Below are 144,179 nucleotides of genomic sequence, written 5' to 3' on the forward strand. Positions count from 1 at the left end.
TGACCTCACTAACAGGAAGCTGAACGAAGTTGGACATAGTGGTGTATTAGAGCTAAAAATTATATAAATAATGTTCGGTTTCTCGCAAAAACCGATCGTTTCGTGTCTTAAGACATCAATGTGCCGTCACGAGCCGCAGGGTTTCATTTGGATTTGTCTATGGAAGTTTTTTCGACTCTTATTGTTCAAGTTCCCATCTACTGCTATTATTTGACTGACAGACGGCAGCGGTTGCAGTTAAAAATCATAATTTGCGTTCGACTGAAGAAAAAAAGTCACCTACATCTTGGATGCACTGGGGGTAAGCAGATAAACATCAAATTTTCATTTTTGGGTGAACTATCCCTTTAATCGTTATTTTCTATTATTATTGTAACATTTTAACTTTTATCTAGCATTTAACTTAAAGGTGCAATATGTAAAATGTTATGTCCGCTATAGAGGTCGCTAGAGGCCTATTCAAAACAAAGGCGTAGCCTGATGACGCCAGGTTTGAGCGCAGAATCTTGGGATATGTGGTCTCCACCTCACAGCCAGTGGAAAATAATTGGGATAGGACTCGGGCAGAAATCATGTTCATGGATGCCATTATTAAAGGTGCCCTAGAATCAGAATTTGAATTTTCCTCGGCATAGTTGAATAACAAGAGTTCAGTACATGGAAAAGACATACATTGAGTCTCAAACTCCATTGTTTCCTCCTTCTTATGTAAATCTCATTTGTTTTTAAGACTTCCGGAAAACACTCGGATCTCAACATAACACCGACTGTTATGTAACAGTCGGGATCATTCATATGTATGACCCCAATATTTGCATAATGCCAGCCTATTCGACGCATTAGTCAAGGAAAGGCAGTATTAAAGGGATAGTTCACCCAAAAATGAAAATTTGATGTTTATCTGCTTACCCCCAGCACTGTAAAAAGTGCTACACCCACAAAGTAGATTTTATATACTTTAAATAGTTGTAATCTAGTTTATTTTATTTGTTTTATACTAAAAAGTATCAATATACTTCCTCTTTACTTAAAATACATCAGTTTTTATATAACAATATATTTTAAGTAAAACTATTGCAATTTATTTGAGTAGTTATTTGTATGTGGTTGTTGTGTACAAGAAATGTTATAAAAGTGAGTTGACATACACAATTTATTAGAGCAGCTGTCGATGTGGCAGGTGTGTGTGTTCATCAAACTTAAATGTTTTAAATTTTATAAGTTGGCATTATCCGTTTTTCACTGGCGGGACTCACAGGCAGATGCAGCATCTTCCTCGGCACTTCAACTGTTTGTTTGCTACAGCGGATCTGAATTTCAGGGACTGATAACACGGTAAGTTGAGCAAATTTAGCCGAATGATTGTTGATGTAAAGTCACGCGAAATTGCTTACTCCACTAGGAAGCTGAGGTTAGGCTTGCAAATTGTACTGTATAGCTAGCTATCCTGCACATATGGCATGTTAAGATGGCTGCACAGTGCTAAACAGTGTGGTCTTGTAGGCAACGATCGGCAGACAACGGCAGTTGAGACTGTTGTTAATATGAAATTAAATTAGTGTAGTCATGCATACTATGTGTTTTAAGTCTACTTTGGCTAACGCTAACTAACGATTAAAAGTGATATTATTTGTAAAATCAGTGCCAAAGTAGCCCTAAAACATATTAGGCACGACTATAGCACTTATTTAATTTCATATTAACAACACGGTCTCTGGTGGGGGATGCCGCTGTCATGGGGTGTCATGGGGTGTCATGGGGTGTCGTGGGGTTATCATCAGCAGCAGATAGTTGTATGATTTTAGAGATTTGATCCATGTTTTTTTTTTAATGCTGCATAATAAATTAATAACAGATTTTTGGTTGGGGAAAAAACTAAAATATTTCTATACTATTATTTAAATAAGTTACATTTACCTTAACCTATTTTCCTGGTCTTTAGATACCAAAGAACTTTTTTTTTTACCTTGGGTCTTCAAGCTTCACATCCAGGTAAGAAAAACTTCAAAATAAATACAATTACAGCTATAACTATTCCCAGTTAAGTAAAACATAGAAAAAAATGCAAACGTGTGAGCTCCATACAATTACATTTCTGAAGAAGTTTTTTATGTACCTACCACCAATAGAAGGCAGATATGATAATCTATGATCATCTCCTTCTCCCCACAAAAAAAAAAAAAAAAAAAACAGTAAAAATCACCAAATAGAGCAGTTTCTTATTATCAGTCAGTCTTTCTCTGAAGCAGATTGCTTGCTAAACAATGCCAGACTGAATGTAAAAATAATATGATGTTTTGTGATCTTTTTAAGGCAACATCATCAAAGTGGAGACAGCTGTAAAATTTCGAGTCATCCTGGAAAATGAAATAAATAAACGTTTTCTTCTTGGAATGCCACATACAGTTAAAGAGTTTGAAGAAGTGATAAAAGAAACATTTGGGATCTCAGTGGACCAGGATTTTGATGACTTTGTTACTTTAAGTTCAACTGATGACCTGAAGGATAGGGACACGCTGAATGAAGGTAGTGTATGTTCTACCTGTCATATTGTTTACAAATGTTGACATTCCTGAGCTTATGGTTGTGAATTTTGATCAGATTTTACTTTTTGATAGGAACCATTTGCCTGTGGAGAAAAGGAGAAAGGTGGTCCTGAGATGCCTGATTGAGTACATGGGGGAGAGACGGAGACCTCATCCACCACGTATGTATTGGGCTTAAAGCTACTTGTCTATTTTTCTGTATGTATGTATTAATATTGAGATGATATGGGGTTATTACATTTGCTCTTGGAAGATATTTAAACTCTGTAGCTTAATAAACAGTAATGTGATGACCAATCAGGCAAGGACAATTGCATTGTTTTATTGTAATGCATCCTTTGAACCAGAAAAAGACAACATTCATGCTACAGTAGATCATGATAGTTTAGTACCCACACTCTATGGCATGGTAGACTTCACTCTGATCACATGCTCTAGCCACAGTGTCCATCTAGTATCCACCACCTTTAGCAACAAAAGTAAAATTTTGACTTTGTGTCTTATCTGTCTTCTACCTGTCTGCAATATTCATCTCATTACCTGTTTGTCTGACCAAACTCTTGATTCTTTTTTGTCTCCACTAATAGAGTCATGATGAAACAGAGGTGCACATGGAGCTCGGCAGTTCCACTGAAAATGTACATGTGCCATCAGCCCGATACGATTGGGATCATCATTGAAGGACAGCCCGTGGTCAGAGGTGTGCCAAACCTGTCGAAAGCATGCTGCCTCCTGTTTGGACTTAACTATGCCCTCGACCTCATGTTTCCCTCAAAACTGGTGAACACTTTTGAGATACTGTATATCAGAGACTCTTTTTGGGATTGGACCCCTGCATCCTAAGCCATCATCCAAGTACGCAAATCTCCTCACCAAGTTATTTTAGATGATTTATCAATGGCATATGGCATTGTTTTCCATAATGTGATACAATATGATGTTATGGCACACATTTACCTTTATCTAAACATTGCAGATTGGGCAGATTTTGATATTTTACCTTACTGTTCAGAACAGGTTGAAAATACACTTGTACAGTGTTTATTTATTTATTTATTTATTTATATATATTATTGTGTACATGTACGGCCACATTTATTGGCTGTTTTGTAGTCACTGTTAAGAGTGACACTGGTTGACATTGAATAAATGTTATTGTCTTCAATCTATCTTCCCATCTTTTTCTTCTTCAATTGAATTTGTAATAGTTATTGTTTTTAAATTTTATTGTTATTAAATCTAATCACTGAAGTGCTTAGAATATAGACATTTAGATTTCTTTTCTGAGGTTATAGCCAGGACTAAATTAAAATGGTTTTTTTTCACATATAATTAGGTTAATTTTACTAAGAAAATAAAGTTCATAAAACCTAATTAAAATGAGTACAGGTAACTTGTAGCAACCCATAAATAAGTTACCTGTACCAATAAAAGTAAATTTATCCAACGGAGAATTACTAGTACTATTAGTTAACTCAACTTGATTTTGTTGCGTTTGTATTAAGTAATGTTACAGTGTTTATTATACTTAAAAAAGGCTGCAACTCAACTTAAAACATCCAATGCAGCCACTTGCCTCACTTTTTATAAGTTAGATCTAGGTATTACTTTTTACAGTGAGGGCATCCAAGATGTAGGTGACTTTTTTTCTTCAGTCGAACGCAAATTATGATTTTTAACTGCAACCGCTGCCGTCTGTCAGTCAAATAATAGCAGTGATTGGGAACTTGAACAATAAGAGTCGAAAAAACTTCCATAGACAAATCCAAATTAAAACCTGCGGCTCGTGACGACACATTAATGTCCTAAGAGACGAAACGATCGGTTTGTGCGAGAAACCGAACATTATTTATATAATTTTTACCTCTAATACACCACTTTGTCCAACTTCGTTCAGCTTCCTGGAACCCTGGTCTCAAACTGTGTTTATGCGATGTATATATAGTTGAGAGCTCGTGTGGCAGAGGAAGCGCATCTCTTAAAGGGGCTGTGCTGAAAAAATCAGTGCATAGTTAATGATGCCCCAAAATAGGCAGTTAAAAAAATGTATTAAAAAAAATCTATGGGGTATTTTGAGCTGAAACTTCACAGACACATTCAGGGGACACCTAGGACTTATATTACATCTTGTAAAAAAACAATCTAGGGCACCTTTAACTTTACTGTAGTATGAAGCAGAGCAGGACCTAATGTTGTGGGAGCATTAACAAGGCCGCTGGAGAGACTGCGCAACACACGCCACAAGCAGCGGAATTTTTATTTTGCCACAGTTGCCGGCGCTGCTTCCGCTTTTCCAGTCATGAGTATGAGGTAACGCAGCTCTGTTTATCATATTAGATACATTTGAGTGTGTTGAAAATGATGTTATAACGTTACTCTGTGCGTTCGCTCGGTGGCTGCTGTGAGACACTTGTTGCACACTGCAGTAAACTATCGATTTTAGAATATCTTATTAAATGCTGGATGGCTTGTGTTGATAAATGGCATGCAATTAATTTTAAAATGTATTGTATGATGGAGAAAATGCTGTATTACTGTTAATAAAAATAAAGCTGTATCTGATTATGCTATGTTAGCTACTTGACAAAACAGTGTTTTTCTCTGAGACATGGTAAAGCATGGTACTCACAAAAAATCAAGAAAATTAGATTTAAACAATAAGTCTAAACATGTTGAACTATATAACAATAATTAGTTTTCTGTCTATAAATATATCAAATATATCAGTTTTCCCCTTGTCTATTAAAACATGTAATATATTAAAGCATCTTTGGTGTTTCTATGGTTTCTACAAAATAAAACCGGAAACCGAGGGTAATGCGTGTATGACGCAATTGAAAGACGACTCCTCACACGTCCCAGAGCCTTGGTTAAAATTGCAATTTTCTCAAGATTTACAAATAGTTGTAATCATTTGGGATATTGTAAGTACTCAAGTGAACAAAATATATAACACTGGACTAGTGGTTTTTGGATATTTTACTGCAAAATTCTTCTAGACTAGATGAGGTCAGCTCAAGGGATAGTAATTTCAGAGCAACATGATGACAAACTGCACATTAAGACCAGGAACTTGCATTAAGAAGTAAATAAGGTAAAGTTTGATTTCAAGTTAACTTTAAACTCACAGCTAGGGAGGATTGCCATTGGTCGTGTCTCCTGAGGTCTCCCTCTAGCACACCATAAAAGGCCGGGGGCATGACTTACACCATACTGCAGCTAATTACATACCTCTCTCATCATTCATCTGCATGATGTCAGCACATCCCTCCTGTGTTTTGGGATCTACAGCAGAGTGAGTTGATCATGATATGTCTCATGAGAGCCACTTTAAAAGGGGTTTATGTATAAAATAATTAGCTTCTTCATGAAAAATGTGAGTAGGCGAGTTAGATTTTCCTTTAACATGTAATTTACTGTGCAACCTTCTTTGTTTTCCTTTGGAAGAGAAGATGTCATTTGTTAGGTAATGTAAAAACTATTTGGAAGAGATTACAGCTGTATTGTTTTCAAAAGGCACTCCATCGCCACGAGTGTTTACACATCAGTGTTGTCAGAACAATGGGAGGCACTGAGACTTATGAAAAACTACAAAGAACGAGATGGCAGGGAATAAAGATGAAAATGGATATGTGAGGCAACACCAGTGAGAAATGGATCGAAAGAAGGCCTCTTCCCAGCAAGGTACAATTTACACAAGAATTTACACTATTTGCAGCATAGCAGGCTAATCCCTATGGAAAAAAAAGACTAGTTTGCAGCAAGAAATATAAAGAGGGAAGATAAAGATCAGTATGTGTATCAGGCACTTACTGTAACTCCTATTTATCTCTTTAAAAACATCTTTCTCTTTCCTACACATCTGTTCTTGTGTACAAATCTTGTTTATTCTTAAAACTCAGGATTGTGTACTATGAATATTGTTGGCTCCTATGACCATTTGCTTGTTATTTTCCTCATTTTAAAGTCACTTTGGATAAAAGCGTACACTAAATAAATAAACATAAACGTATCTCAATGTGTATCACGTTATTTAAAGGTGCCCTACAATTAAAAATTTAATTTATCTTAGTTAAATAACAAGAGCTCAATACATGGAAATGACATACAGTGAGTCTCAAACACCGTTGTTTCCTCCTTATATAAATCTCATTTGTTTAAAAGACCTCAGAAGAACAGGCGAATCTCAACATAACACCGACTGTTATGTAACAGTCGGGATCATTCATATGTACGGCCCCAATATTTGCATATGCCAGCTCATGTTCAAGCATTAGACAAGGGCAGGACGTCTGGATCTGCACAGCTGAATCATCAGACTAGGTAAGCAAGCAAGAACAACAGCGAAAAATTATATTTTTAGTTATATTTGTAAATTGTCTTTTTAAATGTTTCTTTAGCATGTTGCTAATGTACTGTTAAATGTGGTTAAAGTTACCATCGTTTCTCACTGTATTCACGGAGACAAGAATTCATGTATTCACGTTATTTTCATTTTTTAAACACTTGCAGTCTGTATAATTCATAAACTTCATTCTTTATAAATCTCTCCAACAGTGTGTAATGTTAGCTTTAGCCACAGAGCATACTATCAAACTCATTCAGAATCAAATGTAAACATCCAAATAAATACCATACTTACGTGATTAGACATGTTGCATGACGAACACTTTGTAAAGATCAATTTTGAGGGTTATATTAGCTGTGTGAACTTTGTTTATGCTGTTAAAGGCAAGCGCGAGCTCCGGGGGCGTGGAGCGTGAGGAATTAAAGGGGCCGCAGCCTAAATCGGCTCATATTTAATGATGCCCCAAAATAGGCAGTTAAAAAAATTTTTTAAAAATCTATGGGGTATTTTGAGCTGAAACTTCACAGACACATTCAGGGGACACCTTAGACTTATATTACATCTTTTAAAAAGACGTTCTATGGCACTTGATCATATAGAGTGTAACAGTGTATCCCTGCCTACTTTTAAAAGTCTTAAAAAGTCTTCCTTAAAGTGTTATAACCCAAAGTGAATCATAACATTTATATGAAGCAAAAAATTATTTGAAAATCAGACAAAAATACAAAATACGAGGGTACAAGGTACAAGACTGTGTACTTAAAGGCTTTAGTGAGGGAAAGAACTACAATCCCATTAACCATTGCGAACAGCATAATCAAATTAAAAATGGTGCAGAGATATAAAAATACTCTTTTAAAATGTTGATTATATATCAACAGATTACATCATTTACAGTGCGTCATAGGAGTAGATAAAGAGCTCTTTTGGCATGTTTAGCTTTTTTCGACTGATTAGTGTAATTTTCTGCAGAGCATCATGGGTAATGTAGTTTTGCACCACAAATTCCGCTGTTCAACATGATTATTTTAAAAATAAGTTGAAATAATGTGGGCTTCAACAGAAGTAAATGCTACCGATAACAGCCTCATAGCTCACTGTAGGGCTATCTTTAAAGATGTATAAATTATTGTTAAAATGTATTTCCCTATGGAGAAAATGAATGGAGTTTTTACCTCCGGAACCCAACTGTTGCACACTATTTTCTGCAGAATTTGATGAAATTAATTTGATGAATATCACATTTCATCCAAATTAAAATTGACCCACAGATGTTCTTAATAGATTTTGTGAGATTTATCCTTTCACACAAACTCTTATGACTCCTATAGACATTTTTCTTTTCAGGAAACTTTACTTCAGCCGATGTGCATGCTGTTTTCTGGATTCCCTTGGAAAACCTTGGCTATGTTGTCATGTTCTGCCTTTGTTAAGCTCCTTTCTTATTTTCCTGCACGACGGCCGTGTGCTTGCAAATATATGACATAATTGATTTCGTATGGTTTTAGTACCTCTGTAGTACCTCTGCTGAAATGTAGGCAACAAAAGAAGATTTTCAATACTGTAACATCAGTTGTCATCAAACAATATATGTTAGGATTTGATGTGCATTTTTTTGTCAATAATATGACAGAAACCAACTGTGATATGACATTTCAGGGTTCAGTGCTCCAAGTCACCCATAATTTACATCATATGGGTGGATCGTCGTTGTGTGATTCATAGATCTCCCCCTGCCTTCAAAATGAGGAAGTACAGCATGGCAATAGCCCTTCTTCTGCTCCCAGAAATAAAATCTGCTTTAGAAAGGGAAATGTCACTTACCACAACTTCCGTTCACAGCTGCCTTAGGTTGCTAAGGGAATATTTCGGTACAAATAAACACTCAGAATTTAGTTAGAAACTAGATGTGATTTAGGAGGAGAGGAAATAGCATCTATCTAACATCCATTCAGCAATTTTTAATTGACTGTAATTTCCTATACAGCAGTTAATATGTTGCTATAACCACAAGTAACAACAAAGCAACAAGTGGCTGTGAGCAGCAAAACTGTTTACAAAATGAGTCACTACTAGCACAGTTCAGTGCACAGTACTTACAACACAAATGTCTCCACTCACCAATATTTTTTCAGCTGTCATGGTAGCCTTTGTGTTCTTTCCTCCATTGGTCCTTATGTTACTTCACTGGAACAAGAACATGTAGTTGTTTCCGTTGCCTGTGAACTTTCTAAGTTCCACGAGAAAACATTGAATGGAAAAAGGCATGCGCCTTATTTAGTTATTTAGCCCAAACAATTTTGAGGCTTAAATTGTGTTTATTTAGTCATTTTTAGGAATGTTTCTATTGTCAGGAATTGACATAATAGTGTGACATAAGAGGGAGCTTGATGTGATAACAACATAAATCATGACACAGCATAATTATGTATAATTTCTGTGCAAACGCTATGATGCTAGGCTGTTGTAGATGGTTTCCTGGGATCATAGGGGCTTTCGCACGAGGAACCTTTTCATAGTTCCTAGAACTACTGGCGGAAGTACCCAGATTTTGCAGTGTTCGCACCGCAGGAACTAGGAATGATTTTAGTTCTAGGAACTCCTGTGGGAACTAAATTAGCTCCTACTTCAGAGTAGGGTCTAAACCAGCACTATAGGAACTATCAGTTATGCAAGTGTACGTTGATTGGTCAAACGCATGTCAAACACTGGCACCCGGCATTTTTAAATAGCCATGTAAACATATTTATTTCACGAACATGTGGTTTCTAAGGAGAGCCGAGGGGTTGATAGCATGTTGCTATGAGGTTGTTAGGGCTTCCTGGGGTGGTTAGGTGGTTATTGACTGGTTAAAGAACCAATACCTAAGTCTATAACCTTTGTCTCTATGTGACTCTAATGTGGCTTAAGTCCCTCCTTTAACACATAGCTGGTATTTTTCTGCCAGGTTTATTGTCCGCCAGGTAAATAAAAGTTTAAAGGTCACTTTAAAAAATAAAAGCATACCTCTTCTCAGTAAGTGGCATGATTTGAGTTATCATCCATATCTGAAGCACTTACAGTGTGACACATGCTGGTGTGTAATAACTTGTGTTAAACTTAAACTAAAATTGAAATAAAAGCTAATTTAAATATTTATAAATACTATAATAGTATATAAATAATACTAACAGTGGCTCTAGCAAGCACCACTAATAATAATTAGGTATATGTCATATTGGCTTGGTCATTCAGTATTTGCAGCTCTGTGACAAATTCTTAACACTAAACAGAATAATCACCAACATTGACATTCAGACCACCATTAAGTTTTTTTTTTGTTTTTTTTGTTTTTTCAGCTAGAAACTATTTTCCATTTGTCAACCAGCCTCTTTCTGCCAAGTTCTTAACTTGCTTATTCATTTTACAAGTGCATAAAATAGCAAAAAGTACCTTTCCATCATTCTTGAGTCACACTTTTACAACTTTACCTCTTTCCTCACATGTTAAGTTTTCCTCCATTCATTGTGTTCCAGAGGGAGGTTTTAAATCTATTCTGAGTGTAGATGTTGGAGTGCACTGACTGGATTCAATGGGAGTTGTTGTATCATTCCCTTTGTAAGCGGTACAGAATTCTCTCAGGCTGCAGTTATGAAGAAAATTATTGTGGCTCATCAGACTTTCTGAAGCTCTAATGACAGAGAGCTGACTGTGATCAGCAGAGAGCATTGTTTTGAATTACTGGATGGCAGTGGCGTAACTTTGTTTTAGAAAGTGGGTGGGACAAGAATGTGTGTGGTGGTGGGGGGGGGGGGGGGGGTGTGTATTGTAATTGTATCATTATAATAATAAATGCACAAAGACCTCATGTTTAATATGATAGTTTCATCCTTAAATCTACTATAATACAATATATTGTTAGTCCCGAGAGTATATAGGTTTGCCAATAAATATGTGAATCCGCACTTAATATTAGATTGTCCTAATGGACTAGTGGTAGGATCCCAGCACCAGATTGCCTCTTATTTAACACAAATGAATGAACTGCTAATCAACTAGAGATGTTTTTTTTTTTGTATTTTGTATTGTACATCCATGCCGTGAGATGTTTCAAAAAGTGGTGGGGACAATATCGACCCTGGTAAAAAGTGGTGGGTACATGTCCCACCCGTCCCACCTGCAAATTACGCCTATGCTGGATGGTCTTAGATATACAGACTGATGAAACCCTTTCAACCTCATAGTGCTTTGGTGATCACTGAACTTGTAATCGGAAATTATTTTTTTAGCTTGTCAACAATCCAATTGATCAGCTGATGATGTCTTTCTGAGAGAAAAAAAATCAGTAGATGAAAACTCCAAAAAACTGTTTTAAAAGTTGTTAGTTGTGAAAATTACAAGATCTAGTGCCATTCCCTCACAACCTCGTTTTCTTTGGTAAATTCAATATGGCGTCTAGCCTGACCAGATTGTTAAGGACTTATGCCGCATTCCAGGCAACCCGTAACCCATGTTTTTCCAACCTTCTACCCGTGAAAGTGCACTGGAACAGCAGTCAAAGCCGTGACTTCCCACCCGTGAACTCGTACTAGATCGATGTACTCCCAGTTACGGGTTCTGACGTCACATAGCCCGCGAAACAACAATGGCAGCCCCTACGGATGCGGTGTTTATGCAAGTGCACGGTAAAATAGCGTGAAATACAAGTAGCTTCTCTTGTCTTATGCGCCGTTTTCCTCTTCTGTTTCCCTCAAATAAGCAAGGAGTAAGCACATTTGGCGATAGAAATAATTGTTAATGAGCATAAGCCGTACGGCCCGTCATGTTAGTTTGTTTACACTTTACCGCAGTTTGGCTTGACTTTCCTGGAACGCTACAAAGTCGTGAGTCGTGATTTGAAGCCGTGAATTACAGGCTCAAAAACCTGCCTGGAACGCAGCATACCTCAAATGAGAAGAGAGGTGTTTTCACAGTAAATTAGACTAGTATTACAAATGGATTAATGATGCCCGTTTCATACCTCATACAAAGGCAGCACGTAACCAGTACGTCGGCTTATTTATTTTGGCGCCCATCATTCATACTGCCCGCGTAAACAGCTCGAGCGTCTCTGTGGTGTCCATTTTGCCGCGCATAATGCGCTGAACTCTGCGGAAAACATTGGAAATGCAAAATAAACCTATTTATCAACATAATATTTTGCAATATAGGCTTTTAAAAAGCAACCTAAAATTTCATGGCGAAATACTCGCCTACGTTTGAAGGAAAAAATGTCGGGTTTGATGCAAGTTCCACGCGCGCAGCGACCAGCACACAAACACGGTCTATTCAGATTATGCAGTTCAAGGCTATAGTTTGGTGTTTGGCTTCGGTTAATTAATTACCATTTGGATGTAAATGTGGTCCGGCTCCTCGTGTAAATTAGATTTCATGAAGAGCTGGTTATCATTTTATTCAGTCACTACTTGAATAAAAGTTTGTCAAACAATTTATGGCGTTGCGCTGGGAAGCCCCGCCCACAGTGAAATCTCATAGGTTCAAAATACTGTTCCACACATGGTTCCACATAACTTATTAACCACTAAACAAAAATATGTTCTGTGTGATGTCCGTTTTTGTTTCACTTTGCGTTGTATTTGCTCTTTCAGTGTGGAGAGACAAATTAATTGTCACATCAAACTTGCATAAGAGCTGTTTAGAATCGTTTTAACCAAGACAATGATAATTGTAACAATAATAATTAAAAAGACAAAGGAAAAACGCCATAGGAACTCAAAAATGTCAAGGATCACAAAGTCAAATAGGCCTAGGCTACTTTTTTTCCTGTAAATGTGATCAGCCCTGGCGCATACTTCAGCTTATCTAAACCTGCTACTGTTCAAGTGTTCGTCACGTCATTCTGTCTTGTTATTCAGCAAATACACTTTGGCATTTCCTTAACATTGCATTGTATTGCAAAGTCATTGGTTCTTACACTATCTGCATTCCTTCGGCTCTTCCGGCTTTTGGAAGCGAGACACAATGGTGAAGCCGAGACAGGAAGTGATGAATGATTGACAAATCTCCCTTATTTCTTCATGATTATTGCTTAGATCCTGTTATGCTCATATATTAGTGTCATACATATATAAGTGATAAGAATAAGTGATATGTGCTGGCAGTGTTGTTGCTAATTAATGATTTTTATAACTTAAATTGAAAATGCTTCAAAAGGCATGAGAACTTCCTTATATAGGTATAATCAAAAATTCCTTCAGAAAAAGATCTATTCAATTCACTTTTATTTGTATAGCACTTTTCACAATATCATTTCAAAGCAGCTTTACAGGAAAAATGCATTATATTACAATTTAGAGTAAACCAAATGCAAAAACACTTTCTCTCCTTTAGTAGACTTACATAACATAAGTTCTATCAAAAGTCCAGTTTTTTTGTTTTGTTTTGTTTCTAAAATAAAGAGCATGATATATTGTAGGATGATAGAACATTGGTTTAATATACAGGAGCTAAACCATTATAGATCAGTAGCCTAGCAATATTTTGTAATCAATACAGAATTTAAATAACCAGTGCATGATAAAATTGGGGTTATATATTTTATATATGTTCTATAGCTTAGCAATGTTTCTGAGGTGGAAAAAGGCTGTTTTTGAAACATATGAAGTATGATTTTTGAAAGACAAGTTGCTGTTTAATATAACACCCCGGTCTTTAACTGTAGAGGATGGATGGATATAATACAACATGAAATATATTTCATAGTAGTGATGAAATATAAATCGTTCCTAGTATCATAAGCAGCATATCAGTGGAAACTAATTGCATGTTTTATAATAATATTACCAGCAAGTATGCATTTTGAAAATGTGTATATTGAAGATAGCAGAGGGCCTAAAAAAGACCCTTGTGGCACTCCATAATTTACTGACGTTAACTTGGATAATTTCCTGTTTAAATAAACAAAATGGTAACAGAGATAAGTACGATCTAAACCACCTTAATGCTGACCCTAAATACCAGTGTAATTTTGTAATCGATCTAAGAGTATGCCATGATCTCTAGTGTCGAACGCAGCACTAAGATAAAGCAAAACTAGTATTGATATGCAGCCTTGATTAGAAGCTAAGTCATTTGTATAAAATAATATAATTTGCTATAAAGGCGGCCTGAAACCTGACTGAAATTTTTCATATCTCTTTTCTTTGCAAGAAAGAGCACAATTGAGTAGACATTTTCTTAAGTCAAAGTTTTTTTGAACTTTATCTAAAGTCAGTGTTTTATATTAAGATGTGTGTGTCATTCAAATAAATATGTTTTGCCAAAATCCATCAAAATCGTAAGTGAAAGGCAGATAGGCCAATCAGCTGGGAACATCACAACATTTTAGCAACATTTTAAGCTTTGTGTGGCAATATTTTCCACTGCTAAAGCATACAGGAAGAGAATGCAGACAAAGAGGCATTTGGTCACTGTACCCACCAAGCTGTTTCCTCCCATTCAGGGGATACAGGAAAATTTAATTGTTCTCCAGGCAAGGCATGAAGTGAAGTTCCTAAACGTAATTTAGGGAGGAGCGAGCCCATCTAATCTTCCAATCAACAGCCAGAGTATATAAGCAGCTGCTTACCTCTCTTCAGTCTCAGCTGTTTCAGCATCCCTCCACCTCCCCAAACTCCACCTTCATTTCAGGTACCTTGCCCTATGTAATCACATCCTATATTTATTCACTGGGGGATGTATCAGAGCTCGAGTTGAAGATGCTTCATCGAGCCCCTCCTCAGTGGACAGCAAGCCAAATTAGCTAACCTAATATCCTAAAGATTATATGGGCAAACGAACTCGTTAAGTGATGTTGAAAAGATGGTTGCAATTTTATTTGTAGTTGTCAAAGCAGATAAAATACAGACTTGAATTCAATTTGTATGATTAACGGACATTGGCTTAATTCCTTCCTTTGCTAAAATTAAATGATAAAATTAAAAGTGCACATTGTGCAACAAGGCATGTTGAACCTTAATATAAACCTGGGCTGTGTTTCTCAAAAGCACCAAGAGCTAAGTTGACCATAGAGACCATTGGTGGCACTGGTTCTATGATAGGCTAAGATGCTTTTGGGAAATGCAATCCCAGTCCTTCCCCAGATGCAATTCTTCAACAGTATGTCAGGAACTTTCCTCAGGCCATCCCTTCCGCTTTCAGTCTGAATGACTGTGTGGAACATTGGAGACGTTCATGTGTTTATTGAAAGCCCTGTATGGTTTCACAGCATGTCGGTGATGCTATCATCATTACTCACATTCTCTAACCAAAAACTGTTTTGTGTGAACGTTAAAGTGATAAATGACTAAAAGTCAGAAAGCAGAACTGAAAGACTTTGCGCTGGTTTAACAGTCGGCCTCTGGGGTGTGAATAAACTGAAGATGACTGCAAACAACAAGGTGTTGGAATGCCTTGGTAGAACTCATATTTGTCATAGTTAAATTCAGAGGCTGAGGACAAATTATATATATATGAGATTTGGGACACTTTTTGCCATTGAAATGGCAAGGAAACGTGTATTCACCCCTGCAGGTCTGCAGTTAATACATTTTCCATATCCATGGATTATTTTTGGTTCAGTAGCAAAGAACAAGGGAAAACAGTGAACAAGACAGGAAATTTCATCCCCTCATGCAGAATAAGGTTTATGTCTGAGAAAGAGAGGGAAACGGCAGGTTTTCCCTGGATGTAAGCCCGCTAACTAAACATCTGCCTGGATCTTGCTTAGATCTGCTCCATTCATGGGACAGTTTCGCCCTCTAGTGGAAAGGAAACCTTTGTGCTGAATGCAAATGAATTTACTTCTCATTCAATACTCAGTACATGTGTAGAAACTTGTTCCCTCAAATAATTCTCTCTCAAAATGTGTAGATAAACTCAACTTATGTTGAATATTGTTTGATACTTGACCATTCCTGTAGAGACTCAAAGATAGACTATATGATATTCTTATAATTACTAATATATAATTCAGTTCACGCACCTCAAACTCTCACATTGAAGATGGACCACAGTTGTTTTCTTCATTTTAGATTTTATTTCACTCACATTTTCATATAAAACTTTGTGTTTTGTCTCCTCTGTAGGCAACAGTTAGCATAAGTCACTCTTACAGCGTAGAATTCAAACTCCATTCAGCCTTATTAATAAAGCACCTCTAACACACACATACACACAATCATAATGCAAGTTGGTTTTCAGTTACTGTAGTGGTCTCAAATCTGAGTACTTAAAAAAGGAGGAAAACAAAAATATATCTGACAAAAAAAAAAAAAAAGATGCTTAGCATTTTAGTTACAAGTACATTAGCATGTGCAACTTTCAAGCCTCCTTTTTAAAGCCATTAGGTTTTAGACCACTGGACTGGTGGATGTTTATACGTCAAAAACGTGAACAGAAAATAAGAGTGACTAATCTGTCTACCATGTTTTGGTCAATAGCAGGCCCTTAGAGTAGACCACCATTTTTATAGATACATCCGTTTCTAGTTCAGACACTGCTACAGACAAAACTCATTCGAGTGCAGGAATGTGTGGTGGCATACAGAGAGCCAGTACATTAAGATAATTCAGTAAACTGAGACTAAAAGACATGCTAACATACAATGAGGCAAAAACAAAGTAAGAAAAAACATTTTATAAACACAGCAACAGTATAAAACAAAACAAAAAGTCTTATTTGATTGGTCATTTGCAAAACTCATAATTATTGCAGATTTAGGTTTGAATCAAGCTTAATGCTTGGAGCTTTACAAGGCTAAGTCATATGAGGAGCAACCATGCTAACAAATTCATTATTAGCCTCACATGCTCCATTTTAGCTAGTGTAATCACATAACGAAGCATCTCCTTTACCCATGATGCGTTGTGAGGGTGAGTAAATCAGAAACAGATAACGGCAACATTTGCATTTATAACAATGTGTGAATTTTTTAACATTTCTTTGTTCTCTCTCTACATATAGTGTTAATATAAATGTGAGAAAACGAAAGTAAGAGCACCTTTTGAAATATGAAGAACCCATAATGCACTCACAAACACTGGTTCATCGCACAAATCAGCGAGAATCTTTCTGGCACACATACACACTGCAAAATGACCATTTTCTTGGGTTTCTTTAAATAATTTAGCAACATCACAGAACTCATACTATTTGAAGACACCATTTTTTTCATGTAACTATTCAAATTATTACTTTGTCTTTAACTATCATTAAACAGGAGTGAACTAAAACAACTATAACGGAAAGCATCTAGGTTAAATCTTCATCAAGATGATTTATATTCTAAAATGAGAGGTATGTGGTAGGGATGGACAATAAAAATGCAAAAGGGAAGAACCGCAAGGGTAAAAAGGATGAGGAGAATGGTCTTCACATGAGTTAAAATGAGAGTTTGGATATTTAAAATGATGTGCACTGTTGACAGAAAATTATAATCAGTCTAACTTGTAATGTTACTTAAATACCAGGACAAACTGTGGCGTAGTATGACAAAAGTCCCATGTGTACATCAACATTACAATATATAGGTCTAGTCTCCCCAAAGTCTTCCTTGCCTTGTCATACAGTACATAAAGGCTTAAATGATGTATAAGATCAGCTTGGATTTTAAGTACTGGGTTTAAAGGTTTAAACACATACAGGTCAATCTCACGAAATATGTCAAGAACACGTCACAAGTCATATTTCAGCACAAAACAAGCAATTACATTTTTAAAATAGAAAGTAAAGCCTATTTTAAAGACCATTAAGACATTGTGTCATTGTCAATTGTCAAACTTCTCATTACTGTAAAGTAAAGTAAAAAAATAATAATTGTATAATAAAAGGACAGGAATCACCATTTGAGAATAATAAAAACTGCAAAATAAAAAATAATACATGTGGATGCACTACGGTAATGAAATTTGGAAGTAAAATGTGCTGAATTGTTGTAGAAAAGTGACAAAAAATCTTTATGGTCCTAAAAAAGGCTTTATTTTAGTTATGTAAAATGTTATGTCTTGTTTTTATTATTATTATTATTTAGATTTTGGAGTGAAATGTGACCTGGACATGTTTTAATGATATTCACCCACACACAGAACTCAATTTTTTGACTTTCTACCTGAAGTAAAATTACAGCTAGAATCTCTTCAGTAATCTTTAAAGGCTTAATGTGCAATAAATGTGTACAATCTCATTCCCTCCTTAAAAAAAAAAAAAAAAAAAAAAAGAACACAAACAAACAGACAAACAAAAAAATCATAAATGATTGTAGGTGACAGTACTCAAACACACATTGTCCTTGCCGTCACAATACAAAGCGGTGGTAAATAAATAAATGTCCACGAACCGGGACGATAGGCTACAGCTTCAAACGGTGTAAGGTCAAGACTACGATGAATCAGTAAAGAACTGCTGTGCAAATGGCTTGCACATTCATTTATCCTCCTGATCCTCCTGTCAGCAAGTTCAAACGAATCAAGTTTTCAACGTGCATACAGAGAACAAGCAGCTTTTTCACTCATCTTCATGCTAGCTCTTAGCAAAACACTTGTACAGTACATGAAAACCAAGTATTTCCAGGATTGTTGGGTCTATTCACAGGAAGGATGCTACAAACAGCAGCCTCTTCAAAAATTAGCAACCCCTTCTCTTAGCATTAGCACTGCGTTAGCATTAGCCATGTGCATATTACTAATGTTGCATTCACGCCCTGGCAGAATTACCATACTTACGGAATTCTGAGTATTAAAAGCATCCATGTCTTTGGGAACTTGTGTAATTCTGAGGTTGGAACCTCTGAATTTGATACAACTCCATTCCAAGGTTAATGTAGTGACAGTATTTTTCTGTCATAAGCAACAAAGCTGTGCATGGATACATTTTGGCATTATGAGCATTGCTATAGGACTGAGTCAGAGTATATGAAGAGCTCAGATCTCATAACTGCGGTAATTCTGACGAAACGTGAACTTAGCGTTAGTATATACCCTCTGGTTAGTGCCAATTAGTTTTCGGGGTGCGCTATTGGAAACTATACAAACTACAAAGGCCATAAGAAGCCGCTGGATAATCCTGAAAATGCTTGCTCCTCGACATAAAGGCCACATTTTCCCACCAGTATCAAGTAATAAACCGATACCATATTGGAAAAAACAACACTTGTCAGATCAGGATCTCTGCTTCTCTTGAGTTTCTTTGTTCTTTTGTAAATAAATTATTTATTTTTTTCTTTTTAATAACTTATTTTACCACAGACAACCTACTTCAAACACAGTACATGCTTATCTCCAGCTAAAATGGATACAAACCCATGAAGGTAACTTTGTTTCTTTAACATTTAATAACATTATGCAGTCTTGTAAGATATCGCACTGTGTGGAGTAGGTTCTCTTTGAATTTAATGACTAACTTGTGCAAAACATCTGCAGAGGTGATGGGCTCTACACTTCTGGAGGAAGTTGTACTGCCTTTTCATCCAGTGCCAGGCACGTCTCGAGGCATTCCCCATCATTTGAGGCCTGTTCTGGACAAAGTTGTTCTTCGCCACCATCCTCGATAGGTGGAGGTACTTCGACAGACAAGCTCTTGGCCGAATCCTGCCCGCAGGTTTCTTGTTTTTGCCGTTCGCTCTCAGTCTCTGGATCATCACCTTCACTCACCACCTCCTCTACTTGTGCTGGGAGCGTCTCAAAGGCTGCCGTCTCTACGTGACCTACCTGATAGTAGAGAACAGAAGAAGGGTCTTTGAGAAGCCTCTGCTGGGTCTGATCATCTGGATGGTTCTCTGTAATACACAGCAGGGTGGCACCTTCAGGAAAAGGCCCCTCTAGAAGGACTCCCTCAACACCTTCCATGCCCTCCATTCCAGCCTGGCTGGACAGGGCACCCTGCAGGAGGCAAAGGGTTGGGTCAGCATTCTGCTCCTCCTCCACCTGCTGCTCCTCTTGTTCCAGTCTCCTTTCCCGTTCCTCTGCACTTTGTAGGTGAAGCACGGCCGTTTCGTTCTCACGCTCCAGGCTGTCGCATTGCTCCTCTTGCAGCTCCTGAACTCTTTGGCTTTCCAATTCCACATCCGAGTCCAAGGGAGAAAGAGACAGAGATGGCGAGGAGACTAGCTCTGTCTCTTCCCCACAGTCCTCACTAGACCTAACACCCAACAGGCTTCTCTTTTCCAGGTCAAGTTTCATGATGGTGTGGAGATAATGGGTACGCACACGAAGAGGGTTGAACTCAATGCGGCCAGCAGTGTTACCACAACCATCACGGGTGCAGCCACATGGGAATGACATCCGATCCACCTTTAGAACAAGGTACAGGAGAAAGAACATGATTTTTTTTCTGATGTTGCTAATAGTCCAAATCAGGGATTTCCAATTCTGCTTCTCGAGGGCCACCTTTCAGCAGAGTTTAGCTCTAGCTCCAATTAAACACATCTGAACCAGCTAATCAAGGTCCTCAAGGTCACTAGAAACTTTCAGGCAGGTGTCCTGGAGCTAAACTCTGCAGTAGGGTGGCCTTCCAGGAGCAGAAAGGGACACCCTTGGGCTAAGTGGACACAACATAAAAGTAAAAAGTACTTTCTAGAATACCAAGTGCCATACCTGGCACTTAATTCCAGCCTGGCTGCAGCCGCAGTGTCGAGGGTCGCAGTAGAAGCGGCAGTCACAACCACATTCCTCCCGGGACAAACGTATGGCACGCAGCTCAGCCTTTTCTCTGGCATCTATACGGGCAATACCTGAGGCCCTCAGTAGTGCCCGGCGCCGCTTGGTAGGAAGAGGCTGCAGGAAGAAGCAATCGTCCACCTCCACACTCTCAATGTCTAGATCCTCATCGGATATGTCATCCAAGGTAAGCAATTCTGCTTCGGGACAATCTACAGTTCCATTCCGTGTCAGCTAGGAAAAGTCAGGTAAAAGAGATCTTAAAATCAAAACAAACTAGCTGCCCTACTACAAAAGCAGAATCCTGTATGAAAAACAGGAGGTAAAATGACACACAACTAACCTTTAACTTGCGAGCATTGAGCTTTTCTTGGCGTAGGTGTTGACGCAGCACATGCTTGTGGCTGCTCTCTTGTTCTCGTGCAAACTCGCCAAGGGTGTAATGTCGTATAGCGCAGTGATGGCGAGCCATGCCCAGGGAGCTGCCACCCTGACTGGGCACACTGGTGAAGCCCTGCCTTCTGGAGAAGTAGTAAACCGTCACCGCGTCAAAGCGTACCTGCTTACGACCTAAAGACACTTTGTGTCTTCTGAGAATTGAGGGGGCTACAGAAACAAAATAAAGAGACAGTGTAAACAATAATGTTATGGTCTATCTATACATTATCCAAAAAAATGGTGTTTAACAAGTCTTTATCTCAAGTTTTGCGGCTTTAAGAACAATGTTATTTATCCAAGTAAGACATATTCCTGAAACTGACTATAGAGGATGTCAGAGTCTAAAGGTGGCCGTAAAAGGGCCATGAATAAAGAAATCAAATTTTCCTTGAACTTTTGACACATAAGAGGTCATAGTACTATAAGAATATCCTGTAGGTTTCAGAATTCAAAACTTCCTTGTTAGTCGAAAAACGGTTTTGTTGACTTGTTTCGCATTTTGTCACATTATTACGTGCGACAAAAGACCGCTATTGCAGAAGAAAATCAACGTCTACTTCAACATCATTGCCTCTTCAGCCCCACCTATTGATTCACGCATGTCATCTTATAGTAAATACGAGAGACTCAAACACAGGATTACTCCAGCAACAAAAACATAGAGATGCCTCTGAGGATTACAAGGTGTTTTACTTTGGCAAGTTGGGGAGGGTCTTTGCATTGCTTTCCTTGGGATCCTAACATTAAGAAAGCGTGGATGAACTTTATTTTTAACGAAGTTCCAGATTGTGTCAGTAAGACACAGTTCGTACGGTTCTTCACCTCAACGGATGGTGCAAAAGAATAGGGATAGGACTCGGGAAGAAATCATGTTCATGGATGCGATTATCAACGTTACTGTAGTATGAAGTAGAGCAGGACCGAGTGTTTTGGGAGCTGAACAAGGGCACTGGAGCAATTGAGCAACACTCGCCTCATGAGCAGTGGAACTTTTATTATGCCACAGTCGCCGGCGCTGCTTCTGCTTTTCCGGTCATGAGGTAACGCAGCTCTGTTTATCATATTAGATATATTTGAGAGTGTTGAAAATGATGTAATAATGTTACTCTGTGCGTTCGCTCGGCGACTGCTGTGAAACACTTGTTTGAGACACACTGCAGTAAGATTTTAGAATATCATATTAAATGCTGGATGGCTTGTGTTGATAAATGGCATGCAATTAATTTTAAAACATTGTATGATGGAGAAAATGCTGTATTACTATTACTAAAAATAAAGCTGCATCTGATTATGCTATGTTATCTACTTGACAAAATTGTGTTTTTCTCTGAGGCATGGTAAAGCATGGTACTCGCAAAAAAACAAAAAACAAAAAACAAAAAAAAAAACAAAAAAAAAAAATCAAGAAAATTTGATTTAAACAAGACAATGTGTTTAGCTATATAAACAACAATTAGTTTTTTTGTCTATAAATATATCAAAACAGTTTTTTCTATTAAACCGTTTTTTATATTACAGCGTCTTTGGTGTTTCCATGGTTTCTACAAAATAAAACCGGAAACCAAGGGTAACGCGACTCCTCACACATCCCGGAGCCTTGGTTAAAATTAAAATTTTCTCACGATTTACAAACAGTTGCAAACATTTGGGATATTGTAAGTACTCAAGTGAACAAAATATATAACACTGGCCTAGTGGTTTTTGGATATTTTACTGCAAAATTCTTACATATTGCACCTTTAATTTTACTCCGAATTCATTCGGAGACACTGTTTGGCGCTGGCTTTTCAGAGAGACATAAAAGATGATGCAATGCCAACAATATTGGATCCAACAGCAATGTCGCAGCACTCAAGTGTTTGTAACTATGTTTTTACCATGACATGATACCAACTGAGTATATATACTGTAGTGCCGCAGTCACACTGAATAGTTGTGATTTTCTGTTCTTTCCTTTGCTTCAACATTTATGGGGATTCCGAGACACGGAAGAAAGCACGTAGATAACACTGATTTTGTTATTGTTTTAATCTGAGCCATCACTGTTAATACCAAATAAAAGCTTTAGTGAGCGACATCTTCTGTTTTGTCATCAATAAGACATTACAACACGTTTCATTTTAGGACGAACAATGAATAGCCAATAAGAATGACAAAGTTCGACAATGATGGTACATTCATTCATAATTCCATTTACAGGAAACACCATAAGCTATCATTTGTCAATTATTACTGTAGTAACTCCAAACTTTATTTGCCTCAGCCAGCATATGTAATACACATAAATGTTTCATATTATTGGCAAATGTTTCAACTATGTAACAATATATTTTTCAATAAAAAAAGTCCATACCTGTAATGGCAGGGATGTTGAAAATTATTTTAATATGCAAAACTGTTACCCAATGGTAGCATGATTATCAAAATGGGAGTGTTTCAAAGAGACAGTAAAAAATGGAGTAGAAAATAGCCTATTACTTCTAAAGTTTTTTGTTATGTAAAAATCTTTATAATATTTTAAGAAACATTTTAATCTTTAACACTTTAAACTGAGCAGAACATTATAATTATTTTTTTTAAGTAGTTCATGACCCCTTTAATAATATTTCTGAAATGGGTGCCTATGTGTATAACAAAGTAAATGCAAAAGCTTACGCACTTTACAGTTAAATGGTTCTGATTTGCAATTGCTGCATTAGTGCAAAACAAAACAAAACACATTGAAATTGTTTGAGCTCTTTCATAACTTATGGCCAGGATTTTACTATAATAATGAAGTCATAAGACTAACTTGTGTGTTCTTACGTGTTAGAGAGCTGGAGGGAGCATTGAGACTGTCGCAGCTATCAGCGCTGTCACTGCTGGAGATGTCATCATCTGAATCTTTGGGTGTGGAACACGGCGAGCCGCTGTCCACCTCCTCAAATCTGCGCTTCAGGCCGCGAGATGACACTGTCTCCATGGAAACACTGCGTCTGGAGGCATTACAGATAGGTACAAGCTTTGTCCGACAGACTGACAGACTATTGCTAGCAAAATTCAAACATGAACAACCATGACAAAAGAGTAGAATATGTATATAAGCAGGAGCAGCATTTTTAACTTAAAAATGCATTTTGAATGCACTTTTTTCACATATAAAATGTACAACACCCAATCAAAAAGACTTTACTTTTGTCATTTCATCTAATGTCTATACAGACACACCTGTCAATGAACAATGTACATGATCTGTGAATCAATTTGGTGAATATCTTAAAAGCTAATATTGTAAAATTATAAATATAAATATTATAAATAATATATATAAACAATTTTAGGGTTTTTTCATAATTTTAATAACTTTTATTAACTATTACCTTTTTAACAAAACTGTAATTCTTCAAAAAAAAAAAATTGAATTAAGTATTTTAATTTCTACTTAAACTAATAAAAAACTTGGCCAGTAACAGATATATCAACAGCTGCCATGCTGAATAAAAATACCTCATTCTGGAGGTCATAGCAACCAAATATAACACATAATAAAAATGCTACCAAAGGACCCAGGTTTTGAACCTACTAGGCTTCCGTTTTTGGGTGAACTAACACTTTGGTTTAAGAACTGTAAATTAAATATATTGTATGAAGAGACATTTATTTTAAGGCTCAATTTAGAAAAATGTAACAAGCATTAGGCAAAATGGATTATGCACATACACCATTGAGGAAAGTGTGATATTGTATATTAAGATGATGGAAATATACTGTGACTTTGACATTTTGATACCCATGACGACCTCTTCTTTTCAATTAAAAAACAAAAGTATACATCAAAACAACCTGGAAGCTTATGCAATATTACCTCTTTTGCTACCTAATCCTTGACATTCTCTTTCTCCATCCAGTTTGAAAGTCCTGCTTAAAAATCATGAAGCCTGCAAACATCACCATGGTAACTGGTTTAAAGCAATAGCCATGGAAAAACTGCATCCAAGTTTTGGGTCTTTTTCACCCCCATTAATACCGGTGGAACCTTACAAACAACAAGCCTTTGCAAGCTGATAAACAAGTCCCAGTTCAGTCAAACCAGAGAGGTCACACAAGGCCGAGTCGGGACGTTTGATCAGACCACCTCCTTAGCCCGAGGGAGCAGTGTAATACAGCCGCTTTGAGTGGCTCCATGCCTGATTTTCTTCATGATTAAACACTATTTTTAAACAGTCAGTGGCTTTTTACTGGGTTAAATGAGCACAGATTGGCGGTGGCTTTGAGGGAAGGTCGGCTTTTTCCATGTGAAGGGGGGGAAAAGATAACTTAAGAAGTATGACTGACAATTAAACTCACAGCATAAGGGATTTAACCCCACAGATTTGTGAAATCCATAAAAACTGGATTAGTTTTATTCATTTTATGATTATGAACACTACGGAAATAACATTAGCCTGACTCAGCTGGAGCATATTAATGTCTTATTCATTTTTATAATCAGTCATTCAATAATCAGGCCGGATAGCCTTGATTTCGCATACTCACGCACATGCCAACATCTGCCACACAAAACTTATCACTGGTAAAGAATGCGTTAAGACCTTGAAACATCAAAAACAGCTGCAACAAACAACAGGATGATGAAATGAGAGAGACGCGATTCAGTATACGCTGATTTATGCATCAGTGTTTGACAGTGAGCTGCTCTTGAATGAACCGTATCCATAGAAACAAGAAATGCTAAAGGAGTCCATTTTTTTGCTCGTTTAGCATTTCTTGTTTCCCCTCTTTCATGCGTTCCTTATATATATAATTAATGTTAGCATGGTGATGCGGTAAAATGCACAGAAAATCTGTGGTGATCTATGAGTACATCTGCCAATTAATGTGTTTTCAGTGAAGCATGCCAATATTTCTCTTCAGACTCAGAGCCAAACTTAGTCACACATCACTACTATTGGACACCACAGTGTCTAAAAGGCATATGTTTTAACATATATATGTATATTCATAGGGTAAAGCATTATAACTATATGCAGGCAGGGACAACAGAAAGCTTTGCAAAGGCACCAAACCTGCATAGAAGTAGTAATTAACTTAAACACATCTCATCCCAACTCCGGGCAAAAATGGAAGTCATAATCTATTAACAAATTGTCTGATTCACAAAGTGCTTGAGATGTTGTTTAGGTAGATTATATGTATATAAACCCTAAATGAATAAATGATAAAGAAACAGCTGAGCAGGATGGTACAATGATGGCAATAATTATCTAATAATCTTCGTTTGAAAAGCATTGATCTTGCAACCTGAGACTTACCATTGATTCTACATAGAGTATTAAAGGGGTGGTTGATTATGATTTCACTTTTTTAACTTTAGTTAGTGTGTAATGTTGCTGTTTGAGCATAAACAACATCTGCAAAGTTACGACGCTCAAAGTTCAATGCAAAGGGAGATATTTTCTTTTACAGAAATTGCTTTTTAAAGACCACAACAAATGACTGCTTCAAACAAGCTTCTTCCTGGGTTAGAGACATCACTAACCCTAAAATTTACATAAACCCCGCCCCCGGGAACACGCAACAAAGGGGGCGAGGCCATGTTGGGCTGCTTTAGAGAAGAGGAAGAGTTGTTGCAGTAGAGTGTTGTTACCATGCCGTCATTTTACGCCGGACTGCTTCACAAACGAGGGTCAATTCAACACTGGATTTGCACAAAAGTGCGATGAGTTGAATCAACTCCACAACAACTACATAAATTTATCCACTAACCATTCAGCAATGTCCAGATGCAAGTTGTAACTTCTTCCTGAGTCTCTCCATCTGTGTCGACTCCGGTTTGAACACCGTTACTGACAATCCTCATTTTGGCTGTGTGAGATTCTCCAGCTTTGTTGTTGTTGAGCAACTGAAGCATGAGCTGTTAAAGCTCCGCCCTCTTCTGGAAAGCGTCCAGGAGCAGCAGCTCATTTGCATTTAAAGGGACACACACAAAAATGGTGTGTTTTTGCTCACACCCAAATAGGGGCAAATTTGACAAGCTATAATAAATGATCTGTGGGATATTTTGAGCTGAAACTTCAGACACATTCTGGGGACACCAGAGACTTATATTACATCTTGTAAAAGGGGCATTATATGTCCCCTTTAAAACTACTCAGATATGCAACAAACTGGAACAAATGGACACCAAACCCAGGTTACATCACTGTAAAACAGTTTTAGATGTAAAGGAGTAATTAGTTCTCAATTTGTGAGGTATAATCAATGGCAAGCGGAACAAGGCTTTTAAAAGCACTCCACTGTACCATGCAAAAAACTGGAGCATTTGACATCATGACAAACAGACATCATGCACCGGCATACATGGTTTGCATATCCCAGAGATGTCCGCAGGGAGATACACGGCAATAATTTCTATGCCATACATCCAGGGAAGCTCCATCTCTGGAAAAATAGCAGAAAAGAAATTCACCTCCTATAGCATTGGTCTATGATCAATAACTGAAGGAAAGGCAGGTTTAGACAAACTAACTAGTTTCTGAATGCAGCACAGGTCATTTAAAAGAAGGGAAGCTGAAATATGTTTGCAGAGCTCCTGACACGCATCCTGTGGCCTATTTGAGGTGGACAGAAAGCATGAATAATCACCTTACAGTACCGACTACACGCCAGCCTGTTTGACTGGTCTGCACTAAAATAGCCCACCCTAGACGTATGACACATAAACATCATGCCTTTCAAACTCTGCATAGGTGACGCTGCAATTTCCTAAAATGCGAACATTATTCCCATTCCGTGAATGCATCCATGCACCACTTCCATGCACACTCAGCAGCTGTTTTATTTTAATGGGTCTAGCAGATTTATTATATGACATCACACTTTGCACTACATTGTCCAGATTACTAGTTTTACCAATAAATTTACAAAACATGTAAACGTCCAGCAATATGAACACTGTATTGTAAAGCAATGCTGCATCAGCCCGCATTACTTTACACTATCTAGTATATAGTTCATTGTACTTGATTTTTAATTTACAGTTAATTAAAAAATGTAAAAATTTGTCATTCAATTCTATATTTAAGTGTGTGCATTTTAAAAGTATTTTATTATTTAGTCAAGTTTTACTAGTAAGTATTCAAATAGCATCCATTCCATGTTTTAACAGACGTGAGTGTACTACAATTAATACTAGCTGCTTCCTACTAGTTCTGCATCTTACTAGTAGTTGGCTAGCCAAAATGCAATTGTAACTAGTAAGAAAAGAAATGTCACTAGTAGGCTAACAATTGGGAAAGGTACTAGTAACATGTCAAACAAATTAGTAGCCTACTAGTAAATGTGGAACTTAGAAATAAGCACCTAATTAATAGGTACCAGCAAAAAATAGTAGAATACTAGTCTGGGGTAACATCTGGATTAATGGCAGCACTAATAACAGTATTAGTCAAATAAGTACTAGTATCTATTAAGTGCTAATTACACACTAGTTAGTTTAAAGTAAGAGGCCTAAATGTTTAAACGGCTTGCCACAGTGTGACCCAATATGATTTGTATGACACATCACATATGATCTGTCCCATGATTTTATATTCTTTATTGGAAAAGACAGACCGAGGGTCTTATGACAGAGCAGAAAATGGCATGCTGTGTTGCAACCGGTCCAATGATCAACCCATTTTTCCTCGTAGGCTTGGCTGTATGGGAAAAGTGAAACACAAAACCTCATAGACTTACCTTGGGCAGAAATAGAGAGCCTTTAAACCGGCGAAGCTGTCGCTCGTTCCGTGCTTCCTTTATTTGGATGGGTTTCTTTTCTTTGGGGATTGGAGCCTATTACAGCTTTAGACGGTTACAAAATGACAGACAAAAGCGACTTCAGCCCATCGAAATGGCCAGACCAAAGAGGAAATTGCAGTTTATGCACGACAAATTTAGTGATGTCCGAACATTTAAGCATCGTAAACAATGGATATTAGTCTTGACATGGACTATAAATGGGGGTTTGTGTGTCAAAGAAGCCTATGCGAGCATTTAAGGTTGCTATCAAGCTCTGTAAAGATTAAAAAACGGGGCAGACGAAGGCAGACAAGAACCTCATTCACTAAAAAAATGACTAATTCCGGCGTAGATGCATCCAATACATGCAGATAAAATCTCTAGGTGATCCTTTAAAATGCCTGCATTCAAAAAGACCAAATAGAGCCGAGCCTTCGGGGTTTTTTTCCCTCCGGATAGGTGGTTGTGTTCTGCGCTATGTTTAGACAAATCGCAACGTTATACTTCCACCCCGAAGGAAAGAAAAAACAAAAAATTATGTGTAGTATCTGTCGGCCCGAGGACCCTATGGGCCTCTCTTCTGCCCCGGTTTGTTACAATGTAACAATAGAGTAAGGAATGCCGTACGGGACCCATATATACTTATTGTGACGTCAAGGACGTGCCGGCGTAGAGGCTGTCGGGAAATGTAGTTCTAAAGAGCCTATTGTTAGCTTTAAAAGGTCCGTTGTCTTCCTCGACAGGAAAACTGATATTGTTTCTCTGAGCGGTTTTATTTGGACAAAAGGCGTGTTAAGCAATAAAGGGATATTTTGTTTCAAACAGACCGACGTCTCATCTATGACAGTTATGCTAGTTCAGCTGCCGCTGGGCCTATTTGTAGTCCTCGTTTTTTGTAGTCCCAGTTCTTTTTTTTTCTTTTTTTTTTTGACAGCTCGGTTTCCATGGAAACTAAGTGTCGTTCTCAAACTAGTCAAGCACTATTAGACTGAGACTGGCACTAAAAAATAAATGGAAAATATAAAAATATAGGCTAGGTGGGTGAATCTCAGTCCGTTTCGAACACGCTGGGGTCAGATTTCAGCATGAAACTCAAAAGAAAGAAATTTCACTGGTTTTAACATTTTTAGGGTCCCCCTTTTACAATTTTCAACCCCCAACAAGTAGTTCTGCATTTATGCTGATTTACATAACACTGTATTTTATATTAGTTATTTTGTATTGGTTTTTATTGCTTTTGAAGTGAAATGTTACAAAATATATTTTTGTGAAATTCACCCAGGTAACCAATTCCTTTTGAAGCCATTCTCATCCTATAAATGCCCATAATGTGCTTGCAAAGGTTTTAGCCATAGGGTGTCTATTCTGTTAAGCACTGTGTGAGGAAGTTAATACAGCATACAAAACAAAATAGCTTGATTCAAGGTAAGTCATTTTAATCATTGCAATGACACGGTAAAGGGTCACAACAGACAATACCTCACGTCTTTACCATCTTGGTCTGGCTTGCGTCTAGCACTAACCAAGGCTACCTTTCTCATGCAGTGCAATATATCTCCCCTTTACCCCACCTGAAAGATTAGTACATCAGTGGTCATATCCAAAAGAAAACAAAAAGAAAGTAAAACATGATCTCTTTTTATACCATAAAATAATGCTCTGGCAAGTCTGACATTTGTAAAAACTGTTCTAGTATATGCAACAAGGATGAAAAAACAGAAGGGTGTTAAGCACAATGTTAAAAAAAATAAAATAAAAAGACGCACATATATAATGCCCACTGCTGCTGCTCTCCTGTCTCCTGTAAAATAACGTCCATATGCAGCAGCACCTGAAGAATCATCAGGGATCAAAGCTACAGAACCTAATATCATGCCCCAACAGCCATAAAGAGTCGCCTGAACAAACCTTAAAACAAACAAACAAAAAAACATTTCCTTAGAGAGGAACATCAGCGATTTGTGCAGCAATGCTTCAGTCAAGCTGCTCGCCGTAAAAACAGCCAATTAAAGAAACCGAACTTGATGGTAGGGTGGCAGTATCGAGCGAATTTCATTCATTCTGCGATTATTTAAACATCTGTGATCGTGACAAGATCATACGTTTATTTATAAGCAGAGTGACAATATGAAAACGGAACCGGCCACCTTTTTCCACAGGTGACAGTGCTGACAATAACGTTTATCACAAATCAATGCAATTTCATAAGCGTCCTTGGAATCTTTGTCTCCGACTGTGACATAACCCACTTTTTTACAATGTTGTTTATAAAGCGTGTATTCATTGAGACATATGGACTGCACTTCACATGGAATTCTAGCATATGCAGCTAAAATACTCATGGAGTGACATCCAGGCAGACAATACCAAATAATACTGTATTTAACGACAGCCAATTCTCTCTGTTTGAGCCAGTATGGCTTTATTACATAATTACATGAGACAAAACCTATTTTTTCTGCCTTTTAAAAGAGCAACAAAGTAAATTGATGCAAAGAAAGATAGTAAAATAGAATTTCTATGATTTGTTTTTTTTTTTTTTGCGAAATTTCATTTTGTCTAAATGGGAAGAGGTTGAAAAAGGCAGCACACACTCCATAGACAACAACATTAAAGGTTTCAAAATGGGTCAGGTGCCTTTTTTCCCTTTCCTGTGATCGTCTCCATTACTATTCCGAGCAAAGCGATCTTCAGTAAGGTCCAGGAAGTGTGCAGGGAATGGGCTGAGGGTTGAATCTTAAGAAAAACATAAGGGGCCTGTTCACTCCACCCCTCATCCTTTGTTTTCACTTCAAAATGATGTGATAGCCATCGTTTGTTTCAGCTGCAAATTCAATTGAAAGAGTGGAAGTTATAAAACAGAGGTTACCTGGAAACAAAGATATGTCGGTTCAAACTTCTTAGTAATTAAAAGAAACTGGCTTGCTCATACCTTTCATTGTGTCCAGAACAAAACACATCTCATCTTGAAAGTTCTGAATCATCTGTTTAAATGAGAATATAAAGATTAAGTCAGAAAAAGAGAATAAAAGATATTGCATACTTAAAGTTGTGATGAAACGGAAGTAGCAATTTTATTGTGACATCTATCTATCTATCAATCAGATTATTGAAAAAGAAAAAATGTTGGGCGGGACTTGGTTCTATGCAGTGGTTGTTGATTGGATTTTGATTTGTGGGCGTGACACTCAAGAATGAATATGAGCTTTCAGTCATTTGAGGAGGGGTGGGGTTTAAAGAATTAGTGCACTCTAGAATTAAAATTTCCTGATAATTTACTCACCCCCATGTCATCCAAGATGTTCATGTCTTTCTTTCTTCATTCAAAAAGAAAATAAATGTTTTTTTTCTCCATATAGTGGACTGGTGTACAACTGGTTGAAGGTCCAAATTGCATTTTCAATGCTGCTCTACACGATCCCAGCCAAGGAATAAGGGTCTTGTCTACCGAAACGATTGGTCATTTAAAAAAATAAAATAAAATGTATATATTTTTTAACCACAAAACTCGTTTTGCACTGCTCTGCGATGCGCCACACATTACGTAATCATGTTGGAAAAGTTACGAGTGACGTAGGTGGAAGTACCAAAAAACTCCATCTCATTTTCTCCTCCAACTTCCAAATCATTCAACATCATTTTGCCTTTTTTTTGTAAAGGGCATTTGACTTTTGCACATTCGCTTTGTAAACACAGGTCGGTACTTCCGCCTATGTCATGCGTAACCCAACATGATTACGCAATGCATGAAGTCATGGACGCTAGTGCAAGATGAGCAAGATTTTTTTTTTTTTAAATGACAGATCGTTTTACTAGATAAGACCCTTATTTCTCGGCTGGGATTGTGTAAAGCCCTTTGAAGCTGCATTGAAACTGCAATTTGGACCTTCAACTCATTGAACCCTGTTGAAGTCCACTATGGAGAAAATGGAGAAAAATCCTGGAACGTTTTCCTTAAAATCTTAATTTCTTTTCAACTGAAGAAAGAAAGACATAAACCTCTTGGATGACATGGGGGTGAGAAAATTATCAGGAAATTTTAATTCTGAAGTGAACATCCTTTAAGCAGTCAAAATTATTGAAGAATTCCCGACATATGTCACCAGAGAGAGAGAGAGAGAGAGAGAGAGAGAGAGAGAGAGAGAGAGAAGTCTGTCATTTTCACCCCCAAGATTGACATTTTGATTAAGCATTATGAGCTCAAAAAGAAAGGATGAATGTTCATAATGAGATCTATAACATGGATTTACAAAATATTCATTTTGTGCCAATTTTAAACTCTGCATGAATTTAAAACTGACCTCATTTACTTTAAAACATGTTCCTGGTCTTATGCATGTTACAAGAACATTGAAATGGTTTTCATTTTTAACCCACCATGCCTTCTTATTTTTCAACCCTATAATCCAAACTTTAGGCTTCAGGTTATTACTAATGGATAAAATCCTAGCCCCCTTTTCTTGTTCAATTCTGAATATCATTTGGAAATATGTGACATTACAGAAGTAAAATGGGTTGCAATAAGGCCATTTTCATACCAGAGCTTTTGGCACAAAACTTGGTGCGTTTGGTCGGCATGAACATTTTGCAAACTCGGGTGCACATGGTACATGAGCACTCCAGTATGGAGCACAATTGGTATGAAAGCAATCTGCTCTTATTTGTGGAAATGAACTGCTATCGATGATGGATTGATGATGACTGATGCACTGCAAGCACAGCAGCAGATTCTGCAAGCTCAGCAGAAATGGCCTTTGGTGAGCAGCTCACATCTCTTGCAATGCATCTTCAGACCAAACAATCGAAACAAAGTGTGAAAACAGCTTTAAGTTTGCCCTCTATTAAGCAGCAATATGGTGAATGTCAGTAGAAAAGTGATCTATGCTGAGCTTCTAAAGTAAAGGGATCGTTTCTATATTGAGCGCAGGTTGGTGCAAGGAAACTAAACAAATATAAGTGAACTGCCTAAACAATGAAGAAAAAGAAAGCCTGTAGAGGCCCTTATTACCTCATCACTGACTAACACATGGATACCAGTGGGTCCCTGCTTGAAGATCTGACTGATCTGGCGTGGAGAGATGCTGAAGAGCTGAGCCAACTTTTCCGTCAGTTCCACAGCTGTTAACTCCTCCAGATAGATAGCATGATACACTAAGATGGGGTAAAGAAATATGAAAAACATGAGACCCTAATCAACAAACCACTGCATAGAAAATAAAGAAAAGCAAACACATTCAATTAACACAGAATACAAGCTATCACAAATCTGGAAAATTTAAAAACACCTGACAACATGAAATCAATACTGACCCTATTTTTTTCTCTGGTTATTTGACCCCATTTACTATGTCCCAGGTCATATTGTGCATATTATTCTAAAGAAGAAAAAAAACACTGCCACCTCTAAAAAGCTTTCTAATTTTGTTGACATAACCAGACTATGCAGGTAAGGAAAAAGGTGATTTTCAAACGACTACCTAATAATATCACAGCCTAACATTTAATTCCTACAATAACTTTTCATCTTTCTTTTGATCTAGTTGATGTCAAACACACCGAAAAAAGTGTTGCTAGTCCCATCTCCATTCTCGTGTTTCTGGTGCTGTTCACGAGCCTGTTGGGACTCCTGGCACACATAGATGGTGAGCCTTGGACGGACCACCCTGTACAGGAACATACACATACACTTAATATATAATTGTTGCTTCATAATAAGAAAAAAACCTAGAAATAACAGAACATGGAAACTGATCAAAAATTGGGGGCAGTCTTGAGCGGCAAATCAGCATATTAGAATGATTTCGGAAGGATCATGTGAGAGAGTAATGATGCTGAAAATTCAGCTTTGCCATCACACTAATATATTACATTTTAAAATCTATTAATGTTATTTTAAATTGTAATAATATTTCACAATATTACTGTTTTTACTGTATTTCTGATGAACCCTCTTGTGTTTATGCAGTGGCGGTCAAAATGACCTTTTTTTTTTTTATTCAATAAAATGAATGTACTATATTGTAGTTTTTATTTAATATTTTCTATTTTTAAGGGGTTTTATGGTACCAAATCATATTTATGCAGTAGTTATAATCCATTTATGACCTGTTAACCATTTTTTGAGCATAGACCTGAAAATGAAATTTCCAACTTAAATGGTCATAAATATTGAATGCTTTAGAGCACAGACATAAGTTTGGTCTCTTTTAAAAGAAGACACATGGCAGATTATTGCTGAAGTGAAAAAAGAAAAAAAAAGAAGTGAACAAAAGCTATAGAAGTTTAAGTTTATTGTTATGAAAAATTCACAAAAATACTGTTTTAAATTTTTATATGAAATATATATTTTCCAAAACATGTTTTACTCTAAAACTGCAAGAAAATCAAAGCCATTAATCTAAACAAGTTGTGTTCCAAATTTGACATTGATATCTCAAAAAATGAGCTTTAAGTAAGATTGTGTTTTTGCTCAGTACCAAACACTCCCACTAGACGAAATGTAAAAAATTCTAAAAAACCAAAACGTTATTTTTTTTGATCAAAAATGACCAAAGAGCACCAGAGGGCTAAATAAATGCAGCCTTGGTGAGCAAAAGAGTGTAGGGTACACGGATGAACACGGATAACAGACACTTACCGTCCTTTGAGTGCGTTAAATAGTCGAATGCCATCAGCAGGTCCACAGATCTGGATGACATCCTCTCGGGTCAGTTTTAGCAGATCGGCACCTAAAGGTGACGTCAAAGGACAGTTAACACACTCACACTAGGAGTTTTTCATACTATACTAAAGGTAATATGGAATAAAGAGGCATATTACATCTTTCTGAACACATTATGATGAGAGAATGAGATTGGAGAGCATGTGTCATTTGAATGAGAATGATGTAAAGACCGATGTGGCACTTGTGTGGTTGCTGAGTGAGCAAAGCCTGATGTGAGAGCTGTATGGAATGTGATGCACACTTATGTAAGCCCGATCGTCCCTTTACCCGAGAAGTTTGAGAAGAGACGGCAGAATGGCGAAAAACGGTTTCTATGGAGCCACTGCTGTGCTTCCTGTGGCGTTGCCGTGGGCAACAGATTCTGTTTGTTCGGGGGCAAAGAGAAAGGACAAAATAGGCCTTAGCACACTGACCATAAACTGATCATAATTTGTCTGTTTTTCCATTGAACAACCCCTCCACTGAAGTCAGACACACCCCCTTAAACTGTCTGGCCTTAGTTGAACCCACTTCAAACGTTCTTCTATAGGACTTCATCAACAGATTTAGTACAACTTAAAATCCTTTGCACACAACCAAGTTTTCCCTTTGGCAAATAAACATTCAACATATTCATATTAGCAAATAAATTCATGTACCTGATTGCTTTCACTGTCTCTTGTAAGTAGGTGGCACGACAACTGTAAGGCAGAACGGTCTCTCAGTTTTAAAATCTCAGATTTGTCTTGAGTGTTATTATCTTGTTATGAGGAAGTATGTGGTGACTAACGGGGCTTATATGTTACGAATGAAACAAAAAAAAAAAAAAAAAAAAAAAGAATGGGCTAAAACCTTACATAACATCAGCCTATAAACTAATGCAAAAATAATGTCATTTTAAAAATCTATTATTTACAGCAAAGAATCAAAATAGATTTGTTAAAGAAAAAAAGTGCCAAACCAATCAATTAGATCAACCTGTACAAGTACTTTTACATCCAAATTTGGTCCCTGTATATATACACTTCTGTTAAAAAATTTAGGGTTGGTAAGTTTTTATTTGAAAAAGTCTCTTAAGCTCACCAAGAATGCATTTATTTGATTAAAAATACAGTAAAACTTATATTGTGAAATATTATTACAATTTAAAATAACAATTTATATTTTAATACATTATAAAATAATGACTGTATGCAAAGCTGTATTTTCAGCATCATTACTCCAGTCTTCAGTGTCACAAGATCCACATGATTCTCAATCTTATATGCTGATTTTTATGATCAATGATAATTAAATATTTAAGCTGTACAAATGTTTTAAATGTCAGTGGAATCCATGATACTTATTTCTAATGACTCTTTGATGAACAGAAAGTTCAAAAGAACAGCATTTATTTGAAATACAAATCCTTTGTAACATTATAAATGTCTTTACTGTCACTTTTGCTCAATTGAATGCATCCTTGCTGAATAAATGTATTCATTTCTTTAAAAAAAAAAAAAAAAAAAATCTTACTTAGCCCAAACAGTAGTGTATATATTATTTTTAACAAAATATATAAGGGCTGGGCAATATGACATATATACTGCGCAATGTCATGTTTATATGTGGCACGCTTTAAAAATTCCCCACGCAGAAAACTAAAAAAGAAAATATAATGGAATAAAGTACTTTGCATTAGTATTTAATCTACTGTATTAATAAGTATTTTACTTATATATATACTTATTACTTATATATATATATATATATATATATATATATATATATATATATATTACTTGTAAATGAAGTATGTTTAAATTGTATTAAACAAATACAAAAGAAAAATGTATGTATTTTTGGATTGAATTTCCAGCAGAAAAACTAGATCAAACATTTTGGTCATGCTGCCCACCCTTATGCTGTATTTTATAGTTCTAACTAAAAAAAAAAAAGAAGAAGAAGAAGAAGACTACAAAGGCCAATACATACTCTGAAATGTGCTAATGAACATGCAAAAGCAACAAAAAAGCATTGATAATAGCAGGACTGATAATAGCAGCTGCAACAATATGAATGAAAACAAAGGGTTTCTGATGCACTACTGTAGTTGTCCTGACATTATTAATGTACATGGAAGTATGGAGCATGCCACACACACACACATTATACTGGAGAGTAGCTATTGACCATTCCATTCCCAATACAGCTCAACTACTTGACTAGTAAAGATAGTATGATCAGTTATGAATTCAATCCCACACAAATGTGAATGGAACACAGATAGATTTGCTTGTACAATCATAATATATCGTTCAAATGAGAGAATGTAGAATGCAGAAATGTTGTAAGAGAAGAAACACATTGGGATGAATCAATCAGACTATGCCTCAGTCAAAGTGCTACGTAGTTTGCTTATATCTCAATGTACACACATATATGGACAGAGTTATGTTATTCCTAAAATGTCACTAGAAATGCTTAATTAATGTTAATTTATGCTATTGAGAGCAGTGGATCTCACATACGAGAGAAGATAGGTGAAGAGAACAGATAAACACTCACATCTGCCAACTGTACGACAGGCTCCGGCTGGTGATTGGGTGAACCATTTCTGCAAGACAAAAACATAAGCCATTAGATGGCCACATGAAAGTAAATCAGTGCATGCTATTCCAAAGAAGACAAATGTCTCCTCAGCCTTTTAACAATATATACTAAATTGCTCTTTTTTTCCTTATTCAGTAGTACGTTTTTGCTGTTTTTCAGTTATATGTCATATTACTGAACGGTTAGCAATTAATTTTCTATGCAAGTGTTAAATTTATGCAAGTGAATATTTATGAAGCTCAGAAAATGTTGATCAATGATTCCTACCCTTCATTCACAGGAAAGCTGTTGTGGGAACTGTTGAAACCTGGTGATGGGGAGTTATTGACATATGTAGCCTCAGGCCATGGAGAGCACTGGATAAATACAAAAAAAACCCAATATCATCACATATCAAAATCAAATTTAAAAAATACTATTAAAATAAAGGATGGAAAATATTGAACAAGGAAGGAAAGGATGAAGTAAATGGACAAAGATGTGAAATGAACAGATTAATAACATGTGGATAAAGTTTTCCTTTGGAAGCAATAGTAACGGTAGTAAATTGCAATATATTATTCCAATACTCAGCATATCGCAAAATGTTTAAAAACTGCAATAATATTGTATTGTGGGGGCCTCTGGTGATTTCCACCCCTACACACACACACACATATACACACTTACTGGCCACTTCATTAGGAACACCTTGCTAGTACCGGGTTGGACGCGCCTTCGGAACTGCCTTAATTCTTTGTGGCACAGATTCAACAAGATGCTGGAAACATTCCTCATTCCTCAATTTTGGTCCATATTGACATGATAGCATCACGCAGATGCTGCAGATTTATCGTCTGCACATCCTTGATGTGGATCTCCCATTCCACCACATCCCAAAGGTGCTCTAATGGATTGAGATCTGGTGACTGTGGAGGATTTGAGTATAGTGAACTCATTGTCATGTTCAAGGAACCAGTTTGAGTTGATTTGAGCTTTGTGACATATTGCATTAACCTGCTGGAAGTAGCCATCAGAAGATGGGTACACTGTGGTCATAAAGGAATGGTAGGTATACCATACTCAGGTAGGCTGTGGAGTTTAAACAATTCTCAATTGGTACTAAGGGTTACAAAGTGTGCCAAGAAAATATCCCTGACACCATTACACCACCAGCAGCAGCATGATCTGTTGATTCAAGGTAGGATGGATCCATGCATTCATATTGTTTATGCCAAATTCTGACTCAATGATCTGAATGTCGCACTAGAAATCAAGACTAATCAGACCAGCCAACGTTTTTCCAATCTTCTATTGTCCAATTTTGTTGAGCCTGTGCAAATTGTAGCCTCAGTTTCCTGTTCTTAGCTGACAGGACTGGCACCCGGTGTGCTTCAAGGTTTGACGTGTTGTGCATTCAGAGATGCTCTTCTGCATTCCTTGCTTGTAACAAGTGGTTATTTGAGTTACTGTTGCTTTTCTATCAGCTCGAACCAGTCTGGTCATTCTCCTCTGGCATCAATAAGGTATTTTCGCCACAGAACTGACACTCACTGGATATTTTCTCTTTTTCGGACCATTCTTTCATTCTCTGTAAACCCTAAAGATGGATGTGTGTGAAAATCCCAGTTTCTGAAATATTCAGACCAGCCCGTCTGGCACCAACAATAAAGTTACTTAAATTACCTTTCGTCCCCATTCGGATGCTCAGTTTGAACATCAGCAGATCATCTTGACCATGTGAACATGCCTAAATTCACTGAGTTGCCACCATGTAATTGGCTGATTAGATATTTGAGTTAACAAGCAGTTGAACAGGCCTAATAAAGTGGCCGGTGAGTGTGTGTATATATATATATACATATATAAAATTATCTCTAGCTATTAGATATAAATCCAATAATTAATTTCATTTATATATATATATATATATATATATATATATATATATATATATATATATATATATATATATATATATATATATATATATATATATATATATATATATATATATATATATATATATATATATATATATATATATATATATATATATATATATATATATAAATAATTAAACATTTATTATAATATTATAAAAATACAAAGTTAAAATCTCTAATATAGAGAGACAAATTCAATGATTCATTTCATTTAAATATTCATCACAAACCCATGTTTTCCAAGGCAGCAGATACACACCTCAGTGAGAATGGTGGTTTCATATGAAGGCTGGTATTTCTCCTTTTCCTGGGGTGCTCGTTTCTCCATTTTTTCTCGGTCTGTTTTCTGCTTTCTGTCTGCACCTTTAGGCTAGACGCAAAAAATACCAAGTATTTGCATAAAATTTTTAAAGAAGGTCCTTTTTCGGTAGCAAGTCTACACAAAAATGATGCTGCACTGGTGAAACAGGACTTGCATTGAAATGGAGTATAGATGTCACATTGTAAAATGTTTATCAGTGCAGAGCTCGGCCCACCTTAAAAACTTTGATTTGGCAGCTGGCGGAGTGTAGGTGCTCAGTGTACTCCCCGGCCTCGTTCTCCTTGAAAGTGTCGATTTGAACACGGAACGGCACTCCCTTCTCTCCTCCATGCTTACGCATGGTGAACTCTGTGCTTATACAATGAACCTAAAAAAAAAACAGGAAAATAATGAGTAACAGGGAATGATATTAAAAAAAACATTTGAAAATTGTCTATTTTTTTTTGTCCACAGCCTACAATTAAAAAACTGCTGAAATGTTCCTCAAAATATCCACTTTTGAGTTCCACAGAAAGAAAGAAAGTCATGCAGGTTTGGAGCAGAGTATGTGAGCGGAGCTGAGCGGGAAGAATTAGCGCTCCACGCTCAAAGTATTTCATAATTACTCCGCTCAAGCTCCGCTCTGGGTGTACAATTTTCCGCTCCTCGCTCCCTCCCCCACTCCGTCCTTATAGTCTCGCTCCGTTTTCGCTCCACGGTATTTTTATTTATTTTTTTAATAACACCAGTCTCTGATCAGAAGATGCATGTAGTGTAAAACGAATACGCAGTACTAAGAGAAGAACATCCATACTTTATTGGAATTTTGAACACTGAACAGCCCCAAACCAATAGCTCACTTTTAAGCACAGCAAAATAAAAAAATAACTGTTGAATGAGGCTAAATTAAATAAAGTATCAATTGAAAAACATTATATTAAATTATCAAACGAAAAACATTACATTAAATAAAATAAATCACAAACTAGAATATGAAGTTAAACAAATTGCCAAACGAAAAAATATAGATCCCTTTTAGCCAACTTATAGCCTATATTGAGAAATAGGCCTACTATGAACAGAAAAAAATGCTGGCTGGTTAAACATAGGCTATTTTAAAAAAATAAATTATCAAATGAAAAACATTATATTAAATTATCAAACGAAAAACTTTACATTAAATAAAATAAATAAATCACAAACTAAAATATGAAGTTAAACAAATTGCCAAACGAAAAAATAAAGATCTCTTTTAGCCAACTTTTAGCCTATATTAATATTGAGAAATAGGCCTACTATGAACAGGAAAAAAAATGCTGGCAGGTTGAACATTAGGGAGCGAAGCTAAATCTCCAGTGCTGCGTTAACTTTTAGAAAAACGAGCTTTTGCAGAGTGGCAGGTGCCAAGCACATGCGATTATTGCTGGACATCAGACCAGCAATAGAAAACACCCTTTCCACGCTGGCCGAGCCGCTGGGAATGCTAAATATGCGTCTTGCAATTTGTGAAAGTTGTGGCAGTACATTAGAATTTTCTTTCCAGAAGCGAAGGACGTCGTCAACTTCGGTGTTCAATCTTGGCATTCCAAGGTATTGCTCGACTTCTCCTCTTACGTCTAGTGTTGTAGAAGACGAACAGGTCACAGTTGCGTATGACTGGAACATTGACTTGACTTTTTTTGCGCTCGATGGCTCAGGGACAGGGTCAGGGACAGTCACAGGGTCAGCGACAAGGGAAAGGGATGTTACTTTTTTATTTACACTGCAGAGAAGTTCTGTTTGATGAACTAACAACTCACGGATCTCAATCTGTTTGCCTTGAACCTACAAGAACAATACAATTAGCTATGATTATTTAGAATAATAATAATGAGTTTTCATACATGTAGGCCTACTGTATTATTTTTAGCATTATTGTAAGTTAGCATACATTTTATTTTTTATTTTATTTTAATAAACCATGGTTAATTTCTGAATGCTATGCCTTTGTGTAATTAATTACTTGCCTTTTCATCTCTTGCAATCCACTCGTTCTTGAAGCGTGGATCTAATAATGCAGCCAGAATAACGTGAGTGTCGTCATAAAACCTTTGATAACGAGTCTCAAAGTTCTCAGCTAGAGTTTCTGCGAATGCGGCTATTTCCAGTGGAGTGTCACTGGAAACATCAGACATCATTCTGTGTATTTCTGCAACTGCCGGTAGGATCATCCCCAGGTTTCCCAGCTCCTTTTGTAAACTGTCTGTCAGTTCAGCAAATGGTGTGAGTACTCTCACTAAGCCTTTAAGAAGGAGGACATCATTGCATGTGATTTTCCCATCATCTGTGATCGACGTCAGCCTATTTTGCCAAAGCGTGTCCTTCTCAAACATTTTCAGCACCGACTCGATCATCCGCAACTGACTGTTCCATCTGGTTGCGCATGCAGTTGTGGGACGAACACCTAATTTGTCTATTTCCTCTGTGTTCAGTGTGCTTTTTCTGATTGTTTTGACTGCTTTTCCAACCTTGTTGATTATTGAATTGATTGCATTGTGCTTCGCAATTGCGTCTTTAATTGCAAGTTGGAGTAAGTGGATCGGACATCTTAGGTGAAGATTTGATTTTGTGACGTAGTTCTCTACCATCATGTTCAATTGGATGGCCAGCTGGTCTGCATGGAGCTGCAGGAGTGCAACATCTGGAGCATCACCCTCACCATCTGTCTCCCTGTCCCCGAGATCTTGGTCCAGCTGATCCCCGAATTCGCTAAAACCAGGCAGATTGAAGGCTTTTACCATATTGCTGGCGCTATCAGTTACTACTCTGATCACACCACGCTGAATATTCCAGCGTCTCAGGACCTCCTCATATTTTTCATAAATGTGCTTCGCTGTGTGGTGTCCCTGAATGTGTTCACAACTCAGCAGAACAGTGTGGCCTTGAAAGTTTTCATCTACAAAACTTCCCACGATACCCAGAAAACTGTGACCTCGTCGGCTCGTCCAAATATCAAGGGCCACTGAGAGTCCATTGCAGTTCTGTAGCAGAACGCGCAATTTATTCTCCAACTCTAATAAAGCATGTGGCATGAGTGTGTCACGGACCGTGCTATAGCAAGGTGGGGTGTAGCCAGGCTGTGCAATGTTCGCAAAATAGCGCATCCCTTTTCTTTCTCCTTTGGTGAGTGGCTCATAGTCCATGTAAATCATTTTAAAGAAAGCCTGGTCTAGTTCACTCTTCCTCTCCTGTGAAATATTTATTTTTGTCGTTCTTTGTTGAAAGAAGCCTTTAAATTTACTGCTCTGTGTCTCTTTACATGTTTCCTGTGATTTTTTCTCTGCAAAAAATGTAAATTGAACATAAATATGGCGCTAAAATTAAATGTAAATAATAAGTAGGCCTAGCCTAAATGCCAATACAATATTTACAAATGTATTAATTCTGCATTGGTGGTTTAGGTTGTTCAAGCTGAATAATACCGACCTTCAGATTTTTTTCCACGTGTGAGCGAAAAACTTTATCGTGTTTCCTTGACACATGCCTTTTAAGATTCCACAATGAATCTTTTGACGTTGCAATCACCTCCCCGCACTCGCGTTCTCCTTTGTCATCACTACCTTTTATAATACATTTATATTTTTTTTCCCCTTCTTCACGGTAATATTTCAGAAACTCCATTTTTCTGTCTCTCTTTACCTGTGCTTACTGCTTATTACCAACTTATAAAATCGTCCATCATTTAATGGAGATGCACAGGTGGAAATCGCGAGGGGGTCGGTAAAAATGTAATTAAAATCATGTGATAAATTAATTACATGATATATACTTTATATAAATGTTTGTGAAAGTACTAATAAAACAATACAAATGCAAACGAATGCAAAATATGATTAGAAACATTTTGATTCCCCCTCCGTCTCCTGACAGTGGTTTGGTCCTGGGACTCCTGGCTCGTGATTGGTAATTGAGCGATAGTGGAGCGTTTCGGAGCGAGAGAAAATCACAACGCTCCGACATTTAAAAAATCCGCTCCTCGCACCTGGCAAAATCACGCAACTCCGCTCCTCGCTCCGCTCCCACTCCGCACCGCTCACATACTCTGGTTTGGAGTGACATGAGTGCATGTAAATGACAGAATTTACTTTTTTTTTTAAGTGAACTATCCCTTTAAGATGATTAAGGTCCATCCTAATGAGGAGGTCAAAGTTAAATTTTCATTGACAAAGTACATAGATTGAGAATGAATGGCTAAATTAAAAAACAACAACAAGAAAATAACAGATCAAACCTCATCTTGGGATTTTTAAGGCTCCACTGACAGTGTCTGGGAGAATTGTTCTTGAGGTCAGCAAAAGCAGTCTATGATACCTGAATAAACACAGAGGTCCTTTTCGAGGGGTCCCAGAGGAACTCCACAGTGTTGAGCTGTGTAGGGTTTGCCCTGGGATCAACCACCCCTACCGACATTGGGATATCTGAGGATTTCAGTGCAAGCATGTTATTAATGACTAATACAGTCCTGCATTCCCACAACACTGATATATTGGAGTGACAATTATTGCAATCTGTTTATTATTATCTTACTGGAAAGTAGTTATAATCTGATCTTTCACTTTCTGTGAAGTTAACAGTTACAGTATTTACCTAAATCAAGGATTCTGTCTCCTGGTCTGTTCCAGCGCCAGCCCTCCAGCTGCTGGTGTTCAGTGTACTGAAGCCGGCGATCATGAAACACGACACGGATAATGCTCTGCAGGGAGTAACCACAAGAAAAATAACAGATCAACCGCAGGTAGTCACAAGAAGCACGTATGATTCATGAGGCCATCTTCAGATATAATACAGTGAGATTAACCAGAACACTTAAAGGATTTTCAACAGCTAATGAGATCCAGCTTTGATGCGATCATAATCCTGTATGTGGGAAGCAAGAATTATGGGGGATAAGAAAGACCAGACAGCAAATCCTCACCTTCACCATTTTCCCATTGATCTCAGGAAGCTCTCCCATTTTCCGATTGTCCAGCATTCGAATCTCATAAGACTGTCCTGCAAACAGTGGGAAAAATTTTATAGTATTATCAGTAAAACTATTTTACATGTCTTGTTTACTCTGCTTTTTCTGTACAATAAAGAATGGAATAGTTTATGGAAACATTGCATCATAATTTAAGGTAAATAATTGTCATGCATAAAAGAAAAAAATATATAATCTGATTTAAACAGAATAGTTTTTTTTTTCTCCATACAATAAAGTGAATTGGTATGGACACTGTTTTTATGTACAGTGAAACCAAAATTTATTCAGACACCTTGAACATTTCATTCATTAATACAGTTCCTTCACTAGTCTAAAAAATGGTGATAAAATATGACAAGATCTCAGAGTTAAACTGTGTCAGAAAACATTAATCTTAATTATGTCAGATAACACTGAAGCAAAACATGGTCAAATCAAAGTGTCTAAATAATTTTGGTTCCACATTTTTATCAGTTTTACTGGTAGTCCACTATATGAAGAATTTTTGGATATAATAGGTCATAGTTTACTTTATTTTGCTATCCTCACTAAACATAAATTAATTATAGTCTCCTGCACTGACTAGTAAAAATTAGGGCTGCACGATTAATCGCATGCTATTCTCACGCGCATTTCGTCAGTAAAGCCGGTTCCCTGATTACCGCTAAATCGCCATCACCTGTTTTTAAACGGAGCACCTTTTAATAGACAGAGCCGTAGTTCACAGACAAGCCACGCAATATCGCGTTCATTATCGCAGGCGATTCATCTGCGATATGAACGCGATATTGCGTGGCTTTTCAGTGATCTACGGCTCTGTCTATTAAATGCTGCTTCATTTGAAAGCAGGTGATGGCGATTTAGCGGTAATCAGGGAACCGGCTTTACTGACGAAATGCGCGTGAGAATAGCATGCGATTAATCGTGCAGCCCTAGTAAAAATATATATGATATTTATAAGGATCATGTGACACTGAAGACTGGATTAACGATGCAGCTTTGCCAACACAAGAATAAATTACATTTTAAAATATTTTCAAATAGAAAACAGTCATTTTAAATTGTAATAATATTTCACAATATTACTGTTTTTACTGTTTTTTAATTAAGTAAATGCACCCTTGGTGAGCAGACAAAACTTCTTTTAAAAACATTAAAAATCGGTAGTATATATATATATATATATATATATATATATAGTGGCCTTGCCACAATTCTGTCTCTGAGCTCGTCAGGCAGTTTCTTTGACCTCATGATTCTCATTTGCTCTGACATGCACTGTGAGCTGTAAGGACTTATATAGACAGGTGTATGGCTTTCCTAATCAAGTTCAATCAGTATAATCAAACACAGCTGGACTCAAATGAAGGTGTAGAACCATCTCAAGGATGATCAGAAGAAATGGACAGCACCTGAGTTAAATATGAGTGTCACAGCAAAGGGTCTGAATACTTAGGACCATGTGATATTTCAGTTTTTTAATAAATCTGCAATAAAATGTCAACAATTTTGTGTTTTTCAATTTTGTGGGTTCTGTGTGTACATTAATGAGGAAAACAAATTAAATTAAATGATTTTAGCAAATGGCTGCAATATAACAAAGCGTGAAAAATTTAAGGGGGTCTGAATACTTTCCGTACCCACTGTACATGTATATATATGTGTGTGTGTGTGTGTGTGTGTGTGTGTGTGTGTGTGTGTGTGTGTGTGTGTGTGTGTGTGTGTGTGTTTAGGGGCCGGTAAGATTTTTATTTAATGTTGTTGAGAGAAGTAGCTTACACTCATCAAAGCTGCATTTATTTGATACAAAAATACAATATTGTGAATTTCTTATTATCAATGTTGAAAAAAAAAAGTTGTACTGATTAATATTTTTGAGGAAACTGATCTTTTTGTAAAAATATAAACATCTATACTGTCACTTTTGATTAATTTAATTCATCCATGCTGAATAAAATAATGAATAACTTTGGGACAAAAAAAAAAAACAAAATCTTACTGACCCCAGACTTTTGAACAGAAGTGTATTTTCCAAGTCTCCAGAGGAACTGGCTCTTTAAACTTTTAATTTGTTTGTTTGAATAAACTATAAACATGAATTATGTATGTCCGTGTATTAAAATATTTATATTGACATGCTGAACAGACCTTGATTGAGGTAGGTGAGTGTCTCATCATGTAGTTTGACAGCAGGAGAGGTGGCGGCACACAGTACGTATTGGAAGGGAAGGATTTTATTGTCGCTTTCTGGAGGTAAATTTGACTCCTCCTGCTTAAAGATGGGGAGAGCCAGCACATCACTGAAAAACAGGGGGGGGGGGGGAACAAATTTATGCATTTGACCATTTTTGGTAGTGTTTTTCTTTACATTAGAAGCTCAAGCAGCACATTCCTAATTCTATTTAAACATCTAAGAGCAAATTATCACAGATGGCAAAGCAGGACTGGAACATGCGGTTTATAGCAGACAGCTATTTCGTTACCTGGAGACCAGATAATGAGGCTAGACAGAGTGAATCTACCTCTCAACATGGCAATTCAATTTACTTGAAGCATTTAAATCAAAGGCTTGTGTTTTATAAACAAGTAGAACAAAAAATGGTAATTTTACACGTGATTTGTCAGTATGTCTCTACTTGAAACCCCAAATATGGGATAAAACATCTCATCAAATAGACCTGTAGTTTTCTAAATGGTTCACTTTCTGCACAACATTCATGTAAGCGAACACAAGATACAGAGTGTGCATCTCTGAAAGGTCAGACTGTGCCAAAACACATTCATCATGACATTTTAAACAGTTCAGCGTGACATGTGAACAGCAGAAGTTGGCAGAGACAAAAAAAAAAATAGATTAAACAACGCTCCTGAATAAGATTAAAAAAAATTCAGCTGAACAAAGTATTTTAAAGAGCTATAATTAAGCAAAAAATGACATTTATCAACCCATACAGGTCTCAGGAGTCAGGACAAACTCACCTCATGCTGTAAGCACCAGCTCCAAGTTCTTGCCCGATCCCTGACAGACTGGCATCAAAGTCCTGGACCAGGCCAGACTCAATCACCTCATCGGCCAGAGGTAGTTTCAGAGCCCAAGCCATGACTTTAGACCTCCAATTCAAGTGAACTTAGGAACAAATGAATCACAGTCCTGACAGTCTCCCTTTGGGTCTAGGGATTATCACAGACGCCTGTCTAAAGAAACACAGGGGGAAAATGGATTAGATGGATCATGTATTAATGGTTAAAAATATTCTTAATGAACTGGAAAATAAGTTTATGTAGCTTTCCAGTTCAAGAAAAATCTTGTAAGTATTATTTAAATCACAAATAATGCTAAAGACGGAACAGTACAGCACATAACCCTCAGAATGACTCAATTCATAAGTACTAACAAACCCTACACATGACGAACACGTTTATTACATTACATAAGTCATTTGGCGGGAAAAACTTAACAAATATCGTATAAAACAAAGTGCTTTATCATATATGGCATAATAAGAGTGTAAATTACCTCTGACAGCAGTCAGATAAAGAATGTAATAAAGCTCATCGTTTCACGCCATTTTCCCACCCATCGTCCTTTTTTTGGCAAGACAACTTCGTTTTGCTCGAAAGAAAACAGATTAATTTCTTTCACCGGTCGCTGTAAGAAGTGACGACGCTGCGAAAAATTCGAAGATAATTTATCAGGTTGAGTTTTGATTGAATAAATGTCTGAAGTATAATATTACATGTTTGTTTATCTCTTCTACTCTGTAGAAATTGCCGTAATATCCGCAGTAGTCTCCCTCACTAACGGCTGGAACAGCGACCGGCTCAAGAGCGTTAGCGGCCCCAATCGCCCTGGAGGCGCGTTGCCTTATTGTCATGGTAACATACTATGGCATTTTTTTTTATACTATGGAAACTTATTTTGAAGAAATATAGCACAAACACACAACAAAACATTTAATCAAATAATAATTAAAAATAACAAGTATAAATATAAGCACAAATAAGTATTTTATAAGTGTGTGGAGGAGACAGTGCTCAGCGTAAATGAGTACACCCCCTTTGAAAAGTAACATTTTAAACATCTCAATGAACAGAAAAACAATTTCCAAAATGTTTTATATAACATCTGTTTAACTTATAACATGAAAGTAAGGATAATAATATAACTTGGATTACACATTTTTTCAGTTTTACTCAAATTAGGGTGATGCAAAAATGAGTACACCCCACTGAAAGACTACAAATGTCTAATTTAACAAGAATTCAACCACAGGTGAGTCTAATTATTCATTACACAGGTGTCCAGCAGACAGTTGACTATAAAAGGGTGTTAAAAAAACCCTTCCCATTTCATGCTGTCAGCAATGGCACCACATGGAAGAGAAATGTCACAAGACCTGAGAAAGAAAATAAGTTCTTTACACCAGAAAGGTGAAGGCTACAAAAGGATCAGCAAAGCTTTACTTATCAGTTAGAATACTGTCGCAAAAGTGGTACAAAAGTTTAAAAAAGATGGAACTACAACCATCTCAGAGATGTCAAGGTCGTCCACGGAAGTTAACACCTTGACAGGAGCGTCTTTTATGAGGAGGGTTGAAGAAAATCGTCATGCAAGTTCACTGCAGTTATCTAAAGAAGTAGAAAGCCAAACTGGGCTGATTATTTGCCATAACACAATATGGCGTACACTGCAGAGGAATGGCATGCATGGGTGCCGTCCACGAAAGAAGCCTCTCCTAAAGCCCAGGCACAAAAAAGCCTGCCTAGAGTTTGCCAGGGCCCATGCTGACAAAGATGAAGACTACTGGGACTCTGGAGTGATGAGACCAAGATAAATGTTTCTGGAACTGATGGCTTAAAAACTGTATGGTGTCACAAAGGTGAGGAATACAAAGAAAAATGCATGGTGCCTACAGTGAAACATGGATGTGACAGTGTCCTTATGTGGGGCTGCATGAGTGCTGCAAGGGTGCATTTCATTAATGGCATCATAAATTCACAGATGTACTACTCTATACTGAAAGAGAAGATGCTACCATCACTCTGTTCCCTTGGTCGTCATGCACTTTTCCAACATGACCATGATCCTAAACACATTTCTGAAGAAGAACAGGGTGAAAGTGATTCAGTGGCTCCTGATCTGAACCCAATCGAACACTGATGGGGAATTCTGAAGTTGAGCATCACTCTCCATCCAGCATCCAGTCTCTGAAAGAGGTCATTCTTGAAGAATGGAAAAAAGATAGATGTTGCAAAATGTCGCCAACTTGTTCATTCCATGCCTACAAGATTTGGTGCTGTCATTAAAAATCATGGAGGCCATACAAAGTACTAGATGTAGTAGTTTTTGTTGTGGGGTGTACTCATTTTTGCATCACCCTAATTTGAATAAAACTGAAAAATGTGTAATCTAAGTTATATTATTATCCTTACTTTCATGTTATAAGTTAAACGGATGTTATATAAAACTTAGTCTTGTCAACATTTTGGAAATTGTTTTTGTGTTCATTCAGATATTGTTTAAAATGTTACTTTTCAAGGGGGGTGTACTCATTTACGCTGAGTACTATATCTCTTCAGTGTTAATGTTTTTAGATGTTTCTGCTGACAAAATACTGCAAAAAGATTGTTCCAAGAAATGTCAGTAGACAAACTCCAGACAACATGAGCTGTGGAAAATAAGTGATCCAGGAGCTTTATTAAGCTTTTTTACAGTGGATGTCATTGAAAACACGGCCTATCCCTAACAGCCTTGATTTCATACCTGTCATAGCTATTCTTGTTCTTCCTCCTCCTCCATGGTGCTGCTCTGATCAAGGTCTATTAAAAGTATAAACAAAAGTACCCAAATGTTTTGGCTCAATATTCTGCCAAAAATACCACAGTTGTTACATCAATCAATAAAAACAAAGAATTCTGAAAGCTTCATACACTTTTTTTTGAAGATGCCACGCTTATGATTTTAGGAAGGATAATAAATACAGTGTTGATGTTTTGGTGGAAAATATGGTTACGATGGCAATGGCAATTTTTTTTTTTGCATAGTAACAAATATACAGTACATGCTATTTTAAGGCCATCGAAACCATAAAAGCCATGGATCACTGCATTATTATCATCATTACTAGCCTTCTAATATTTAGCATGATTTCTTTTGAAAAACCCATATTGATTTTATTATGATGGTATTATGGTGTTTAAGGCCCTGCTACAGTTAGTGTCACTATAGTTAAACCAAAACCAAAATCTAAAAGGGTTACAACACATTGTATGGAACATATTACCTTTATGTTGTCTGGACAGTTATTTAAAATTAACTTGATCCGTATATTTTGATGTCTACAGGTTACTTTTTGAATGTGTTTGAGTATGAAGAATACAATCATGACTGGCAAGATGTCAAAAGCTATTTACCAAATATTAAAATCAAATACAACAAATCTGTTTAGCGTTAATTTATTACAATAACAAGTTAATACCAAACATTACAATTGATACAAAATAAATATAGTTAATGGAGTACCGTACCATTGTTTATAATCTGTAAATGCATTTAGGAATCATTTTAAAAACAATAAGTTCTGCACAGATTAAAATGTTGAACAGATGCTGCTTTTTTTTTTTACATGTTAAGTCTATGTTTATAGCGTTTGTTAAAACATGTCTAATACCGTTCCTTCTTCACAACATTAAAATGTAAATGTATGGTATTGTACCAATCAAGATAAGAATCCATTAGATAAATACTGAAGGTCCATAAGAACAATATAGCTTTATGCTTAGAACAAACATGTGAAACATGTTACAACAAACTTCTGTCTGGGCTGTTTTACTAAATGGGGAAATGTTCACCTGTGAATATTGCTGCCACAATAAGAGAACAAATGAGAGCACAATCCAAATTCATTAATAATAGTAAAATCTTTTAACACTTGTCTGTCGGCTCATCGATCAACAATAAAACAGACTTTCAGCAGTACAGATCATGTTTCTTAAGTGCCCCGTGTAGGTATAGACGCAAGTTTGTCTTCAATATCATCTCCTGAAATAAAGATTTGCTTTCTGTTAAAATCCATAGGACATGTTCTAGTACGTCAGTCATTGTAATCTTTGATAGCGGGTACAGTTTTCTATTTAAAACAGTTGAACTCATACAATTCTCCGGCGTATGAAATTACGATGACAGCTGAAATGGAAAAATTGGATTTAGCCACATAAAAGCAGGGCATGCTTTCTGATTCAGAGTACTATGATTGTCCACTTGACTGAACCACATCTACAGTATTTAAGCACAAAGACAGGGGAACCACTGTACTGAAATAAAGACCTGAATACACCCTCTCAGATGGACTTTTTGGAAGTTTTAAGATGAACAAAAAAAACAATTATTTGTCTCAAACATTGTACAATAACATAGCTTAAAGTTTACAGCAAAACTATATGAACGCATGAATAAAAATAAAATCAGTCAAATGATTAAATAGCCTCTTAAATGTACTAAACGTAGTCAGAAGCCATAGCTGCAATTGCTACAGCGAAAAGCAATTTTAACAGCCAATAGTTAGTTTCTGCAAAAACAAAAACAACTAAATGAGAAAGCATATTTGCAAGCTTTCTCTATTATATATTAATGAAGTGCTTATTTTTTGTCTATAAAAACAGCAACTTCAGGATTTCGTAGCTTCTTCTGTATTTTAAACAGTTCAAAAGCCATTTTAGCATTGAAAATTGTGGTGGCATGGCAAAAAGTCACTCTGCATGCAGTATAACGGAAACAAAAAAACAAAAAACAAAAAAAAGATACTATTCTAAGACCGCACACAATTCAAGTGCCGCTGGCTTCATCACAACAGCAAATCAGTTATTTCAGTCATTTTGCAACTAGCACCAATACATCAACGTCCAAAAAGTTCTTCCGTTGCACTCTAAGAGACACGCCATCATCCTACTGGGCCTGAAACACGTTGATCTTGCTTGTATTTTTCAGAGTCTGTCGACGGTTACAAAACCAGACCCGAACCACCTCTCTGTCATAATTCAACTCCTTTGCGATCTCTGTAATCTCTTGGCCAGTTGGAAGGGAGTTTTTCTCAAAGTAAGTGTTGAGGACCTCGATGGCCTGCGGCGTGAAGCTCGTTCTCCGTTTACGCTTCTTGGAGGGTTCTCCGCCCACAAACTCCATCAAGTTCTGCTGGCCTTTCTGATTCCAGAGCTCAGCCTCTGCCAGCCAGCGCTCCAGCACGGGTTTCAGCTTCTGGGCACTTTTAGGAGTGATGTCAAGCTTCTCAAATCTTCAAACAAGAGGCAAAGTGTCAACACACAAGATATTGGAGTGGAATGTGAATCTTTCCGGCACTTATATTTGAGAACAGGTTTTATATTGAATGTAATAAGTAAGTTATAATTTTATATTTATATATATTATATATATTATTTTACACACACACACACACACAGGTGCTGGTCATATAATTAGAATATCGTGAAAAAGTTCATTTTTTTATTGTAAATTATTTAAAAAAAAAATGAAACTTTCATTTATACTTGACTTGAGAAAGTAAAAAACATTTCAAAAGTTTTTTTTTTTTTTTTTTTTTTATTGTTGATTAGAGCGTACAGCTAATGAAAGTTCAAAATCCAGTATCTCAAAATATCAGAATATTTACATTTGAGTTTCATTAAATGACCATCCCTACAGTATAAATTCCAGGTATCTCTTGTTCTTTGAAACCACACTAATGGGGAAGACTGCTGACTTGGCAATGGTCCAGGAGACAATCATTGACACCCTCCACAAAGAGAGTAAGTTACAGATGGTCATTACTGAATGTGGTGGCTGTTTACAGAGTGATGTATCAAAGCATATTAAATGCAAAAATGACTAGAAGGAAGAAATTGGGTAGGCAAAGGTGCACAAGCAACAGGGAAGACCACAAACTTGAGAATACTGTCAAGTAAAGCCGATTCAGACACTTGGGAGAGCTTCACAATGTGTCAAATGAAGCCGGAGTCAGCGCATCAAGAGTCAACACACTCAGACAATTTCAGGAAAAGGACTACCAAGCCACTTCTGAAACAGAAACAACGTCAGAAGCATCTTACCTGGGCTAAGGAGAAAAAGAACTGGACAGTGAACAGTGGTCGAAAGTTTTGCATTTCATGTTGAAACCATGGTCCTAGAGTCTGAAGGAAGACTGTAGAGGCATAGAATCCAAGCTGCCTGAAGTCTAGTGGGAAGTTTCTGAAGTTAGTAATGATTTGGGGGGGGCGTGACGTCTGCTGGTGTTGGTCCATTGTGTTTTATCAAGTGCAAAGTCAATGCAGCCATCTTCCAGGAGATTTGGGAGCACTTTATGCTTCCATCTGCTGACAAGCTTTATGGAGATGCTGATTTCCTTTTGCAGCAGGACTTTAGCACCTGCCCACAGCGCAAAAACCACTTCCAACTTTTGAAATGTTTTACTTTACATGTAGGGAATCTAGAATATGTGAATGTTTCAATTTTTAAAAATAATGAAATAATAATAATAAAAAAACTTTTTCACGATATTCTAATTATATGACCAGCACCTGTGTCTGTGTGTGTGTGATATATACACACACATACATATATATATATATATATATATATATATATATATATAAAAACAATAAAAAATACATTTTTCAATTGTAGTCTTCTAAACATCTGAAATAAACTAAGTGCAATGTAGTGTTGTCAAAAAGTGATTTTTCGACATGTTTCAATACTAAAATATTTGAAACGCTTCCAATATTTAAATCTTTTTCCGCAGAAAAAAAAACACAATAACAGCTGTGTTTCTCGCTCTCATCTCACAGACAGCGAGTTGACACACAAACCCATCTCCCCTCACTCACTCGTTTCATTTGCGCTGGATGAATATCGTTAGTGTTACAGTGCTTGAATTTTGTCATGGGATTGTGGGTATTGCACATAATCTTACTCATTCCAGCAGATTTTGTGCTCACACTCAAAGTGCACGCACATAAAGCCGCCGCTCAGTACTAAATTGAGTTCTTTTTCACTGCTTATTGCGCTTAAACAGTCAAATAAACACAATGTCAAAATGCCGGTCGTAAACAGTTGAGAAAGAAAACGCATGTGTAACAGATTAATGGAACCGTGCGTCAGGCCTTAAAGTGACAGCAGCCTAAAATACCTCCTGCCAAATTAACAGATTATATTATATATCTATGGCAATTTTTCCCCATGGTATCGATGTCAAAATTGTGACCAGTGAAAATGCTGAGTGGTTAGTAACTTTTGAAATCCGGTGAGCAAAAAAGTTAATGTCAAGCCCTCTCTCTCTCTCTATAAAATTATATTATACATATATATATATATATATATATATATATATATATGTCACGTAAAGAAAGAAACAAAGAGAAGACAGAAAAGAGAATAACCTGCAGATGGCTGACTGACTGTATGCGGGACCCTCTGTAGCAGTGAGAGCCTGGCCCACTTGAGTCTGTGTCAACCCCAGAGAGAGCCGTCGAATCTTAAAATTTTTGGCAAACTCCCGGATCTCCTCCAGATTAATGGCCTCTTCTTCATTCACAGCAGACTGTGGCTCTAACGAAAACAAAAATTGAATAAGGACTTTTGGATCCTGTCCAAATCATAAACAACATGAGTAATTTACCCGTGAGTCACTGAAATATCAATCTTTAAAACTGAAATCTGATCTAAACAGTCTTAAAGAATTGCTCCTATTCAATTACGTGACTGAAGAAGGTTGTAAATGCAAACATAAACAGTAATGATATACTACCAGTAAAATATAAACCTACTGCTGACAAGCTGCCCCACGGTAGGCATGTCTCCACAGGCAATGGCGCCAGTAGAGGTGAGGGGTGTGACTGATTTAACTACTTGTGGCTGGGGAGCAATGATCACTTTGGATGGGGCCACTTTCCCAACAGGACCCTATAGAACAAATAACAGCCCATGATCAAATATGACAATCATTTTACAAATATTTCTAGAGAAAATGTGCAAAACTCACCCCCTGATTTTGCCAGGGCATTGCAAGGTAATTTCTAAGGTATAGTCAATTGCTATTAAATTGGTAGGGTGCTAAATGGGTGCTAGGCAGCTGCTTGGGTGTTCTGGACTGTCGCTAAGTGGTTGCTAGGGCATTCTGCTCATTGGAAAACCAGAATTTACTGTGGCGAATTTTCTGCAAAATGATATTACATTGATTCTTGCATGTTTTGTGACATCTACAAAGTGAAATGACCAGTCAGTGGCACTAAAAGAGTGTACAGTTTTTTAAAAACAGGTGAACGTGAATCTGACATTTTATTACACTGGTTGTTGTATATATCGAGTGTGCATTTACAGGTTTGAGTTATGGTAATTAACCATAATAAGGACTCAAATACAGGACTGAAAACTGTATTCTGCTGCTGTGTGAACGTAGGTAGTAGCACATTTCTCCAATGAGCCTATGTTGGCATTCTGAGTGGATGCTAGAGCATCGCTAGGTAGTTGCTAAGCAGTTGCTAGGGTATTCTGAGTGGTTTCTTACTCATCCAATATATAGTGATGCTTAGAAAGTACAAAAATGGTGCACAGACTACACAAAATGGTACCTGTGTGGTGGTTTTGGTGAGTGTCAGGGGCACAGTGGTTTTGGGGAGGACGGAGGCGGCGGATGGGGCAGCTGCTGTCGGACCGTTCCCTATCGTAGCAATGATCTGGCCCTGGGAGTTCAAGATCAGCTGTGGGGACACAGTCTGGACCTGCAGGCCTTGAGTGGGTAACGCAGAGGCTGCCGCAGCTCCAGCCAGTGATGCAGGGTTGACCAGCAGAGGAAGTGTTCCAATCACCTAAAACAGGTATGAAACTAATGAGATGGGTAGGTAAATCATTGTGCAAGGAGGCTTGCCCTTGGGGAAATTGTGTCTGTTAAATGAATAAATGTACATTTAAACGTAGTACTAACCTGACCCTGTGCGTTGGTAATGAGTTGACTTGTGAGTCCAGCCACATTAGACATGGCGCTGGTGAAGATAGGAGTTGTAGTAAGAGAGCTGATGAACTGAGGCTGAGCACCCAGAGAGGCTGCACTAATCTGAAGAAGAAAAAAAAAAAAAAAAAAAAAAAAAAAAACACTGATTAGATTTATATAAATTCATTATGAATCATTTTAGCATTTTAAGGCTAGATGAGTTACCTGAAAGAAACTAGCAATCCTTGTAAAGACGCAAAAAATGGTTTTAGGTGAGCTTAGGTTTAAAATTGTACAATTTTCACCAAAAAAGTTCCATCTAGTTTGCATGTGATTTATGAAATATTTACATAATAATTATTATAATTACATAAAAACACCTGCACAAAACAAAAAAACAGAAGATGGACTGAATGAAAATGCAAATTCACTCTCTGACAGTAGGTGGTGCTTACTGTCGAAACAGCAACAGTTTCCTTGGTTACAGCTGTCCACAAAGCAGCGCTGCGCTTATAAAGGCTACTTTATACAGAGAAAAAAAAACAACATCGAAACTTTCTGAAGACAGTCAGTTCCCTTTCAGAGATACATTCATATAAACCCCATCTCCAATTCAATATTTATATTTTTCTTCTGATATTTTGAGCATCACGAACAGTGAGCTTGCTGTGCCTGGTACAGTATTTGCTCTGCTGGCACGACTCTGTTCTCCTCTTTACGTCCGTCTTCAGTGTGCTCTGTCTCTGGTTTGTTTTAACATTCTGTTAACAGACTTCATAATATTTCCACACAAATTACATTTTGTGAAACGATTGCAATGCAGTTTGTGCGCAACTCCGAAATAGAGATCGGCCAAAAAAAAAAAAAAAAAAAAAAAAAAAAAAAGATTTATGGCTGGTTGACTGGTGCATCTATAGCACCTATAGTAGTACTTTTATGAAAGCAGTCTTTAAGAAATGTCCTCTTAAATATCCAGTACTAGCCAATAAGAATCCAATAAATAAAAAAATAAAAAAATTGTAAATTGGTTAGGCACCAATATTGTCCCCATACACTGTGCATTCTTACTTCAAATCTTAAAAATACAATTTTCCACATATATGATTACGACTAATCCCTAAATCATGAATCACGCATTCATATTAGAAGTGTTCCCTACTCACAATAGCAGGGTTGATGGACAGGCCTGCAGTCTGAAGTGTTGCGACAGAAGCACTAGGCTCTGACACCTTCTGCACAATAGATGCGGTGGTGGCTGGCGTGGCCTGCGTTGGCTGCAGGGCCGCTTGTACGGACTGCAGAGCAGACACCTGGGGCTGCAGGACTGCCTGCGCAGGTGACTGCAGCTGCGTCTGGACAGAGTTCAACACAGTAGCAGCTGGAAAAAAAATAATAACAGGCTGTTGTAACAATCAAATTTCAAAAGGAGTTTGTATGCTCAGTAAAACACCTTCTACTATTAAAAAATGTCATTATTCTGAACTGCTGACTGGTCTGGACAAAAATACCATTTCATATAAACACAATATGCTGCATTTAATCCATGCATTTTAAATTGAATCTCATGCCATACAATTAATATAAAATATGCACTTTTTCTAAGATTCTTTGCACCTGATGAGTATGCAATATGTGTGCAAGCACCATACCCTGCAGACCTGCAAACGGCAGCTTCAGCAGTCCTCCGGCAGGGCTGACTGCCGTGAGACCAGGGATGGTGGCGACAGTGGCGGTGGGTAAGGTGAGCACTGCCAGACCACCCTGACCACCCACAGATCCGGCCATACTCAAAGGAATGAGCAGGGGCTGACCCAAAGAACCCTGCTGGGCAAGCATGCCAGTCATCAGAGAGGCCAAACCATCCTGAGTCAGGACCTGGGAGGGTAATGGCAAACTGATTTAATTATTCAAATATTCAGATTTAGTTTTTCAAATGTTTTGACATTTACAGGTACTTTGCTGACATTTGCACCTATTATGCCCCTTTTTACAAGATGTAATATAAGTCTCTGGTGTCCCCAGAATGTGTGAAGTGTCAGCTTGAAATACCAAAGATCATTTATTAACTAATTTGGATGTGAGCAAAAGCACACCATTTTCATGTGTGTCCCTTTAAATGCAACTGAGCTGCTGCTCCTTGCCCCCTTTCCAGAAGAGGGTGGAGCCTTTAGAGCTGGAGAAACTCAAGGCCAAAATGTCAGAAATTGTCAGGCGTAAGTACCGCGGTAGGGCGAAATATTGACTTAGTCTTTGCTCATTCGCTTTGTAGACACTGGATTGGCAAGACGAGCATTTGTGGTTAAAAAGTATATTCATTTTTTTTTTTTTTTTTAGAAAATGACTGTTTTGCTAGATAAGACCCTTATTCCTCAGTTGGGATCATGTAAAGCCCTTTGAAGCTGCATTGAAACTGCAATTTGGACCTTCAACCCATTGAACCCTGTTGAAGTCCACTATATGGAGAAAAATCCTGGAATGTTTTCCTTAAAAAAAAACTTAATTTCTTTTCGACTGAAGAAAGAAAGTCATAAACATCTTGTATGACATGGGGGTGAGTAAATTATTAGGAAATTTTAATTCTGGAGTGAACTAATCCTTTAAACGGCAAAAATATCCTCTTTTTAAAAAGAAAAATGGAGTTCACCTGTGGGCAGGCCTGGACGGTGATGGGTACGCTGGTTTGCGGCTGGGCTGGAGACACACTGATGGGGGCTGTGGAGACCGCAGTCTGGACTGCAGGTGCTGAGACCTCCACAGACACTACATGAAAACAGAGTCAGATTTGCTGAAACCTATTATTTTAGAATGTCTTCCATGCATAGGAAACATCACAGTGTCTCTTTCCAACCATGCATTTATGACAATTATGACTTTAAATGCTTCTTTGATGATGTTGGCTTTGAATACTGGGTTGCTATGATACCAAAACTAGTGTGGTTATTTATATCAGTCAATTTTATCAGCCTCACCAGGTGTAGTAGCGTTTGTGGTTACTGGACTGTCCAACGGACCCTCCTCAGCGGCATCCAGGGTCTGACCAGCGCCCTCCTCGCCCCCTGACTCCACCTTCTCATCAGCCCCTGAAGACGACAAGGCTGTATCCACCTCCACCTCCAACACACGGATGGTCTCCTGACCTGACATGACGATGACCTGGAGGAAGGGGTTTAATGGGTTATAAATGCTCTCCTTTCGGGGGTAATGGGGGGCAGTGCTGACAAGATGAAAATGCGCCATGGTCTGTTATGGATGAGTTTACAACAGTGTGTGTATTCTGATCTCACAGACATTTTATTAAAATACTGATAAGGTTTGCTGAGCCAAAGAGCATGAAACTGTTGCAACTAGAGCAGGGCGATTTTATTGTGCTTTTTTCATTTTTATTTAATTATTTGATGATTAAGGTGCACTTCTTCCTCCATTTTTTTTTTATTTAAAGAAAATAAATACTTTTGCTAAATAATTTCTAATAATAATTTAAAATCATGTACATACTTAAAGGGATAGTTCACCCAAAATTGAAAATCATCTCATAATTTACTCACCCTCAAGCCATCCTAGATGTATATGTATTTCTTCTTCTTTCAATCAGAGTTATATTAAAAAATATCCTGGCTCTTCCCAGCTTTGTAATTAGATTGAATAGCGCCTGAGTTTTTGATGTTCCAAAAAGTGCATCCATCCATCATTAATGTAATCTATCCGGCTCCAAGGGGTTAATAAAGGCCTTCTGAAGCAAAGAGATGCATTTTTCTTAGAAAAATATCCATATTTAAAACTTTATAAACTATAATCACTGGCTTCTGGTAATAGCCATATGTGATTTAAGTTCAGGCAGAAGAGTGACCTCTGACCTGATGCATAACGTAGGATGTAGAAGTTGAGATGAGAGTAGACGCCTCTCGCGATTCAAACAAATAGGGCTGGGCAACAAACTCAAGCTCCTCCTCTATTAGATCGAAATCCTCCAACATTTCTCATTTTAGACTTCTAATTTGTGACCGGTGTTTTGTTTTGCTCCATCTTCTGCGTTTCCGCGTTCAATACGTCATGTGTCGGGTCAGAGGTCTCTCTTCCACTCAGGACTAATATACGGACTGCATACGGATGTTCCCAGAAGCCAGTGATAAAAAAAGATATAAATATGGATATTTTTCTTGCAAAAATGCATTGCTTCTCTTCAGAAGGCCTTTATTAACCCACTGGAGTCATATGGATTACGTTTATGATGCTTTTTGGAACTTCAAAAACTCAGACGCCATTCAATCCCATTATAAAGCTGGGAAGAGCCCGGATATTTTTAGATAAAACTCCGATTGTGTTCGGCTGAAAGAAGAAAGTCATATACACCTAGGATGGCTTGAGGGTGAGTAAAATTATGGGATAATTTTCATTTTTGGGTAAACTATCCCTTTAAGATCAGTAGCATAATAAAAGCCATTTTATCAGACATGGTTTCCCCATTAGGACAATCCCAATCAATGTTGAGATCACATGACCAGTAGTATACTATTCACTTAAAAGGTGCCCTAGAACCAGTTTTTACAAGATATAATATAAGTCTAAGGTGTCCCCTGAATGTGTCTGTGCAGTTTCAGCTTAAAATACCCCATAGATTTTTTTAAATTAATTGTTTTAACTTTTGGGGCATCATTAACTATGCACTGATTCAGGCTGCGGCCCCTTTAAATCCTCGCGCTCCCTGTCCCCCGAGCTCTCGACTATAATACAGTGCATTTACAAAGTTCACACAGCTAACATAACCCTCAAATGGATCTTTACAAGATGTTCATCATGCATGCTGCATGCATGTGTTGGATCATGTGAGTATAGTATTTGATTCTGAATGAGTTTGATAGTGCTCCGTGGCTAAAGCTAACATTACACACTGTTGGAGAGATTTATAAAGAATGAAGTTGTGTTTATGAATTATACAGACTGCAAGTGTTTAAAAATGAAAATAGCGATGGCTCTCTTGATGTCTCCGTGAATACAGTAAAAACCATGGTAACTTTAACCACATTTAACAGTACATTAGCAACATGCTAACAAAACATTTAGAAAGACAATTTACAAATATCACTAAAAATATCATGTTATCATGAATCATGTCAGTTATTATTGCTCCATCTGCCATTTTTTGCTGTTGTTCTTGCTTGCTTACATAGTCTGATGATTCAGCTGTGCACAGATCCAGACGTTAATACTGGCTGCCCTTGTCTAACACCTTGAACATGCGCTGGCATATGCAAATATTGGGGGCGTACATATTAATTATCCCGACTGTTACTTAACAGTCAGTGTTATGTTGAGATTCGCCTGTTCTCCGGAGGTCTTTTAAACAAATTAGATTTACACAAGAAGGAGGAAACAATGGTGTTTGAGACTTACTGTATGTCTTTTCCATGTACTGAACTCTTGTTATTCAACTATGCCAAGGTAAATTCAATTTTTAATTGTAGGGCACCTTTAACCTTCCTATTACTGGACAATATGGCTCAAGGAATAAACAAATCATGCCTGATTATGAATCGAGCATTTGTAATTAGTAATTTAAAACTTTTAGTTCATGCCAATAGTTCATGACACTATTAGTCCTAAACAACATAAAAAAGGTTTGGAAATTGAAAACATTTGAGATCGTGAAAGACTGATTGTGATTCAGTTCAATTTGTCTCTTTTTGATTTATCAAAGATTCGCAGCATTTGTCAAAAATGTGCTTGGAAAGTTCCTGTGTGATATTTTAGGAAAAAATACATGTAGATAATTATTATTTTTTCTTTAATATGCAGTGTTATATTAGTGCATTCCTGATTAAATGTCATTATTCTTTGGGTTCATTTATTGAATAAAGGCATGTAAAACATGTAATTTTGTGCAGTATCACCCGGCCCTACTTGGCACGTTTAATGCATTTAACAGCTGTACAAGAGGCTCAATAGTTTGAAAAAAAGCTAATTAGGAAAGAAAGCAGCAGAGGATGTTCTAATATGTTAACATTAAACCCATGTGAACTCTACGGTCAACATGAGCTTTTGAAATCCAAGTGAATTCTGCTGTCTTTGACTTATACACTACTGTTCAAAAGTTTAGGGTTAGTACATTTTTTCTCCATTTGTCTGAAAGAAATAAAAAAAAAAACTGAACTGACTGTTTTGTCGCCTTGCGTTGGCTGCATCATTTTGAATATCAATCATGCTAATCGCTTTCTTCATTCCAGGCGGCTCATGTTGTTCTGAAAATATTTGCGCGTTGGAATGCTCAGGTAAGATTATTAGAAACGACTTTTGTCTGTGTCATCTTGACTTCTTTGCTTGCTTTCATCACTTTCGCTTTTATTCTCGTGCACGGACTCATTCAACTGAACAGCCAATCATAGTTCTCCCTCTCACTGACAGTGCGATGTCAATGGACCACATCGCCACCGATTCAACATGCTCAATCGGCCAAAATACCTCCGACGATGTCCAACTAGAGCCGAAGCAAAAACTGTGCCGGCCCTCTAACAGCTTGGTGTGTCAGAGCATTAACATTAAAAAAAAACAAAAAAAAAAAAAACGTACTGACTCTAAACTTTTGAACGGTAGTGCATTATAATATAAAACAGCATATTTGACTTTTGCTCAGCTTAATGTCTGATCAAGCATATTATTGAGAACATTTCTCAATCATGTTTCAGTCGAGATCAGAGAAACATCACAGGAGCAAATGCAGGGCTCGGGCAGAGAGGGAAGCTCAGCTCAGCAGTACAGAGGCAGGAGAGGGTGCGTACCTGGTCGTCTTGTGCTGGGAATTTCAAAGTGCAGGAACCTAAAAGCTGAGAAAACACTTCTGCAGTCAGAGAGTGAATGGCTAAAGAGAACAGAGATGCCAAGCACACATTAGGACACAAACAACCAACCCAACAAGGACACAAGTGACATGAGTACAGCAAACAAACAAGAGCGTCTGCCCAAAAACTAGCAAAAGCAATGCTTTCTGCAAATGCCTCACCACCAGAAGAGAATTGCTTGTGCTGTGAACGTAGACTGAACACTCACACACATGGGACATGAGGCTGAACGTGTGATGAAATGTTAAGGTACAACTGTGTTTTGGTAACACTTCCTGTAAGGTTTGAGAAAGTTATGAGAATTATGACTTGACTCATGAATACCTGTTCATTGACAGTAAGTGGCGCATTGTTTGATGGGAGATCCTCTGTGTCCATGATGACGTCTAAGCTCTGAGGAGATCAATGATTCTGCATATTGGTTGAAGGGGATGTTACCAGCTCTGCAGTACCACCTGAGACAAAAAATACTAGTCACTAAGGTTGCTATTGCTATCAAAGGTTAAAGTCACCATGACATAACAATTGACCCCATTTACCTTCTTAATACACGCTCCTGGTCTTATTGTGAATGATTTATCATGTTATTTCAAAATGTAATAAGACAAATATCCTTTTCATCAAAACCTCCCCTACAACCACCTATCAGAGACCAATTTTAATGAATTTCTGGATAAAATTAAGACCTGTCCTACATTTTTTTAATCACTAAACATACAATTTCAATCAGAAATACTTCACATTAAGGAAAATAATTATGATTTTAAAGTGTTACTTCACCCAAAAATGAAATTTCTGTCATTTATTACTCACCCTCATGCCGTTCCGCACCTGTAAGACCCTCATTCATCTTCAGAACAAAAATTAAGATATTTTTGATAAAATCAAATGGCTCAATGAGGCCTGCATTGCCAGCAAGATAATTAACATTTTCAGATGCCCAGAAAGCTACTAAAGACATATTTAAAACAGTTCATGTGACTACAGTGGTTCAACCTTAATGTTATGAAGCAACAAGAAAATAACGACTTTATTCAACAATATCTAGTGATGGATGATTTCAAAACAATGCTTCATGAAGCTTTACAAATCTTTTGTTTCGAATCAGTGGTTCGGAGCGTGTATCAAACTGCCAAAGTCACGTGATTTCAGTAAATGAGGATTTGTTACATCATAAGTGTTTCGAAATTTCAATGGTTCACCACTGGGGGGCATGATTTTGGCAGTTTAATACATGCTCCGAACCACTGATTTGAAACAAAAGATCCATAAAGCTTAGAAGCTTCATGAAGCAGTGTTTTGAAATCGCCCATCACTAGATATTGTTGGATAAAGTGTTAATTATCGTGCTGGCAATGCTGAGCCATCAGATTTCATCAAAAATATCTTAATTTGTGTTCCAAAGATGAACGAAGGTCTTATGGGTGAGTAATAAATGTCATTTTTGTGTGAACTAACCCTTTAAGATCAGTCTTAAATTTTATAATCACTGAACACACAATTTCAATCAGAAATACTTCACATTGAAGAATAAAAATATTGACATTATAAAAGGAACAAAAATGTGACTTGGTACAACTAAATCTGACAAATATCACATTTCAAGCAGAAATACTTCACATTGTGGAAGAAAAAATATGATTTTAAATATTAAAGGTACAAAATATGTGACAGTACAACTAAATCTGACATCTCATTTCAATCTTTACAATATGAAAGAATCATGTTGATTCAGATATTCAAAGATGCTGAGCAACTAAATCTAACAAATAATTTACAATAAAGTATCCCTACTATAAATATAAAACATTACAATAGCGTCAATTACTTTAAGGTGTCTCAAAACTACTAGCTTATTGCAATATGAATAGGTTATTTGTATTTTGTTTAAAATATGATGGTGACTAGCAGCACACCCTTAAAAAATCCACAATTGTAAAGCTTATGCTATAATACCATAGCTTGTGACTAATAATGTGAAGATTTTACAGTAATAACAATAAGTATATAGCAACTATTTTGGCGGGAACTATGATTACTATGGTAAAACTTTGTAAGGCATTGACCAGATAATCCTGACGTAGTCAAGTGTGTAACGTCACGTCTATGACGCCCTCTCTCAAGGTTGTCAACTTAAAATATTAGAGCCCAGGTAGCTCATAGTAGAATGTAAACAGTTTATAAATATTTGCTACATTATTTCCATTGAAAAAAATCGACTGAACATGTTGCAATGCCATCATCATGCAAGCGAATTGTAAGATATATGTCTTGCATTATCATTATGCGCATGTAAATTATCCTAAAAACAATAGAGCATTATGTAAGCCTTGCGCATTTACGTTACACATCAAGCAGGCCTGTGAGGCACTAATGCAGCTCTCCCAAACACACTGACAATGCAATAATAAAACTCTCCCCACGGGACACACACTTCATCTATTGACCACACTCCTCACATGCCAATATGCCATGACTCGGGACGGCATTTGATGTATTTCCTTTCTCTTTATCATAAATATATAAATTATGCTAATTAAGACCATTGCATATTAACCAAAAACTCATTTCGCTTCCTCGAGTTGGTATAGCGTTGTGCGAAAATACATGCAAGCTGTGATCATATTCACGACTTACCCGCTGAAAGGTGGGATATTTTCTTTATTTCTCCTCCTTCGGCGAGCTTTGCCACAGTTTCTTTTAAATATGCATAATTAAAAATTCATCTCACAGCTTCCGACGCGCGCTACGAATGCACACAAAAGAGCTATTTGCATTGATAAGGAGGCTCGGGAAAGCGCTGCTTCTCTTTTCAACTAAATATTTAATGACGTCTTTCCGTTAACTGTCGTGCCGGTGAAGCAAGTGCACCTTAATAGCCAAGGTAACCCCTTATCTGCAGAAAAGTGCCTAAAAATTAACACAAATTTGCTCTTTTGCACTACGTCATGAACATAATTTATGCAGGCCAAGTCTTGCATTGAAAAAATGGCGCTGGCTCGACAGAACGGGAGCGATGGCCGTCTTAAAGGGACAGTACACCGTGTTGCTGCAGTTCACTGCACGATTCAAACCGATAATAGTGCTTATAGCTAGTGTGAGGTTATGCTTTAATGGTAAAATTACTACTAATAATATTATTTCTACTTACAACGGGATCAATTTATTATTATTAAGTATTATCGTTTATTATAATAATAATGACGAATGCTTGTATTAATATATTCGTGTCATTCTACCTCTGTGTGGTTTTAAAGTTTTATTTAAAGCTTTAATGGAAATCATATAGGCATATTTTATTAGGCTAAATGATTCCATATAGGCTAAAATATGAATGAACAGAACAAAACAGACAATTGTTCATTGCATATTCAAACTCAAATTATAATATTGGTCTGTGAGGTCATATACTAATAGTAAAATTACTAATACTAATATAAGATACATTTAATATTCTAAATTATTATTATTATTTATAAAAAAAAAAAAACAATGACAATAATAATATTTTTCATGCATCTTAGTTCCACATTATTATATAAGTTTACAAAAAATGATGTGCATAGAAAATATTGATATTCATGTCATTCTACCTCTGTGCAGTTTTTAATATTTTTAACGCTTTAAAGGAAATCATATAGATATATTTTATATGATTCCATGTAAAGTATTACCAGAACAAAGACAATTAAATTGTTATTTACAATTATTAAAACTTGCTCATGGCTTTTCCGTATACTCTAAAAACATTCTGGGTTAAAAACAACCCAAGTTGGGTTAAATATGGACAAACCCAGCAGCTAACTCAACTATTGATTAAAAATGACTGTATGTCTGGCTTAAAATGAACCTTAAATAGGTTGGAAATTAAAAATCAGACACATAATTACTAGAGGCAACAGTAATAATCAAAGGGTGAACATTTATTAATAAGCAATTTAATAAATTAATTAATATTTATTAAAATATTAATAAATTACAATTTCCAACCTATTTTGGGTTCATTTTAAGCAAGCAATATAGTAATTTTTAATCAATAGTTGAGGTAAATAAAACTACCCAGCAGGTTGGGCAAACATTTAACGCAACTGCTGGGTTCGTCCATATTTACCCCAACTTGGGTTATTTCTTAACCTAGCATTTTCTAGAGTGTAAATGTATTCCCTTAGCAGATGCTTTTATTCAAAGTAACTTTCAATTGAGGAATGCTACAACGGTGTTTCCCAACCCTGTTCCTGGAGGCACACCAACAGCACATTTTGAATGCCTCCCTTATCTGAACCATATATTTCTGGTCTTGAAGTTTCTACTAACGAACTGAGTTGAATCAGGTGTGTTTGATTAGGAAGATTTGGAAAATGTGTACTGTTAGTGTGCCTCAAGGAACAGGGTTGGGAAACACTGTACTACAACACAAGTGAATAAAGAAATAACTAAAAGACAAAAAGATTGGCTACAACCCAAGATGTTTAATCTTCAGTTATTCCCCAGGGGTGATCATGCAATAGAGCATAAGCAAGTGTATCTTTTGCATTGTTTATGAATCTGTGAGAAAACTTTATGCAAACCAGATGAATTCAAGTTACAATGTTGCACTTTTCTCCTTAATGGAAAAAAATAATTGAATACATACTGATTTTTATATTCGATTTACAAGGCATATTCCTTTTTTTTTTATATTTAATGAACAAGCTTAAGAAAGAGACACCCTGTCTCTGCACACACTCTGTGTCTTTCCTCTGTTGCCAAGCCAGCTGGCAAACACTTTCATTTGCATGCATTAGCAGCATATTGCCATGGAGCTCAAAGGGGAACTGGGATTGCTGAATACAGACGAATCTGTAATTATTCACATAATACAGGCCCCAACTAATAGAGAGCACTTTCATTTTATATATACATCTGATAAAAAAGAATTATACACTGCAATTAAAATGCTGTTGAAAGTGATAATTAAAACTGTCTTTTTAGTTTCCTTGACAAAGCCCTGTCCAATAAATGCATCTTTATAGGGGTGTGGACCCACCCATAAAAATGCATTGATGACATTTAATTTAATCAGACAGGTGCAAAACAAAATTTGGATCAACATTCCTATTCAAAGTCTAATATGTAATATATTGGGTTGAATATTGCAATTAAATTAAAAGTTCTTAATGAATCCTCTGCTCTGCTTGGCATACTTCCCAGGGCCCATTTATGCAATATTGGGTTCATCAAGGTGCAGAATCGTTCTAACCCTATATGGGTAGACGGGAATTCATATTACCTGTTGACGATGTTACTGGGATTGTAAATGGGAAACAATGCATAAATAAAATTATTCACATCCAATATTAATAATGATGATGAATATTCAAGCAGTGAGAGAAGAAAAAGACACTTAAGAAATAATAGGGCATGTTGTCACACTATATGGAGTAAGATAATAAAATTAAACAGCCTAAACTTTTTAAAAATGTTCCAAAAAGGGTGTTTTCACAGTAATGCCATAGAAGAACCATTTTTGGTTTCCCAAAGAATCTTCCAGATCAGTTCTTAATAATCTAAAGAACCTTTTGTGGAATGGATAGGCTACTTCATGGAGCCATAAATTCTTATAAAGAACATTTATTTTTAAGAATGTATTGTAGGCTTTTTAGAAAATTGTAAAATTTAAAACTGCCATTGCTTAACATTTATTAATAAAATCATAGTCCAACCTTTCAGTTAAAGGGTTAGTTCACCCAAAAATGAAAATTCTGTCATTTATTACTCACCCTCATGTTGTTCTACAGCCATAAGACCTTCATTCATCTTCAGAACACAAATTAAGATATTGTTGATGAAATCCGATGGCTCAGCGAGGCCTCTATTGGGAGCAAAGCCATTCAAACTCTCAAGATCCATAAAGGTACTAAAAACATATTTTAAACAGTTCATGTGAGTTCAGTGGTTCCATCTTAATATTATAAAGTGACAAGAATACTTTTTGTGTGCCAAAAAACAAAATAAAGACTTTTCAACAATATCTATATGGGCTGATTTCAAAACACTGCTTCGGAGCTTTACAAATCGAATCAGTGAATCGGAATGCCAAAGTCACTTGATTTCAGCAGTTTAACCGTTTGATACGAGATCCGAATCACTAATTCGACACAAAAGATTCATAAAGCTCAGAAGCATCATGAAGCAGTGTTTTGAAATCGGCCCATATAGACCAAATTTTCCAGAGAAACATGCGCGCCGCCATCTTTAGAATATTGTCTTTGAACTTCCGTGGTCGCCCTGTATATTTCTATGGCATCGCTGTTGAAGAATAATTAGCTGGTGAAGTGGATTTACGTGTTGTAGAGTTTACAATGCTCATGATAACTTTTGTTATGTTTAAAGCGGGTGTCTTAACAAATGTCAGTAGAACGGGAAGATTTTAAAATGAGCAGTTCATTCATAAATACATAAGATCGCTGTGGAAATACAAGCCGGAAGTCAAAAGACAACGAGCGCAGCGCTGAAAAGGGGCGGAGCTACATAAGGTCTATAGAGAATATGAATCTGACGTCACGCCGCATTGAGTTCTGGGTAACTTCTTTGTTTATTCGCCATCTTGACAGGATCGCGCAGCCTTTCCGTTATTGAGTTTAGTGCAGTAATTTGTTTTCTGTCATGATTGTGAAAAATGTCACCATTGTATGTCATTAATGCTGCATCGATAATTGTGATAGTAACTCAGATCATCGTTCTGAGGGAAAACAAGACAGTGAAAAACGTTTTTTCGCCTTTTCTACTTGTAAAAACACCAAGGGAAGCAGGTCGAGGAGATGACGAGAAGACGCTGGATGGCAAATCTATTATTAATGGCACTGATTAAACCCACTGCTTATCACTCAATAAAAGAATGGCATTGTTAAGTGTTTTTGAACATTTTGATTTCGTTTGGTTTAATAATTAACATTACCTTTGCAAGTCTGACTCTCACTGTGCTTGTGAATTAGCAGAACTTGACGGGGACATTCAAATGCTTAACAAGAAGAACGCTTCATGTGACAAATAAACAATTCTGTACATATTCATTAAAGCATACTGCGTGGAGATAGGCAAATGAGCCAAAATATGAACGCAACATGTTTATAAAAACGGTTTCCTCTCGTGTCCTCTCAAGAAAAGGCTTAATGCACTTAGACTGATATTAAAGATACCAAATTCTATTTACAAATAAAGCACATGCAGAAAAACGGATGACACCAAAATATAAACTTTCAGTATCACTTAAAATGCAAGCATTTTATACATTTTCTTCATAGCGGTTATATAAAGGTATGAAATTGCTTAGTGTGGTTGTCATTTGTTAAAATAAATATAAAAATACATTGTGTTCGTGTCCGTCTGTCCGCTGAATTTGACCCATAATCTCTGATTCTCCTCATCCGTGATCGTGGAAAAGGGGGATTACAATGACAAGTTGTAGGCCTACTCAATATGCTCGTTTAAGCATCATTTAAATGTTTCCAACAAATAAATGAATCGACTTATTCTCAGTGAAGGTGCACAAAATGTATTCTTGTCGCTTTATAATATTAAGATAGGACCACTGAAATCATGAACTGTTTAAAATGTGTTTTTAGTACCTTTATGGATCTTGAGCGTTTGAATGGCTCTTAATGCATGCCTCACTGAGCAATCGGATTTCATCAACAATATCTTAATTTATGTTCTGAAGATGAACGAAGGTCTTACGCATGTAGAATGACATGAGGGTGAGTAATAAATGACATTATTTTCATTTTTGGGTGAACTAGCCCTTTAAAATCTATCTTCATTATATTGTTGACTCTCGTCTGATATGCTAGTGTAGTTTTATTATGTTGACTTGTTTACCATACAGCTATTACGAAATATATTTTAATTTAAGAGCCTTTTGAACTTGAAAACAACATAAAACCACTGTTAGAGAGCTACACATTTGTTTAACTGGACTTTTGACTCTCAAACACCTAATTACTGACATATCGCCCTCGTGACAACTTCCCTTTGTGATAACTGCCCTACATAGGCTATACAACCAAAATTATATTATATAATTTGTAATGTATATATGATAACTTAGTATTACATTTATTTTTATAGTATAAAGTGGGCTTACAAACACTTTCATTTTCGACAAAATGTGAGTCATGTATTTCTCTTTAACAGGGAGTGGCGTCCAAAAAATGACGCGTGCATGACGTAGCTCCGCCCAACACAAATATACTCAAAGGAAAGCCCGACGAAAACAAGGAAGTAACGAGTAAAAAAGACGAGGAACTTTGAGTAAACCTTATATTTATTGTCAATTAAACGCAGAATTCGGTCTGTTGAAATTATCGTCCCCTAGAATATTTTATCTACAGTGAAGAACAATGAACAACAAAGGTAAATACGCGATCACCTCCGCTCTTCTGCTATTTTGCTTAGCCGCTTCCTAGCAACTACCAATTGAGTTAGCCTTCATAACTGACTTACATAACAAACGACTTTACATACTGAACTCTCACGGATTATACGCTAAAAACATCTGTCATCGACTACCTCATGACGGAAACTGTAATATTTAACGCAGCGATGTCTGATTTCAGCGGACTGGGTGATGTTTTGAAATGAAAACAGATAAAGGGTAACTAGCTTGGCTGCTACAGCGCGATGACGTGATTGGAAAGGTGACCTCATTAAGAGAACGAGACGCTCACAACCTCCGTTTAATCATTTAATTAATCTCATTTACATGTGCTTCATAAATATACTGTGGTATTAAGAACAGTTTGCCTTGTTTTTTATATTGTAATTTAGCTGTCAGTTAGGACTGGCCTATTTGTCTCTTATTTGTTTTTGTCATCTTCTTTATTTTTAGATATGCATATTGTCTTAATTTTGTAATTTAGCTGTCAGTTAAGACTGGCCTGTTTGCCTTTTATTTTTCTATTATCATTTTTAGATATGCATATTGTCTTAATTTTGTAATTTAGCTGTCAGTTAAGACTGGCCTGTTTGCCTTTTATTTTTCTATTATCATTTTTAGATATGCATATTGTCTTAATTTTTATATTGTAATTTAGCTGTCAGTTAAGACTAGCCTATTTGTCTCTTAGTTTTTGTTATCATCTTTATTTTTAGATATGCATAATGTCTTAATTTTTATATTGTAATTTAGCTGTCAGTTAAGACTGGCTTATTTGCCTTTTATTTTTCTATTCTCATTTATATTTTTAGTAATGCATATTGTCTTAATTTTTATATTGTAATTTAGCTGTAAGTTAGGACTGGCCTATTTGCCTTTTATTTTTTATTATCATTTTCATTTTTATATATGCATATTGTCTTAATTTTTACATTGTAATTTAGCTGTCAGTTAGCCTTGTAATTTAGCTGTCAGTTAATATAATACACATATTATATTATATTATTATTTTGTGTACATTTATTATATACTTTGAACTAATGGTTATTTAAAAAATTCTAATTTATTTATTTAAAATTGATAATTGATCCACATTTCATGAGTATCTATTTTGGTTTAAAGTCGGCATGAAACAAAGTCGCGATAGTCTTTTCTTCCCTACTGTGACATACTGTGATCATTGATGAATAAGGTTTTTAAAAGTGTAAAAAATAAATAAATAATGGAAATATATTTAATTTTGAAGATTTATTAAATGATTATGTGAGATATTAAGAGATTATGTGGTTTTTATAATCAATGAACACTGCTTTTGTAATTTTTTACAATATGGACAAAAATTGTCACCAAAAAAGTCATTCGGTTTAACCAAAAATTCGGTTTTACCCAATGACACTTAGGGTTATACCGAATTACGATATTTTCAAACAAGGCCAACAGGCCGATATCTAGCTAGTTAGTTTGCTAGCTAGATAGCAAAAGGACAAACATTTTATATTTAGTACAAATTTTTAAAATATTACAACATTTTCCATGTTTTATAGCGGTTGTACCGAATGACCTGATGTTTCGGGACATGCATATGAGCAAGTGAAAATATGAATTTTTCAAATAGTTAAAAGAGAGTTTGAGAGACTTTGCTCCACGACCATGTGGTCCTTTGCAGGTGTCTGAAACATTATACCCACCACATGACTTGATCCAAAATGGTCCCTTTATATTGGTTACTCCAAATGACATCAATTTTTCCAGACATTATTTCTCACAAAGAAACGACTTCTACACATGATTTTAATACCATTTTGCACTATGTTGATATATGATGTTATAAAATCATGCCAGAATAAAAAATAAATATATACATTTATTACGTTTTTAGATATTTGAATCACAATGAAATGGCTGTTTTGGCCTTTGGACGGTTAAACCGAATGACCTTTTGACACTTCAAAATCTTTAAAATTCATTAAAATACCTTTATATGGTGCAAAATATAATTAAAACTTTTTGGATTCAATATAAGAGATCTAGTTGTACTACCTTACATACTTTGGATGCCATATCTTTGTTTTTTATTGTTATTAAGGCCTTTGGACAAAAAAGAAAAATTACCCGCCACATCATTGACCCATATATATCTAAGTGAAACAGCTTCTCAAACAAGAAAAAATTTAGTGTGGAACTTGATTTTTTTCCATTGGGAATTGATCGGATCGTTGGAACATTGTGGTTTGGTATTGCTTTGATATCATGTGATTGACAGGTTGTCCAGCCCTCACACCAGTAAACGCATCATCAGAGAAGAGATGTTGTTACAAGATTATGAGGGCTTATGAATAAAAAAATGCACAGATTGATTTCATGGTGACTTTAAAGAAACCCTCTGATTGGCATCTTTTGGTCTGTATCTTTAGTGCATAGCCCTAAAATTACTGTCTACTTTACAGTAAATCAACATAGAATTCTGTTGTGATATTAATTTGACTGTTTTTCTGCTTTGTGTCCATGCAGGTTCTTATCCACAACAAGCTGTTTACCCTCAGCAGAGCACAGCACCCGTTTACCCGCCTGCTATGCAAGTCCCTCCTCAGGTGTCTCCATATCCAGATGCCCCTCCTCCATACTCTGAGGTTACCAGTACTAATTACACTCTGTCAGGTCATGTGAATGTGCAACATCTCATTACAGTATAAAAGGAGTAGGAAAGGCCTTTTAGAATAATGTTGCAGTGTAATCGAACATGTTTTTAAACAAGTTTAACACTCAAGAGTGCATGTTCCCTTCCTCAAGAAGACTGCATTCTAAAGATTCTTCCCTTTTTTTAAGACCACGCATCATTTCTGGAAATTGTGCTTGATGAACCATCTATTATGATGCACGTGACACCACTCGGACAAACAAAGGCAATTTTTAGCAATGAATTAAGACCCATTCACACCAAGGATGATAACTATAATGATAAAGATATAGTTTTAAAAATAATTCTAAATGTAAAAGAATAGCAGAGTCCACACCACAACTAAAAACAAACAACATCGTTGGAATCACTTTCACAACTTTTTGTCCAGCTGATGAACAATGAAAACATTGACAACCAGAAATGAAGCAATAAGCCAAAAGAGGCCGTTAATTTTAGTGATTTTGTTATGAGTTGTTCTTAATAAAACCCCTTTTTTAATAAAACTGCAGCAAAAGTGATATAATAATAAAAGATACCAATGGTCAGTATTTATTTATGGACAATGCAATCAGATTTGTGTCTGCATTTTAAATTGGCTTTGAATACTGCACATTAGAAATATCTTTTATAAATTCTGTCATCCCTTACAAAAATCATTAAAGTAACTGTTTGTGGTTTTTGCACTGTTTACCTTTTTTGAAATGTTTCCCTCTCGCAGGTTTATCAGCCCAGGTATATGGCTCCTCCCCCAGCCCATGGACAGATGCCCCAAATGACCTCAGCATACCCTGGTACTCAGATGTACATGCCCATGCATGCTCAGACTGTGCCAATGGGAGCCATGGCCCCCAGTGTCCCAATGGCTTATTATCAGATGGGGCCCGTGTACCCTCCTGGCTCTACCGTCATGATGGAGGGCGGATTTGATGCTGGAGCTCGCTTCGGGCCTGGCACCAGTGCTTCCATTCCTGTGAGTATTCACAGTAAACCTGTTCCTCAGCCAGGAAGTAATATGCATTTATATTAAAGTGTATCTTCGACAATTTTCAACCCGCTTTGTGTTGTTAGTATTGTTTGTATTGTTACAAATGTATGTAAATGAACAGTGTTCTTTGTTACCTGGGCCGAGAAATTCATGTTTATTTGTCAGCAAAAGTTCAGTCTTTTGTCAGCAATAGTTTTGACAGCTCCAGGGCTTTCGTGAAAACTTCAGATTATACTTGTGCATTTTTGTATCCCCATCCACAGACAGTCGGATTGACAGAGGGTTATAAACAGAACAGTTATTGTAAGGGTATGTTTATCACTGAAAATTGTATCATACTATGTCTACTCTTTAAACAGTGGCAACAGCTTTCTTGCCCGTACGAGACGGTGTTTTGTTTCAAGAAGTTGGGCGGAACTGATAGAATGGCAGTTTCTTTTAGTTTTCCCCTTCATTTGGCCTAAAACGCTATGCTCATGGTCATCCAGTTGTTGGATGTTGACTACAAACATGGAGGTTTTTCAGATTTTCCATAGCAGCGTTCTTTCCATATTTACAATTTTTTGCAGCATTTAGCCACTGCCTGTGCTGGATCCTTCAATGGAAATAACTTACTCCCGCTAAATGTTTACTCTTTGAAATCTTGCACCCGGGAACAATACAAGTTTGCTAAGAAGTATTTCCTACTAAAGCGAGGCGATATTTGACACTGGTGGGAGTGCAACATGCCCAGTGCATTATGGGTGTTGAAGTTTTCCTAACTATTTGGCAAAAGGGAAGACAACAGCCTTTTTTCTCCATTTTCTCTAGTCAGGTAGCACAGATTTAAAAAAAAAAAAAAAAAAAGTTTAAAACAAAGCTAAGTTTTATTGAAAGCCCATATTGCCAGTGGTGAAGTGCCCATTTAGGCAAATTCAGTTTATGTTGGAGGATCAGGACATCAGATAAGACTTTTACGACCATTTCAGTCACAGGTCCTTTCAATTTCTTGAGATGTGAGACAAAACATGACCTACAATTTTACCTGATAATAGTTTTGAAAATGTCATTATTTACACTTTGAATTTAATCAGAGAAAAAAATACAGTATTTATCTGTATACAACATTTTTAGATAATTTTGCTTATATTATTATGTGAATATATATTTATTAGTTATTTAAGGTAATTGCATTATATTAACCATGTCATCATGATATGTTAGCACCATCACCCAAATATTAACGAAATTATGGTATTTGGTATATGGTATTTTAATTGGTATTTTTAGATTATTTCCCCACATTTTTTTTCTTAATTTCAGCTATCAACCTGTAATATTGATGACCAAAAAGTGATAAAAATATTAGTGGTTAGTTTTTTTTTTTTTTTTTTTTTTTGAGAAAATAAAAGGTGGTGGTTGTGCCAAACATGTTCACACATTTTTATTTTTTTTTAAATCCTTTGGTTCAAAAACTTTTTTGCATTTCTGTAGCCTGTTTTGTCCCAGTACTTGAGAATCAGTTAGTTCAAAGAAGTCGATTTGAAATTCCCTGTAGGTTCAGTCTGTTCTTAGATCCCACAAGTTACAACTTACTAAATATTCTTGTGGCTGAAAATCCATTTATGTATTTTAATTAACATACTTTTCTCTATATTTAAGCCTCCACCACCTGGACACCTCCCTAACGCGGCTCAGATGGCTGCCATGCAAGGTGCAAATGTTGTGATGACACAACGCAAGGGCAACTTTTTCATGGGCGGCTCCAGCGGCGGTTACACCATCTGGTAACAGTTAGCATCACCCTGGGCCTGGACCGAAGCCCTCCTTTCCCTCTCCCTGGTTCCCTTTACCTGTTCTCCCACGCCTGCCTCCCTTGGGGCTGCTTGGCTAAGCCACAATACTGATTTAATCTAATGGAATGTAATATTTTAGAGCCCCTTACTCAAGGTACAATACTCCACTGTTGATATAATTGTGTAATAACGCAGTTACTGCGTATTCACAATTAAAACCGCTTTCAAAAGTGCATGATATTTGTAGGTTTGAACTTCTAGTGATCTTATATGTCATGTATCATAATTATTGGTTGGCTAAGATGACTTTTAAGGTGAAAACCAGGTCATTTTTACCTTTATTGCCACTGGCGTACCTCGTACAACTTCATTTTACAGTACATTTTTCTAGTTATTGGTTGTCTTCTTGAGCCGGAGATCATGCCAAGAGAACTGCCGAGCCAGTTTGATCATCTGTGTAAAGTAGCTATGCACTTGAAACATTCTCTTTGAATAGTATACTTAACTAAGCCTTTCATTCCTATCATTATTAAGGTCTTGTCAGATATGTAAAATGCAGAAGTAAGCGCTCTCAAAGTCAAAGAGAAAGATGTGTTTACAAATTCAAACGACGGTGGCGTATTGTACCTTTGGGCAAGCGTATATAAATATTATCAGGTGCCAAAAACTGCACCATTATTTAAAAGCAAAGGAATTTACATATGAATGAACCTAAATGCAGTAAAAGAGAGCGAACAAGATAAACAAAAGTTGGATTTTGTTTTTTCAATATTTTCCCTCCTATGTCGGATACCCAGAGCTGTACATATAGCAGTTTAGCGTGTATTATGTGTGTTCCAGCTCTATGTGCAACTTCACAAACTTCTTCTTTCGCATTTTCCACATAGGTAAAGTTGTTTACAAAGGTCAGGGCTTAATCAAGAGACGATTTATTTTCAGTATTTTAAATTGTTTGGCACATCAAGCATTTTGTTTGTTTGTGGGGAGCTGCTTGTACCAAAGATCTGGACTAGAATGCACTAAAGCTTTTTGCTTTTTGTAAGTCTTCTGTCAAAGTACATCTGCACTCAGATTCATACTGAAATAAGTAAACATATCATATTTAGATGATGGTGATCGCTTTGGGGGTGTCACGCACCAGGCAGAGCACACCACTGCTGTGACTGCATTTTATAGGGGGTTGTGTTGAAAAATATGTTTCCTAGTTGCATCTTAATGTTTCTGCATGCACTTTTCAGTCATTTTGTTCTTAATAAAGATTTATCATTGTTAAACATTTTTAGAAGTACTACAAGATTAATTTATGTGCACTGTCAACCAATTCTGAAATGTTTTTGCCGATTTCTTTTGTACATATGCTTTTAAATACAAAAAAAGCGTCAGTTATACTTGTTGCTGCATTGAAGATTTTTCAAAGCAGCGCGGTAATGCGTAGTAGCATATAAAAACGGCTTATGTTCGGCTGAGAAATTGTGGTGTTGATTTGTAAATGTTTCACAAGGGATTACAGTTTTCCTCTCACATCTGTAACGTGGTTTAAAAATGTTTCACAAAATACCCGACATAAAAGGAAAACCTACACCAGCAGTTGTCTCCACCACTTTTTGCTCTTATCATTTAATTGTAGTGCTTTCAAACGATTAATCGCATCCAAAATAAGTTTGTTTACATAATAATATGTGTGAGTACTGTGTATATTTATTACGTATATATTATAAACATTAAACATACATGTATATATTTAAAAAATACATATGTATTTATGTATAATTTATACTATATATACATATAAATATTTTATATATAAATATATTTTTGTTAAATATATACATGCATGTGTGTGTATTTATATATACATAATAAATATAAACAATATACACGTATTATGTAAACAAACTTTTATTTTGGATGCGATTAATCGTTTGATCACTATTTAATTGCTAAACCTTCATTTGCCCTTCAAAAGCAGCTGTTTTCTGTTTGACACTACAACTTATATGTTCTGTAGCAGTTACCTGTATTATATCGGACTGTAATCTAAAATGCTGCTTATTTTGCTTGATAACACTGAGGTGAAATGCTTGCGCTCACTTGAGTTTATTCTCCATACATTCACTGGTATCCCATTATATTTTGTCATTATACCATATATATTTTCTGATTGATTTAAAAAAAAAAAAAAAAAGAAAAAAAAAGAGGGAATTTTATGCGAGCCTGGCAAATGGGGCTCATTTTTAGGCTTTACATGTTTCAGGTGCATCACTGGGTATCCGACACTACAGTTCTAAAGGTTTTGCCTTTAATCTTAATAAAAAAATAAAAATAAAAAAAAACATTTAGGTAGATTTTCTCTGTGCAAATAATGGAAAACAAACATTTCTCATAACTTTTAAAAAACATGCCAAGTATTCTGGCATTGCCTTAGCACCATTTATATAATTTTCTGTGATTTCTTATGTAGGTTTTTATTTTAGTTTAAAACTTCTGACCTGACCTTTATGGTATTCCTTATTCAAATCCCATTTCATTTAGTTTTAATTTGCTATGAAAATAACATAAGGCAAAAAAACATGAGGGCAAAGCCTTCAGAACTCAATATCTGTTTCAATCTTAGCGCAGCATTTTCTCATGGCATGTGCCACCCTGTGTTTGTGTATGCAATGTAGCGGATACACTGCTTATCTTGAGCCTCAATACCATGACAGTCACGGATGGTATACGTCTTTGTGGGCACTACAGTTCAGGGAACCCTTTTGATTTTTTTTTTTTTTCTATATATAATATAAAATGATTGTGATGGGTTATAATGGATGCATACTGCAGCATCAAGGAACAGAGGTCCTTCCTAGTTTGCTACATGACAAAATGATCTCCAGTGAAAAATGTGGTGCACTTAACTTTTTTTATACTAAACCTTAAGTATAAAACAAAATTTAGAATAAAAGCTATTTTGAATTTTGACCAGCTGTGTTGTAATATGTCTTTACACGTTTCGTGTTGAAGTTTTTGCCTGCTGACTGGTTCACTTGGAGGTTTACCTCTTACAACAAATGTTTGACAAAATGATCACTTTAAATCCGCATTTAGACCAAAACAAGATAGATATCTATCTTGGAGATGGATTATATTGTTGTAAATCCCAAGAGGCTTATAGTTGCACAGAAATTGATTTCATGTACATAAATGAAATCTTAATCTCAAATTTGAACTAACTAGCCACTTGTATTTGACATGGTATTATCATCAATAACCACATATTGATAGTGCATTGAAAAAAGACGACTCGGAATGTGATATAAATTACATTAATTTTCTTAAGTAAGATACTGTTGTAACCCTGCACAAAAAAATTATACAGTATCATATACATTTGACATTATGATCAGCATGTGTCTGTTTTACAAATAATGACAGAGGTAATATATATATATATATATATATATGGCACCGTTACAGCATGGCTATGTAACAAAAACACAATATTGATTTATAAAACGTGTCAATTTCAAAAAAAGTAAATGTAAAATATATTTAAATGTTTTACAAGGTAACAGTGGGCTCTCCAACTATTCCACTAAAAATGCTGCTATTAATAAATAATAAAAAGTCAAGCCAAATGGTTAACGGGAAAAAGGCACACATGAACATTAAAGTGACTCAAAATCAAATTTGTACAGTGCCTCCAATGTTTGCCACTGCTTAGAGTTCTAATAATAGCTGATAATAACTGATAAATAATTCCAATTATAACTCTTGAATATGAACTTGTGTGTAATTTCTGCTGAAGTAGCGAATATACAGTTTGGATATATAAACTATATACAGGCATAACAATTTGACAGCAAAAAAATAAAAATAAAAATGATTGTCCCAGTAACTGACAGTAACTTTACCATACCAAACTTGATGTTGAGCTTATTGACATCATGAACAAACAACTCCTTTTACTTCTGGCTCAAGCGGTATCCCTTCAACTAAACATTCTTCTCCACAGCACAGAATAGTGGCTTATGTCCCATATGTCTCGCATATAAACCTCTCTATATAGGCTATTTAGTTGTCTGGATCAGTCCATGCAATTTTTAGGCAGATCATTGGTTGAATCCCTCTGATGCTAAGCAGTTCAGATGAAGTATTCCTTCTTGTTGTCAGTGACGGTGGTGTCATTGTAGACCTGTTCTGGGTCCACTCCTGGTGCAGGCTCGCCTGCGGTTCTGTAAACACCCTTACTGTGGCACAGGTATCGATACAACAGGAATCCACCGAGGGCAAGGGTCACCAGGATCAGGGTAATTACCACTAAAAAAGAGAGAGAGAGAAAAAAACAGTCATCAATATACAATAGACCAAACGTATATTCATGTATATTAAAGCTGCTGTCCGCGATTTTTGGCCCTCTAGCGGTTAATAAACAGAACTGCACGCGTCTTGCGGAAGAACATTCTAGCCAGAGCTACTTTTCTCTGTGTATGTCTATGGCGAGTCACACAGTTACGGCGATAGTCTGGTCTGAAATAGTCCGAATATAAACACTTATTGTAAGTGTACCATAATGATTCAGGATAAGACAAAAACACGGTTTGGAAAATGGATTCATGTTGTATATTCTCATTGTATAATTTTTGTAAATCTTTAACACAAAAAAAGTTGCAGACTGCAGCTTTAAGAAAATATATAATAATACAAATATAAAAAGCCCTTTAAAAATAAATCAAATATTTTGAAAGTGTTCTTAATGGCTTTTTTAAAATGAACTAAGGCATTAAGATAATTAAAAGCACATAAGCACACAGCTTTTTCCCCTAATTTGGAAATTAAACTTCGTCTGTTTCATATTACATCTCCGTTTCATATGACATAATAAATAAACTATATTTATGTGACATAAACATAATTCATATGATATAATAAAGCATGATTCACACAATCCGACCTGACCAGTAACGCCAAATTTTAAAGGTGCAGTGTGTAAATTTTAGCGCCATCTACCGGTGAGGTTGCGAATTGTTCAGTCCAATGCTCACCCCACCCTTTTGAAGTACATAAAGGGTGTGTTCACACTTGTCATGTTTGGTTCGATTAAAACGAACCCTGGTGCGATTGCTCTGTTAGTGCGGTTCATTTGAACATGTGTGAATGCTGCCATCCGAACCCTGGTGCGCACCAAACAAGTGGACCGAGACCGCTGGAAAGATGGGTCTCGGTCCACTTCCAAATGAACTCTGGTGTGGTTCGAATGATATATGAATGCAACACGGACCAAAGACATGTAACCGAACCAAAAACAGGAAGACGAGACCCTAAAAAGGACAGAATCCTCACGCATGTCGGTTTTTCTCGTCATAGACGCGAGTTTGCTCATCACAGGCATCAGACGCGCGTCTTCACGCAGCAGATCGTTTGTGTGTGTGACGGATGGATTCCCGCCGCTGTTTTGACTACTTTACTCATTTTATAAGCTCTTCACGAGTTCCCAACTGGCCAAATACCATCACATGCAGGTTACGCACAGCTACACACACACAACGAACGCATTTACCTCAGAAAACAGCATTGTTTTGGATGTTCGTTAAGTTCCGTCTTAGGCAATACGTCATAAAATCCGACCAATCACGTTGTGCATGTATCCCTATGCCTTTAGGTTCGGTATCTTTTGGTTCGGTGATAAAATTGCCAATCTGAACGCTAACCGGACCAGGACTAAATGTTTTTTTTTTTTCTTCTTGGTCCGGACTAATTGAACCAAACGAACCGAACTACAAGTGTGAACGCACCCAAAGAAGCTACCGTGGCCGACACAGGACAAAGATGTCGCCGTCTGAGACAGCAGAGTGTAACCAGTCAAGCAATGAGGTTTCTTCTTATTTCTAACAAAGAAAGGTCTCTGCTTCTAATAAACCACATAACTACTTCTTCGTGCGTATTCAATGTAGTGACGATGCAAGCTGCCTCTAAAAACACAAACGAAGAAGAAGAACAACAACATAGTGATGAAACGCGCTCTGTAGAGCAGTTTGTCCATTTAGGGCTACTGTAGAAACATGCCGGCGCAAAATGCCGCCTTAACGTAAGGGGTCCCGCGGTGTATTTAGATAAAAATGGCTCATTCTAAGGTAATAAAAACATAACGGTTCATTATGTAAGGTCTTTATACACAACTGAAAATAGTAATGTATATGTTATATTGCATTTCTGTCAATAGATCCTCCGAAAATTTACACACTGCACCTTTAAGTCAATGTATATAGAGTGAATATAAATAGATGTATGGATATCTATGTGCAAAATTAGTCTGATTAGTCAGAATGTAAACACACACAGTTTGGTGTCAGTAAGATTTTTTTATTTCTTTTATTACGCAACGATGCATTAAATTGATCAGAAGTGACAGTAAAGTCATTTATATTGTTACAAATGAATGCTGTGCTTTTGAACGTTCTATTCATCAGAAAATCCTGAGAAAAAAGTATTATAGTTTCCAAATTAATTTTAAGCAGCAACTGTTTCCAACATTATCAATAAGAAATGTTTTTTGACCACAAATTCAGCATATTAGAATGATTTCTGAAGGATCATGTGACACTGAAGACTGGAGTAATTATGCTAAAAATTCAGCTTTGATTACATTTGAAAATATATTACAATGATAATAATACAGTTAAGTAGTATTCCTTTAATATCATCAAACAATACCTTACAAATGTGAAACCATCCTCACAAAAGCATTCAAGGAATGTCCAAAACAACATATAAAATTCCAATCATTAAAGTAATGCACTGGCTTTAGTGTAATATCATGATCTGCACCGACGTGTCCTATAGCATCAACTACACTAAAAGACATTTACCTCCAATGACAGCCGGGTCTGTTTGCTGTGGAGCTGTAGTAGTTGGTGTGACATCTGACACTGTGAAACAAGCAAAAACACTGAAGATGACACAAAACCTGTATGTCAAGATTACATGCACTAAAATGTGAAATTACAACCATTTCAGCTGGAGAACATATTTAGCATTGTTGAGTAGTAATCAGATTAGGAGAAATGAATCATGGCTCGATGTTAGGCATTAACTGTGCGTAGATTTTATTTAATGCTTCAGTACAGCCTCCAATTAAACATTTCTAGACCAAATAAGGTCAGGTTACAATAGTTTACATGTATTATATGTCAAATAAATTGTGTTGGTGGCAAGATGGATTATGTTACACTAGGCAGTTTTAATATTCCGATTCATTGTTTGATATGAGTGACACGCCCACAGCCTTCAATGCTCCCAAAGACGTTTGCTCTTTATATTAGAACACAAGATGCACAACTTACCATTAGGTGCAATGCTAGTCATGGTGAAAGTCATACTTGTATTAAAAATGGACACCTCTGTGGAGCAAAATAAACAAACAGAAATTTTTAGTATATCAACTGTGACTTTATACAAATATGTACTTTGTGAAGCGGACACTATGAATTATTGAGTAAACCTCTGTTTAAACATTAACTATGAAATGTGGACAAACATCACTGGGTTGTGAGACAGATGCATCACTCAGCATAGACAGTAAGTACATTAAGGTCTACTGGCATTCACAGAGTTTGGAGAGTTAAAATTTCTACATTTTGGCTTTTTTGGGAGATAAGTACTTTTCAAAGACTCACGTCAACCCACTTTTCAAAATAATTCTACAACTTTACATCACAGGTTAAGGGATGTTCTGTGAAACGGGTGCCTTTTCTAGTTTGATAAAGTGATTTTTCAAACATTCTATCGTGTTTTTGGCAGACCACAATTGTCTTTTTTTTAAATGAAAGATGAAACTGACATTACAAATGTTGTTCAAAGTCACTGTAAAAAAATATTGTATGGTGAAGTAAATACTACAGAAAAAACAAATGTAATTTTTACATGAAAAAGTTCAGGCAAGAATTTAAATAAGTAAATTCTATAGTAGTACTCAATTTAAAGGATTAGTCCACTTTCAAATAAAATTTTCCTGATAATTTACTCACCCCCATGTCATCCAAGATGTTCATGTCTTTCTTTCTTCAGTCGAAAAGAGATTAAGGTTTTGATGAAAACATTCCAGGATTATTCTCCTTATAGTAGACTTCAATGGCCTCCAAACGGTTGAAGGTCAAAATGACAGTTTCAGTGCAGCTTCAAAGGGCTTTAAATGATACCAGACGAGGAATAAGGGTCTTATCTAGAGAAACCATCGGCCATTTTTGAAAAGAATGTAAATGTATATGCTTTATATAATCAAATGATCGCCTTCCAAGTGATTCCGCCAAAACCGCACTTTCGTATTCTTCAAAAAGCTTACGCCGTATGTCCTACACCTTCCCTATTATGGTTACAGAAAAAATGGAACTGGCACTGTGTTCGTTCCTTAAGTAGAATAGGGAAGGCGAAGGACATACAGCGTAAGCTTTTTGAAGAATACGAAAGTGCGGTTTTGGCGGAACCACTTGGAAGTCGATCATTTGTTCATATACATTTACATTTTTTTCAAAAATGACAGATCGTTTCACTAGACAAGACCCTTATTCCTCGTCTGGTATCGTTTAAAGCCCTTTGAAGCTGCACTGAAACTGTCATTTTGACCTTCAACCGTTTGGAGACCATTGAAGTCCACTATAAGGAGAACAATCCTGGAATGTTTTCATCAAAAACATTCATGTCTTTCTTTCTTCATTCAAAAAGAAATTAACATCTTGGATGATATGGGGGTGAGTAAATTATTAGGAAAATTGTATTTGAAAGTGAACTAATCCTTTAAGCTTGTAAATACCAACATTATAAAATTAAGTAAAACTACTCAACTTTTCTAATACTGGTGTTCCCATCATGCACTGGGCCTTGAATAATTAATGAGGTCAATTTTTTTTTGTTTTTACACTGTTTTATCATTACTTTTGTGGTTATGTTTAGTAACTTGCCATTTTGTGACATTTGGATTTCATTTTTTACTCAAAATGGCACATTCACACTCAAAAACAATCCATCGAATGTTACCGTCATTGTGTACCGAGTATTGAGGTCTCTGTGTTCAGGTGCCGTGTTACTTTTAATATATGGTGTCTACACAATATCTATTGTATTATTTACTTAAATGTTTCTAAGTAAAACATACACTTTAAAAGCATGGTTTAATTCAGTGTTACATTGTAAAATGCATTGCAAAAGAAACTTCAACTAAGTAGAAATTACTCAACCTTTTACTGTCCAAGTTAAAATTACTTATTTTCTATATTAATGTAACTTAACTTAGTTCAGTAGAGTAACTTAATTCCATATTTGAAATTTACTTAAAAAATATGCATGCAAAAACTTGCAAAAGAAAAATTAAGGAAATTTACTTTTTGTTTTTTTTGTTTTATTTTTACAGTGTACAAAATCCTTATTTGAAAGAGAATTTAACATCTGACTTCTCAAATATCAATGGTTTACTGCACAAAATCATAGTAACAGGATTGACAAACATACAAAATAAGTGATAAAGAGGATACACTGCCTGGGGAAGTTCACTTGTTGACAGGATGACAATGTCATTGACAAGGTGTTTTATGTATTGAATAGTTCATTGATTTAAATATATATATTATATATGAAATATCCAACTTCAGTCTTTTTAATAATACACTGTCAACTAAAATATACATACAGTATAATGACAACGTGTGTGTGGTTCATGTAAACAAAATGTCTCCACAATGATGGCAATATCCAAAATCCTTGAGGGGACTTTTTTTTGGTCCATGAGGTAAACATCTTATAAATCATACCAAGTGATGTGTTTGAAAATGTAAAAATGCTTAAAGTTTTCTGTGATGTTTAGGGGTTGTGGTAGGAGATAGAATATATAGTTTGTACAGTATAAAAATCATTATGTCTATCTAATGTCCCCATAAAACATGAAACCTGTGTGTGTGTGTGTTTATAGAAGTTGGAAACACAAGGGTGGAGACATGAGGAAAGACAAAAAAAAAAAATCTTTTTAGATAGTGTAGTTAGAAAAATGTCTATATAAACAAACATTAAATGTTTGAATTAGCTCTTCATTATTTACACACATATATAATGTACAATATATCACCAGTTTTGTAGAATGATCCTTAACTTATAAATAAATGCTGCAGCATCAGTCACAAGTCTCACTTCCTAAATTTAATTTAAATTAAACCTCAGAGGGTTAACTTACTAGACACACAACGCTCATTTTAAAAGGCTTTCGTCGTGATGTAGGTACAGTAAAGACAAAGCTATAGATGTTCTGGGTCGCAAACTACTCAAATAAACACACATTTGTTTGTTTGTAGAGGCAACCTAAAACGAATTATTTTATTTGATCGATGGTAGTCGGAAATCCCCTCTCGCACTGTGAACGATCACTTTAAAGAGCTGCAAAACTCATCATTCAACAGCTGTTCAGACATTTGAAACCGTCAGATCTACTTTCAGTCCGACAGGAACAAAAAAAAGACTTACCTGAGTGATTGAGTGTCAAAGTCGCGGATAAACTACTTTTCAGCTAAAGATGGCGATCGCGGTTATAAAAGCTAAACTTCAGACCGATAAATCATGAAACGTAGACTGCGTTCAAGTCAAAGCAGAACAGCAAAAGCCACCACACGCTCACTGAGAGCCGCGATGCCCGATGTGTGAACGAATCGTTCTTTTGAGTCGAATCTTTTCTGAGCCTGTCTCGACTCAATAACCATAACTGACTCGTTTAACCGAACCATACTGTAAAAACATGTCCGTAACTTCGGGACTGTTTTTGAAAACATAATGGAAATATGAAAAATAATTTGAGTGTATGACAGTTTTATGAAATCACTCACACGTGTACACAAACAGTGGAGTTGGTTGTAGCCTAAATAACTAATTTTATTAATTTGTTCGATTTTATTATTTAAAACATGCATAAATATTTTGTGACTAAATGAATTTAGTACTGTTTAGGCCTAATGTAAATGAAAAATAAAATATGTTTAGTTTATAAACTGAAATATGTTCAGTTTTGTAATAGCCTATCATAGTTTCAACAAAGTGAATCAAGACGCATACAATTATATTTAAAACCTCACTAATAAAACGTAATATAAAAAAAAACAATAAACTACATAGTATAGCCTACTTTTATTAGGACGTTTGAGTGTTTCACATCATGTTTCACATGCATTCTGTGCTGTTAGGAACTGCGGCAAGGTGACGTAATTGCGTCACGACGTAAAAGAACCATTGACTCGTTTTTAAACAGGTTATTTGAATCAAACAGTTCAAAAGAGCCGATTCGCGGAAACGAGAGGAGCATGTGCGCGTTCACGAGCGTTTCCTCCTGCCCGCTCCCGTGAATCAAACAATGGTCACATTCCTCGAAATGACTAATATTAACCAACAACCACACCACTTTGCCAGCATGCTAGACTGACCTCTGAAAAATAAAGAACTGAGATTTGGATCATTAGTTGAATTGCTCGAGTGTAATGAAGAAAATGTAAAAACAATTAGGTTCATTTTTATTAAAAGTTTTGGGATGATTGTCAAGTACATTATACACATTTCCATTGTTTAATGTGATCATTTGTCAATTAGATAAAGAGTAATATATCTAAAAACATTAAAATCCATAAGAAAGACCACCACATGTGAAGGATAAATGACAATACAGGAAAGTGATTACATTCTAAAAGAAAAAACATCTCAAAAGATCAGGGATGAAAAAAATCATGAATCCAAGTCAGTGAAGCATTTGGAAATCCTCTCTTACGTTGTGAATTTGCAGTTCCAGCGTATTTCCTTTCTGTAAACAGATGAATTTCAAATGAAATTCACACTAAGCCATCTGCTCATAGTGGATGAAACGAAACACATGATCACAACATGAGCTGGAAGTGCTCTCAAATTATGCTGACCTTTTGTCTGCTATTTAGGGGCCTCTGTTTCCTTCACCTCTCCTAATGGATGGTCACCCTTGTTGAGAGCCTTAAAACAGGTTAAACAAATAAAAATTACACCTCTTCTTGAGTTACATTGTTGTGTTTCTTTGAGGAATGTAATGGCTATGTCTAGAACATGGCAATATATACTATATGTGACCCTGGACCACATAACCAGTCATAAGTCGCACAGGTATATTTGTAGCAATAGCCAACAATACATTGTTTGGGTCAAAATTATCAATTTTTCTTTTATGCCAAATATCATTAGGATAATAAGGAAAGATCACGTTCCATGAAGATATTTTGTAAATTTGCTACAAAAATGTATTTTTGTGAGTGGATATGCATTGCTAAGGACTTCATTTGGACAACTATAAAGGTGATTTTCTCAATATTTTGATTTTTTTGCAACATCAGATTCCAGATATTGTCCTATCCTAACAAACCATACATCAATGAAAAGCTTATTTATTCAGATTATGTATATATCTCAATTTAAAAAAATGTGTGGTCCAGGGTCAAATATACTACCTACTATATATTTTTACAGGGTTTTGTTTATGTATATATGTTATGTTACAGAACTCACATAGCTTGAAGCATCAGTGTCTTCCACATCTGATTTAACGTCACGAGCTATTCCATTCTCCACACCAGAATGCCCACCATCCTCCACCTTCTCAGATGATTTTTGATCTTTGATCTTGGAGCATTCGGCGGGACTCGAGTTTGGTTTCAGTTCACTCTCATCCTCCTCAGAAGACTCCTCCTCATTTGGCGTATCCCTCTGTCCATCTTGACTTGAGGCTTGCGAGGACTCTTTCTTTTCGGCTTTCTTGTCTTCTACCACTGGTTTATCATCAGAGGTGCCGGTGTCATCCACCTGTGGCTCATGGGAAGGGGTACCCTCCTCTGTAGTGTCGTCTAATCTTATAGGGCTGCCTTTTGCACCTTTGACACCAGAGACGTTCTCGTAAAGGGGTTGAGGGCTGGTGGGGCTGTATGACCCATATGCTGATCTCTCAGACTTAAAACTGGATGAGTTGTCTCTCCTGTAATAGCAAATGTAATGAGAAATATGTTGGTTTGCATCTTGAAAACAGATATGCTAGTCAATTAAGTTATGAGTGCAGTAATACATGTCGAAAATTGAAATACAGGTAGACCGGGGCTAGTTGTCACGCATTTTACTCAAATTAACCAGTGTAGGTTTATCATCAGTGTTGGGGAAAGTTACTTTTAAAAGTGCGTTAAAATATTGAGTTACTCCCTAAAAAAGTAACACCTTACATGTGATTTCTCAAAACATGGGGACAGGAGAGGTCAGTCAATAAATGGGAAAACGTGTTACTTTTTGAAAAATATTTTGTTGTAAATCTAAAAGTAATGTGTTACTTTACTAGTTACTTAAAAAAGTAATCTGATTACGTTACCCCCAACACCGTTTATCACAAGTCAATATAAGTGCATACGTTAAAGTTTTGGCAATAGATTTTAAACCATTTACATTGTTATTGCCCAGGTAAAAAGACACACACTTTTGTTGTATGGGGTAAGTTGTCACAATGGGGAACTAATAAAAACCTGATTATAGGCTATATAACCTCAAATAGTAAAACTATTATGAACCACAAATGCATCATTTTGCAATAATGGGAAAGGTAAAAAGAATAACAAATTATATTTTGGCCAAAAGATATTGCATTAAACAAATATACAAACAAAACCACTGCAATAGTAAACAAGCATTTGTGTAATTTGACTTTTAATTTATATTCTTAGAGTAATTTATTTAAAAAAAAAAAAACAGTCATGCCTAAAACATAAGAGAATATTTGGAAGGATGAATGCATCTTTATAACATCTTTATAAAAAAACATCTTTATATTACTAATCATGCACATTCACCAGCAGATGGCATTTCTTCCTAACTTTTAAATCAGCAAGGAGGAGAGAAATTGAAATGATTTTACCTGAGAGAGCCTCTAGGGCTGTAACTCTTGTGGAAATCATAAAAGCTTTTAAGTGATCTGGGAGACAACGTGTCTCTAAATGACCTTCTCTTCAAGGAACCTGAGCTTAAAAGGAAACAAAGAGAGTAATTTTTACTATATTTGTCTGTTAAACTCTTATACTACTGATAGTTAAGTTGTTTATTTAACAGAAGAACGGACTATTAAGCCTTATACCGGTTCAAATTCTTCACGACAAAGCTCTTGTCTGGATGTTGGGTGCTTAGCTCTTTCATCACTGTCTGTAGAACCTCATTGTTCTTGGGGGGAAAAAAATCATGAGGAATCACTGTTCATTGATTAAAGTATTTTATTTTACAGCTGTACTTTTGGTTTACCTTGGTAATTTCCTTGTAGAAGATGTCTCTGAGGTTGCAAATGGCTTGGAAGACTGTGACATAGCAACCAATACGACTATAGAATGCAAAACAAATATTATTAGCAAAGTTTCAATTTTTAGATTTAAAAAAGTTTTGCCTCTTTGTCGCCATCTCTGTTCGAAACCTGCGTTGCAGTTATTTGCGGAATTATCATCTTACGTAGGTTGTGCATCGGCACGGCACATCAGCGCGGATGAATCTAATGTCTTGAGGAGAATGTGAGGCTGTCAGTCACCGCACCGGTGGACACTGTACAAGTACTTTGGATTCACAGATTGTAGTCTTGGAAGTATGGCCAAATCAAAATAAGAATTTTCACCGGAAAAATGTCATCTGAACAAGTAAGTAACAAATCTACCACTTTTGTTCTGACCAACTGAGAAAAAAAGCATTAGCTACAAATCACACTACCAATAGTAATTAAAAATAAAATGGTTGCTTAGCTCATATCACATCAAACCATGCAAATTATTGTTATTGTTATAATTTGTTTTCAAATTGTTAATGTTAGCAACATCAGCATTGCGTGACTGTGTATTTAGTGTATATTAGCATTACTTGTAGATTTCAATTTCTATAAAGTTTTATCTCTAACGTTAATTTGTCATACCATACAATCAGCCATCAAAATTATAAGTTTTATTATTCCAGCTGCTGTGAGAAAAGGCTTTAAATGATAGCCTACTAGTGACGTAATGACGCAAATACGAAAGGCGGCATGCTCAAATTTCCCGTAGAAACCTACCAGTACCACCCGAATTAGAAAACATTATTACAAGCTTACCGTTGTGAATCAGGCTAAGGTAAGGAGGTAGTTTTGAACACTGGCTGGTTATGTACTTGCTCAAAAATTGATTTTGGATAACTCTTAACCAAAAACAGTTATGTACAGCAGCTTTAATTTAAGTTTAATTAACATTTAAACAAGATCCATCCTGTGCACTATAAAAACAACTCCAAAACTCACCTGTCATATAGAATAGGCAGTTCCATCTTCAGCTCCCTGTTCATGTCCTCAAATATCACCTTGGCTGCATTCATCTCATCCTCTGCCTTTAAAAACAACAGCACAAAGGAAAGTCCTTGTCTTCATAAAGCTGAATCATGTCAGTATAATGTCATGGTATAAAAACAGTAGTGGAACTTATCAGTAAGGTTACAAACAAACTCTCTATGTCAGGTAAATAAGTCAAACATGTCATATAATACCTTTCCAATTTTGATATCATCCTTCTTTTTAGCATTCTGCAGCCCTGTCAGGTGATGGCGGGTAGAATCATAGTCTACAAGTTTCCTGTTTCGCTTGGCCACTCTTTCCTGAATCATAAAGAAAAATAGTTGACAGACGAACTGCGCATTTAAAAAATGATTGAGAGCTTTGTGCAAGGTGTATATGCCAATATATCAGGCAGCCGTTGTTACCCTGACATCTGGAAACTGGCTCATGTAAGACTCCATAGTGAGTAATGCCTGGTCACGCAGCTTGCTCTCATAATCTTTCCATAGAAGCTCTTCTCCCTTTGGAACAAAGAGAGCCACATTTGTATTAATATAGGTAATAATAATTTATAATGTACAGTGCCCTCCACAAATATTGGCACCCTTTGTAAATATGAGCAAAGGTGGCTGTTAAAAGAAATCTGCATTGTTTATCTTTTTGATCTTTCATTTAAAAAATTCACAAAATTATAACCTTTCATTGAAGGAAAATAATTAATAATGAGGGAAAAAGCTCTTTATGAAATGAATGTTTTTCTCCAATACATGTTTGCCACAATTATTGGCATCCTTAGAAATTCTTCTGAGTAAAATATCTCTGAAGTATATTCCCATTCACGTTTACATTTTTTAGCACACCAGGATGACTAGGAGCATGAAATTGTCCAGCCATGACTTCCTGTTCCACAGGAATACAAATATGTGTAAACACAAAGGCCAAATCCCCTTAATCATTCATCACAATGAGAAAAAAACAAATAATATAGTTCTGATGTGCAGAAAAAGATTTTTGAGCTTCACAAAATAGAAGATGGGTATAAGAAAAAAGCTAAAGCATTGAAAATCCCCATTTCCACCATCAGGGAAATAATTAAGAAGTTTCAATCAACTAAAGATGTTACAAATCTGCCTGGAAGAGGACGTGTGTCTAAATCGTCCTAATGTGAAGTGAGGAGGAAAGTTTGAGTGGCCAAAGACTCTCCAAGGATCACAGCTGCAGAATTGCAGAGATTAGTTGAGTTTTGAGTCTCAGAAAGCCTAAAAAAAAAGATCAAACAGCACCTACATCTCCACAAGATGTTTGAGAGGGTTTCAAGAAAAATCTTTCTTTGCACATCCAGAATCAATCTCCAGCATATTCAGACAAGACTGGAACTTCAAACAGGACCAGCTTCTATGGTCAGATGAAACTAAAAAAAGAGCTTTTTGGCAGCAAACCTACCAGATGGGTTTGGTGCACACATGGATAAAAAGTACCCCATGCCCACGGTTAAATATACTGCTGGATCTTTAATGTTGTGGGTCTATTTTTCTGGTCCTGGACATCTTGTTCAGATACATGATATCATGGATTCTATCAAATTCCAACAGATAAAAAAAATCAAAACCTGATGGCTTCTGCTAGAAATCCAATAATGGGCTGTGGTTGGATCTTCCATCAGGACAATGATCCATAACAAACATCAAAACCAACACAAAAATGTGTCACTGAGCACAAAATGAAGCTTCTGCCATGGTCATCTCAGTCCCCTGACCTGAACCCTAAAGAAAATGAGTGGAGTGAACTGAAGAGAAGAAACACCAACATGGATCTGGGAATCTAAAGGATCTGGAGAGATTCTGCATGAAGGAATGGTCTCTGATCTCTCCTCAGGTGCCATGTTGGGTGCCAATAATTGTGGCCAACATGAACTAGAGAAAAACATTTATTTCATAATGAGCTTTTCCACCCATTTTCAATTGTTTTCCACCCATTTTCAATTGTTTTCAAATTTTGTGAATTTTTTGAATGAAAGATCAAAAAGATAAACAATGCAGATATATTTTCACAGCCGCCTTTGCTCATATTTACTATGGGTGCCAATATTTGTGAAGGACACTGTATATTAATTTATATTAAAGTATATTAGGTAATAGTTATAGGCTAGTTCACCCATAAAATGAAAATTCTGTCATTAATTACCCATCCTCATGTCGTTCCAAACATGTAAGAACTGTGTTCATCTTCAGAACACAAATGAAGATCTTTTTGATGAAATCTGAGCAATTTCTGACCCTCCGTTGACAGCTATGCAAGTGACACTTTGATGCTTCAAAAAGATCATAAAGAGATCGTAAAACTAATCCATATGAATTGGGCAGTTTAATCCAAATTTTCTGAAGAGACTCGATCGCTTTATATGATGAACAGATTGAATTTAGGCTTTTATTCACATATTAACATTCATCAGTGAACATAAACAGAAGCTCAACCGAACCTGAATGACGCGTGAGAACCAATCTCTTACGGAAGCTCAAACGTCCTGCGTAACACATGAGAATTAACCTCATTGGTTCTTGCACATCAAGCGAATATGATCGAGCTTCCGTTTATCACAACTGATTCATCATATAAAGCGAACTAGCCTCTTCAGAAACTTTAAACTAACCCGCTCAATTCATATTGATTAGTTTTACGATCTCTTTATGAACTTTTTGAAGTATCAAAGTTCCATTTGTGAAGGCTGTCTATGGAGGGACAGAAATCTCTCAGATTTCATCAAAAAGATCTTCATTTGTGTTCTGAAGATGAACGAAAGTCTTACAAAGCAGTACAAGAAAAGTGTGGCGACCAGGGCAGGCGAGAGCCATGAGGGAATGGCGCGAAGCCGGTGGCTTGAGAGTTAATGAGCTTCACCTGGGAGGCGCATCGGCCTTGAGTCTCTCACGGAGGAAAAAGGAGGAGTGACGACAGTGAAGGACGAGAGAGGACCAGGCCTGGACTTTATTTTATGTTTTATTATGTTTGTGTGGCCGGCAGACATCCGCGAGGGTCTGCCGGCATTACTTTCGTTTTGTATTTATTTATTTTGGAATTAAAACTTTGTTTGAATGTTCGCCGGTTCCCGCCTCCTCCTTCCCGTATTTACAAACTACGTTACAAGATGAAGTAATGGGTTTATTTATAACAATGTTTTAGTGTTTAGTGTTTGGTGTTGTTTTCAGTGTTTTGTTGTACACTTGAATATAGGGCATTCTTCATTTCCAGCCTTCATGAACAATTATATATCACTTATAAATGATTAAAAACAATATTAATAGTAGTTATTAAGATTGATGTGGATTGGAATTGGTAAAATGTGCTTGGAAAAAAAATATGATCAGAAAATCAACTTGCCTAATAATTCTGCACTCCCTGTAGTTTGTCTATTGTTTATATGTATGAGAAATAGCCTGAATTTGTTTACTGAAACCTAATTTACCTACAGGTATAAAATAAAGGAATCTGAACCTGAACAGGTTTGGAACGAGAGCAATTAAAGGGATGGTTCACCCAAAAATTAAAATTTTGCCATTACTTACTCACCCTCAAGTGGTTCAAAATCTGTATGAATCTGTATGAACACAAAAGAAGATATTTTAAAGAATTTTGGTCACCAGACAGTTGACGGCACCCATTAACTTCCATAGCGTTTTTTCCCTACTATGGTAGTCAATGGGGGTGATATCGGCTTGGTGACTAACATTCTTCCAAATATCTTCCTTTGTGTTCAGCAGAACAAAGAAATGTGTACAGGTTTGGAACAACATGAAGGTGAGTAAATGATGACAGAATTTTCATTTTTGGGTGAACTATCCATTTAAGGCTAGTTGGAGCTAAACTCTAGTGGCCCTCCAGGAGCAAGTTTGGACACCCCATGTCAGTCACTTACAGTCTTGTGGCTTTACAAAGGCTTGAGATCATGAAAGTCCACGAGACCGTAGGGTGTCCCGTTTGTCATTTTAGGTTTCAAAAGGGTGCTCACGAGTGCCCCCTTTGTGATCAATTGACCTTTCGCCGGGAGTTTGATTGACAAGCGATCTAACCAATCAGAACGCCGCATCCGCCATTTTGTCCGACAAAGCAGCCAGTAGTAAAAAGATTAACCTCGGTGGAGTTAAACTTGAAAAATGGTGTGTATTGGCGTCTTTCTGCGTTTGAAACAACATTCATTCTCATGTTCATGGACTAATAGGAAGAGATGATTGGTTTTTACGAGCGGTTGAGCTGAGGATCTACAGCAATCTGTCACGACCATGGTCACGACACATTAAAGAGCAACAAAACGTTTTTTATTGTTTGAATTTCTTTAATAACTACACGGTTTGAAAGCTGGGACTTTGTTTAATATCATAAGTAACCTGCTCTGTCTTGTCTGTTTTTTTTCTTGTCTGAGAAGCCATTTCGCTCGGATATGCGCCACAATAGGGAAGAAAAGACTTTAACATGAAGCAATTTTCCAAATAAATGTTTAACATGCATTGTATTGTGTTTTAGGGTTAAATGAAATGTCCGTAAACTTAACGGACAATGTTCTGGCAGAAATTTACCAGCCGTACTTGTTTTCCAACAGACTTTTTTCTTACAGTGTAGTCTCCAAGACTAACCTCCACAACTTCCCCAAGATCTTCTACACCATCCCATTTATCATCATAGGCATCAAACAAGGACTGAAACAGTCGACCTGAGGCATCCTTCATTACTGTTAAACAAGCACAATAAAGCATGTCAGTATTCATGTTTATAAGAAGCTTATCTCCTACTTGAGTCTCACAGTAAAGAGCCAACCTGTGACGGCGTTGAGGTACGCTTTAAGGTCCTTGTATATTTTCCATCCATCGTTCTGTAAAAGAGACCACAAGGAAAAATTAGGTCAACTTTTGATCTTCAAAGCTGTTTAACATATTAGATCAAATGTACCTGTTGATATTGGAGGTTCATCACACACTCCTCAAAGTGCTCATCTTTGGTCTCCTCAGCTTTGCCAAGTCTCTGCAACACCTGCAAAGGCATCACATATTACAGCGTGCCTACAAACACCTGACAGCCATGACAAGGGTATTCTCTAGCTATATTGACAGCTATCCGATGGATGTTACACCTGACCCTTAAAATATTGATAAGCTCACACTGACAAAGAATAAAAGCTTCCTTACAGTCTTAGATCCTATATAAACTATTCTCCTGACTTCATCATCAATCTTGAGATGACAAGATATGAAGGGCTTAAAACAGAAAAGTATGGTGGAGTAACGGTGGTAAGCCTTGGCATACAAAACAATTGCGGCAATAAAGGAGATAGTTAAGCAGAGAAGGAAGCTGCGTGTTTACATTGGCTCTTGTTGATGGAACATATAACGCAACTTGTGTCAGCTACTCCCATGTCATGTGACTGGATTGATTATTGGATCAAAATAATACTAAAGTTTCTGCTCTCTTAAACAGGAAGACTGCAAGATTGACAGCATTGGAAAGCACTCTGGCTCTCTTAACTTCATTGTGTTTTATGATTCCAGCCACGTACCTTCTCTTGTGCTCTGTTGAATTGTTTCTGCACCCGTTTAGCTAGCACATTGGCCCCTCCTTTCGAGCTGATGCTGGCCTTGCTTTCTGCCATGTTCTTCACTTGTATTCAATCTGGAATAATGTTCCGACAGCCCTTTAATTATATGGCCCACCCTGGAGAATAAAAGGAACTTTTTAGAGTAAAAGACAGTTGACTTGGTGTCTTTACCTTCGTCTGTATTCTGTCTGAGCCCAGACACACCTTCTTTTGGCTTCTTCTACAGTCTTAAGTCATAAACTTCTTATCTTTCCAGGTCTTGACTTCAGTACAGTGGCGGCCCCTGAGTCATATTTCATTGTGAATAATTATTTTAAGGAAGGGCCTACTTGTGGATAGCTTGTGAAATTCTATTCTATTCTATTCTATTCTATTCTATTCTATTCTATTCTATTCTATTCTATTCTAAATTTCCTTCTCCAGGGTCACAGGGATGCTAGAGCTATATAATATATTACATTATATATTATATTATATTATATTGAACTGAGATGAATAATGACACTATTATCTTCTGTAGAGCTGCTTTACAGCTGAAATTTAAGTTGTTTCAAAATTAATGCATTTTGCAACAATAACACTAATATTTTCCTGTTTATTACTTTGAAGCTGCTTTGAAACCATCTGTATTGTAAAAAGCGCTATATAGAAATAAATGTAAGAAAAGAGAAGTTTGTCACCTTTGCACCTATTGTATTTTATATCACATAATGAAGATCAAACATTCAATTTCTATTCTATTCTATTATATTATATTCCATTCTATTCTATTTCCCATTCTGTTCTATTTAATTTTGAATCAAATAAGGGGAAGTAAAATTTTGCATTTGTTCTATTGTTTTATATTCTGTTTTGTTCTGTAGGCTACTTTTCTATTCTGGGGTACTGAGTTCTACATTGTAAAAAGAAATTCCGTAAAAAAAAAAAATAATAACGTACTGGCAGAAAATTACCAGGACATTATCCAGTAATTTTTACGGTTAACCCTAAAACAACACAATGAAGTTCAAAATTCAAAATACAGGTAAAACACCTGTAAAAAATAAATACGGAAAATTCTGTCAAATTAATACAGTACATTGTGCCCTATTTTTATAGATTTTCTATTCTATTCTATTCTGAATCAGGGGGAAGTGGGAAGTCAAATTTTGCATTTGTTCTATTGTTTTATATTATGTTTTGTTATATAGGCTACTTTTCTATTATGGGTCACATTGGGTACTGAAATCTACACTGTAATAAAAAAAAATAAAAATAAAAAATCTGTAAAAATAAATAAATAAAACGGATAATGTACTGGAAGAAAATTAAACACAACACAATGAAGTTCAAAATACAGGTAAAACACCTGTAAAAAAATAAATACAGAAAATTCTGTCAAATTAATACAGTACATTGTGCCCGTTTTTATTCTATTCTATTCTATTCTATTCTATTCTATTCTATTCTATTCCCCTATTCTATTCCAATATTCTTTTCTATTCTATTCTTTTCTATTCTATTCCTCTATTAAATTCTGAATCAAATAAGGGGAAGTAAAATTTTGCATTTGTTCAATTGTTTTATATTCTGTTTTGTTCTATAGGCTACTTTTCTATTATGGGTCACATGGGGTACTGAGATCTACACTGTAATAATAATAATAAAAAAAATAAATAAATAAATAAAAATCTGTAAAAAACAAAAAACAAAAACAGATAATGTACTGGAAGAAAATTACCAGGACATTATCCAGTAATTTTTCTGACATTTCCGTTAACCCTAAAACACAAGTTCAAAATTCAAAATTAAATAATTCTGTCAAATTAGTGCAAATTGTGCCCTATTTTTTACAGATATTAAAAGATTATATTATATTATATTATATAAAGCATTACATATATATATATATATATATATATATATATATATATATATATATATATATATATATATATATATATATATATATATATATATATTCTCAAACTACAGTTCCCATAAGCCACAGTGAATAGGTTACAGAAGAAGCTTTGGCCACTCCTCCTCACGAGTGTGGATGTTATGAACTTTGCTCTGCTGTGTTTTTCTATAGGGTTGTATGATTGAGCTCAAGTTCGTAGCATTGCTGCTTCAGAACTTGATGGACATGATCATGGGAAGCACGTTGGCAAAATGTGCAGCCACAGACCTGGCCATTCAGTGGGTCGGGTGGGCACTAGCGTCTGCTTTCAAAACGGAAAAGTTTTACGACTTGGCAGGTAAATGATTTATCCAAAAGGCGTAGTCACACGATATTGATATAGTAATATTATCTTTGTTGCTTCTGTCGGGTTTGTCATGTTTATGCATTAGTATGCAAACATATTTCGACTTAAAGAATGTTGCAGGTGTTTTGTTGCATCGCAACGTTTTTTGTTTTTGTTTTTTTTTTACTTGTTTATTGTGAAAAATAGGTTGTTATCAAAATGTATTACGAGACAGTGGTTATCTAAACTATCACAAGGTGTTGTGAAACGACCATAAACGTCTCCACCCACAAGACACGATCTTAAACCAGCTTACTGAAGTGCATGATTTTTCCCTCCCGTATTTCGACAAGCCGGCCTTTTAACCAATCAGACACATTGCTCTACAGAGGAGTCGTCGCTTGATTGGCCAAATAGTGTATACGTCACTGTCAATCTTGCAGCTAGAGGCGGGACTTGTCAAAAGAAAAAATGAACGATGTTAACTCGGATGTGATTTTATATAAATAACTAACGTTACGAGCAAAAATATATGCTATTTTAATCTTTATAAATTAAAACTTATAAATAGACCTCTAAAATTATTATATCATACAGAAACATACATTTTAAACAAACTTCTGTACAGATTTGAAATGACATTATGACATAATTTTCATAACAACAGTTTATAATGCTATACATAAACTTTTTAATACTGCATATATTAGGAATTTTGACAGTTATACTGATTTTATCATTTTATTCATTGCATGTAGAAAGTGAAATCTTACTTGCGAACATGAGGATATGATTATCCATGTAATGAAAATTATAATCTTCTACATAAAAACATTAGCTTCTACTCACCTGTTAGCATTCAACATGCATTTCTCTTTAATGTAGTACAAATGTTATCCAATCATTTCAAACCCAGGTTCCTGAGTGCTATTCCCTCTTTCTTTCTCTCTGAGAAGTGTGCTCTTGAGAATCCTTGAACTTTGCAACCAATTGTATCTAGGTTCATTGGTAAAATATTCAGTGAACACGCCTCACTTTTAAAATGGACGGACACAGGTGACTGGCTGCTCTGCCCATATCTGGAAGGATATTGAATGCCTTATCAGTTTAACTACAAATTAATTTTGTTGTTTTGTAGGTTCTGGTACCTATATATTGCTGGCTCACCTGAGTCGTGTATGGGGCGGAAACGGCCACCTTAGACAGAACATACAAACTGGACTTGTGACTGCCTGGGGACTGAGGTAATATAGATAGATAGATAGATAGATAGATAGATAGATAGATAGATAGATAGATAGATAGATAGATAGATAGATAGATAGATAGATAGATAGATAGATAGATAGATAGATAGATAGATCTACATGCATAGCATAAAATGTCTATTTATTGGGAGTCTTGTTGCTTTAACAGCATTAATAAAAGTGAAGTCAGTCCACCTTCATGTTGTATTAACGTATATATTAAGGTCTGGTTAATAAGTCAATAAGTAACAGATTGGGCCTTGTCCTGCAGGCTCGGGACATTTCTCTTTCTTAGAATCCTCAAGGAAGGACAAGACCGGAGGTTTAACAATGTCAGAGACAGCCCTGGGACATTCTTTGTGTACTGGAGCATGCAAGGTATTTCAACTAAGGCTATTGATTATTTGAATAGTTGCTGTTAATTGATGGCTGCAGTAGGCTATACGTGTCCAATCGTTATCACAACAAAAAGAGACAACTAGGAAAGTAATTTTACTACCCTGAAAAGTAATAGACTGCCACCTTGCATCGAAATGAAACTTGTTTCTCCTTCTTTCCAGCTCTGTGGGTGTTTGTTACCCTCTTGCCCACCCTAATTCTAAACAGTGAGAGAAGAGATGAGCCCCTAGGCCCACGTGACTACATCGGTTGGGGAATATGGGGGCTGGGTTTTGCTACAGAGGCCATTGCTGACCAGCAGAAGTGGAATTTTAGAAGTGATCCAGATAATGCTGTGAGTAATATCAAAGACTGTAGAATAACACAAGACGTGTCACTCGTATTGTTTTGAATGGGAGAAAGTGTAACGCGCAATATGGCGGAATAAGTCCCGCCTTCTAAATAAGAGCCAATCGCCGACTGGGAAAGTCTTCGCGTCACTTCAGCGGCCGTTAGAATCACCGGTTTCTATAGAAACAGTCAGACGCTGGCCTCCGAAGAGACGCGCATTGAGGTCTGCGCATGCGCATTAGCTTGATCCAGCCTGAAAAATACTTTTTTTTTGTCATGATTTGAGCGTTTAGAAACTAAATTTATGAGCCGGTTGTTGTTAGATTTCATTGGTGATTTCAAATATGAAATTTAATCGTAAGGTTGGTGAACAGTTTTGGAGAATTTGATGTTTCCCCATTCAAAGAGATTGCATGATGCCCAGGATGCCCGAGAGGTGTTTCAAAGATGGCCGCCGAGTGAAATGACTTGTCTTAAAGGGACTTTGGTAATATCTTGCACTGATAATAATAGGCTGATAAGACTACTCAATCAGTTGTGAAAACCAAATTAGGACATGTGAATCATATAACTCATGCCATAAAAGAGATATTTTAATATAATAACTAAAGTTTTATGAGGCCTGTACAGATTACAAACTGGATCAAACTGGTCACTCTTAACCCTCTGGTTGTCTTTGATCATTTTAAACCAAAAAAAAATTATGTTTTGAACATTTTTTACATTTTGGTGAGTTTTGTGGCACTTACTATGTGAATACTCAAAAAAATGTCTGAATATATATCCAAATGCAAAACCTAATATAAATAAGTAATTATGTCTGAAATTAGTCTTATTAGCAATTAGGGAATACACTGCCCTATATGTATATTGGCTATACAGCCATCTAGTGGTTACACGATTGTATAGAGTGCCTCAGGGCTGACGCATTTTTGTAGGCAAAACCCAGAAGCGAGTTAGCATTTTAGGACTTCCGGTTCGAACGCCGTAAAGTCTATGGGTTTTTTGAATGGGTTTTTGCTAAATCAGCTGAAATAAGGTCTGTGGTTAACAAAGCATCTAAATACTTTCACGTTTTGATCTATGACATAAAACACACCAGTTATAACCCACTTGTGATTTTTTAAGCTTTTACTGTGTCTTAAAATCGGCGGTTGCTACTACTTCCTTTGGCGGGGACTTTAGACGTCATCATTAAAAACGGCACATTTGGACAGCATTTCTCATAAAAAAGTGGAAAAGTATTCATAACAGCACAGATCATAATCAGCGAGAATGTTTATAAATAAAGTTTTTTTCTAAATACAGTTTGAAGAAGCTTGGTGGTGACGATGTTGATCCGCGACCATGGTGTGATGTAGTTCGTTTATAGCCTACTGTTAGCCTTTTATATCTGACGACTTTATGTAGGCTTCAAAATCTATAAATGTTGTGTTAACTTGTAAAGATTGCATAGGCTTTCAATCGAGGGAACCTGTGCGCCGCTAACTTCCGGGTTAGCCTACAAAAACACGTTATCCCTGGGGTACTGGGGGTAAAAGTTTGTTTGAACATCCTGAAACATCTATATTGGCATAAGCAAATGTTTGTGTTTGTGGTGGGGCTATCTGTCCAACCAATGGCAGAGGAAGTCAGCCTGAAACAGCTATATTAGGTGTGTTCGACTTGAAACGGCACTGCATAGACCGATCGGTGAATGACATTTAAGTAGCGCAATAGCGATTCGAAAGAATACAGAGCTGTCTGCGCTCTCACCAATCGTTCTGCTTCAAGTCGAAAAACACATCTTTGTTAGACCAATGGCAGACAGGGGGAGTAATGCAGAAATGATACACTTCACTTTTAATCAAATACTTTCATTAATTTGCATGTGACATTTTAATTTAATATCATAGAGCAAAGGCATTAACCTTCTAAGCTTGCATGTATTTGCAGGGAAAGTTTATTCATCATGGACTGTGGGCATACAGCAGACATCCAAACTACCTGGGGGAGATCCTGCAATGGTCAGGGCTGTTCCTGTCAGCGTCCTCTATCATGCGTGGACCTCAATACCTCAGTGTGGTTTCTCCGCTCTTCGTCTGGTTCTTACTGAGACATGTTAGTGGGATCCCCATCCTTGAGAAGCAAGCTATGAAGAAATGGGGATCGGACCCTGCCTTCCAAAACTACATCAAGAACACTCCACTCCTATGGCCATTCCCAAAGTTTAAAGGAGAATAAAGCATATTTATAGTATTTACTCATACATTGACAGCTTATGTGAATGTCTGGATATAGACACCCAAGTGTAGGTAGTTTATATATATATATATAAAAAAATAAAAAATAAATAAATGGACATCCTCAGTCCTAGATCAAGTTTATACCAATTTCAGTACAACTACTTTGTAATCCACAAGGACTTTCTTCAAGAAATCTGTCAATACTTTTTTTCTCCATTGATTCAACTACAGTATTGTTACATTCTGGCACACTTTGTACCTCTGGTTTTGTATCATATTTTAAATGTGAACATTTATGTCTCACCACTCATAACCCTAAACCCCAATGCAATGTGTTACAAAAAAAAGACACAAAGGACTTGAAATAAATGAATGCATTTTACAAACAGCACAAGTTTTACAAAATGTCACACCACTCAAATTAGAAAGCAACTAGAATTGATAAATCAACTCCAATGTTCAACATAGTAAACAGTTGCTCTTTTTAAACAATGAAAACTTGACAGGTCATTGCTGCTCCAGAAACACTGCACCACTGAAAGGAAAATGACTAATTATATACAGTGAAAAGCATCCAATCAGTATAAATCTTATGAATTGGATGAGGTACATTTGATCCTTCAAAATCAGTCAATTCTCCCAGAGGTCACCTTTTTTGTTTCTACTTTAAATACATTATAAAATTCAATAAATTGAGGAGGAACTGCATATAGACAAATCAATGCCGTGGATAAAATCTGAAAGAATTCTGGCCATGTACATTTATGATCAAAAACAATTATGAAGCTAAAAGACATAAAATGCCCAATCACAACAACAGTAGAGTTTTTGCATGTAAATTGCATCTCAAAATGTTGTTGTCCTGAATCCCTAAGAGGGTCCAGTGTATCTCAAACAACACAAATGGTTTGTTTAAACAAATTCAAAACAATACCAGCATCATCATTTTAACACAAATTTTGTATTATACCTACTGGCTGTGAAATTTAAGCTTGACCGTGTTTAAAAACACAGTTTACACTCTTTATAGAAAAACCTGATAGTCACTACATCCTTGAACCCTCCAAGAGACTGAGATTTTGCTTGTCGTTCCATGTAAAGCATAAACTTAGAATATACAAACAGTTGCAGTTAGTTGCAGATTACGCATTACAAATCTTGCAAAAAGCGTAACCTTTTTGTTGTAGATGCTACCATCAAGTTTAGGTTTCTTGATAAAGAACTCCCAAACTGATGCAGATTCTGTTATTGTATGAGGATTCAGTGACTGATGGAAGTGCTTATATCAGCCCATCACTTTGGTTGTGAGGATGTTAATAGTACATTAAAACATTTAAAAGTGACTAAAATACAAATGTTACTAGAAAACTAAACAGAAAAAGAGTAGTGTTAAAATGGTTTGCAGATACCAGAGAGATAAAATAGGCAAGGACAATGTAATATATTGCAGCTATTTCCCAAAGAAAAGAAAACTCTTAGCCATGAAGAGCTGGGCTACTTCAGGAGAGGAGAGGCGAAGAAGTGCCCTTGGCGAGGGACGCTGACTGGAGCTCGGCTCCTGCTAGCAAACCTGAAAACAACCAAAGAACAGAAGTTCCTAATAGTTAGCTCACAAATACTTAAACAGCAGTGTGTCATAATACTATAAAACCAAGTAAAGTTCGAACATACTTTGGAGTGATTGCGTTGAGAGTTGCGTTCTTCATGCGTTGGGACAGAGAGCTGGACGATGGGGTCTTGCTCATCTGCTGGTCAGGAGTCGTAATGGGCCCGAACATACTTGCTACAGTACAAAGAGCATGTTATAGATTATCGGAAGGGTGATGTTATAGAAATAGTTAAAGATTCCTCAAATGTTTGGATGTGAAATTCATACTTTTCTGATCAGGAGTTGCGTGGACATTGGCGTTCTCAATGATCATGTGATCGTTGTGAGCTTGGTCGTCGCTGTTCATAAACTGACTCCAGTACTCCACAGGAACGCCGAGGAGGCGCTCAACCACCTGAGAAAGAGAGCTTGGTGAAAAACTGGTCCAAAACACCATACATTTACAAAGTAGACCCAATTAGGAAAAGAAAAGTGTGGACCATTAGTCATGAGCACTCACTTTTGGCTGTCGTTTTGTGTCCTGCAGGATGGTCATTGGATCTGGGTCGGGCACGGCATGACCCACAATTGTGGGTCCAAATACACGAGCCAGATTAGTGCTGTCCATCTTTGTATCTGTGCTCTGGGCCACCCTAATGATGACAGAAATAATATCCAAGTTAAATATTAAGTCTCACAGCCTAAAAACTGCCTTCTGAAAGAAGTGCTTTGTTTTAATATCCAAGAATGTTGCTCCAAATTAAGCTGGATTGATAGCGTTACTAAACTGAGGACAATTAACACAAATTATAATAAAAAGGATATATGTGATAGCTTTTTTATTTGGTGTAACTGGACTGAATACATCAAAACCATAAAATTAGACTTCTATTGAACTGTAAATGGACTGCAAGGTTGTACCTTACTTAGCTCCACATTGTATAAGCCGCTTTCAAAAAAAAAAAAAAAAAGTTTCCAGGATTCATGGCAAACATATCTGGTAACAATTGTATAACCATAATAATATGAATGTTTTGTGTTATTGTAGAAACGATGCCGATTATTGTAGTTGAATGTGTTTTTGTCGTTTTAAAAAATCATAATCAAAAAGTAAACTTACAGATTAAACTCATCAGGATGCTAGATGGGCCATTTACAGCACAAATTAAAATATGCAACTGTAACGCTTATTCAGGAGTATAACCATCACACTCAAGCAAAGTTTTGAAATTACTAAAATGCAGGCTTCATATTTATGCTTTTACACCAGTGCAATTGCCCCTAAATGCAGTTTGAGACAAACTGATCAAGTTGCTTTAAACCTGAAATATTCCTTTAAATGTTACAATTTGTTAGTGTTGGTTTTTATAATTAAATAGTATTTGCAAATGGCATAGGCAATAAAGCAGACAGTACAATCAGAGATTGTGTATGATGTTTACCTCTGCAAATGAATGATGAGGAAGGCCAGAGTGTCTCTGTTGGGCTGTGGAAGATCACTGATGTTCTGATATATCAAGGCAATGCTGTTGTCATCATCAGACAGCTCTATGAGAAGAGAGTAAATGGTTACTACCGAGTACTAATATTAATACACTCATCTTTCTAAGTATATCACAGTTCAACATTTAGGGTTAGTAAGATTTAAGATTCAAATGACTGTTTATTGATCAAATAAATGCAGCCTTGGTGAACATGAGCTGCTTTTCAAAAATCCTACCAACCCTTAACTGTTAAACGGTAGTGTACATTCATACATCAACACTAACCAGCGGCATCCATGAAGGCACGGTTGAGGCGGAAGGTTAGCAGGGGCTCTTTGAGGTTCCTCAAAAAGTCCTTTAGGAGGCCAGTGATGGCATGGATGTCGTCCACCTTGCTTAGCAGGGGAACAGTTTTCCCACGCAGGAACTTCTCTTTCAGGTCCTTGACCACTCGATCAGAGCCAGACACCCGGTACAGACCAGTCTGCCAAAGGTATACGCAGGTTTTCAGAACATATTGATCTTGTTCAGTGTTCTAGACTGAATTCAGCATCTTTATCAATTTACCTCACGTAGGCCTCTCTGCTCAATCTCATTAACGCAGTGCACCACTAGTGAAGGGATCATGGGAGAGGTGGAGGACACATAGCTTGCGAGGGTTCCCTTTTGAAAAAGGTTGATATGGTTAAAGCTATTGAGAGTATAGCACAGCCACTTAATTAAAATTTGAAATAATCAGCATGTAGAAGAGGCAGAAAATACTCAAGGTGGATGATAAAGCTTCATATATAGATTTGTCACCTCTCCACTTTTGACTGGAGTCCCAGTCATGGATGGAATGCAGGGCAGAGGGCAGCGCTCGCGGCATTCGGGGTGGGCCACCACACGGCAGTCCCTGCACTTCAGAGAGAGCTTCCCAAATTTGATCCGCTTACCACATGGCACACAAGACTCTGGCTTGATCACCTTAAAAAATAAAACAAGAGCCATACAGATGTGAGCTTTGAGGACTATCAACATGGGCCACATTTAAGCTATGTAGATAACTTCTGTGGAATTACAAATTTAAGTATCTGTTTAAAATCTGCAGATCCTACATCCTGACCATTTGGCAGGACAAGCTCAAGATACAGCAGTGCTTTTGTCTCTATGATAATGTAAAGGTATAGGTGATACTGCCAGACTGATTGGATTAGCACCTATGCATTTGAATGACACAGTTATGCTGATTAGACCATGGCTAGGAAATGTAAGCAATGATCTGATTCCTGTACTGCATTTGCATCCTTTGTTTAGATTGTCCACACCTCTACTCTATGTATCCCTCCCCCTTGAATGTATATGAACTACCAAGTCACTGCTTTAGTTAGATTTTGGATGACCACAGCGACGCACAGCGTGTTTCTCAATAAAGAGTAACTTCTACTTCAAGAGATCCCAAAGTCTCCTGGTCTATGCTTCTGAGATTTCCAACACTTCACTGAATACTTATGATGGGAAATTAAATAGTTTTATTTTCTGTTAGTTTTAAATCTTGCAGAGCAGTTTTGAATTTTATTTGATGTAGACATTAAGATAAAATAAGGGCAGATATTTTGCTTTTTACTACAAAAATGGAAATAGTTTGTTTACAATGTTGCAAACCATATAATTAGTATGAATAGTGAATAAGTTCCCATTATCAGCACTTTCATCACATATTCCAGAGAAAAAAATGTTATTGGCTGAACTTTGTCTTAATATTTATCTGAAGTGTCTCCTAAACTTAATTTAGTCACGATATAACAGAAGTTAAAAATTATTATTGAAAAAAAAAAAAAAAAAACCCAAGTAGGACGGGGTCTTGGTTCTATCCATCGGTTGTTGATTGGCTGAGGGCAAAACTGATTGCATGCTTGGAGTTGATTATAAGAACGGTTGTCAAAAACACCGACTTCGATACCAAGTCAGTACTGAAATTTGCATGGGAGCATTTGAATTTGAAAGTGTTTTGAAACCGGGAGCGTTTGTATCGGTGTAAGCGCTCGGTGAAGAGCATCATTGATGTCTATTTACAACATGTTTTTGAAGTGTTGATCATTGTAGCCAATCACAGACATATCTGATGAACGCGTGAACACAATGGCCAATCAGGTGTTTACGAATCCGCTCAACAGCGTTCACATTTTTAAAATTTCAGTACAGACATACCCTGCGTTCCAATGTCCATACTATCCATCCTAAATAGTATGTGAGATTAAAATAAGTGTGTCCCAAAGCATAGTATATTGAAAAGTGTATGCCAAAAGTCCCCGGATGGTCTATTTCCGGTAGATTTTCGAAGTGTGGATCCGTGCACACTACAAAGGCTAATATTGCCCACAACCCATTGCGCATTGGATGAGGATTCAGTTCAGAACTAGAAACACGAGTAAAAAGTGTTAAAAAAAAACTACAAAACATGGCGGATATACGCGATCGACGCTGAGAGATTTGAGTGACTAATAATCAGTTTAACCTGATAAAAAATATAGATTTAATGTTACCCGTGTTATTTTTCATCTGCAAATACCAATGTGGACTTTTATGAAGATCCGAATGGCCATTAACTTTTAAATGCATCATTATGCATTAATATGAGGAGATCAACGTGCTGCATTTCTCTCCGATACGGTAGGAAATTAAATGAAATGTGGAGGATGTAAGATGATTGACAGGCCAGTTTACGGTGACAGGATGCGACAGAGAGAAAAGACGCGATTGTATGACGTGTTAGTATGTCCCAAAGCTTGTCTACTCTTTTGCTACACACTCAAAAGTAAGTACTTTTTGTTCACAGAAAGAGTACATACTTTTAGGGCGTACTATAAGTAGGCGAATTGGAACGCAGCATTGGTATTGTAAAATTCGGTACTTTTAACAACACTAAGTCTGAGTTTAAGAGGCCTAAACAATTGGAAAAGTTTGGCATGTCACCAGAGAGAAGTCTGTCTTTTCACCGGGAAGGTCCAGTAGACATTTTGATTAATTTATGAGTAAAACAAAACAAAATACAAAAATCATTTTCACTTCAAAATTTTAAAATTTACATGCCATTTTGCATTTTTAATTATTAGCTTTTACATCAACTCGTTCCCACATGAAAACCCTGACTTGTCAAATTATATAACTGCAAAATGCAGGAAGAGAAAACAAGCCTCTACGGTTAGGACTCAAGAGCAATGCATCAGGACAAGTGCATCTTAGATTGAGATTTGTATGCAACAGCACATCATACCGTTTTGGAGACAAACTCATGCAGACGGACACCTCCACTGCCCTGGGGAGTGCTGGGCTCTGCCTTGCTCTCTCCATTGGGATGACTGGGCTGCTTGAACACATCCATAGACTGAACTGAGTCGGTGTCAGCAGTGTCCCACTCCACAGCAGCTGAAGAACAAAGCAGAGAGAAGCACTGCTCACTAGTGCAGAATACTTAAACAGAAATGCAAAAGCTTGGGGTGTGAGAAATGATCAGGAAAAGAGGCCATACAAAATAGAGCTCTCATGAAAAAACTAATATAAATAAATAAAGAGTACCAGGCTGGAAACTCAACAAGGGGTCAATTTAAAACACCCCAGAGTCCTCCAAACCACATAATAAAATATTAAACAAATTAATCTTTGACCCCATTCAATAAAACAATGCATATTTATGATACAACAGCCACATATCATGACTCACTGCAGAGCTTATTTATAATACAGCAACCTGCACATTATTATTCAGTCAATAACAAGAATCGCATAATCAATGACTCATGCAAATATTCTCTTGCTCTGCACTTGCGCCCTCACAAATGACAATAATAAATTTAGTGAAGTGAGCTTACCAGTCTTTCGGCGGCTCCTGGTCCAGTAGGGAACAGCCTCCACTGTTGTGACAGCCTCAATGGGTCCACCACCAGCGGGCACCGTCACGGTGGTCTTAGCCACCAGAGACTCATTACCCTGATAAAACGTGACTCGAATTAATTAACTGTCAAACAATTTCTAACTTACTACACATTCACCTAAATTAGGGTGCTATTAAAGGGATAGTTCACCCAAAACCAAAAATTATTTCATGATTTACTCACCCTAAAGCCATCCTAGGTGTATATGACTTTCTTCTGTCAGACAAACACAATCAGAGATACATTCAAAAATATCTTGGCTCTTCTAAGTTTTATAATGGTAATGAACGGCCCTCATGATTTTGAAGCAAAAAAAGGTGCAACCAGCCATCAAAAAAAAAAAAAACATTCCATATGACTCCAGGGGGTTAAAGGCATCCTAAAGTGAAGCAATGCATTTTTGTAAGAAAAATATCCATATTTAAAACTTTATTAATGATAAATAACTTCCGACAGACGGCCGTACACATCGATTTGTGGTGGAAGAGTATCCTCTGACCTGATGTATGATAAAAACAGAAGCACAGAGGATAGAGCAAAACAAAACACCGGTCACGAATTAGAAGTAAAATGAGAAAATTTTAAAGAGAAATGTCAGAGGATTTCGATATATGAGAATAGGAGCTTCAGTTTGTTGCAGCGCCCCATTTGTTTGAACTATGAGAGGCGTCTAATCTTACGCTACTCCTACATCCTGCGTCATACATCATGTCAGGGGTTACTTTTGTGGCGCAAGATGTACTGCGTACTGTCGTCTGCCGGAAGCTAGTTATTTGAGTTAATAAAGTTTTAAATATGGATATTTCTCTTATAACAACCCATCGCTTCACTTCAGAAGGCCTTTAATAACCCCCCGGAGCTGTGTGGATTATTTTTATGATGGATGGATGCATTTTTTTTTGGCGTCAAAATAATGAGTGCCATTCACTACCATTATAAACCTTGGAGGACTAAGGATATTTTTAAATATTACTCCAGTTGTGTTTGGTTGGCTTGAGGGTGAGTAAATCACAGGATTGTTTAAATTTTTTGGTGAACTATCCCTTTAACTGGACATTAACAGCATACCAACATGAACATAAACCAGGGAATAGCTTGTTGGCTCTCTCAATGAGAAGAGACAAAATCTTCCAATATTCACACTTCAATGGGTTGCAGGGACTGCGGAGAACCATGGAAACATTACACTTCTAATGACTAAAGCAAAGCCCTGCAGGGAGCCTTTATACTAGAGTCTTTCTCCAATATTAAACAGTCAGTCATGTGCTTATGTAACTAGATCTTACTTTCTCAGAGGTGCGGCCGGTCGAACGGGACCTCTTGGCACCAGCAGGAGGGCCTTCTGTGTGGTTTCGGGATGAGCGCTGAATTGAGACAGATTAAATAATCAGAAATTGATTGAAATTTGTAAGTGATTTGGCTAAATGTGGATTTATTGGGAAGCTTACTCTCTTTTGTCGTTTCTTGAGACGAACGGTCCTGATTGCAGAGGAGTCCCAGTCCTTTATTTAAAGAAAAGCCATTTAAAATATTACAGCAACAGTAAAAATTAAACCAATAAAGGATGGGTCAGTTTCAATTTCATTCAAATGTTTCACTTTCTCACTGTCAGGTTTGAGACAGCAATGCATATAACATTACTATTTTTAATATTCAAGGAAATGCCATACCAAAGAATCATCAGTTTTATCATAGCTGATGTCTGACAAGATAGATGCCGATTCATCAATGGTGGTCAGTCTAGAGGAGACAGTGTGAAAAAACGAAAAGTTACAGCAGTAAGAAATACAATTCAATCATAAAAACAGAACCATTTGTCTTCTATGACATTCACGTAAATCCTTGAAGATATTCTATTAAAGATGCTTTAAAAGTCCAAAATCAATCATCTTTACCATTCAAACAAAACAATAATCTTTACCATTTTTCAACAAATGTAATAGCTGAAAAGGTGTGAAGAAAAGTTAATGTCACTCAAGCTGAAAAACCAATAATGTTATAACTCTTTATGATTCAGTCATATCCTGACAGATTTCTGAGAGAATATCCAGCTTCAAATAATGTCTTGTTTGTAAAGTGCTTAACACAACACACATTGTTTCAAAGCAGCTTTACACAAATTTACAATGTTAAAGCTGTGATGACATGGAAGTAGCGACAGATTGTTTAAGAATATGGAAGAAATAATGTAGCTTGGGCACTTTCCCATTGAGAATGGGCAACAAATTTCTATCTGGATACTTCAGATCGAAATTTGTTACCCATTCTCAATGGGAAAATGCCCAAGAAACATCGCTCGGAAACACTGCTCAAAAAGTTACCCCGTGTATCATCACATTAGGAGACACTTTGCAGGTTTGGTTCGATTAAAACAAACTCTGGTGCGGTTCGACTGAAATATGAACACAACACGCACCAAAGACATCTAAACAGCCCTAAAACAGGATGTGATGTCACCAGATGTGACCCTAAAAAGGACAGAATGCTGAAGCATGCCCGTTTTTTCATGTGATGGGAGCTATGTTGCCCATTACAGTTCGGTACAGGCATCATAAATGCCATCTTCTTGTAGCAGATCTTTGTTTGTGTGTGTGATGTAGGAATTTCTACAGCTGTTTTGACTCCTTTATACATTTTATAAGCTCTTCGCGAGTTCTCAGCTGGTCAAAATACCATCATACGCATCTAGCAAAGCACAAAGCATTGTTTCGGATGTTTGTTAAGTTCTGTCACAAAATTAGTCTTAAAAATGACAGTGTGAATGCAGTAAAAATGAAATGAGGGATGAATTGTTCACAATAAGATCTATACCATTAACTTAGTAAATAGATAGGGTTAATTTAAATTTCATGACGACTTTATATGACATAAATGACGGGGTTTAAGATTTAGGTTATTTCTCCAATCCTTATGCAATTTAACTGAAAAGTTAACTGAAAGTCATGCCGCAATACTCAAAAAGCCTAGTACATATTACAAAATAATGGAATGAAAACTCAGAAATGAATCATATTACATAAGTAAAACAGGTCGCTTATTCCCTTACCGTCGGCTAGTGTTGAGGTTTGTGGGATTCTGGGAACGGGCATTCAGAAAGGCCAGAGCGGAGCGCTGCTCCTCATTTAACTGGATGCTGTTACTGGAGCCTTCAGTCACCAACAGCTCCCGGATGAGCTGGATCTGACGGTCCTGCAGATGAATAAAAGGGAACGTCTGTTTTTTGAGCCTAAATTCAGAGAACAGGTCTACCCCACAAGTAACCATGCAAAAAGAAGCCTACAAACCAGTTTTGCACAGTCAGCCTCAGCTTTCTGTCGCCGACGGATCTCCACATCCACTTGGTTGCGGGCATGTTTGAGCTTGACCTCCAGCGCTCCTCGCTCTGTCTCGGCCTTGGTGAGCACCTCCTTGCATGCATTCAGCTCACGCTCAAGTCTCAGCCATTTACGACGGCTGTCCTCAAAGTTTAGGGCCATCTGAATGAACTCTGAGAATTGAGGTGAATATTTAGTGGGAGAGAAAATGAGACACTGAACTACTACAACATGTATTTTATTTAAAATATTCACCACAGCCAATACTTACGGGGCTCGATGCTTTCATTGAGAACATCAGCTTGTGCCCGCAGGCTTTCAAAAACACTGTGAAGATTCATCACAGCAGTCTCCATATCCTCCTGCAGTGGAGAAAAAAAACATTTTAACTATGTGCACCAGCTCAAACAAATAGCTAGTTTTATTTTGCTTCTAGTAGACTCAGCAATTTATTTCAGCTCAATAAAGTTAGCATATGATTATTGTTAAAATCTCGAGACCACACATTCCACTGTATGGACATCTTTATCATACAAAATATTGGGGGCGTGGCCAATGATGAACATGTATCTGCATAAGATACACACATAATATCAGTATTATCAAAAATCTAATAGTAAAAATGCATAAATTAGTGACAAAATATTAATAACATACTTTAAAATAAATAAGTGTACTGTACACTATAATAACGTTAATAAAAGTATTATAAGTATATATAAGTAGTATAAAACCAGTTTTTGCAGGGATTAGGAAAGCACAATCGTAGACAAAGACATCCGTGCCACATTTAAATCACAACACGTTCAACGGTGAACAACAGCAGTACAGTAAAACATTAGCATGTGTTTCTAAACGGCTCGTCTATGGAAACAAACAGTACAAACATTGATTTGCCACGTAATATAACTTACGGCTTGTTGTAGACACCCAGCCTTGTGTGTAAGCGATGTAATGTAAAATTAAAACTTGAAAAGATATTTTTTCCAGAGACAACAGTACCGCACCGGTTTGTTCAACCAAGTTTACCCGGATGTGTCGATAACGTTAGCGTCTAGAGGAGTTGCGTTTCAAATTTACCCGCCAGCCAATCAGCGCCGCTCGGCGTACGTATGCACGTTGACGCAGTACGTACATGCGGCGCGTCTGCTGTACATGTAAAATCCGGTATTCCCCTTGAAATTGTCTCCATCAACAAACGATAATAATTTATAATAAAAGGGAATTACAAAAAAAATTTAAAATTATTAAAATATTTTTTCAAATGCCCCCTCTTCGCTGAGTATCTCGTTTGGCTCTGTTATTTAAACCCAGCAAAAAAAAAATTAATAATATTCAAAAACAGAAGTAAACCAGATTTAAGAAAATATCAGTGTTGGTGCAATTATGAATAAATGTGAATGACTCCTTTTGGTATCCATAAACCAGTAGGCCTAATGTTCTGGGCAGGGGTTTTCAAAATGTCCGCACAGGAGTGGAAAAGTTCAGAGAAAGGCAGTGTATAGATTGTTCTAAATAAATACATTTGGTTAAAATTTAAAATATTTAAAAACAATAAACAACTTTTAATACTGAAGACAAGTACCCACTTAAATTATTATTTAGCACAGGTGTTGCTCACATTGATTCGGTTTGGTTTCATTCATATTTTCAGAGGAGCTGCCTGTATTATATAAAAAAGCAATACCTAAGAAATGGCTGCATGAGAATCCACCAACAAAAGAATAACATGGATAAATATTACAATTACTGGTCAAAATGGTTATTGTATGAGTGTGAATGGAACAGGGAGATATTGTAAGTACAATGTTCCCTTCCTCACATGTACTATACGTTGTATGTTTTATGAGGGGATCTTTAACCTTTTATGACAAATATTCTCCTTGTGAATGTTTTTTTCTTTTCTCTTTCTCTCTCTTCCGAGTCTATTGGGAGAGTAACCCCATATGGGAATATACTGCAAAATATAATGTGATATATTATATAATACATGTCCATATGGGAAACTAGTGCTTATATTTTTCAATATACTGCAAATGCACTGACCATGTATGGCTATATATTGATACATATAAAATATTTATAAATGAAGACAAAAATAGCATTACATTTATAAAGTTTTATCTTTTACACTGACCATGTATGGCTATATATTGATACATATAAAATATTTATAAATGAAGACAAAAATAGCATTACATTTATAAAGTTTTATCTTTTACCGTTCCCATATAAATATGAATGTATTGCACGCATATATACACACATTCATGGAATGAGTTACAATCAGTGGTTACAACAGATTTAGTTCCCAGCATGCTTTTCTTCTGACTGTTAAAGGAGACTAAATGTTAAAATTAAGTGCTATTTCATGTTTTGCTCAATATCTGTTAGTGTTTAAAGTTGTATTGTTTTGGAATTTAAAAGGTTTTCTGGAATGTGTGAGTTTTTTGGATTGCCACTGTGCTGAAGAGTAGAGCCTGAGGTTAGGTTTATGATTGGCTGAACACCATTAAGACTGTAATAACTGTATTTAAAAAATAACGGCTGTGCATGCTATAGCACAATGATAGTCTTTTTGGTAGAAACTTTAGTATGTGCAGGTGTGCTTTTGTTATCTAACTTGAAAATATGAAACATTTAAATATGTAAATAATTATAAAATATAAGAAATGTGTTACAAAATATATTTGACCATGTATGTGTTTATACTGCATGAGTAAATATATCTGTAATATATTATGCATGCAGCACCATATAAATCTGAAGTATATTACTGAATATAAAATTACATACATTATGATATATTAGTAAATATATTATCATATATTTTTCAACATATGAAAAGCGGCAATTACTTATGTATTATTCAATATATATTGTGATATATTTACGCAATATATTTTTCGGTATATTTTCAAATATACAGTTAAATCATGTAATATATTGATCATTCATATATAGGGAAATATATTTTCTTTCCATAAGGGATGAAGTAAACTGTATATGAACAACATAATTGTATGTGATACCCCTAGTGACCTCTCTGTTCCGTTCTTTTGTATGTGTTCTACTAAAATCATATAAAAAATAAATAAATAAAAAGGTGAAAATAATAAACAACAAAATTTGTTTAAAAAAAACAATACAGTAGCCTACTATTCTGAGTGGAAAAAGAAATGTAATGATGTAACAATCAAAACCAAAATTATATTTCAAATAATATTTTACACATATTTAAAATATGAATCTTCACAGTGTGAATTGGGGCATTATACAAATGTAGATGCCTTTTAAATTTTTAGGATGGGGTCCCTCGCATGAGGATCATATATGGCATAAATGATTGAAAACCCCTGCCCTACAGCTGCTTTTCATGCTGCTAATTTAAGTAGGCCATACATAAATTAATTAGATAAATAAATTAATTAATATTTCCTTTCTAGATGCATAAATAATTTATTATTTATGCCTATTTCCTATATTATCTAAATAGTACTGCGACTCTCCTCTCCTTGATGATGCACTGTTGTAGACTATCTATCTATCTATCTATCTATCTATCTATCTATCTATCTATCTATCTATCTATCTATCTATCTATCTATCTATCTATCTATCTATCTATCTATCTATCTATCTATCTATCTATCTATCTATCTAATCTATCTATCTATCTATCTATCTATCTATCTATCTATCTATCTATCTATCTATCTATCTATCTAATCTATCTAATCTATCTATCTATCTATCTATCTATCTATCTATCTATCTATCTATCTATCTATCTATCTATCTATCTATCTATCTATCTATGAGTCATTCCATGAAACCGGTACGATTTGGACTTACACATTTTTAGATTTTTTTCTCAAAATGTATTACTTTTCTGAATACCCCACAACATTTATGACATATTTAACTTCCAGAAAAACATATTTTCCCATCTCAGGCATCAAATCCCTATTGTTGTTGGTCATTATTTTAAGTTATGGACACTATGGGAGCTCTCTGAATATTATTATAAAATGTTTTTGTGATAAAATCAACATTTTCCTAATCAGATGTCCCTCACACTAATTCAGTAATTGCAAATAAAAAAGTTACATAAAATCTCACACTTTTGCTATATTAAAGCCTGAAATGGGCACTTTTTGTGACAGCAACCACATCATTTCTGATCAAAGGCTTAACTTCAGAATTTGAACTAAAATCAGTATTCTTATGATTCCTCTGAACATTTCAGACAGAATTCAACTAACTTTAAATTATTTTTCATAAACATAACAAATAATAATAATAATAATAATAAAAATGTATTTGTGACGGGGTTGTGATTTTTTGTCTAAATTGGCCACTGTTCTAAATCTAGTGAATAAATGGAGAGCACATCATGGCATGCATGCTATTAAGAAATCATGAATAATGTTATAATTACAAAGATAATTTTCACAAGTAATAGTTTTCTATCTTTAATTGATGTAACGGGGTTGAGTCATTAAGCTTGACAAACACAATTTCACAACATAATTTAGTTATAATTATTAAAGAAGGTGGTAACTCGCCTGTGTCTGCTAACAATGTTGTTCAGAAGAATTCTATGATGTCACTTCCTATCAATGATGTCACATAAGTATCAGTTCATTATTTTTATAGGGGGAGAATGGTTTGTGTAACAGGGTTGAGGGGTTACTGAGGTACGGAACTAAATTATTTGATTATAATGAATAATCATGAATTTACTTAGAAAAAGCAAAAAAGCAGAGATGGATATTTATGGGAATGGCAAATGTATGGACTTTTTTTTTCTCATTTTATTATTCATATAGCCTACCAAGTACACTTTCATAGAAGGCCTTAAGGGACACAACGAAATAGGTGGTGTCAACTGAAAAAAAAACAAAATAATTTCTAATATGAAGAAAAAAACAAAATAATTTCTAATATGAAGATAAAATGTATGTCTTTTTTTAAACATTATTAAAGGAGACATTTCAATTAATACAAAAAGCTTTTAAAAATATATTTTGGTGACCCAATAGATAAAATACACTGAAAAAGGTCAGAGGGACTCAAATCGTTCCAGTTTCGTGGAATGACTATCTATCTATCTATCTATCTATCTATCTATCTATCATCTATCTATCTATCTATCTATCTATCTATCTATCTATCTATCTATCTATCTATCTATCTATCTATCTATTTCAGCACACTGTTAATCAAGAGTGTAGTGACTGATCGCTCAGACACAGTGAAATTACAAAAAGGGGCTGAAGCCAGAAGAAGAAACGTGTTGTCTTGATTAATATCCTAGTTGGTCAATAGGCACTGACACTGTACTGTGGGAGGGAGGGATGGAAAGAGAGAGAGAGAGAGAGAGAGAGAGAGAGAGAGAGAGAGAGAGAGAGAGATAGCCAACTTTACACCATCCTATTAAAGAGATCCGCCAGTTGGGTGTGCAGAGCAACTTGCAGCACCAACTCAAACAAGGCTTTCAAGTGCTGGAAGAGCAGTGAACTGCATTAGGAGATATCGGTGCTGAATCCTGCAAACATGATTGCAACCACACAGCAGAATATGACAACGGAGCTGGTAAAGCTAAACAGCATGTTTTATCTTTCGCATGAACAAAGACTAAATGCAGACTGACGATAAAACGCGTTTTGATGCTGTTTTTTTTTACACATCTGTGTGAACTAGAGCCGCAGCAAAGGAGCGCGTGCACGTGCGAGAGAATACAAATCTGTGCACACGACCCTTTCATACCCTGTTTATAAACTGTATCTAAGCTTGTTTGAAGTCATTTATCCGTCAAAGTACATTAAAACATGTTTGTTTAGCACAGGTGTTGCTCACATCGGTTTTCATTCATACTTTCAGAGGAGCTGTCCGTATCTCTCCGTGTTTCGCTCCGTTACACCAGTTACTACTGCAGTGCTTTCCATGACTCACTGATTAATTGAAGTAGGGCTTTTCCGAGAGAGCTTACTATCTGGCGGCCGTTTTCAACTTCTTCTTTAAGGTTTTAATGTCTCTGAAATCGAATGTGTTGTTTGGTAGCGCAGTCGACTGATGTAAATTCGCTGTGAAGATTGCAAAAGCTGCTGGACGTTGATCTCAGAGCCGTGATAATCTGAAAGAAACTCAAATGAGACTCTTTATCCATAAACACAAATGTCTGCTATGAGACAATGACGAACATTTCATTTAGGTTATTCAAAAATGCATTCAAATTGAAGTTCATACAAAAATGACTCTACACATATATGACTAAAACGTTTAAGAGTCATTTTTATATTATTTATTATAGGATTTAAAGTTTTAATAAATGTCCAGATGTTGCTATGACAGAAAAAAGGTCTTATTAAACGCTTAAAAAAGAAGGAAATAGTAGTATATTTTTTTTATTTTTGAGTTTGCCATATCAAAGTGTTGGCAACCAACATGCAAAACGCCATTTTGTTGTCATGTGACTGAGAAAACATCAAAACAGAGATGACCTCTTTGTGACTTTATGGTTTGTTTTGCATTGTGACATTGTTTTCATGCCAATTATGCAAAATTAGGCTCAATATATTTACTGTAATATTCTGCATAAATCAAAGTTAGTAAATGACAAATAGGCTATTGAGATACACCTTATTTTTAAACGCAGAAGTAAGCTGCGTTTAAAGCTGTGAACATATAGCCTCTACAGGATAACAAAGTGCAGTAAAACTATTTGCGCTACAAACCAGTGTTTATGATTATGATAATAAATTAAAAATAATGTGATAAAAAATAACCGTTTTCAACATCAGACAACATAAACTGTTCTTGAATGCATATTCAGTATAAAAATATATAAAATTAAAATATGAAAATGGTTGATTTACATTATATGAAGACTTCAGATGCAAAAGCCTCCAAGTGCCATCTGAAATTTTCTTCTAAAATTTGCATTTTTATCAAGCTTGTATGTTTAGGGTCAATAATTTCACTCTAATGGCAATGAAAAGGACCTATTAATTGCCATTAGAGTGAAATTACTGACCCTAAACATATGAGCTTGATAAAAATGCTTATTTTAGAAGAAAATTTCAGATGGCACTTAGAGGCTTTTGCATCTGAAGTCTTCATATGGTGCTTAAAGTCACTGTGAAATCAAAATTCACAGTTCTTAATTTTTTATGAAATGTTGCAGTAGTGCGGGACAACCTGTCACTCACATGACATCACAGCAATAGCAAAAAACAACCATCCAAAGAACCAATCAATTCTCAATTCACCCTACATTTTATTTCACTCAGATATTCATCACAAGAAAAGACTATTAAAACTCACGTTTCATGCTGACTTTAATTGTTGTGAAAATAATGTAATCAATGCATAAGGTCCTAATTTTCTTAATTTTTCCTTTGACTTTGGGGTGAAATATGACTGGGATATGTTCTTGACAGATTTCACCCATATGAATATTATTTTCACATCCCTTTCAAATACAGATTTGTATCTCCTTTCCAAGAGCTCTCACACAGCGAATACTCCACCTGGTCAGTGTTTGCATAGTAATTCTTCATGCTGCACTGATAAAGATGATCACCTAGCTAGCGAATGGCACTTATTTCTAAAATGTTTATTTAAGAGCCTATTCTAGAGTGTAAGAGAGTGTGAAGTAGCAGTGTTTCTCATATGGTTGCAGGTGACTCATATGATACATCTTTAACTGAAACATAATCAAATCACTCCCTCCCTTTGTAGTCCCACCTCATTTGCATATCTTCTGCCTGGTGCCACCACCATTAAAAGCAACCTGCATGTGTAGACAGATGGCGATAAACGGCCAGAGAACTGCTGACATGTTAGAAGTGTCACCGTGACAAAATGTTATTGTTGTTTCTGCATTTGTGTTTGAGAATAAAAAGGGGTAGAAAAACAACAACAGTTAAGTCTAGGTGCAAAATGCTATTGCTGTCAATACTCTGATGCCAAGAGATGTCATAGAAAGCAATGTCTCCATTATAATAAATTATATTACCATGTATCTAATGAGTGGGAATGTGCATACAGTTCTGTTTCCTGCAGATAAGAAACACCCAGAGTAATTAGTTTCTTTTTCATTGTATTTCCCTTCATATCTGAAAACTAATATTCTGCACCATTCCTGTAATTTGTTTTTCAAATAACTACCACAATGATTCAATGTGTAATTAGTAGAGCTGCACAAATATATATATATATATATATATATATATATATATATATATATATATATATTATATATAGATAAATATATATATATATATATCCAGAAATTATCAAAATATCGCAAATGTACATATGGCTTGTGATAACTGAATGATTTTAATATTCAAAAAGTTACGTAAAGTCAAATTTTTTTGTTGATGCATACATGACATGGACACATGACTGTTACATATGTGTGATATGCATAATGTTAAAAAGAGTTAAGCACAATAAGCCACAGAAAAGAACTTCTTTATGAATTTCTTTGTTCTGCTGAACACAAAGGAAGATATTTGGAAGAATGTCAGTAACCAAACAGATCTCGCCCCCCATTGACAGCCATAGTAGGAAAGATAAATACTATGGTAGTCAATGATGTTTGGTTACTGACATTCTTCTAAATATCTTCCTTTGTGTTCAGCAGAACAAAGAAATTCATGTTTGGAACTAGGGCTGCATGACATATCGCGATTTATCGCAAATTTTATCACATGCGATTTGGCAAAGGCTGTGATTATTTTATGCGCAGCTTGTCAGAGCTGTGATCAGTATTAAAGGTGCCCTAGAATCAAATTTAATTTACCTTGGCATAGTTAAATAACAAGAGTTCAGTACATGGAAAAGACATACAGTGAGTTTCAAACTCCATTGCTTCCTCCTTATGTAAATCTCATTTGTTTAAAAGACTTCAGAAGAACAGGCGAATCTTAACATAACACTGACTGTTACATAACAGTCAGGATCATTAATATGTACGCCCCCAATATTTGCATATGCCAGCCCATGTTCAAGGCATTAGACAAGGGCAGCCAGTATTAATGTCTGGATCCGTGCACAGCTGAATCATCAGACTAGGTAAGCAAGCAAGGACAATAGCAAAAAATGGCAGATGGAGCGATAATAACTGACATGATCCATGATATCATGATATTTTTAGTTATATTTGTAAATTGTCTTTCTAAATGTTTCGTTAGCATGTTGCTAATGTACTGTTAAATGTGGTTAAAGTTACCATCGTTTCTTACTGTATTCACAGAGACAAGAGCCGTCGCTATTTTCATTTTTAAACACTTGCAGTCTGTATAATTCATAAACAACTTCATTCTTTATAAATCTCTCCAACGGTGTGTAATGTTAGCTTTAGCCCGTTAGCCACGGAGCACTATCAAACTCATTCAGAATCAAATGTAAACATCCAAATAAATACTATACTCACATGATCCGAAGCATGCTTGCAGCATGCATGAAGAACATCTTGTAAAGATCCATTTGAGGGTTATATTAGCTGTGTGAACTTTGTAAATGCACTGTATTATAGTGGAGAGCTCGGGGGGCAGGGAGCACAAGATTTAAACGGGCCGCAGCCTGAAGGCAGTTAAAAAAATTGATTAAAAAAATCTATGGGGTATTTTGAGCTGAAACTTCACAGACACATTCAGGGGACACCTTAGACTTATATTACATCTTGTGAAAGAACGTTCTAGGGCACCTTTAAATGCTGCTCCGTCTGAAATCCAGAGGGCGTTCTTGCACAGAAACTCCAAATATGCCCTGCCTCAGTAGTAGATGACAAGCATCATTTCAGGAAATCGCTATGGTCATCATACTATAGCTGTAGCTGAATAAACAGAAGATTGAAAGACTTTAATTGATTAAACATGACTACTAAACACACGACTGCCTTATTCTTTGTAAGAAGACACATCATCTCACAGAAGGATGCTCAACTGTCGTTATGAAGTGAGTTTGGAGTAAAAACATGTTATTAAATGTTGTCTTTTGTTGGACAAGATGTTAATAAATGCTTATGTCTGGAAAGATGTTTGACGTGTGTTGCTTTTTCAAACGTACATTATAAGCGACTCAAACTCGCAGTGTTCAGATGGATTAGCATTTGGAGTCATACTTCATTGACAAGCTGCGCATAAAAAAAACAAAAAACAATCGCAGCCTTTGCAATTTCATAATCGCACTAAGAATCGCGTTGAAGCGCGATTTCAATGTTATCAGAGCCGTGCCGCTCTTAAAGTGACAGCAGCCTAATAAACCTGCTGCCATCTGTGTCATTAATATTAACCCTTTGAGCGGTACGGCCCCACATATGGGATTTTTATTTCAGTGCCCCTGGGCGTACGGTACCACATATGGGATTTCGAACGTTCAGCGGCGTCACATAACTGCCAGATTCAAACTGTGCTTTCGCGCTCTGGCTACAAGATGGACGCGCGCAGCTCTTGTCATATATCACAGCTATGCAGTGTTTTCAGGCACATAATGTTTATTTTAAGGTTTCAGACATTTAAATATGCATAAGCACCATTAAAACAATACATTAAGCGTTTATAATTTACACACTGATGTCCGACATCAGTGGAAGCAGCAATAACAAATATAATTTGGCGACATTTATTCATATCTCAGACACACATAATGGGCCTAATAAAGTTTACTCTATTATTCTTCCAGTTCACCAGCCACTTACTTGCATATATTTCGGAAGAAAATTATAAATTAACCTGCTGTAAATCCGACTGACAGGACTCTTGTGAACTGCAGCGCAAACTAAGATGGCGGCGCCCATCTCGCGTTTAGATCAAGATAAAGATCATTTATAAAGGTTTTAAAACGACAAAGCACACTCACTTACACATATTTGAGAATCGGAATATCAGATAGTTGATGACATGGCAAGGAATTTTGCGAATATTTTAAATAAAAAAGGAAAAACTAAATAATAGAGATCCATCTGTCATACAGTGTTATTGTTGCTGCATTCAGCGCTCATGACACGCAAGACGCGTCGCTATGGAAACATTAAAGGCGAACGTTCTAAAATATCGGTTAACAATTAATGTGCAGATATCATTGAACACTATTAGGAATTATATTAATAAGATAGATTTTTAGTGTTGTGTTTTTGCTTTCCTTAGTGTTTTCAGTTAAAGATGCAAATAATTTATTTCATGAGTGAAAGTGACTAATAACAGGACGATTACAGTGATAAAGTGAGTAGTGTTCAGCCAGTCACATACTAAAATTAAATTGGTTTTATTAGGTCAGTGATATGATTTCAAACATATTTACAAAAGTACTATTCAGTTTATTATGTATAAAACATTTCTAATGGCGACAAAATAACCTTGAGTGCACCTTTAAAATGATGGGTTCTCATCTAAATGTTGAGTGACAGGAAATGGTTCTATCGACATGACAGGAAGGTTTGAAATGACTCTCTCCTCATGTCAGATCAACCTATGTATGCTTGCTGACCTCAGCAAGAAAATATCTGTCTCATCCTGTGCACTGGAATGAACCTTCCAGGTTACATTTTGCAATTGGAATGAATAAGCACTATTTGCTTATTCAACATGCTACGTTATAATATAATATAATATAATAAATATAATATAATATAATATAGGCAAAATTTCTTAAGTATTATCTAAAACTTTAACTAAAATTAAAAAGAAACTGGAAAATATAAAAAATAAAATCTATAATTCAAAATATTAATTTAAAAACTCTATAATAGTATCTCAATGACACTAAATCTAGTCCATCAAATAATATTAAATGTTATGTGTAGCAAAATCCATCTGAAAAGTGTTATCCGTCAAAAAACCTTAAAACATTTTGAGATACATATGAGGAAATGATATTTAGAATTCAATCTTTTTTCCATCGACAGGAGGAAGGTCTCCTGAGACAGTGACCACTTTCTCAACTGCTTGAAATGTTAACGTGAATGATTCCGTGCTGGAATCTCATTAATTATGTAACTGTACTTTGTGTCATTGATTTGATCTGCATAACAACCTTTCCAGCCTTTCCTTTGCTTTTGCTCTATTGACGAGGAGATGTTTCACATCAAGCATTGACTATTTATGAGGTTTTAGCTCAAACAGCCAGAGTTAGCTGGAGAATAGTGTGGTTCCTCTTTGCAATTTCAAATGCAGCCATAATCTGGCCCTTTGCCCTTTTTCTGATCACACTATTTAGTAGTGATGTGTCGTTCTTGAACGATTCGTTCATTTTGAATGAATCTTTAATGTGACTCGGGAAGAACGAGTCGTCTCGGGGGGGTGATTTGTTCAGTCGCGCATGCGCAATATTCTACAGGTTCTGTACTGCTAGTAGTAGTTCTGATTCAATTGATTAGTTCATTTCATGAGTCTTTCAGGTTTTGAGTCATTCCTTAATCATGTGACAGACCCATATACACTAATTTTAGACCAATATATCAAGTCTGCCTAGGCAAAGCAATTATTATACCAGCAAACTCAAAATTGGAGTAAAAATGAACAAACTAGGCTCTACTGTGTATTGTAGGCTTGGATTATTATATTATTATATAGCCTAGTGTTTATGTACAGATAGACAGTCAAAAAGACAAATTAATCAATATTTTATTTATAACAGTGTTTTATTTAAAAAAAATTATAACACACCACAGATCCTCAAGAAACGGTAACAAAAACATAGTGACAGAAATGTCAGAAATAGTGTATGGGTCTGTCACGTGATTAAGGAACGACTCGAAAACCCGAAAGGCTTGTCAGACAAGAGGTGAGTTGAGCTTATCATAAACTGAAGACCCAGGTAAAGAATTAATTAATCTTTTCTCTATCTTACAGCATTGTGTTTTTGTATTGTTTGTAGTGTGATCAACGTTTGCATAAGATGTGTTGGGGAAGTAACACGTAACATTTTAATTACATTTTGCTAAAATGATCTAAATGAACGAAATGACTCAAAAAAAAAATTAGTTCATTTTGCTGAACGCGATTCAAAAGTCAGAGTCGGTAAAATGATCCGAACTTCCCATCACTACTATTTAGGAGGCTTTAGCAGTATTCAGAAAAGTTTATATCTGTGACTGCAAACACCTCCAGTTAGATGTTATTTATTCAGAATGCAGATTTGCTTTCTGATGGTAATATTTCATCTCCTAAACCTCAGTAGAACCAATGCATCTCATTACCGCTGCAGGAAAACCATGATTTGTGCTGACTTTGTGTTATCCGCTTTAGGCAGATACTCTGAGCACATCCTGACAGTTACCACTAGACTGATCATGATTGAGTGGGTTTTCTGTTTGCTTGAAAGATCCTTAATAAAGCATTCTATGTCTAATATCTCTGTGAGTAAGGCTTAGTGTCTTCTCATTAACCAGATGCCAATTAAATGCGAGTCATATTTCTTAGACGGTATTGGCTGACAGCTGTAAATGATTCATCCCCAAAACTTCTACGTTGCTGATGGCAGTACTTTGTATTAATCAAAACTTTTCCTTTTTTGCTTTCTCTTTCAAATCTATCTATCTATCTATCTATCTATCTATCTATCTATCTATCTATCTATCTATCTATCTATCTATCTATCTATCTATCTATCTATCTATCTATCTATCTATCTATCTATCTATCTATCTATCTATCTATCTATCTATCTATCATCAAATCTGTAAATTAACTAACTATAAAAAATGTTTTGCCATCAATCAGTGTTGCTCACAATCTGCACTTGTGTCACTGTGTTTATTTATTTTTTTATTCATTAATGATATAAATATGGACCTGAGCATCTGTTGTACACTTAAAGTAGAGATAAAGGTAGAGATAAAGGAAAAGAGTGAAAGAGAAAGTAGTAAAAATGATGAGTGAAAAGACAATCCAGGGATTGAGAAAACGTATTGCAAACCATTGTAATCCACTGTTGAATTCAATCAACAGATGTGACTATATTAGAAAACATCTCAAGTCCATTTATATTTGTACTCTTGAGGTCGGTGCTTAAAATTGCAGCGATTAGTCAGAAAATTTGCATGCAGTGACATCTTTCAGAATGAATTGTGGGAATTAGCTTCCTCTCATTACCACAGTAAATGCGAAATATAGAGCCCTGTCACATACTACAACGCTCACTTGTATTCTGTGATGATTTCTCTAAATCATTTAATTGTCTAATGAGGATTGGGTCACACTTCACATTATTGTGCTGAAATGTAATTATATAAGCAAGTACTGACTTAAGGTGTTATGATTCCAGCCTGTATTCCCCTGTCTTGTGGTTAAGGACTATGTTGAAGCATTTCTTTCCCATTGTTTCCATGTTCTTTTCCTGTGTGTAGTTCCCATAGTGATTCATTAGTTCACACCTGTTCGTCATTAGTGCTCGTTACCTTGTGTGTTTATACCCTCTGTGTTGGTCGTTTTCTTTGTGAAGCTGTTACATTCTTGTTCCTTGCATTTTGTTTCTGTTCCTGATTTGGATTTTCAATATGAAATATCTTTGTTTGTGTTTTTGCACAAATGTTGCTGCATCTGGATTCTTGCCCGTTTTCTTCCCTGCTGCCTTGTAACAGAATGACTGACACAAGGCAACACAAGGGTTTACATGACAACAATGTACTGAAGAAGGAAAAGTTTTACCTTCGCTTTTTATGCATCAACAACGTGGTCAAAACGCAAAGACACAGATCTTTGTGCGTGGTTCACAAAGATCTGTGGCTAAAAATGCTGTATTATGCATGCAAGGCCAGTAGTTGGCGATGTCACTTTGTAAAGAAACACTTCATGCCTATAGACTGAACACGTAATATGCACGTGCCAGTTTCACAAATTCACGTTTTTTGTACACTGAGACAATAACGGTATAGTTTTCAAAAACTCGCACTTTGAAACCGGATTTCAAAAGCTTGCGTTTTCAGGCCGGCAAAACAGTTTTGCCAAGTAAATGAACTGCCAAAACACATAAAAAGTTTTCTGATTTTATTTGAAATGGTGTTGTATAAATGGCTCCTTATATACAGGGTATAAATGCACAAGGTAACGAGCATTAATGACAAAGAGGTGTGAACTAACAAAACAAAAAGCAAACAGGAACTACATACAGGAAAAGAACACAGAAACAACGGAACAGAAACACTTCAACATAAAAGTCCTTAACCATAAGAAGGGGGAATACTACGGAAGAGGATTAGGGCCAAGCAATAATAAAAAAATAAAACCATCTCAAGATTAAACTTGTTAAATTTCGAGAAAAAAATCGTTAAATTTCGAGAAAAAGCCGAAATAAAATGTTGAGAATAAACTCATTAAATAACGAGAAAAAACGTGTTAAATGTCAAGAAAAAGGTCGAGATAAAATTTTGAGAATAAACTCTTTCAATTACGAAAAAAAAAACTCGTTAAATTTCGAGAAAAAAGTCGAGATAAAACGTTGAGAATAAAGTAATTAAATTATGAGAAAAAAGTCGTTAAATTACGAGAACAAATTCGTTAAATTACGAAAACATTTTATTTCGACTTTTTTCTTGAAATTTAACGAGTTTTTTCTCGAAATTTAACAAACCATCTCGAGATGGTTTTATTTTTATATATATATATATATATATATATATATATATATATATATATATATATATATATATATATATATATATATATATTTATAGTGTGAAACATGATATGCAACATGAAAAAGGAAATGATTGGATGGTGAAAATGGGTGTTACCTAGCAGATCAGAGCAAATGACAAAAAAACAAAAAGACACTTTATCTTTTGTCATGATTCCAGCCTGTATTCTATGGAAGAGGATTAGGGCCAAGCAATAATAAAAAAAATAAAACTTATATATATGTAATATATATATATATATATATATATATATATATATATATATATATATATATATATATATATATATATATATATATATATATATATATATATATATATATATATATACACACACACACACACAATTTTTTTCATGATTTATCACTTTTTTTTTGTTAAATCAACTTAGATAATTAATGTGGTTCAGGCAACATAATATTTTGAGTTTCTGTTGATCGGCAATTGCCTTTATTGTATTTTTAATTTCAATGAACTCAAAATTTTAAGGCAACCAACTTACTTTTTGAAATTAAACCAACTAATCTTTTTTTACAGTATAGAACTGTAAATGTGTGTTGTCTCATTAACTTTAAAATATATTTATTTAGCAGAATCTTTATTTGGACAATATAATTTATTTATTTAATCATTACTTATGTGTAAATTTGACATTGTAATACAAAATTTTCCAGAGAGTTTACATCACATAAATCACATAAAGTCATTCTTGCTTACATTTGACACGTATGATTCACTCAGTGGCATGAACACCATCTCTGAGTTGTTTTCCTGTCTGTAGCTAGAATGAGGGAGACAGTTTTGCGGAGGCTGTCACGCTCCATCCACGGGGTCCTTTGTGAAGCCGAGGACCTGTGGGCTGTTTGAAAAGTGAAGGAGGGCGGTAAGACTTTCTGACGGCTAAGGGAGCACATATACCGTGACTCTGAATCCAGAGCTACACTGTGGATGGATAATGAAAGGTCTGCAGGTGCCTTCTCTCCACCTCCTCTTGTAATGACATCCTTCCCATCTGGCCAGTGACAGCTTCTGCAGGAGCAATACAGCAACATAGTGTAACTCGATATCAACAACAGGCGTTAAAACTGTGAAAATGTGAGAGAATTCATTATTCAAATGATGTAATTTAGAGGAGAAATCATGCTACACTACATTCGCTGGTGTCACGAAGTTACACACAGTGGGTTATTGTATGTAGGCTGTCTTGGAATAGAGTTTTCAGTCTGGATAATGTCACGGAAGCTGAGCATATGGAGTTCACCATATGTTTGGCACCAATGTGTTGAACTCACATCAAGTCATTTTGAATGTACAGCTGGTCTATTTTTTTTTTTTGTTAGTATACACTGTTAGAATGTTTCAATTTGATCTTGAATGCTGTTAAAAGCAAAGCATGTAATTTTATTGTGAAAACTGTGAGGCTCTTTGGTGCTCTCACAAGACACTGACCATTAGTGTCATGTCTTTATTTATTTTCACCGAATCAGTTTTCTTGCTCCTGAAAACAAACATTTTGGAGAGAAAACACTAAATTTAAATGAAATCAGTACGCAAATTGGTTAATATTAAAGTTGAGCAAGAAACAGGTAGTGCTTTTTGCCATTGCAGCTAATTATCTGCAGCAAAAGCACAAGTGTCGGTCTATCTGAGTTCACGAAACCATTTAAACTCTGAGGGCGAGTACCACAGTGTGTACACAAAGACATATCATAAATTATAAGAAAATTGCTGACCACTAAAATATTGACAGGCTGCTCACTTGACATCCAGCTCTCCCTCTCTGACTTCACGCCTGTTGGTTGACGCTCCTGAAAGTCGTTGTTCATTTGCATAAAGTTAAACATATCACAATTTTGTCACGTTGCTGGACACGCCTACATCCTGTCGCCAACTGTCACTGTCACTTATTTAGCAGGAAATTATCTGCCCTCCATTGAAATTAAAGGATTAGATCACCCAAAAATGAAAATTCTGTCATTAATTACTCACCCTCATGTCGTTCCAAACCTTCCAAGACCTTCGTTCATCTTCGAAACACCAGTTAAGATATTTTTGTTGAATTCCGAGATCTTTCTGATCCCCCATAGAAAATGCAATTACCACATTCAAGGCCCAGAAAGGTAGTAAAGACATCATTAGAATAGTCCATGTGACTGCAGTGGTTCAACCTTAAAGCTGCAGTCTGTAACGTTTTTTTGGTTAAAAATGATTAAAAATCCATTTTTGAGCAAGTACATAACCAGCCAGTGTTCAAAACTATCTCCTTACTTTAGCCCGATTCACAACGGTAAGCTTGTAATAATGTTTCCTAATCCAGATGGAACTGGTGGGTTTCCGAGGGAAAAATTAAAGCATGCCGCCGTTCGTCTTTGCATCATTACGTCACGTCTGTTTTCGTAGAGAAGGAGTCCCAGCTAGTAGGCTATATCGTATGTGGAGGGTGCTGCAGGCTGCGGATCATAGACATTTCTCACAGCAGCTGCAATAAACTTATCATTTTGATGGCGGATCGTAATCCAGAAAGGTCCAAATGACAATCATCAGTGTTCAACTGGAGATTCACTCGTAGTCAAAAGCAAAAGACTTCGGACTGCGGAGTGGCTACAGAAACTGAAATTTACAGGTAACGCCAATGCACACTAAATACATATACGCACAATGCTGATGTTGTTAACAGTTTGAGAACAAATTATAACAATAATAATAATTAATAATAATTTAATCACCACTGGTAGCGTGATTTATTGCTTTTTTTCTCAGTTGGTCAGAACAAAAGTAGCATGTTACCTACTTGTTCAGATGACATTTTCCGGTGAAAATTCTAGAATCTGTGATTCTGAAGTACATTATCCACACCGATGTGGTGACTAACAGCAAACATTAGATTCATCTGCGCTGAGGAGCCATGCCAATACACAACCCACGTAAAGATGATAATTCCGCAAATAACTGCAATTGCAGGTTTCAAACAGAGATGGTGACAAAGAGGCAAAACTGAAAACAATTTCTTCTCTTCTGTGTCAGTCTCTGATGCTTTTTCCATTGTAAACACAGTGCAGAGCTTCCGGGTTCTACATCAGAACCATACCTGTCAACATTTAGGTACCAAAATCCGGGAGATATCAACAGCACAACTAGGTTGTGGGTTGCCAGGTTGAGGTCACAAATGGGTTGAGATTTATATGTTGTATGTTTTGATTGTGTGAGTAGAATGTGTTTCATACATGATCTGGCAACTGGACAACCTTGGATTAATATACTGTTGTGATTATTCATATAACGAGATTTGGGCCATTCAAATTACGAGAGTTTCCCGGGAGAAATAACAAAACAGGAGTGGGGCAGGATATGGATATGAAATATGGGAGATTCCTGGGAAAACGAGAGTGTTGACAGGTATGGTCACAACACCAGCTCAGTATAGGCCGGCTCCTGTGTCAGCATCACATGCACACGTCGTGCTGCTCACGTGAACAGCATGTAGTCACATGGACTTTTTTAACAATGTCTTTAATACCTTTCTGGGCCTTGAAAGTGGTAATTGTGTTGTTGTCTGTGGGGGATAAGAAAGCTCTTGGATTTCATCAAAAATATCTTAATGTGTTTCAAAGATGAATGAAGCTCTTATGGGTTTGGAACGAAATGAGAGTGAGTAATTAATGACAGAATTTTAAATTTTGGGTGAACAAACCCTTTAATTGGATCATGTCGCTTTATGAATGTATAAGAACACAAAACTGATGAGAGCAGCTCTGGTGGAGAACAGTGACTGGATCTAAAACCTTCAGATGACACACAGCTCATATCTCTGTCACTATATGTTACCGAAACCAGAACAGCTCTCTTGCACTGTATGACGTGACAGACAACTAGTTGTCCAGTCTGGTTCTGTTCACACAGCAGGGACTTTCCGAGAATGCAGTTGTGAATCCTGAAAATTTACGGGTGTGAGTTTGGTTATAGAATGCATTTATCATTGCCATAAATAACTGTGTGTGAATGGGAAAAATCTGAGAAACGTCTGCTTGTGCAACTGAAAAGGTTTGTGTGCTCAACTAGCTGTTGTAAATATCTAGTTTTTCTGTGCTCACCTGAACGTCACAGATCATTCCCTATGCAAATGTAAACACAGAGGCTACGTAATACGATTATTCAAATATCTGCTGTTATCTCTTTGTTAACTTCTGGTAAGGAGCTTTTTGAATTCACTGTGTGTATAATGATTGGCTAAACAACAGCAATTATTTCCTGGCAGCAATCTGTGCAGTTCTGTAGCTGATTAAATCATGTCTGTCTTAATTTGGGTTGCTTGAAAAAAAATCTTCCAAAAAAAAAAAAAAGAAAAGAAAAGAAAGAAAAAGTTGCTGTCAGTAATGTGAATGGACTTTTTATCCTTCACCCCTGGAGATGTTTTCTAATTGAAACAGTCTTGTACACCAAAACAAACCATTTGTGTTCAATGCTTGCTATCATTCAGAATGACTGCATAAATGGTGTCTGTCAAACCATTTTAAACACCTTCAGCTATTTAATGCTCCTCGTTTATCATTAGCTAACACATTGACTAAATAACACATTTAGGGGCTCATTTTATGGGAATCGGTTATGGCCCCATCCATTTAGTCAGCTTCAGTCATTACAATTAGATGTGGTTTCAGTTCAGTATAATGTATTTGTCAATATTCATTTCATATGCATTTATTTACCAACTGTAGCTGATATTTACTGGATTGCAGGTCATTTGTTTGCCCTCGGGGGTTTGAAAGACAGGACTCCAGCATATGCTCCAGGATTATGCAAAGCTCAGATGCATCGCATTAGCTCTGTGATTCGGCGCAAAGTAATTTTTCATCATGGCCAAACACTGCAGCTCAGAAGTTCCCATGAGTCTCATTTATGAATTACTCTGTCCCCACAGAAGTGGGCAGAATCCCTCAAGAGCAAATTGAAAATTGTGTTGTTGCTTCATGTAATGTTTTCCAGCTGGAATGGCAACCATAAATCGATCCACTCAGACATCAGTAAGGTGTATGTGTTTACTTCTCATTTTCTAAAAGAGGTAGAATTCATATAAGACTGTAGCTGATATCTGTGAATGTTTTACAGATTAACACAAGGTCTTAAACAGTATCTATTTTAAGTTTTTTTTACTCTAATTCGTATGAATTTTTACAATCTCATTAGTACCATTTCATACGATCTGCTTATGCCCCTTTAACGGTTAGGTTAGATTTAGAGAAAAATCCATTGGTCTTTGTAACAAAATATATATATATATTCCTGTCTCATTTGCTCAAAGACTCTATGTTGAAGTGTATTTTCTATTCCCATTTTTCCTGTGTTTCACTTCCTATGTTTGCCTGGGGCACGTTCAATCTCAAACCGGTGCTCTAAATTTTGCTACGGTTTCCTGGCTGAACAACATGTGTCCTAGAAACGGTGTGCAACGGGGTTTGAGATATGTTTTCTCTTGTTTGGTGGGTGTGTCAAAAATGTCAGCCCAATCGGCAGCAACATGTATATAAACCACGCGGTATTAAAGAGACAGCTTGCACAATGGGTCCAAGTACAGTCGTTTACAAATGTGTCCGCCGCAGCTCGGTATACGCAACAATTGAAGATATTAGAAGTCATGTTTGTTTTAAGAGTTTTATAGTAAAAATATAGCATATTAATTCTTCAAAAAGAACACAAAAAATGGCCTTCTCAGCTGCCATAGTTGCAACTCTTGTGTCATCAGAACTGGGTGTTCAACGCACCACTGCTTCAGTTTAAAAAACGTTTTTCAATGCTTGCTGAACGCAGCCCTGGTTTCACTAGACTTGTTTGAGACGAATCGGCACTAGGCAGAACGATTGGCGTATGACATCAAAGTACCGTGAAAGCGATTCAAAAGCATGAGGAGTCGAATGCTCTTCCAAACGCTCTCGCGGTAATTTGATGTCATACGCCGAACGGTTTGTGCAGTGGCGATGCATCTCGAACAAGCCTCTTAACTCCCTTGTTTGTCTCCATAGTTACCGTGTTTGTTGCTATGGTGAATAATTACCCTCACCTGTCTCTTGTTAGCGCCATGTTATCTTGTGTATTTATATTTGCATTTACATTTTATCATTTAACAGAAGCTTAAGTGACTTATGAGGAGAACATGTGACAAGCCCTAGTTAGTCCAGCACAGTATATGCAGCAAGTTTTTTTAACCCCTTAGCATTCCTGTAAAATTTGCCTAAAATGCCTAAAAAAGCATACCAAAGTAAATTGTATGCTGTTCTTGAACCATTACATGCGTGGTTTTGGTCTCTTTTGAAAGGTATGTGTACCTTAAGTAAAATAAGTAAGTATTAACGGGTCAAGTGTTGACAAAAACATTTTTGAATGGCTAAACACAAGAATTTGATGAATTTGATGCAAGCTGCTATTGGCAACCAGTGCAAATTGATGAGGTGAACTAGGTGTGATGTGTGATATCGACTCATTAAAGACCACTCTCTGCTGCATTCTGGATCAGATGCAGAGGTTTGACAGTACATGCTGGAAGGCCTGCCAAGAGAGCATTACAATAGTCCAGTCTGGATAGAACAAGAGATTAGACAAGGAGTTATATAGCATGCTCCTATAGGAAGGGCCTTATCTTCCTAATATTGTATCAGGCAAACTTGCAGGACCGGGCAATGTGGTCTGTAAAGTTTATGCTGAATACACACCATAAGATAATTGGGCTGATTTTGGGCCAATTTCTCCCCTTCCGACAATCCTAGGAAATGTCCTGATTATTTTGACGGTTCTACAGATCTTATCAGATTTTCCTGTGGTGTGACAGAATCTGCTCGGAACAATGTTGGAGCCGCCCCGATCGTGAATCGTAAATGTCAGTCATGTTGAATATTGTCACGAAACTGCTCCGAGACATTATTATTAGAGGGACAATCCAGAACCGTAATCCAAAATAACAGGCAATAGGTCAATATCCAGGCAGGCAATCCAAACAGGCAAACAAATCAGGGAACACAGACAAAAGGGTAATCCAGAAGACAGGCAAGAAATCCAAAAACCAAGAGATGTGAAACCAGCTAGAATGCTCCAAGATTCAGTGTAACAACTAACTAAACCTCGCAATGAGTGACGGGGTGAACCAGGTTTATAGAGAGGCTAATGAACAACAGCTGTGAATAATCAGTGATGAAACAGGGCAGAGGATAATGGGATATGCAGTCCAGGCAATGTATTATGGGTAATGGAGTCTTTGACAGCAATAATAGTCCAGGTTAGAGTGCCCTCTGGTGGCAATGACGGACACTCTCACTGGTGATTGTGACAAATATTTACTATCAGAAATCATGTTGTGGGGGGAACCCCGAGGACAAACGCGCGCACGCTCTGGAGATTATCATGTGAAACAAAACAATATCCAATCAGAAAGCTAGCTGACAGAAGACGGAAGCATAACAAACGCAGTCATGCACAAAGTAAAAACCCTTTACTTTTTTTCAGTTAATTTTCTGTCAAAATCATTCCAAACACTATCATCGCAATTTCTTTCTGCCTATCGTCCACCATCTTTATTCTGAAGTCTCGAGAGATTTTGCGAGATTACCCGTGTTCACAGTCGGAACTCTGGTTGAAAATCTGCTTGTGTGTGGAGCAAAATGGTTAAATCTATTTTTTTTTTTTTGTCCTCATGTTTGTGGTCTCTCATATTTTAAAAATCTTTTAGTGTGTACCCAGCATTAGCTTATCATCATTCTCAACTCCGAGGCTCCTGGCTATCCTAGAAGGATGACTAACCTAGCTGAATGCAGAAACTGTGATGAAGTGTTGGGATGGCCGAGATCACAAGCAAGCTGTCTTTGCAAGGTTGAGCTGAAGGTGGTGGTCCTTCATCCAGTTGGAAATGTCTGTCAGGTAGGCTGTGATGCAGCTACTGTCAGATCATCTGGCTGGAATGAGAGATATAGTTAGTGTTATCAGCATAGCATCAGATAGGAAAAGCCATGAATCTGAATGACAGATACTAATGATGTCACAGATGGAGAAGAGAAGTGGTCCCAGCACTGAGCCCTGAGGCACCCCAGTAGCTAGATATTGTGGCTTCACCCCTTCAAGGCACCCTGAAGGCTACAATAGTGTTGATTGCCAGGTCTTGTCCAGTGATGGCTGTTTTGTTGATGTGCTCAGTTTTGTTCCTCGTTGCTCTGTGTTTCCAGTTCTTCTTCTGCTTCTGTGTTTCTCTGATATTTTGTGTTAGTTCTTTACATTACCCTTGTAAGACTGTTGCGTTTCTGTTTAGATTTGTTTTTTCCTTGGATTATCTTCAGCATTGATGTATGTTTTTTGTTTGGATTTTTGGCATCTGCATACCTGCTTTTTCTCTGTGTTTTCTTGATTAAAAATTGCTGAACTTAGATCCTCGCCTCTCCTCTTCCCTGCCACTGTGTAACAAATCCATTTCTAATCCCTGGTTATGGCCATTTTTTGAAAGCAACAGATGAATCATAAGTATTTCATTATATTAGAGCAGAGCAGGATTTTTTTGGAGGGCTCTTAAAAGCATGAAATTTGTTGGCGTTAGGACAATGTTTTTCCCATAATCAATTTTAGTATTAAAATTGCTGGCCTTCCACAGGACATGCTCCAGCTGACCTACTGCTATTGAGATTAATGGGAATGCTATAGCTTTCTCAGGGTATTGTAAACGATGCTAAATGATGTTTTATTTAAATTGAGTACAACTTAAGTGAATTTACTTTTACTGAAGCACTTTTGTTTACATCTCATTTGCTGTTATTAAAGGTGCCCTAGAATCAAAAATTGAATTTATCTTGGCATAGTTGAATAACAAGAGTTCAGTACATGGAAAAGACATACAGTGAGTCTCAAACACCGTTGTTTCCTCCTTCTTGTGTAAATCTCATTTGTTTAAAAGACCTCTGAAGAACAGGCGAATCTCAACATAAAACCGACTGTTACGTAACAGTCGGGATCATTAATATGTATGACCACAATATTTGCATATGCCAGCCCATGTTCAAGGCAATACACAAGGGCAGCCAGTATTAACGTCTGGATCTGTGCACAGCTGAATCATCAGACTAGGTAAGCAAGCAAGAAAAATAACGAAAAAAGGCAGATGGAGCGATAATAATTGACATGATCCATGATATCATGATATTTTTACTGATATTTGCAAATCGTCTTTATAAATGTTTCATTAACATGTTGCTAATGTACTGTTAAATGTGGTTAAAGTTACCATTGTTTCTTACTGTATTCACGGAGACGAGCCGTCGCTATTTTCATTTTTAAACACTTGCATAATGCATAAACACTACTTTATTCTTTATAAATCTCTCCAACAGTGTGTAATGTTAGCTTTAGCCACGAAGCACAGCCTCAAAATCATTCAGAATCAAATGTAATCATCCAAATAAATACTATACTCACATGATGAACATCTTGTAAAGATCCATTTGAGGGTTATATTAGCTGTGTGAACTTTGTAGATGCACTGTATTATAGTCGAGAGCTCGGGAGGCAAGGAGCGCACAATTTAATGGGGCCGCTGCCTGAATCGGTGCATAGTTAAAGATGCCCCCAAAATAGGCAGTTAAAAAATGTATTAAAAAAAGTCTATGGGGTATTTTGAGCTGAAGCTTCACAGACACATTCAGGGGACACCTTAGACTTATATTACATCTTGTAAAAACTGGTTCTAGGGCACCTTTAAATTATATTACGTATACAGCAGAAACATGTATGTAGCTAGCCACTTTGCTCTCTAGATATCAATATCAGCATCTCCCAGTAATAAACCCATATTAGCCCACATGTAATCCCAAGGGATCACAGTTCACCATTCTGCACCAGCTGTCTATTTTCTCCCAGAAAACACTCACATGAGACTTAATGTCTCTCAGAACAATCAGATTAGCTCCCCGCTCTCATATTAATTATTTCCCACTGGAGTTCCCCTCACTTCCCTTGGTATCGATCTCCTCTGCTTGTTCTGAGGTTAGGTACGTTAAGATTTTGCCAATGAGATGTACATTATCGAACCTCTAAACATGTTTCTCTCCCTCCTATAGCACGGGAGCATCGTTGATGAGATTGTCGCCCACGCGGAACCTTGCTTTCTGCATTGCAGGAGTGGCACAATATATGTGACTGACAGCTTTGTACAGGCGCTGCTCTGTGAACTGAGCGCTTGAGTGGAATACAATGAGAAATCTGTCTACTTGGGACTCTGCCCGGCTGAAAATGTGTCACTTTGACACCAGTGCCAAGGCTTTTGAAGGCCAGCTGCTTTCACTTTTACTCCATGGCTCTATTTGTCACCTCCCTTTTCACAACGGCTCTCAGAATCGTTAAATCTCTTGATCTAGGGTGCGTTTCCCATACAATGATGCAACTCGTTGATTAACTACCATACCAGCCATGACTGTTTCTTGAAACCGTAGTAGGTAACATGGTCACACCTCTGTAGTTTGAACCACATTGGTTCAGCAATATAGGACTGTCGTTAATGACGTCACATGCAGGTGGAGGAGTAATAACTTCTGCTAATTAATCTATTTGAGATCTCTGAGATGCTGATGTAACAAACATGTCACATAATGACTACTCCACAGTTTTTGTTCCGTGCCATTTTGCATTATTTGATGCTTGATTCATTGTGGGTTCCCTCATACGTCATACTCCAGAGTTCCCTTCTGCATTTTACGCACATAGATTCAAATGTACAGTACAGGGATGTGATTTTCTGTATTTTTATATTTTACAGTATAATAATATTATTGCAATAGTAATATATTTATTTTATTATTTAAATCATTAAATTAAATTATTATTATCATTGTTTTTGTTGTTGTGTAGTCATACGGAATAAGGGTTTTCCTTGATCACTGGTAAAGTAAATAATTCAATTGATTATCCAAAAACATTTACCATGAAATTGGTCATATTGGTTACCCATCTATCAGTCTATCACTTTATGAAGGTTAAGACAGCACTGCGTCCCTCAGATGGGGAATTCTCTTCCAATTTAGCATGCATTAACTTGCACGTTTAAAGATACTCTTGCATCTATGATGCAGGATTCTCCCGTTTGCCAACACAGACATCCTAATTGGCAGTGTAGTATCATTTCAGGGCTCATGGGACCTGCGGAAACCGAGCTGATGAAGCTTTAACACAGAGAGTACTGGGCTCTCAGCCCGTAATGAGAGAGACGCCTTTGAAATGAAAACAGTGTCAATCTTGTTTTCAACAGTGTGAACAAATTACATTAATTGTGTTGGGGAGTGTGAATGGGTCACAATCTTATAGTGAAAAAAACTTAATCTTAATCTGTATTTTTTTCTCGTTTTCCAGTTTATTTTATAACCAAATGAAATTGTGTTAGACCTCTCTTTATTATGTTAAATTTGCGCTTAAAGGTCCAGTGTGTAATATTTAGGAGGATCTATTGACAGAAATGCAATATAATATACATAACTATTAACTATGTTTTCAGTGGTGTATAAAGACCTTACATAATGAACCATTATGTTTTTATTACCTTAGAATGAGCCATTTCTATCTACAAACCTGATTCCAAAAAAGTTGGGACACTGTACAAATTGTGAATAAAAAAGGAATGCAATAATTTACAAATCTCATAAACTTAATTTTATTCACAATAGAATATAGATAACATATCAAATGTTGATAGTAAGACATTTTGAAAATGTCATGCCAAAAATTGGCTCATTTTGGATTTCATGAGAGCTACACATTCCAAAAAAGTTGCGACAGGTAGCAATAAGAGGCCGGAAAAGTTAAATGTACATATAAGGAACAGCTGGAGGACTAATTTCAACTTATGTCAATTGGCAACTTGATTGGGAATAAAAAGAGCCTCTCAGAGTGGCAGTGTCTCTCAGAAGTCAAGATGGGCAGAGGATCACCAATTCCCCCAATGCTGCGGTGAAAAATAGTGGAGCAATATCAGAAAGGAGTTTCAAGAGTTTGAAGTTATCATCATCTACAGTGCATAATATCATCCAAAGATTCAGAGAATCTGGAACAATCTCTGTGCGTAAGGGTCAAGGCCAGAAAACCATACTGGATGCCCGTGATCTTCGGGCCCTTGGACGGCACTGCATCCCATACAGGAATGCTACTGTAATGGAAATCACAACATGAGCTCAGGAATACTTCCAGAAAACATTGTCGGTGAACACAATCCACCGTGCCATTCGCCGTTGCTAGGTAAAACTCTATAGGTCAAAAAAGAAGCCATATCTAAACATGATCCAGAAGCGGGTTTTCTCTGGGCCTAGGCTCATTTAAAATGTACTGTGGCAAAGTGGAAAACTGTTCTGTGGTCAGACGAATATTTTAGGAAAAACTGGGACGCCATGTCAACCGGACTTAAGAGGACAAGGACAACCCAAGTTGTTATCAGCGCTCAGTTCAGAAGCCTGCATCTCTGATGGTATGGGGTTGCATGAGTGCGTGTGGCATGGGCAGCATCAATGCTGAAAGGTATATCCAAGTTCTAGAACAACATATGCTCCCATCCAGATGTCGTCTCTTTCAGGGAAGACCTTGCATACTGCATCAATTACAGCAACATGGCTGCGTAGAAGAAGGATCCGGGTACTGAAATGGTCAGCCTGCAGGCCAGATCTTTCACCCATAGAAAACATTTGGCGCATCATAAAGATGAAGATACGACAAAGAAGACCTAAGACAGTTGAGCAACTAGAAGCCTGTATTAGACAAGAATGGGACAACATTCCTATTCCTAAACTTGACAAACTTGTCTCCTCAGTCCTCAGACGTTTGCAGACTGTTATAAAAAGAAGAGGGGATGCCACACAGTGGTAAACATGGCCTTGTCCCAACTTTTTTGAGATGTGTTGATGTTTCAACTTATTTTTCCCTTAAAATGAT

General features: G+C 36.4%; 7 protein-coding genes and 1 long non-coding RNA gene across 12 annotated transcripts; 3 read left to right on the plus strand and 5 right to left on the minus strand.

Moving 5' to 3' along the window:
- Positions 1–5,819: 5,819 nt before the first annotated feature.
- On the plus strand, positions 5,820–31,358 carry LOC137009823 (uncharacterized). Its single transcript, XR_010892961.1, has 3 exons — positions 5,820–6,230; positions 23,815–23,996; positions 24,890–31,358. It is a non-coding gene; the product is annotated as an uncharacterized lncRNA (long non-coding RNA).
- Positions 15,932–28,827, minus strand: csrnp2 (cysteine-serine-rich nuclear protein 2). Its single transcript, XM_067372363.1, has 5 exons — positions 28,719–28,827; positions 23,808–23,977; positions 20,908–21,170; positions 20,502–20,798; positions 15,932–20,198 (listed from the first exon to the last, which is right to left on the minus strand). Exons 2-5 carry the CDS (start codon positions 23,962–23,964, stop codon positions 19,341–19,343), a joined length of 1,575 nt encoding a protein of 524 aa, XP_067228464.1. The 5' UTR covers positions 23,965–23,977; positions 28,719–28,827; the 3' UTR covers positions 15,932–19,340.
- On the minus strand, positions 30,229–49,086 carry tfcp2 (transcription factor CP2). Of its 2 annotated transcripts, none has more exons than XM_067372364.1 (17): positions 48,801–49,086; positions 48,263–48,478; positions 47,432–47,583; positions 45,236–45,312; positions 44,908–45,013; positions 44,632–44,738; positions 40,517–40,669; positions 40,240–40,350; positions 38,323–38,411; positions 38,011–38,059; positions 36,123–36,164; positions 35,752–35,845; positions 35,398–35,488; positions 34,317–34,423; positions 33,769–33,911; positions 31,693–31,744; positions 30,229–31,584 (listed from the first exon to the last, which is right to left on the minus strand). In XM_067372364.1, exons 2-17 carry the CDS (start codon positions 48,382–48,384, stop codon positions 31,547–31,549), a joined length of 1,533 nt encoding a protein of 510 aa, XP_067228465.1. In that variant the 5' UTR covers positions 48,385–48,478; positions 48,801–49,086; the 3' UTR covers positions 30,229–31,546. The 2 variants fall into 2 exon arrangements, with proteins under 2 accessions (XP_067228465.1, XP_067228466.1); XM_067372365.1 differs by having other exon boundaries at positions 49,021–49,076.
- A 2,725-nt stretch (positions 49,087–51,811) lies between these two features.
- pou6f1 (POU class 6 homeobox 1) lies at positions 51,812–67,100 on the minus strand. 4 transcript variants are annotated; one of them, XM_067371028.1, is made up of 12 exons: positions 66,735–67,100; positions 64,422–64,552; positions 64,038–64,082; positions 60,234–60,417; positions 59,909–60,024; positions 58,923–59,139; positions 58,428–58,642; positions 57,259–57,387; positions 56,906–57,142; positions 56,102–56,237; positions 55,715–55,883; positions 51,812–53,574 (listed from the first exon to the last, which is right to left on the minus strand). In XM_067371028.1, the coding sequence occupies exons 2-12, from the start codon at positions 64,473–64,475 to the stop codon at positions 53,229–53,231; spliced, it is 1,848 nt and encodes a 615-aa protein (XP_067227129.1). In that variant the 5' UTR covers positions 64,476–64,552; positions 66,735–67,100; the 3' UTR covers positions 51,812–53,228. The 4 variants fall into 4 exon arrangements, with proteins under 4 accessions (XP_067227129.1, XP_067227128.1, XP_067227130.1 ...); XM_067371027.1 differs by having other exon boundaries at positions 58,914–59,139; XM_067371029.1 differs by lacking the exon at positions 64,038–64,082 and having other exon boundaries at positions 58,914–59,139.
- A 5,214-nt stretch (positions 67,101–72,314) lies between these two features.
- On the plus strand, positions 72,315–80,730 carry dazap2 (DAZ associated protein 2). Its single transcript, XM_067372131.1, has 4 exons — positions 72,315–72,488; positions 75,022–75,140; positions 75,909–76,160; positions 77,817–80,730. The coding sequence occupies exons 1-4, from the start codon at positions 72,476–72,478 to the stop codon at positions 77,943–77,945; spliced, it is 513 nt and encodes a 170-aa protein (XP_067228232.1). The 5' UTR covers positions 72,315–72,475; the 3' UTR covers positions 77,946–80,730.
- On the minus strand, positions 78,545–102,108 carry bin2a (bridging integrator 2a). Its single transcript, XM_067372129.1, has 17 exons — positions 101,943–102,108; positions 98,827–98,981; positions 98,223–98,303; positions 98,091–98,145; positions 97,910–98,004; positions 93,707–93,802; positions 93,494–93,601; positions 93,252–93,337; positions 92,243–92,318; positions 92,082–92,164; positions 91,866–91,970; positions 90,482–90,944; positions 89,866–89,935; positions 88,436–89,753; positions 85,273–85,329; positions 84,799–84,858; positions 78,545–82,249 (listed from the first exon to the last, which is right to left on the minus strand). Exons 2-13 carry the CDS (start codon positions 98,917–98,919, stop codon positions 89,876–89,878), a joined length of 1,401 nt encoding a protein of 466 aa, XP_067228230.1. The 5' UTR covers positions 98,920–98,981; positions 101,943–102,108; the 3' UTR covers positions 78,545–82,249; positions 84,799–84,858; positions 85,273–85,329; positions 88,436–89,753; positions 89,866–89,875.
- si:ch211-210c8.6 (uncharacterized) lies at positions 98,015–106,753 on the plus strand. Its single transcript, XM_067372130.1, has 6 exons — positions 98,015–98,029; positions 100,940–101,105; positions 102,232–102,337; positions 102,612–102,718; positions 102,901–103,073; positions 105,005–106,753. Exons 2-6 carry the CDS (start codon positions 100,946–100,948, stop codon positions 105,290–105,292), a joined length of 834 nt encoding a protein of 277 aa, XP_067228231.1. The 5' UTR covers positions 98,015–98,029; positions 100,940–100,945; the 3' UTR covers positions 105,293–106,753.
- Positions 106,735–116,621, minus strand: racgap1 (Rac GTPase activating protein 1). Its single transcript, XM_067372128.1, has 17 exons — positions 116,509–116,621; positions 115,866–115,956; positions 115,565–115,767; positions 115,327–115,469; positions 113,951–114,020; positions 113,729–113,782; positions 113,567–113,644; positions 112,218–112,335; positions 111,623–111,774; positions 109,168–109,332; positions 108,934–109,029; positions 108,652–108,850; positions 108,325–108,430; positions 107,403–107,535; positions 107,171–107,297; positions 106,966–107,077; positions 106,735–106,864 (listed from the first exon to the last, which is right to left on the minus strand). The coding sequence occupies exons 2-17, from the start codon at positions 115,948–115,950 to the stop codon at positions 106,789–106,791; spliced, it is 1,917 nt and encodes a 638-aa protein (XP_067228229.1). The 5' UTR covers positions 115,951–115,956; positions 116,509–116,621; the 3' UTR covers positions 106,735–106,788.
- Positions 116,622–144,179: the final 27,558 nt, after the last annotated feature.

The sequence above is a fragment of the Chanodichthys erythropterus genome, chromosome 20 (assembly GCF_024489055.1).
Source record: "Chanodichthys erythropterus isolate Z2021 chromosome 20, ASM2448905v1, whole genome shotgun sequence".
Taxonomy (NCBI): domain Eukaryota; kingdom Metazoa; phylum Chordata; class Actinopteri; order Cypriniformes; family Xenocyprididae; genus Chanodichthys; species Chanodichthys erythropterus.

Coding starts and splice junctions, on each gene's coding strand:
- racgap1 (XM_067372128.1), bottom strand. CDS start 115,950: ATGGAGACTGCTGTGATGAATCTTCACAGTGTTTTTGAAAGCCTGCGG. Junction 108,431..108,651: donor TGCCTTCATGGATGCCGCTG/GTTAGTGTTGAT, acceptor CTCTTCTCATAG/AGCTGTCTGATGATGACAAC. Junction 107,298..107,402: donor ACACAAAACGACAGCCAAAA/GTGAGTGCTCAT, acceptor TCTCTTTCTCAG/GTGGTTGAGCGCCTCCTCGG.
- pou6f1 (XM_067371027.1), bottom strand. CDS start 64,475: ATGGACACAGAGGATCTCCCATCAAACAATGCGCCACTTACTGTCAAT. Junction 64,083..64,421: donor CACTTACTGTCAATGAACAG/GTATTCATGAGT, acceptor GTGTTTTCTCAG/CTTTTAGGTTCCTGCACTTT. Junction 53,575..55,714: donor AGTCAGTCAGCCATCTGCAG/GTTATTCTCTTT, acceptor TCTTGTTTGAAG/ATTTGAGAAGCTTGACATCA.
- si:ch211-210c8.6 (XM_067372130.1), top strand. CDS start 100,946: ATGATTGAGCTCAAGTTCGTAGCATTGCTGCTTCAGAACTTGATGGAC. Junction 101,106..102,231: donor AAAGTTTTACGACTTGGCAG/GTAAATGATTTA, acceptor GTTGTTTTGTAG/GTTCTGGTACCTATATATTG. Junction 103,074..105,004: donor GAAGTGATCCAGATAATGCT/GTGAGTAATATC, acceptor ATGTATTTGCAG/GGAAAGTTTATTCATCATGG.
- tfcp2 (XM_067372364.1), bottom strand. CDS start 48,384: ATGGCTTGGGCTCTGAAACTACCTCTGGCCGATGAGGTGATTGAGTCT. Junction 36,165..38,010: donor CTGTCGTACAGTTGGCAGAT/GTGAGTGTTTAT, acceptor TCTGCCTTACAG/TTGTCGTGCCACCTACTTAC. Junction 35,489..35,751: donor TCTCTTCTCAAACTTCTCGG/GTAAAGGGACGA, acceptor CGTCACCTTTAG/GTGCCGATCTGCTAAAACTG.
- bin2a (XM_067372129.1), bottom strand. CDS start 98,919: ATGGCAGAAAGCAAGGCCAGCATCAGCTCGAAAGGAGGGGCCAATGTG. Junction 93,338..93,493: donor ATGATATCAAAATTGGAAAG/GTATTATATGAC, acceptor TTGTTTTTAAAG/GCAGAGGATGAGATGAATGC. Junction 92,165..92,242: donor TCTACAAGGAAATTACCAAG/GTAAACCAAAAG, acceptor TTTCCCCCCAAG/AACAATGAGGTTCTACAGAC.
- csrnp2 (XM_067372363.1), bottom strand. CDS start 23,964: ATGGAGACAGTGTCATCTCGCGGCCTGAAGCGCAGATTTGAGGAGGTG. Junction 21,171..23,807: donor TCCCTCCAGCTCTCTAACAC/GTAAGAACACAC, acceptor TTGTTTCTGTAG/CCCCCTCAATTCTCAGAAGA. Junction 20,799..20,907: donor TCAATGCTCGCAAGTTAAAG/GTTAGTTGTGTG, acceptor GACTTTTCCTAG/CTGACACGGAATGGAACTGT.
- dazap2 (XM_067372131.1), top strand. Junction 75,141..75,908: donor CCCCTCCTCCATACTCTGAG/GTTACCAGTACT, acceptor TCCCTCTCGCAG/GTTTATCAGCCCAGGTATAT. Junction 76,161..77,816: donor GCACCAGTGCTTCCATTCCT/GTGAGTATTCAC, acceptor TCTATATTTAAG/CCTCCACCACCTGGACACCT.